General features: G+C 52.3%; 1 protein-coding gene and 2 long non-coding RNA genes across 3 annotated transcripts; 2 read left to right on the forward strand and 1 right to left on the reverse strand.

Annotated features, from left to right (window-relative positions):
- Positions 1 to 2,200: 2,200 nt before the first annotated feature.
- GALNT2 (polypeptide N-acetylgalactosaminyltransferase 2) lies at positions 2,201 to 117,466 on the reverse strand. The gene is made up of 16 exons (XM_084755961.1): positions 117,241 to 117,466; positions 56,692 to 56,785; positions 46,152 to 46,305; positions 28,798 to 28,896; positions 28,549 to 28,616; positions 28,278 to 28,343; positions 21,650 to 21,771; positions 19,896 to 19,983; positions 18,440 to 18,527; positions 17,716 to 17,819; positions 14,215 to 14,341; positions 11,660 to 11,752; positions 11,391 to 11,474; positions 10,036 to 10,162; positions 6,909 to 7,028; positions 2,201 to 4,595 (listed from the first exon to the last, which is right to left on the reverse strand). Exons 1-16 carry the CDS (start codon positions 117,361 to 117,363, stop codon positions 4,440 to 4,442), a joined length of 1,713 nt encoding a protein of 570 aa, XP_084612087.1. The 5' UTR covers positions 117,364 to 117,466; the 3' UTR covers positions 2,201 to 4,439.
- Positions 14,292 to 17,304, forward strand: LOC311582737. Its single transcript, XR_014774214.1, has 3 exons — positions 14,292 to 14,416; positions 14,453 to 16,022; positions 16,357 to 17,304. It is a non-coding gene; the product is annotated as an uncharacterized lncRNA (long non-coding RNA).
- Positions 70,003 to 83,113, forward strand: LOC311582736. Its single transcript, XR_014774213.1, has 3 exons — positions 70,003 to 71,307; positions 81,914 to 82,028; positions 82,371 to 83,113. It is a non-coding gene; the product is annotated as an uncharacterized lncRNA (long non-coding RNA).
- Positions 117,467 to 144,179: the final 26,713 nt, after the last annotated feature.

Genomic DNA, 144,179 nt, shown 5'->3' on the forward strand with positions numbered 1-144,179 from the left:
GGCCGGCAGCTCCGCGTCCTTACCCGGTCAGTGCCCACTCCTCACAGAGGGCCGGCAGCTCCGCGTCCTTACCTGGTCAGGGCCCGTCCCTCAGAGAGAGCTGGCAGCTCTGCAGAGTTGTCCAGGGGGCTGGTTCTTATGAAATGCTCTTCTTGGGTCTCTGTCACCCAGGGCTGTGAGGAAGCCTGGCCTGTCTTTGCCTCCAGGGCTGACTACTAGGCTGTGGGCCTCTGGTCCGGGCAGCGAACTGGATTTAGCCATGTTTCTGCGCTGTCCTCTGATGCCCCTGTCCCTGTATCCAGCTTCCTCCTTGGGTGAAGGCTGCAGGGCTGGTCCCTTTGCCTGTTCCCTTAAGACACTGCATGTTCAGTAGCGATTCAGTGTCTCCAATGGAAAGTTCATGGCGTCGCCATCCTGTCTTTGCCCCCTGGAGGGCCACTAGGTGTGTAACACAGGGTCACAATGCCCTCCCCACTCATCTCTGACCATGATGCCACTCTTGCAAGTGAGCACGGGGTCCCTATTCTAAAGGTGCAAGGGGTGGGTCTAGTGTACAAGCCCGAGCTGACTGAGGCTTCCTCCGTCCCCCACGCCTGGTCTTTTCTCACAAGGCCCCAAGGCTTCTCTACAACTCATCCCCAGCCCTCGAGAGCCGCCATGTACTACAAAGGGACTGCTTGCCCTGGTCCCTCCTGGAGGCCTGCGATCCTTCCCACCAGCTCTTGTCACACAGGGCACTGCGTGAGCCCTCCCCTGCCTCAGGACGGGCTCAGTCTCAAAGCTGGTGCCGAGGCAGCACTTGGCCTATGCAAATGAATCAGACACACGCTGGCTGGCCTGCTAGAGCGCTGGCTTGCCCAGTGCCCAAATTGGGAAAAGTTACTCCGGGGCTGGCTGACCCTAGCAAGTGTCACTGAGGTAACTCCGAGTCCTTTTTCTGTTCCCCCATCCCTGCCTCTCAAGCTTCCGCCTTGTTCCTGTGTGGCACGCTTGGTGGCATCCGGTAACTCGGTACAAGGATGGCCTTCCCTCCTTCATCCTCTGCCCGATGGAACCCAGGGAGGAAGCAGGTACCTGGCCCATCCAGAGCTGGAGCCAGGCCCAGGCTACCCGTTAGTCCCACCGTCTCACCCACCCCCTAACTCGGACCCCTCCACACGGCACGGGTCACTCTCACATGGCCTTTTCCTTTCCTTTATCCCGGGGCCATGTTCTCACTCTTGCCCACCTCACTTGTTACGCAGGTCCAAGGTGGAGGGAAGGTGGCTAGCTACAGCCCAGCCCCTGCCCCCTGTGCGCTGAGCTTTATCTGGGGGTGCTGTGAGGGTAGCAGAGGAACCTTCCTTACAATCTGTCCTTGGCTTAGCTGCCCACCTGACCACTGTTATGTCAGTAAGAACACAGTTGGCCACTCACTGGTGTCACTCAGGGTTTCCGAGGCAGACCAACAGGTGCATACATGTGAGGAGACACGGGCGAGGCAGCTTGCCTGATCACGGAGGCTGAGAAGGTCAAAGTCCTGCGAGGTGACTCAGTCCATGTTCACAGGCTTGGGAACCAGGGGTTTCTGGGAAAGTTCTGGAACCCAAGGGCCGGAGAGTCTAGAGCACCTGTGCCGATAGATGCACCTTTCTGTTCCACGAGAGCCACTGGATGACTAAATGACACCTCTTATGGGGAACCACTATCCCCACCTGATCTGTGTCCCCCTCCCCCCACCCTTGCCCCCCGGCCAGTTTCCACTGGACACATCTAGCATCCTTGCTCCCAGGCAAGAAGTGTATCAATTAAGTCCAGCTCTGAAAGGCGGAGCGGCTCCAACAGGGGGTGCTGAGATGCAAGTGTCCTGTCAGCCACACGGGGGAGCTCTGGAGCTTAGACCAGGAGACAAGATCTCACCCACCCACACCAAGATGCTTCTGAGAGCCTTGAAGCTTTCCTTTCCCTATCTGCTTTTTTTTTTTTTGTAATCAGCTATTTTCATTCCATTAATTATTGCAGATTTCCTCATACTGTGCACATTCATTGCTGCTTTGGAACTACAGCCGCAATGAAACAACTGTTACCATGAAAACAATCAGACAACCGGAGGCACGGTGGTGTGTTTCTGGGGAGTGGTGAGAAATTGGGGGGTGGGGGGGGGCAGGCTCCAGCGCTCTGCCTGGTCCCACACCTTATAGAGACCGAGCGAGACAGTAGCTTATCTATAAAGTATCTTCTCTTTATTTAAGTTAGACAATTTCAAAGATGGTCTCCATCTATAAAATGGACAAAGTACAAGCTCTGTACAGCAGTTCTCTTTTAAAAATCAACTGGAAAAAAAATTACCAAACTATATTTTGAATTTGCAAAACACACTCACGGATGCCATCATTTTCAGCTTCACGGAGACGCGAGGACCACCACAGGAGACAACCACCTTCGCCTGCGTGCGCCCAGGGCTCCTGGGAGTTTTCAGTTTTAAAAACAGGAGTGGGGAGGGTGGGGTAGCCCCTGATGACGACAAAACAATGCAAGCATGGCGAAGTCACTTTGGCACACTGTCATGTAAACATGGCTCACAGCAGGGCCTTTGCCCAGCCCCACTCTGGTCAGAGCTGGGTTGAGTAGCACCCTGGTGGCCAGACAATCAGATGGTACACAGGTGATGAGACCACAGGGTGGGGGGCAGGTACAAGTGTGTGGCTGGGGAACTCCACCTACACACCTAGTTAAAAACGGCCCATGTAGCTTTACATCTGTGGTTTTCACTCTGATTAACAGCAGTGCAGAGGTATCAGGGGTCGGCAGCATAGATCGCGTGTGGGCTGCTCCAGCCAACCCCTGCCTTGTCCTTGACAGCTTTGCACCTGTACCTGTGAGTGACAGTCCTCAGAGGCCACCTTGGAAGGTGGACATGTGTAGACTTAATTAGACACATGGGCATCCTGTCTGTTATAATGCATCTTTGTTGGTTACTTGGCAGGGGTAAAAAAGACAGGGTCAGCACCTGGCCAGGCCTTCAGAGGCTTCGTGGTCATGGTGTGTGCACATAGGGAGCTTCTCAAGTAGAAGAAAGCCAGCCACACTGCCCCCCTTTGGAGCAGGTGGGAAGCAGAGCCTCCCCTGAAGGCCCTCTGAACACCTGAAACTCTGGTTCCCGCCATCTCTGGGACACCTGAGATGTGCGTGTATGACGCTTGCAGCCCTACTAGGCATCACTTCCCCTGCCTACATCCAGGTCACCTCTGAGGCTGACACGTGCCTAGTCCTCCATGTGGATGCACAGGCCTTGTGGTCCGAACTCTACCCACAATTCCTGCAGCAGCTGGTGGATGTACCCGGGGGTGTTACCCACACCAGGGCTGCACGCCACAGGCTGAAGGGCTGTTCTGTGCTCTGATGGCAGCTTAGTTAGTACCAAAGACCCAACATACAGGGTCTCAAGCCACTGGGAGGCCAGGGCTAGCATGTGACAGCTGTCCATGGTCTGTCACAAGGCAGTGGGGTCCTGCCAGCTCACATTAGTTAGAAGCTGTGGGGTTGAGTTTTCCTAAAGAAAAGAAATCTAATTTTAAAAGAAAACCCAAAGCAATTCTTGTCAAAAGAGGTTTACAGATGACAATGGGCACAAAGTGGACTTTCGAACCCAGCTGCAACCCCCTCACAGAAGTTAAACACCGATGCTTGTGGGCTGGGGCCAGTGGTTTGGGGATGCCCCCAGCTGGAAGAGCAGCAGGGCCGGCTGGTGAGGCTCCCGAGACAGCGATCCACCTGTGCTGTGGGAGTACAGGCCCCTCTGCGTGGCTGCGCTGCGGGGGTCACAGGATGATGTGGGGAAGGCATAGGGAACGGACCATCATTCTCTCTCTATATGTAGCTCTATTTAGTGTCCCACCATAGGAAAGTTCATGTTCAAATACAGCAAGGACGTCAGCGGAAGAGGGGACACGCTGGGAGAGGCCAGCTGAGCCCAGAGGGACGAGGACGGGGAAGGACAGGGAAATGTGCAAGGGACGGTCAGCGTTGTGGGAAGCGCATTTTGTTCTTTAGACAGGGTCTTGCCTGCCTCAGCCTCCTGAGTGATGGGATTTCAGGCACTGGCCACCATGCCTGGTTCACACACATGATTTTGGAAAGGTAACAATACAAAATGGAGATTGTTGAGTTCTTGCTGGGAGGGAAGCTTGTCCCTGCTCCCTCTGTCCTCAATCAAACATGCTTGCCACTTGTCCACTTGTCCCGACTAGCACTGGGCTGCTCCTCTGCTGGGGCGTGAGCAGGAAGCAGCAGAGGGTCTGCTCAGCTGTCGCCCGGCTCGCGTCTCCATGAGGACTTGAGACTTTCAGACCATGGTGGAACACTGAGGTATATAGCTTTGCGGAAAGTTTCAGAAACACCATTAACGTGATCACCAAACTCGGCCGGTGTGCAGGTGGACGGTGGGCCCTTGGGGCCTCTTATTGCTGCAGGTTGAGTGAGAATTTCCACTGTTGTGACAGGGCTGGGCCACACACCTCCACACTCAGGCCTCCGCTCTTGGCCGTGCGGCTGTCCAGGCACAGGTTGCTGCCCACGTGCCGAAGCTTCGAGTTCCCCTCGATCTGCTCCCACTTCTGCAGCAGACGAGAGCAAAGCAGAGACAGAGGAGGTTAAGGCCAGTGGAGGTCTGCACTGCTGGGCGCACGCCTGCTGCTTCCACATGCTTTCGCTGCTCATGAGCCACCACTCCGTCATGCTGCGTTCTCCCTGTGCCACTCTGGGGGTGCACGCCAGCACTATGGTGCTCCTCTGAATGCTAGCTAGCACCCTGGAACCAGCCACAGCCAGCAAGTCCACCAGCCCACTCTGCTGTGCCAAAGCCCTACAGCCTCGAGAAGTCTGAGGTGCCCTTACTCTGTTGTTTAGCAAGGAATATAAACATCCTATCAAACATTTATGCTTTTGTTTTTTAAAATAGCACACACTTTTCTTTTTCTGCCCACAGCTCCTCTTTCATTAACAAGGTCTGTGGCTCTAATTAATTTTTTATACATGCACTCAGTTCCTTGAAGTATTTCTGAAAATCCTAATGACATAGAATTATGTTTGCTCACTCCTGCCTCCTCTCCCCTTTGACTGTGTAAATGCACACGGTCAGGTGCCTGGAAGCTCGCCGGTCTCACTGACCACACTGAGACACGCCATGGAGCTGCCTCAATGGCAGGCCAGGGGGCAGCAGAGCAGGACCCACAGCGTGAGGCTGACCCTCCTGGGTACTCCGCCTGCTCACTCAGATTCCTCGCCAACAGTGGAAGTCGGGCAATCGCAGCCTGCGAGAGGCCGTGTCACCTGCACCAACTCGCTCCATCCTGTTCCAGTGCTGTCAGTTCTCCCTTGTCCCTTTGACACTGGGAGCCTGCCAAGTCCTTTGAGCTGCCCGACAAAGAGTGTGGAGTTAACAGAATCTGATTCTGGCTGCTGGGCAGGGGTGGGGTGGGGGTAGGATGGAGGCGGTGGGGGTGGGCAGGGCTCTGTCTGCCAAGTGTTGAGGCCTCAGCTAGACAGAGGGCGCTAAGAGAATGAGGAAACCGCGGCTGTCCCTGGAAGGCGGTCCTCAGCACTGGGTCTATCTGACAGGACACAGTAAGGTGGTGGATTTCCTGAAGCAGGTCCCTCACAGCCCCACAGGTGGAGGCTCAGGGCTCTACTCACTACCCAGAAGGCCTTCCCCACTTAGAAGCTCAGTGAAGGACCCCAAGAATAACACTGGAGCAGTGGTTTCTATTAACTCTTAGAGCAATGACTTGTTTTTAAAGGTGTAGAGACCTAGATACAAGTCTCACTTTATCGCTGCCTTATGTCAAAGTCACCTCCAGGGCTGACCGCGTTCTCAGTGGGTCCTGGCCTTCCCTGGTTCAATGGTCACAATCTCTATATAGGGGCTGACTCAAAGTCATACAACTGCACCAACAGACACAACTGTTTGGAGTGAGCACAGGGTGGCTAGGTCTTTGCAGAGCAAGGGCAGGGCACCAGGTCTGAGGGCAGGGCTTTGGAGATGGACTGGGGAGAGGTGACCCTGGCAAGTGTTTCCCTGACACCTAGGATCTACACAGGAACTGGATGTTGAATGTGGCCCTAGTCGCCGATCGCCAGCCGCTGGGCGGTAGTGCGTGGGGAAACTGGGCACCTGCCCCTCTGTGAGATCAGGTGAGCGGAAGGCTGCTTAGCTCGGCGCTGTAGCCCTCAGGCCTGCTTCCCCACACGTGTCTGTTCCAGGGAGGCAGAGTGGGAAGCCTGGCTGCACCCCACCAGGTTAGGAGGGACTGTCAAAAGTGCCTGCGCTGCTGTTGATGATGCCAATTGTCGCCGTAGGGCTCAGAGAGTGGTTTGTCTCACATCCCCGGGGAATATGCAGACTGAATGTCACAGCTTCCACTGAGCACAGACCCAGGGGAAGAAGTAACATACAGAGAAGCTCCTCAACTCTCACCCGGGAGAAGAGCCTGCGGTCTCACTGTGAGCTCAGAGTGAGAGGGAAGTGCGCCTCCCAACGCAGGTAAGCAAGCAGCTGCTGTGGCCCTGCACCTCAGGACAACAGCATTCTACATAACTGTTAGCCATGGAGATCACATCCAAACTCTAAGTCCACTTCCTGTGGGGTCTGGTCTACTCTGCTGATAGGTCTGTGTGTTCAGCCAGGTTCATCTCTTTTAACCTTTTCGATTGGATTTTTTTGTAAAGTTAAGCAGGAAGAACTAGTAGTTTATCCATGTTTTTGCTTAAGAAATCACGTAAATCACATACTTTCACAAAAATTGCTTTGTGGCCTGAAGATGGAAATGAGACCTCCAGTGTATGAATGCCAGCAACTGGACCTGAGGTGTGAGGTGGGGCAGCACACAGGCCTCGTCACTCGCCCCCCGCCCTGGCCCCGGGTGACGCACCTGCCTGCTGTCGTTCTCACGGCAGCCTTGCAGCCTGACGAGCGAGCCGGGAGAGCGGTCCACCACAGTAAGGCACAGGTCCACGTGCTTCACCGACTTCTCCTTCGTCAAGGCCCATTCCTGGAAGAGACCCCGAGGCCGAGGCACGCCTCACGTCAAAGTGCCGTCACTGGGAACCGGATGCAGGCCCCTCGGCTGCCCCACAGCTTGCCAGCTGCCCCCAGCCGAGGGGCAAAGCTACCCCCGGCTGCTGAGCTGGCCTTGGTAACCGTTACGTTTCGGTGTGATCACGTGGGCCCCAGCTGGCCTTGGCTCTGTGAATCTGCCTCAGCGGCTGGCAAGCTCTCCCAGTCACGACGGAATGACTTCCAATCCAGGAGTCAAAATAAACCCACCCTCAAGTGACCTCTGCCAGAACAGCAAGAAAAGTAGCTCATCCAGTGACCAAAATGGACTGTGTCCACAGTGGCTAACACTTCCTATCAAGACTAACTGTAGTAGGTGTTTTAGCTCCAAGGGCAAGCCTGAGATCCAGGTCAACTGTCTGGCTCTAACCCACAATTCCTCCTGCACTGTTTTGGAATGACTCTGGTTTGAAACGGGTTTAGGAATGTGGGTTGAATCTGTGAAAACTCTACAAGTGATATAGTGTCACTTTCAGCAAATACATGCATAGCTGAAGTCTGCAGGAACCTGCTGCTGGCACGCACAGGTCCTCTTAACTAACTCTGCGGGAACAGCACACGGCCTGGCTCCCGCTAACCAGGAGCTCACTAAGTGCTGAGTGGTCTCAAGCCTTCTCACAAGAGCTGCCTGAGGGCTCTGGGTGTCTTCTTTGCAGACAAGAGAATTGGGTCAGAAGGCATTTAAATATTCTTGCCTATGCTTTTTAGCAATTCAAGCACATGCACATGCACGTGCACACAGAGGGCAGGGCTGCCTACCACCTCTCTGAACCCTGAACAAGATCATGTAGGAGCACAAAGACTGGAGACAGAGAGGGGGGTGGCAGTGAAGTGACCACACAGAAGGCCCGGGTAGGGCTGCCTGATCCATTTAAGGGTGCAGCCACCCACCCAGGCCTCTGGGATCCAGAAGTGGAGGCCTCGGCAAGCCTGGTAGCCCACAGGGATACAGGGCTGCCCTGGTGGCGAGGCTGGCACCCCACAGGGATACTAGGCTGCCCTGGCCCTAGCTTCTTGACTTTGCTCTGGCTTCAGTGAGCTGTGTCTGGCGGGGAATCTGAAGCCGCATGGAGTAGTTCATCTGTACGCGCTATAGGGATTGCCCTTTCTTTCTCAGGCCACAAGGGCAGCAGTGAGGGTGATAAACAGTCACCAGAGAAGCCGCTGCCAACTATGAGCAAGTAGTCTGCTGAGGCAAGACACTGAAGCCGAATGAGACAGGACTCCCACTTCAGGGCTGCCATGGGACATGCGGTCTCCTGATGCTCTGAGAAGTGTGTGTGTTGGGGGGGGGAAAGCAGAGGGGGCTGGGAAAGCGGAAGGACAGAGAACTGTGAAAGACAGAGGATCCTGACGCTCTGAGAAGTATAGAAGAGGGGTGTGTGTGTGTGTGTGTGTGTGTGTGTGTGTGTGTGTGTGTGTGTGTGTGTGTTGGGGGGGAAAGCAGAGGGGGCTGGGAAAGCGGAAGGACAGAGAACTGTGAAAGACAGAGGATCCAGTGAGCCCAGAGGCAGGAAGCTTTGGTTTTCTTTTCTTTTTTTTTTTTTTTTTGGTTTTTCGAGACAAGGTTTCTCTGTGTAGCCCTGGCTGTCCTGGACTAACTTTGTAGACCAGGCTGGCCTCCAACTCACAGCGATCTGTCTGCCTCTGCCTCCCGAGTGCTGGGATTAAAGGAGTGCGCCACCACCGCCCGGCTGCTTTGGTTTTCTTTGATCTGAGCTTTTCCTGATAAGTTTCTGCTTTGAGACAGGAACGCTGCTCTGTGCCGCTGTGCACCAGCAGGAAGAACTCACAGAAGAGACCTGGACTTTGGGTGCTTGCTTCCAGATGGGCCAGGGTGTGGCACTGCAGCTCTAGGACAGGAAGTCCAGGACCCCCTGGCTGCCACACCTGTTTGTGGTCAGGAGCGTCTTAGGGACCTCTGGGCACTGAGGGTCTGTCGTCATATGACACGTGTGGAAGATGCTGGGGGTGGAGGGATGGCAGGCCAGGAAGATCACATGAGGATGTTGTATGCGTCATTAAGACGAACAATACACTGAATTCCCAGAGTCTGATCTGGCTTTGCAAGCAGCAGAGGTGGCCACTTCTGTGCTGCTCCTTCAGCTACCGCAATTTATAAACTAAGACGTAAGAAGTGCCCTTATGAGCAGCCTCCTTAAATAGTGCAGCTATGAGTTCTCTCATTCTGTATGTGCTGCTGAGGAGTTAGCAGGACATCAGATGACACGTCCCATCTATGCCGCCTCCACTGTCAGGGAGTGGCACTTGACCCCAAAAGCTTCACTCTTGATTAACCCAGAGGGGGCTCAGTCGTGTACGGACACTGGCTGGTGTCATCTTTGCCTCTGGGTCCCCTCCAAGCACTGGAGTGCTACCCACCAGCCACACGTGGCAGCTCGCATTTAAATTCAGTCGAGTTGAACACTTAATTTGCACAGGCACCTGATGGCCGTAGGTCTAGGGCACTTCCAGCACATGGGTCATGGACCCCAGCAGGGCCTGGGGGTTGGTAAGTGGTAAATTGTGCTAATCACCAAGCCTGCCAAGGATCAGGACCCAACACCCTCTGGTCTTCACCAGCAGGCGCTGGTCCTCGACCTGAGAAGCCTGAAGCTGAGCAGGGGCAGCCATGGGTGCAGATGCAGGGCTGGTACTGGGGGAGCGGGCTCAGCAGGATGACAGAGCTGGCAAGGAAGTCATAGCCTGAACCACATCACCTTCTGCCAGTAAGCACAGCCCTCAGCACCGCAGCCCAGCCCTCAGCACGGAAGCCCAGCCCTCAGCACGGCAGCACAGCCCAAAGGAGACGAGCAGCGCAAGGTGTCAGTCAGTGCCTGTGACATCATCTCACTTGGGTCTGAGGTTGTTGGCAAGAAAGAGGCCCGGGGCTTCCAGCTGAGGGCTCTAGGCCTGCAGGGGCGAGCAGGCTGCCCACCTACCTGGTTCCCTCCAGCGTTGTGACACTCATAAATCCCAACCACTCCATCAGCAAAGTGTCCCAAGGTGTCCAAGCAGTTGGTCCCCTGTTGCAAGGCCCCGAAAGCTATGTCCTGGTGGTCTGGAACCCTGAAACGAATTCACTGTAAGAGCCAAGGCCGCCTCTGCAGCCCTGCACTTCCTGTTCACCAGGGAATCTGCACACGGTCTCAAGAATGAGGCGGCAGAGACAGAGGCTGGCTTCCTGTCACCCTGATAGGATGCGGCTACTGCCCCTAGACTGCTAACTCTGTAAGACTCTAAGTGGGCCAGGCATGATGGCGCCTGTAACCCCAGCACTCGGAAGCCGGAGCGAGGAGGACTTGTGTGAGCGTTTGAGGCCAGCCTGGGCTACAGAGTGAGGAGCCCCCCCCCCCAAAAAAAAACCCCAACAAAAACAACTGTTAATAGGAGAGGCTTACTCCTGTCCTGGTGAGGGAGAGCTACAAGTATGCTGGGTTTTTGGGTGTCTCTCAGAAAGCCACTCACAGGGCTGAGATCTGATTCTGTTTTTCACAGGTCGAGACCTTACCCCGTAGGGCACAGCCTGTGGGACCCAGCACACGCACACAAATGGTGAGTGTCATGAATTTAGGAAGGAGGCAAGAGCTTGGCCTCATCTTTGAGTGTGGTCTCCTGATTTTTTTTTTAAGAGAAGGTTTCTCTGTGTGGCCTTGGCTGTCCTGGAACTCAATCTGTAGACCAGGCTGGCCTCGAACTCAAGAGAGGCCTCGCCTTGCAAACCCTGGGATTAAAGGTGTGAGCTACCACGCCTGGCCTGTGGCCTCCTGATTAGGGGCCATAATCTAAACTTCAACTGGTTCTCCTGTGGAAACGATTAACTGGGCAGGGCCTTGAAGGTGAGAAGGACCTGGCAGCACCTGTCACCAGGGCCCACTGATCCTCTACAGGGGCCATGGGTGCCCTCAGGACACAGCTCATGGCCGCTTCTGTGAAGAGTGGTGTTGAGGCTCAGCAGGGCGCTGCTGTCATTCACCTCTAGTAGGAGCTGGGACACCATCACTGTCAACCCTATTCTACGGTCACTGGGAAGGGGCAACTGAAGGGAGCCGTGTGGAGAGGACAGAGGAGCAGAATTAGCTCCCAGAGAGACAACCTCTGCCTCACTAGCTCACCTCTTAGTAAGAGGGGACAAACTAAGCCAGGGGTGCTCTGGATTCTCCCAGAGCAAGGGCAACTCCGCAAAAGAGGGGGCACCCGTGGGGTGTGGCCACGCGCTCTCCCTGGTAGCCAGCCAGCTCCCTGTCATCTTTGCGCCTCAGCCTTCACAAAGTAGCCCGGGGTCTCCAGGCCTTACCTCAGCTCTGGGTAGACGTTGTCCAGGTACCACTTGAAGGGCTTGCAGCCCAGCTTTCTCCTGAGCTCCAGCCGGCTCTGGATACTGGAGAAGGGGAGACACACTCAGTCGGCTGCTACTGTGAGTAAGGCGGCCTGTGTGACGGCATCATGACTGCTCACCTCCAGCCAGGGCCTTGCTGGCACAGAGCAGAGGCCCCTGCTGACATCGCCAGCTACCCCACCTGCCCCCAAGGTCCCCACCAGAGGAACAGGGCAGGTGGCACTCACTTTCCATAGGGCACGTTTCGGGCAGAAGGCACCGCTGCGTAGTAGAAGTTTTTGTATTCGTCCATCCAGACCTCAGCTGCTCGCCGGGTGTTCCTGAAAACAAAGCAAGCCTGCCTGAGATGTGACTTCAACCCTTTCTCCAGAGGCACCTGTCCCAGCATGTCTGCTGGGGTGTCAACGAGGACAGTGGCCACAAGGTGGCACCGTGCAGCAGCAGCTACCTCAGGGTCTGTGGGATGTGCTCAGCCTACACTCGAGCCACCATCACTAACAGCACAAGCCGCAGGGACAAACAAACATGTGCTGGAAAGGCATCCCTGGTGTGCCATGGGGACCTTCCACAGCCTGAGTGGATGTGTCACTACTGGCATGCTGGGAAGTGAACTGGGTTGCCCTAACTTCACTGTCCTCTGTAGATTAGAAATGACAGCATGAAGAAGGCGGCGCATCATGACCACGGATGCTCGTTGTCCTTGGCTCTAGTGCGTAAGGGAGCTTGCTTCCATGACCCTTAGGGAGAGCAGGGAGAGCCACCACATGCACACAGAGCTGCAGACCCTCTGCTCAGAGCAGGGGAAACGGCCTACCGCGCTCTGCCAAGGTGAGTGCAGCAGGCAGTGGTCACCCTGTAGGTCAACCATTTTCTCTGCAGTAAGGTCTTTTAAATGCTGCACCTGTCACACTGTCTGAGCTGTAATCACTACATCCATTGCCACCTGGGGCCTCCATCTGCCCCGTAAGATGACAAATATTCCTGTTGTCCCCGAATGGGGGAGGGGACAGACTGTTGTAAATGCACTCATCCTGGTGTGCTAACTCCAGAACCTTACCTCAAGGTTCATAGCCAGGAGTGAAATACATGCGAAAGTGTTCTTATTTCAGTTTGTAACAGGAAACCCAGAAGCTCTGATGAGTGGCTGTGGAGTGCACACTCACGGGTGTGGGAGGCTGTGGAGTGCACACTCACGGGTGTGGGTGGCAGCTGTGGAGTGCACACTCACAGGGGTGGGTGGCTGTGGAGTGGGAGGCTGTGGAGTGCACACTCACAGGTGTGGGAGGCTGTGGAGTGCACACTCACAGGGGTGGGTGGCTGTGGAGTGGGAGGCTGTGGAGTGCACACTCACAGGTGTGGGTGTGCCCATGTGACTGAGACAGACTCTGGGTCTCCGTGTGTCTGTGAGGAGCAGAAGTGATGGGCTCAAGAAGGCCCTGGCCGACCAATGGCCGTATCCCTAGTACAGTCACATATGGTGGCTTTACTGGGAGGTGGTGACAGGTATGGGCTGGAGCCATGTCCAGGGGCTGCATCTGCCCTCCACGTCCCGTCTGCCACCCAGTAAGCAGTCTCAACACCACCCTCGCACCAGCTTCTGTTTCAACAGGTCCAGAACCGGTCAGGTGACCATGGACAGAGCATCCAACCACCTTGCGGTCTCTGACAGGCTGGACTCTGTGCCACCTCCAAAGGGAGCTCTGTGGTCAAACCTTGTCAAACCTGTCCCTCTGCCTGTCCCAGTCAACTTCATGTCCCTGTGGTCCGACCAGTTAGCATTAGCGTATCCGGTCTGGAGTATGGGTTTGCTGTCTGCTCCCTAAGGTCCAACTCCACACTGTCGGCCCCTGTGAGGTCTGACTTACAGGTTTTTGGTTTTTTTAGACAGGGCCTCACTCTGCAACCTTAACTAACCTCAAACTCACAGACACCCACCTGCTTCTGCCTTCTGAGTATGGGGATTAAAGGTGTGCGCCACCATGTGAGAACTGGAAGACTCCCAGGGAAAACCTGGTTGGACCAAGCAGCTTTTCGGGCTGTTTACTAACATCTACTGCCAGTCACTAACGGGCTATAAGCCATCGTGTTGTTGGGTGGAGTTCAGTGTGACCTGCTTTCTGACATGGTTCCAATGTCTGCTTCTCCAGAACTCATCCTGAAATTTGGCTGCATTTAAATGACACCAAGAGGTAGGCGCTTCAAGCAGTGGCCAGGCCACAGGGCTGTGTGGTCACCAGCCTGCAGCGGTTCCTTAGTCTCCTCTCTTACCCTTCACCATGTGGGGCACAGGGACGGCCACTGGCAGGGTTGACACCTTGGCCCAGATGTGTCAGCCAGCAGCACAGTTAGCCGGCAGTGTTGCTCTTTATGACTCAGCCAGCAGCACTTGCTTCTGCAGCACACAACGGGAAATGCTGTTCTTATCTGCACTGAGTGGCGATACAGCACAAATCAGGCTCTCCCTTTGAGGTACGCGGGTAGGTTTTTGTGACCATCGCATGTCAGTCTTTCCCTGATGTCCCAGGGCTAACTCCAGCAATTGCCCTCCCCTGCCAGCCCACCTTCAGTGGCCACATCTGTTCTCCTTGTCCACCATGATGGAGCACACTGAGACAGCATCTTTTCTCCCTGGAATACCGTCCTGCATGCCGGCCACTGCTCCGTTCCTCAGCCCGGGACTCATGTGTGTCAAAGGACACTGCCTCCCCTCCCCTCCCCCACACAGCTCCACGGTGTCCTCTGAGTAGACAGAAGGTATCTGGTCTGGCCCCTCAGCACTTACCGGGCAAAGACAGTGCCACTGCCACCTGGGAACGTGTAGGGGTGCTGCTTCCGGAACACATGCCCCACGCGGCTACACGGGATGATCTCGAGGCTGCCACCACACTGCCACACGCGGAATGAGATCTCTGATGAGGAGGAAATTCGGCAGCCGTCAGTCTGTAATAGCTGCTGTCCCCTGCCTTAGCGTCAGTCTGTCATAGGTACTGTCCCCCTGCCTTAGCGTCAGTCTGCCACAGCTGTTGTCCCCCCTGCCTAGTCACCTACTGCATCTCCCTTTTAACTGCCGAGGGAAACCAAGGAGGGGCTGCTTCTCCGGACCATGGTCTGGAACTTTTACGGAGGAAACACTGGATGCACCTGGACAGCCAGCTCCCCAGCACACCCAGGACTGACATGCACGGGAAACGCTACAGAACAGCAAGTCTCTCAAGGGTGAGTCCTCGTTGGAAAGCAGATGCCTCCTAGACTGAAAGTATCCCAGTGACACCACAGCTGCTGACTGCAGACATGTGCACAGACTGCATTCCTCCACACCATTTACTGTAAACTGAACGAGTGCCAGGATGCACTGGGCTTTCCTGCCTGTTGCCCCCCATGTATCAGCAGGTCCAGATGCCAACCAAGTTCCCAGGGTAGTAACCAGGGACAGTCACCTGCCCTAACTTTAGCAAGACATAGGGTTTAAACAGGAGGACCAACAAGGGCCATTCTGAAAGACACCATGACATCTGTAAAGTGTGAGCTCTCTAGGTTGCTGGACAGACCCTCAGCACATCCACCAATGAGAACAGAGAAAACAGAGGCAGGATCTCTGCAGACCATAAGCTATGGAGGGCTAAGTTTTCTAGACCAGCATGTTGTTACGGCAAGCATGGGTGCTGGGAGTCTGAATGCCACTAGGTGAGTACAGCCTGAAGCCCTGCCTGGGGAGGGGGGGAAGGGAGGAGGGAGGGGGAAAGCAAGCTAAAATCATACAAGCAGTTCCCTGGGGAAGAACAGTTACAATTCCAACCCCCTGCATGGTGTGGCCAGCACCACCTGCACAGATGCAGGAGGGTGTTCCCAACTTTTCCAGTATTCAACAACACTGAGTAAGGTGCTCATGGGAGCTTCCTGGGCAGGGTATCTGCTGAGCCAGCAGGGGGCCAGGCGAGTACTTTCAAGGCAGCTCCTTACATGAGCCCTGGGCATGGCGCATGCCTCCCATAGGAACTGGGAGCATAGAGCACCTGCCCTAACACCTCCAGGGCCTGCCTGGGAGGGAGCTCTGCCTCAAATCTCACCTTTGCCCTGTTGCACCTGCTTTTCTTTTTTTCTTTCTTTTCTTTTTCTTTTTTCTTTCTTTCTTTCTTTTTTAGATGGGGCTTCTCTGTGTTAGCCGTGGCTGTCCTGGACTCACTTTGTAGACCAGGGTGGCCTTGAACTCACAGTGATCCGCCTGCTTTGGCCTCCTGAGTGCTGGGATTAAAGGTGTGCGCCACCACACGCGGCTGCAACTGCTTTTCTACACACGATGCTGTTGTCACACATGAGCACACATGGAAGACACGGCTCGGGTGTTTCTCGGGCGTCTTTGCTCTCCTCCCCACATCACTGCCACCAAGCCTGAGTGGGCTGGTGACTGCTAGCTGCCTGCCTGGCTCCAGCAGAAGGAGCTGGGAGCAGACAGAGCTCTGCACAAGGTGGATTCACACCACAGGCCTGGCAGTCCTGCTCAGCCTCCAAGTGTCCCCAGGGGGCAGACGACATCAGGTCTCCTCAAGGAAAGGACATCTACTCTTCCTGCCTTCCTCAGACCCTCAATTAGTAAGTAGAAAATACGTCAAAGCCCGAGCCATGCGACCCAGTCTCTCCTCCCTGGGCTCCAGGCCAGGTCACCTTAGATGCAGAGCGACACACAGGAGGCTGGCGGACACACGGAACACATGCTGGCCCACTGGGTGGCCCCGGCTCCTGGAGCCGATATGTAGTACAAGGGGCTCAGGGACTGTTCAGGTTCACTAGCTCAAAGTCTTTTTTGCTCACCACCCAAGCCCACCGCTGCATTGGAATGCTGGGTGGGTGGTGGTGTGGGGGGGGGCAGGCACGGGAGGGTGAGACTGGCTCACGCCCCCCCCCCTTCTCCTCCCCATGGATCCAGAGCCTTCTATCATGCTGGGCAGAGGCGTCCTACCAGATGAAACATCTCCACCAACATCAACTTCAAAAGACACATCGGATGACAGGCTGGCTGAAGCTTGTCTTTAAAGCTAACAGGAACTATCAAAGTCTCTGTCACCAGAAAAACTACTCAAAGTGACAGTGGTGTCACTTTCCCTCCTCTCCTTGTCCCTTTCTCTCCCAGGGCACACCTGCGTAAGGACAAAAGAAACTAAACTCCTGATAGCGAGGGGTGGGGGGAGAGAAGGTCGGCTCTGAAAGAGGAGAACCTGAAATCAAAGGCTTCGAGTAAAACAAGAAACAAACCACAAACAAGCTGACTATTCTTTCCACCTGTCACTCACGACACTTGAGACAGCTGCCCACACAGCTCACCACCTGTAAAGTGTCCATGTCTCATTCCTGGGCAAACCGTCTCCATGGGTCATTAAAAACAATTCCCAAAAGCAGTGGAGAAGGATCTGAGGATCAGGGCCCCCCCATGTGACATGAACTGTGACACTGAGTACGTTCAGCCAACGCAGCAGCTGCCCAGCCCCACGACCATGCCGCACAGCTAACCAGAGCCTCAGACACCTTCTTTCTCAGTTTCGGAGGCATGGGTTTCAGACCCCTAGGTCAAAGGATGTGACAGCATCAGGGATGACCTGAGCCCTCGTCTCCTCTCCACCTTGACACTAGGAACACATCTTACTGTCATCCCTGCGGTCAAAATGTGTGCACGCACATATGCATGTGGAGAAGCTGGCTTGCATACCAAATGGCTACTCTGAAGCCTTGCTAGCATGTGGCCCTGCCTCCCGCACCTCACAGGGTGAGCAGCAAGCTGCCCTGCCTCCTGCAGCACCTCACAGGGTGAGCAGCAAGCTGCCCTGCCTCCCGCACCTCACAGGGTGAGCAGCATGCCGCCCTGCCTCCCGCAGCACCTCACAGGGTGAGCAGCAAGCTGCCCTGCCTCCTGCAGCACCTCACAGGGTGAGCAGCAAGCCGCCCTGCCTCCCGCACCTCACAGGGTGAGCAGCAAGCTGCCCTGCCTCCCGCACCTCACAGGGTGAGCAGCATGCCGCCCTGCCTCCCGCACCTCACAGGGTGAGCAGCATGCCGCCCTGCCTCCCGCAGCACCTCACAGGGTGAGCAGCATGCCGCCCTGCCTCCCGCAGCACCCCACAGGTGAGCAGCATGCCGCCCTGCCTCCCGCAGCACCTCACAGGTGAGCAGCATGCCGCCCTGCCTCCCGCAGCACCTCACAGGTGAGCAGCATGCCGCCCTGCCTCCCGCAGCACCCCACAGGGTGAGCAGCATGCCGCCCTGCCTCCCGCACCCCACAGTGTCCACATACCCAGGTTCTCTCCTCCCCAGACGTCCATCATCATGTCGTACTTGCCCAGCTCTTCAAAATAGAGCTTGTCCATCACAAACAGGCCACCAGCAATCATGGGGGTTCTGAGAGGGAAAGGAGAGTGAGGGTTAGACCACAGCACAGGCTGACCTCTGTCCTCCACTGTGCTCTGAGGGACTTTCACTCCCTGATGGCCTCTAGTCACTACCTGGAGACCCATGGAGGCTGGGACCCTCAAGTTACACAAACCGTGGAAGTACCACTCGAGGCCACAGCACACAGTTCCACTCTGCGACAGGAAAAACTACAGCATAAACAGGGGGCAACACAAAACCAGCAGAGACTCCTTGTAAGCAAGTGACTGAGGAAAAGGACCTCCAGTTCCCTCACTGTGTGACCTGGTGGCATACGCTGGCCTTAAAGGGAGGCCAGGGGGGCTGGAGAGATGGCTCAGAGGTTAAGAGCACTGGACTGTTCATCCAGAGGTCCTGAGTTCAATTCTCGGCAACCACATGGTGGCTCACAGCCATCTATAGTGAGATCTGATGCCCTATTCTAGCCTGCACGGGTATATGCAGGTAGAGCATGGTATATGTAATAATAAATAAGTAAATCTTAAAAAAAAAAAAAAGGAGGCCAGGGGGCCTGGAAGGCACAGAGCTCTCCCCCCTCTCCCCCGCTGGTGTCCTGGAGGCTCCCCACCAGGCAGGATCCCTGCACTTACTTTATAGGGGCAACTGGGTTTCCCTGGCGGGACCTCCTCTGCTCCGGCGTCATGTAATCCCACTTGAACACCAAGTTCCAGTCAAAACCTGCCGGCCCAGGAAAGAAATGGCAGTGAGAAGACAGTCTCTCAGACCTGGCTGTCCCGCCCTAGTAGCTTGACGCTGAGCACATGTTGACAGAGCTCACTGTCAACCAACCAAACAACCGAAATGAAGAGGTGGCGGAGGGGGAGGGGCCAGGGGAACGGCTGGCAGGCTGGGTACGGAGCACGAGCACGGGAAAACCTTCCCCAACCTCCAAAGCCAACGGAGGTCTGAGTTTCCTTCTGAAAACACATAACTACACAGCTGTCTGTGCGTGGTTAAGCACACATGGATTCAGGTGTCAGTGGCGCTCACAGAAGAGTGTTGGAGCAGGAGTCACGGTCACTCAAGCATCTTTCCTGCCGCTCTAACCTTTTTTAAAATTTTGATATAGGGTACTGCTTGGTAACCCAGGTCATTCTTTAACTTGTAGCCGTCCTCCTGCCTCGGCTCCCCCCTGCTCCCAGGACTGCAGACATGTGCCGCCACGCCTGCTGGGATTTTGTTAAGAAAAAATGTGAGATGTGATGCCATTGCACCCACAAGGGCTGTGCACACAAAACTGGGACGCCGGGACGAGTCAGAGCTAGAGGAATCACAGCAGGCTTCCAGAACTACAGTGCGGCAGGCTGTGCCTCCGTGGGACCCCCGGCTCTCCAGGCATGGACCAGGACCTCTGAGAGGCCCTAACGTGGAGGCCACAGGGCTGTGTGATGTAGTGCCCTGCTCCTCCTCCCCCCCACAAAGCACTGGAACCTCAACAACTCTTAAGTACAAAGGGGAAGCGTGGACAGGATTCTCTTGGTTCCTGGAGGGGACCAGAGGTGACACTAGCCCATTCACACAAAGGCCACCCCGTGGTGAAGCAGCCTGTGGTCCTGGGGCTGGGGAGGGCCAGAGGCCAAGCTTGAGCACAAAGGTGAGACTGGTGCCTGGTGAGTGGGCAGTGAGGAGGCCACTCCAGAGCGCAGGCTGGGCAGCACTCCAGGGCGTAGGCTGGCAGGGCAGCGAGCGGGCCAGGCATGTTGGCTACAAGAGGAAGGCTAGAGCATGCAGAGAACACAACAACAGGTTCCAGGCCCCATCTGCAAGTCCTCGGCTCCATGTCTCAAGCCCTGCCTCTTGCTGCCCACAGCGGGCAGAGGCTCCTCTGCTCCCATCTGCAGGGACGTCACACGTACACATTCCCCTAGCTTTACTAGGGGAGGGAGGATGGGCTAAAAGGGTGGACAGTGGGGGTGGTGTTGTCTGTCAGGAAAGCACAGCCAATCAGAAACCACACTACTACAGTGTGAACTCCGTTGTTACTGTCACTGCTGACTGTAGGACAGCAGTGGTCAGAGACCTACCATGTGGACAGTTGACACCTACCGCCCTTGAGGTCAGCAGAGGCACCCACGTACTGGAAGTTGTCCATGTTAATGACATCGATGATGGGGGACACTACCCGAGTCCTGTCCTGAGCAGAGACAAAGGAAGAACAGATACTTGTTAGGACCCCCCCCCCCCCCCCGGCAAAGCAAGAGCTGCCACCCCAGCAGGCCTTCCCTTCAGACACCAGGTCCCACGATGGGCACGGTGGTGGCATGAGAGGGGACAGCTAATGACTGGACACTTCTACTTCTTCTCCCAGCCACAGGCCCGGGCTGTACAGTGGCCTCGAGTCCTGATTAGGGACGTGGGTAGATGTCAGTGTCAGAGAACTAAGCTCGACCACTCCGTGTCTGTCACCCTCTCACGACCTGCACTGATGCTGCTCAGGAATGAACTCATGGCTCAAGTGCCTACACCACAAAGCCAGGAAGGACTTCTGGGTGCAGGTGGCATGAGATGCGGGGGCCACCATCACCTCCTACAGCTGACTGGAGTTGTCAGATCCTAACTCAACGCCCCTGTGATTCTGCCAACCACGCCTGCCTTCCATTGACCCTCCTGTTCATGCCACAGTGCCACTCTGCTGGGCACAAGCACACGGCCTTCAACCTCCTCGGACCTCCCAGCTCATGAGAGTGTGGTCCTCAAGTTACTTAGAGCATGCTTGTTAGCTGAAGAAAGGCCTAGAAGTTCAGCAACAGGACCAGCTCTGCTCACCACCACTCTTCAAGGGTGCTGGAGTCTACCCTGTCTGCCTGTCTGCATGCAGGGTAGTGGGGAAACAAGCTTTGGGCCACAGAGAAGAGAGCAGCACTCTCTGTGGCCACCCCTGCCTCCTGTCAGGCTGGCCCTGGAAGGCTGAGGCCGATCTGCTTTTATACTCCTTCTGCTGACAAGAACCACACACGAGCCCATCATTTTGGCCAGCTCCCTCCTCAGCTCGGGGGATGGGGGGTGGGGGTGGGGGTGGGGTGAGGCACAGATGCCCAGCTAAGGGCTCAGCGGAGCCTGCATGGCAATGCTGCCACCTGTGTGGTCCTGGATGTTACTGAAGACCCTGAAGCCCGGTTTCCTCACTTGTCAGGTGAGGGGAGGCACCTGGTGTGCTATCCAAGCCCAGCAAGAGGCAGACAGGCCTTCGGGCAGCTGCTGGTCCCTTAGCATGTGTGACTTGCTGGCTGCTGCTACTTGTGCTACGGTACACTGTGCTTTGTTTCCTTGCTGCCCCCAAGGACGCACTTCTCATAGCAGCAGGAAAGTCAGTAAGAAAGGCAGAAGGCAAGAAAAACAAGCCCAGGCTAAACACAGCGCTGGTGGTGATCCTTCTAGAAGGCAGAATGTGCCCAAGTGCAGTCAAGGATCATGTTGACAAGCCCACCAAGGGCACCGTGGTAGCCTGTTTGTTTCTCTTTGTGGGCCTGGAGCAGTTAGTCTGTCCTTACCAGGCCAAAGGACTATCACTGTGTCCTCCCAGACATCCCACCACATGCAGCGCCTACCAACATGCTACCCAGCTAGCTGCACACCTTCGTGTGTGTGTGTGTGTGTGTGTGTGTGTGTGTACGCCCCTGTGACTAGCCACCTCCTCTTCCCAGGCTCCTGCCAGCTCCACGGAACCTGTCTTCCACTGGTGAAGTGACTGTTCTGTACTGATGGGACACTGTGAAAATGTCTAGGAAAATGTCCTGCCCAGGGTTAAGAAAACCCACAGCTAGGGTGTGCAGCACACCCTCAGCACAACTGAGGCTCACCTCAGCAACCCGCTCCAACAGCGGCTCCAGCCATCGCTCGTTGCACTCGCAGTGACTGTCCAGGAAGGTCAGGACCTTGGCCTGAGCAGCGTCCGCACCCCGGACCCGAGAGCGCATCAGACCTGTGGAGATAAGTTCCAAGTGTGTAAGGGGAGAGTGCACCCTGGGAGTCCGCCCGCCACTGCCAGAGGCACCTGCGCCCTGTCACAGAAAAGCTGTGCATCAGCTGTGGGTGGGATGCACTGCCGTGCAGTCACTGGGGCAGATTCAAACAGTCCAACCGACGATGGGAGAGACAGCTCTCCTAAGGCTGCTGCCCCAAGAAAGGCCTTCATCTAATGGAAGTCATCACCCTCATCAGCCACCTAAAGAATGACTCAATCACCTCACTCTCACAGCCACAGCTCCCTACTTAGCTGCGACAGGGACTGTGTCACTCCACACACACAGAGCTAATGGTGCCAGGTCTGGCGGTCGTAACACCTGCAGCTACACTGCAAACAGCTCTGTCTTCATACAACAGAGACAAGTCGAAACCCAGCTGTGTGGCTGTGATGCGAAATCAGGGTCATTCTGGCCCCATTCTACCTGCATAGCTTGTGATCAGTTGTGACAGGCACTTGGTCATGAGTCTTATCATCAGCTGTGTCCTGAGCCCAGGAAAGACTCCACACCTGGACGGGAAGTGGTTCCTCACATGAGCAAGGACAAGTGTTTTAAGTTCCTTTTTATACGAGCAAACTCAATTATCAAGGACTTGTCAGCTGTATGCTACGCCAGGGCAAAGAGACGAACTGCCAAGCGCAAGCCATGCAGGCCCTTGCTCAGGTACCAGCTACAACGGCGGGGCTGGACACAAGGCAACTGAAGGGGCTCCCAGAAGTCGCTGAAAGCAGAGCTTGAGGGGATTCAATGCTTGAAATCAGGAATGGCAGAGCGAGACCCCGGTCTGCGTGGGCTTGCCCTCACTTCCCAGAGAGCCTCCTGTCTGCTGACTGCAGCCCTTTCAGCTTCAGGGGACCAAATGCAGGGCTTCTAGAGTGCCTGGAAAGGGAGTAAGAAAGGCCCCAGTCTGGGGATAAGGCCCCGAAGCCTTCGCCAACTCCTGGCTCAGGTAGCCACAGGAACGGAGCAGCCCACGACCAGCCATGGCCAGAGGAGCCGAGCCCTCAGCGGCTCTCTACACCAGTGGACACAGGGTTTGGAATTTGAGCCTTGCTGAGTAAACCGAGTTTGGAAAACACCTCTACCCTACAGAAATCACAGAAGGTGGCAATTAGAACACAACCGTTTTGTGAGTAAGAGATCTACCCAAAATGCACTTGCCTGAATGAAGTACGTTGAGGCACCTATGCCATATGTAAGACCGTGTCTTCTGTCGTTGTACGACTGGGATTTTAAACCCACCCCCTCCCCACAAAAGCTCACATGTTGAAGCCTTGGTCCCCAGCTGCTGGTGCCGAGAGGTGAGTGGACTGTAAGGCTGTCAGTCTTATCAGTGAGTCAGACTCATCACTTGGTGGCAGGAAGTAGGTGGAGCTTAGCTGGAGGAAACAGGTCACTAGAAGGGCACAACTCCGCAGACCCTGCCTCTTCCCTGCTCCACCACAGCTTCTACACTGTGGTGTTTGACCTGACCTCAGACTCAAATGACAGGACCAAGTGACACGGATTGAGAGTCTGAAGCTAGGAGCCAATAACCCTTTCCCTGTGGTGAGGATTTAGGTTTCTTTAAAAACACAGAAACGTTGTATGGATGTGTTTTGTTTTAATGTCGGTTGTGGGATATAGGGGTTGCTGCAGGTTGTCCACAGCAGCTGACTATGATTTGTCTAATGCTCTGGCAGGGGCGTGATTTTGCCAGCTGCAGATGGTTTACGCTTGGAATTCTGGGGACCCCTCAGAGGGGATGTAAATGCAGAGCCCCTAGAGCGGCAGCTGCTCCTGCTGCTGTACTGCTGCTTGCTGGTTGGAGAAAATCCTGGCCGTGAAGATCAGACTTGCCCCAAGAACTCGACAGCCCATCAGCAGGCAGTAGTCTAATGCTGGCTGCCCCTCTAACCGTCTTTCTCTCCTCCCTATGGGGGGGGGGGGATGGGATGGTGCAGGAGGCAGGAAAAAGAACCCAACAATGCAGTCGGAAGCCCAGCTACAGTTCCCTCCCTACGTTTCTTTTTCTAGGCATTTTTTTCTCAGAGGTGAAGAACACAGCTAGTAACTGCACTCCGCTGAGTATCAAAGGCGAATATTCTCTGTAGAAAAATGAAACGACTCAGAATATCTCTAATAGAACCTTCAGAACATCCATCATACAACGAAACACCAGCAGACAGGAGCACAGAGAACGCGGACCACACCCAAGGGAGAAAAACACCTCAACTGAAAGTCATCCTGAGATGACTCTGATTTGGAATTAGAACATTAAGATTTAAAAACGGCTATTACCACGTTACTCACAGGAAACGATGGATTCCGTGAGTGAACGTGGGGGCGGGGGGGGGGGGGAATCTCAGCGAGAGATGGGAACTGTAACAGTCAAATGGGCATTCCCACCTCCAATGAAGAACTCACTGAGTGACCCTCAGGGCAGAGTAGAGCTGGCAGGAGGACCAGGGCGCCTGAAGACAGTCAACAGAAACAGATGGAGGGAGACGAAGACACAACTATGGGAGCAAAGGCTTAAGTGTCTATGGGAGCTACGAAGTGGCCGTGTGCAGGCAGAACTGAGGAATGACACGGGAGCCGCGCCTGGACACACGTGGCCCATCATCCTCTAAATTGGTGGAAAACATCAACTCACATATTCAAGGGTATTTTGGCAAACCTGAAGCAGGATAAATATATAAAAAATGAGGGTGAGGTGATCAAATCTGACACCAACAAATATTCAGGAGGGCGGCTGGTGCCAGCGACTGTCACATGCAAGGGACAGCAATATACATTGTGACTATGCTCTGAAAGAAAAACAGCTGGAAAAACGGCTCAGTGGCCAAAAGCACTCTCTGCTCTTCCAGAAGACTGGGGTTCAGGTCCTAGCACCCACACCAGGTAGCTTCCAACCACATGTAACATTAGCTCTAGGGAATCTTGTATCATCTTCTGGACTTTGAGGGTACACACACACCCACACCCACACACATACACACTGTCTCACACATACACACATACCCACCCACACACACAGAGAAAGAAAGGAAAGAAAAAACAGACAGGTAGATACTGCAACACTTTAAAGAGCTGAAGGAAAAACTCACAGTCAAGTCTCTGGGCTGAGAAGATCCCTCTAATGATAAAGGAAATAGATTCTTCTGATGAAGAAGCTGAGGGAGGAGAGTCCTGAAAGGAACTGTCTGGGCTGAAGGGCAACCACCACCCACAGAAATGCGAACATATGGGGGGCAGGAGTAGCAGACTTAGGGGCAGAGTCCCGTAGCCCACCTCTTTTCTTTAAAAGATAAAAGATTTTTAACCTTGCACTGTGTGCAATGGTACATGAGCAGGGGAGGGGAGAGGAGGGGAGGGGAGGGGGAGGGAAGGGGAGGGAAGACAAGAGATACTCAGGGCTTAAGGACAGTAGCGTCAATGCCAGCTGTCATGACCTGAGTTTGTGTGTTTTCCTTAGAGAACCTATAGATGTGGCTCCTCGGGACCACATCCTCTGTTGCTAATTGAGTCATCTGTGCCATGGTTCACACATGGGGCGTGAGGTCAGCGTACACACACAGCTGTCACACATGGGTCTGGCTTCTGCATTCACCACCCGGCACAGCAGAGGTGCAGCTCTTCCTGAGGGAACACCTGAGCTTTTCTTAGCCTTTGCTGACCTTTTCCCATCAGTTGCTCGCTGGCTCGCGCGGCCTCAGCGGGCCTCAGGGGCTGACGGGAGCCCTGCAGCAGGCCTGCTCAGGGTGTGAGGCTTCACCGTCTGTGTGGTGTGGCTGACCGGGTCTGGGTAGCAGTGGGCTTGGCCACAGGGCTGGTTAGAGTCCAGTGAGGCTGCTGTTGCTTACAACGCCAAGCCCTTGCCTTTCTTGTGAGTTTTTTTGCTTCCAGTATTCTTCGGCCCCAGCTGAAGCCTGTTGTCTCCGCAGAGCCTCGCTTCCTTTGTGCTTCCTGGAGGAGCCCTCTCTGCCTGATGCCACTGCGCACTTACTAATGTGCTGCCCCGTAACTTCTAGCAGCAGCTTTAGAGCTGCACACTCGTATTTATTTCCAAAACTAAAATGCAAGCTCCCCAAGGGCAGGAATAATAACCTCACATAAGCCTCTAGTCTCTAGTGCAGTGCAAATCGCATGTTAAGTGTTTAATAAATGCATGCTTTTTTATGTGTTATTTTTATTTTTTAAGGGTTAGTGGTTAAGCGCATTCACTGCTCCCCCGGAAGCCCTGTGTTTGGTTCCTGGCACCCACCCCTCTGTGACTCCAGCTCCTGGGGATCCGATGCCTCTTTCCAGTCCTCATGGGCGTCTGCACACATATGACAACTCACACACAGACGTGCACACATACAAATATTTAAATATTAAAAAAAAAAAAGATTATGCCGGGTGTGGTGGTGCATGCAGGTGGATCTCTGTGAGTTCGAGGCCAGCCTGGTCTACAAAGCAAGTCCAGGACAGCCAGGGCTACACAGAGAAACCCTGTCTCAAAAAACCAACCAACCAACCAACCAAACAAACAAACAAACAAACAGATTGTTGCTGGGCTGGACAGCTGGCTCAGCAGTTAAGAGCACTGGCTGTTTTTCCAGAGATTCTGGGTTTGATTTGCAGCACCCACATGGTTGCTCACAACTGTCTTTAAGTCCAGCTCCAAGAGATCTGACACCCTTTTCTGGCCTCTGCAGGCACCAAGCTTGAATGTAGTGTAGAGACACACATGCAAGAAAAAACACCCACACACAGTAAGTTTAAAAAAAAAGGTTCCTGCAAGAATGCCTTCCTGCCATGACTGGAGCTGCACATGGGGACTTGGAAGAGCAGAGTCTGCACTGACTAAGGGGCACAAATGCCACTCCTGGGTCCATGTCAGCCTCACACGGTGGAGTGACAAGAATGTCATCACTCTAATTCTGGAGGGTGAGCCCCGACAGCAGCACACCTGAGACGCCCTGAGAAGCTTCCAGACCCTGCAGTCTTTTCCGTAACTGCCCACGTAGATGAGAATGACAGCTGGTGACGGGCTGGCATTTGCAAAGTCACATCAACATGACGTGACAGCTCTCTCCCCGCTAGGGATGGTTCTCCTTCAGCAGGCTGTCATACTTGTATCTATGATTATGCGGCACGCCTGGAGCATGGAGGCGCTGCGCTCCTTGTGGCTAAGTCTTAATGCTATCTCAAGCCCTCGCCGTCAAGCTGCGTGTGAGGGAGAGACAGAAGCCAACTTTCCACATGTGTGAATACAAATGTGGTTTGAAAACGCTCGTCCCAGTTAGTTAAGCTGTGTCTGTCCTTCCTGCATCCACTGGGACAGGGCTCCCGGGCGGCTCTGCTGGAGCGAAGGAGACAGCCAGCTGCCGCTCAGCTGAGGTACTGCTGGGCCAGGAAAAGTGGATGGAACGGGAATCCCCCAAGAAACCTGTCTGTGTAGAGGCCACACCAACTGGCTCACTGGCAAGTTTCAGTGTTGCAGATCACAAGCCATTGGCTTCTCCTGTTTTTACTAAATTTTAATTTTATATGCATGGGCATTACTGTATGTATGTATGTATGTATGTATGTATGTATGTATGTGTGTATGTATGTATATGCAACATGTGCATTCTACCTGAGGAGACCAGAATAGAATGTTGGATCCCCTGAAACTTGTGGTTGCAGAAAGCTTTGAGCTGTCATGTGGGTGCTGGGACTTGAACGTGGGTCTTCTGGAAGAGCAGCCAGTGCTCTTAACTGCTGAGCCAGCTCTCAGCCCTCTGGCCTGTCTAAGCTTAGTACCAAGCATCCCATGAGCGCCGGGTCTTCAGGGGACAGACCACTGCTATCCACCAAGACTGCATCTGCACCCACAGCAGAGGCTCCCTGGCTCTCCTGCAAATGTCTAATTAATGGCCCCACCACGATACCTGGTAAATGACACATGACAGTGCGCTGTGACTTCCACAGCAGCTGTCCCTCAGGACAATCCTGGTTCCGTGTTTCTAGGCCATGGCACTTGTGTTTGACTCAGAACAAACCATTTTTTCTTCCTTCTGAAGCAAGAGTGGCGTATCGCAAGCTTGTGACGGTCAATCTCGACTGTCAATCTGACAGGACTCAGAATCACCATGGAAACATACCTCTGGGTATGTCTAAGAAGAATTTTCTAAGATTAGGTCAAAAGTGGGTGGCAGCATCTCATGGGCCGGAGTCCTGGACTGCCTAAGAAGTGAGCTGAGCACCAGTGCTCGTCTCAGTCAGCTTGCTGCAGGCCCACTGTGTGTCTGCTTGCTGCGGGCCCACTGTGTGTCTGCTTGTTGAAGGCCCACTGTGATCAACTGCCTCACATTCCTGCCCCCATGGTAGACTGCATCCCTCGAACTATGACCCCAAATAAACACTTCCTTCTTTAAACTGCATTTGTTATACCAATGAGAAAAATAACTCACACACACCATCTCAAAAAGGCACAAGAAAGGGACCTCCTTACCTTCTCGCCGGTCGTTCCTGAGGACCCTTACCTTCTCGATTTTCCCCAAGAGGGCCCCGTCCTCAGCTAAGGAGAGAGGAGAGACAGAGACTGGTGAGTCTACACAGGCTCTAGGCCACAAGGCCACACACTTGGTCACCTATGGGAAGCTCTTCCCCTGGGGTCTCTGAGGACATCTCTCTCCTGCCCTAGGTGTCTGCTCCACCCAGACTGCATTAGGTCACTCCTCCCAGACACCCTGGAGCAGGAAGGCCGCTGAGGTGAAGCTCACGGTCATTGCTGTAGTCATCCACCAGGATGATCTCCTTGATGAGATGCGGTGGGCTCCTCTTCAGGACACTGAGGAAAGACAGAGGGACGGAGCCTTGTAGGGGAGAGCTCTGCTCGGGGCCTCCTCTCCCCTTAGGCTCCCAGCCTCAGCTAGAGGAGGCAACAGCTACCCAAGCCTCATGCTTGGCAGCTGGTGTCAGGTGCCCCAGACACTTCCTGTGAGACACTTCGAGATGTCTGTTGGCCTCACCTGACCACCGTCCGCAGCAGGGCCGACCTGGCTTCATTGTGAAACGTGATCACCACGCTGGTGGCTGGCAGGTCTACCCGCCACTGCTTGCGCTGACACCTGAGGAAAAAGGAAGACCGCCCTGTGAGCAATGGATGACCCCTGACTGACAAGCAGGGTGGGCTGCAAGGCCAAAAGGCTACAGTAGTCAGCCTGCCAGCTGGGGGTGGTCTGGCATCGGCGCAACACAACGGAAGCGGAAGACACAGCCAGGTTCTGCTTACAGACAAGGGAGCTCCGCCAGCTGCATAAACTGAGAACAGACGTGTAACACATATGACACACGTGAAGCCCTCCCACCTTCAGGCAGACACACCTCAGCCACACGCCTGCCTCAGCTCTCAGCTGTCATTTCTGGGAGAGCGACGTCACTGCATTCCCTGTAACGGGCACAAGCCGCTTGGGTGATTGGCTCCCACAGTCCCACTACACCTGTCCTTCACACTGCCTGCCCAGCCTCCTCCGAGGAACCTATGACAGAGGAGTGGGCTGTGTTCGTGGAGGCAGGACTGGCAGGTAGGCAGGCACGTTAGGACTATCTCAGGCACAGGGCTGTAAGGACCTAGGCCTGCAAAGATGGTGAGTGGCTCTGGACCTCTGTGTTTGCTGCTACAGATGCCTCTCACTTGAGTCACTGAAGGCCAGTTTTAAGGACACTCCGCCTCTTCTGGGCCTTGGCTGAAGACCATCAAGTGTCATGTGGTCAAAATACACAGCAAGGAGGATGCAACTCAGCAGAACTCCTTCCGGTCCAGTCTGGGGACGCTGGCACAGAGCTGTCCCAGAGTCTTCACACAATCCCGCTGGGAGGGCGAGGGACTTGTCAGAGCCTTGGGAATCTGTCAGAAGTGTCAGAGTGCAGCTGGAGTCCAGAGTTACCAGTAGTGACATCACTGACACTGTGCCACTAACACCAGAGCGAGAGGAAACGCAGTGGTGGGTGCAGCACAGTGGAGAGGTGTGCTGAACCGAGTGGGGAACCTGTATCTCCCAAGCTGACCATCCCCCATACCCATACTTGTCATCTCTTCGGTGACAGAGCCTTCTACGGCCCCACACACCGAAGACTCAGTTTACCCTGCAGCTCCATCATCAGCTCCCCCAGTCAGTGGGAAAAGGACATGGATTTGGAAAGAGCCCTGGAGCTCAGCCATGGCTCAGCACTCAACCGCTGGATTGGGCAGTGGATGCTGGCGCACGGCAGCTGGGCACCAGCAGAGATGCTGAGAGGTCAGGCTCTAAGCCTTGCGCTCGTGCTGTGTGCTTCCCCAGGCCCAACAAAACGAGCTCAGACCTGGCAGTCTGAGCGTAAGGAGAAGAGCAATGTGATTACACAGCAATTAGGCTGCGACTACACATGGGGCGTCGCTGGCTAATTTTAGTCATTGTAGTAAGTTCCTTTTAATTAATCACAAAAAATGGTGTAATAGTTGTTTGTGGGGAGTGGGGACGGATTTCTGCAGTTAGCACCTGATCTTGCTGTTGATGGGCCTTCATGGACAAGCAAACTAAAAAACTTAGCAGGGAGTTAGAGAGAAGAAGAACCTGCAAAGTTTCAGCTGTAGACAAATTACTAATGATGTTGCCACTGTCAAGAGGTAATGCCACAGGAGGCAGGGCTCCGAGCTTCGAGGCACCCCGCTGCAGCCAGGTCCCCACTTAGAGCAGCAGGAGTGACCAACTGAACCAGCAGATCTGGGTTAGGAGGCTCAGTGGGACCTACAGGGCAGAGTGGGAATGCAGGAAACACGGGGCAGCATATTAACTCTCAAAGCGGCGGGCTGTGGGCCCATCCAACCACGCCCTGTTCTCTCATGTTCCCTTCTCTGCAGGAAGCTCAGCTCCCTTTGGAAGTCTCCTAGGGCTCTGGAACAAGCAGGCTGCTGCTTCCCAGCGGCTTATTAAAATCCCTTTACATATTCATGAGGCATCGGATCCAAGGATCTCACACCCCATGGGTTGGAGTGACTTTGCACAAATCCAGATAAGCCTCACACTCAACCAAGATGGGGCCCCAGGAGAATCTCTTTAAAAAGAAAGCAATGGCTTTTGCATTTAAAGGGTCTTGCTTAGCCCTTGTGAGCCAGGGTGGCAGCTGTAGGGTGCGTTTCCTCCCTGCCACGCAGGACTGAGCAGCAGGCAGCACGAGAAGGCTGCATCCGGGTTCTCTTCTCACAGACACATCTGCAGACACCCACATCAGTCCTCCTCACTCGAGGCTCCAAAGACTTGGGACTGACAGAGTTATTCTGGAAGCTTCCTGTCCATTAAAATGGTGACTTGACAAACCAGACACCTAAGATAAAACAACACACACACACACACACACACACACACAGAGAGACAGGAGCAACATCATATAGACTCAGAAGGTGGTATATATACATTCCTGTGTGTGTGTGTGCGTGCGTGCGTGTAAAACAATAATAATTAAAGAGAAAGAGGCCATGGATTTGAAGGGGGCAGTGGAGGGGGCTAGGGAAACTACATAAATACAATGTTCATGTATGGAACCTAAAAAAGTAAAACTGAAAGATTAAAAAGAAAGAAAGAAAGAAAGAAAGAAAGAAAGAAAGAAAGAAAGAAAGAAAAGAAAGTCCTCAGTTTAGCTATAAAGAATTCCAGAAGAATCCTGCTTCTCCAGGCCACAGCTCTGGCTTTCTATGGCTTTTCGCCCTCTCTATGTTACTTTCTGCAACAGCAAATCGAAGCTACAGCTGACTCTCAGGGACAGACTCTATGCTCGGGAGAGCGGCTTACTTTCTCTCCTCTGCCTGTCTCCTCCAGGCCACACGCCAGGGCCTCACAGCAGGAGCAGTTACCTCCCTACATGGAGCTCATGGGCACGACCAAGCCGTCTGCCCAGCAGGTGGGCTGGGAACTGCCTGACCGCAGGGGCCCTCGATGTTCTGTGTGTGGCTTGTTTGGCAAATAGATCAGCTGGCAACTGCAGGCTGTGTTGGTCCCTCTGTTTTCAAAGAGGAAGGACAGACAGGCACTTAACTGCTGGGTGTGTGGAGGTATCTGTGAAGCAGAAGGCTGTCCACCCATACTGTGAACAGGACACCCTCACTACCCCATTTCTTCAGGCCCCGCCCATGAGTGCCGAGCATTTGAGGCTTGGGGAAGACCACCCTCCCTTTGGTGATAAAGTGGCAAGTCACAGTAACACCTAGCTGGGCCCGGGCTCCTAAACACCAACAGTTGTACTTCTGTGCAGTCCTCACCTCTGCCGCACTGGGGCCTCTGGGTATCTACACTCCACGCCTATGGACTCTGATCTGGGGGGGTGAGCCTGAGAAAAGCTCACTTGCTCCTGGGTCAGCAGCAGCGGCGGCTGAGGTCTAGCCCAGGGACTATAGCAGCGAGCCCTGGAAGCTTTCAGGACAGACCAGCTTCTGGATCGGAGAAGAGAGCCAATGAGGAAGCCCATTTCTAACCCCTGGTGGCTGGTCTGGAAATGACCATGGTGCGTGGAGCTGTGACAACCTTCTCGTAACCACACTGTTAAAGATGAGGCAGAAACCCACACGCTTGGGGCAGGGCTGAGGGAAGCTGGAGTGTTCCCAGGCCAAGGCGCAGGTTCCGGTGGCCACTTCAAGACTTCCTGCTCAACAAGGCGGTAAAGTGTCTCCTTCCCACCAAGCATCCCCATACCACAACTGCCTCTCTGTGGTATTCATAGGCAGCGACACACACCGCGCATGCAAGGAGAACACAGCTTCAGTGACTCTACCCTGTGTTCTGCGAACGGTGTTTCCACGTGGCGACCGTCATCTCAGGAAAGCAAAGGGTTCCTAAGCACGCCAGTGCTGAGGCGCGCATCCCGCTCCAGCCTAGAGAACCTGGGAGCAACCAGGGCCGCGTCTCAGGTGAAGGCGCTCACCACCAAGCCTGGGACATGGCTCAGGTGATGGCGCTCACCACCAAGCCTGGGACATGGCTCAGGTGATGGCGCTCACCACCAAGCCTGCAGTACAGGAAGAGCGCCACCTCCTGCAGGCTGTCTCTGATTTCCACACACGCATTATCATTGTGTGTACGCGTACATACAAATAAATCGAAAGGATGTAGTAACATCTTAAACCCGTAAAGAAGTAATAAAATAGGCTGGGGTACGAAACAGGAGGAAGCATAGAACCATGTGACAGCCGTGTAGCTTAAGCTGAGCGCACTAACACTGTGCAAATGAACATTTTAATGACATGAGTGCAAGTGTATGTGTGGGGCCCTCAGAGGCTACAAAAGCGTATCAGATTCCCTGGAGCTCTGCTGAGCCACATGATGTGGATGCTGGGAATGAAACTTGGTCCTCTGCAAGAGACATATAAAATAAATTTCCCCAAATAAAAACCTCTTCGGAGATGACTGCAGGAAGCCGGAGAGACGACTCCCTGATTAGGAGCCCTGGCTGCTCTCCCCACGACTGTGGTTCAATTCCCAGGACCCACATGACGGCTGACAACCCACAGCCACATGAACCTCCAGTCTCAGGGCATCTGATGTCAGGCCTCCAGCAGCACACAGACACATGTGCAGGCCAAAAGCCATACACATACAATTTAATAAAATCGCAAAAATTAAGATAATTATAACCATCCATCTAATCCAACATATCGAACAAAACAAAAAGTGGGTGGGGCAGAGAAAAGCGTATGTGCTCCCCATTAAAAACAGGCACAGTTTAGTCATACCATTAAACCAGTACTTGCCTAATTACTACTTCTGCTAAAAATGGCAACTAACTGAGTTACGAGTAGAAAACAAACTTTGTTAACCAACTGCAGGGGACAATAAAGCAAAGAGTGTTAAAGAGGGTGACAGAGAGAGCGGCAAGAAAGCCGGAGGCGGGCTCAGATCCATGAAGTCTAGAGGGAGGAGGAGGCGGGAGCACGGGAGCCCGGCCCACTTCTCCCGCATGGCTGCCTTCTGTCCTGAGATAAACTGGCTCCAGGCTGGATGTAGCCCCCCACCCCTCAGCCCCCCCACCCCGGAACCACAAGCCTCGGGAACTCTGTTACAGGGACAGAAAGAGACTCAAGGTAAAATGGCGCTGAGATGAAAAGTAGCAGAAGACCCAAACAGGCACACAGCAGAATAAATGGCAGGGCCTAAGCTACAGAACTGAGAGCTACTGGGCTCCGCTTACAGTGAAAAGTGAAAACAGGGCTGGGGATGTGGCTCAGTGGCAGAGTGCTTGCAAGCCCTGGCTCAACCACCAATACAGTGCAAAAACAAAACAAAAGCAGCCTACTAGTGCCATGCAGGCTAAATCAGGTGGCAGAAGGAAGCTGATACACACGGATAAGTTTATGTTGCTAATGGTATAACCATGAACACATTCTTCCCAAATGCCAGATCACAACACCAAAGTCGGTTAGATGCTCTTAGAAATATGCAGAACCCTGTGATGACATCACATCCTGTCACGTGGGGATGCCAGGAGGACCAAGGTTTCCAGCGCAACCAGCCAGGCTGCTGTACGAGGAGTACTGTGCACCACGGTTCTGGGTACTCTAAAACATGTTAAACACAGCTAGAACACGTGTGAGGAAGACGACACGGAGGCTGGGAGTATGGCTCAGTCGGTAAAGGGCTTCCACACAAGGACCGGAGCCTGAGGTCAGTCCCCAGAGTCTATGTCCCCACACAGGAGGGCAGAGCATGGACACAGGCAGATCCTCCAGGCTCCAGAGCTGGCTAGCCTACACAAATCAGTGAGCTGCAGGCTAAGTGACAGACCGTGCCTCAAAAAATCAAGTGAAGAATAGGGCTGGAGAGACAGCTCAGGGGTTAAGAGCACTCACTGCTCTTCCAGAGGTCATGAGTTCAATTCCCAGCAATCACATGGTGGCTCACAACCATCTATAATGTGATCTGATGCCCTCCTTAGGCCTGCAGGTGTACATGCAGGCAGAACTCTGTATACATAATAATAAATAAATAAATCTTAAAAAAAAATAAAGTGGAGAATAATTAAGGAAGCTGCATTACCTCTGGCCAATCCAAGTTGAACAAAAACGCACACGCACAGAGTGGGGACACGAAGGCACGGCCCTGAAGGCAGGCTCTGATTCGGTTCCTCATTGGCACAACACAGGAACAATAATGAACGCACCTACCCTCTAAGGCCGCCGTGGGAACCAAGTGAGAAGTGTGTCATGTGATTAGTGAACCGGCCGAAGCAAAAGCCCCAGCTACAGACAGCCAGAGACATCACACTAAGGCCACCAGTACCAGGCAAAGAAATAATACCATGAGGCCGGGCAGCGGTGGTGCACGCCTAAAATCCCAGTACTTGGGAGGCAGAGGCAGGTGGATCGCTATGAGTTCGAGGCCAGCTTGGTCTACAAAGCAAGTCCAGGACAGCCAAGGCTACACAGAGAAACCCTGTCGAGAAAAACCAAAAACAAAAAGAAAAAAGAAAAAAAGGAAATAACACCATGAGCTGTAACATCTGACTTCCGAATGACGGGGGTTGGGGATGCGGTGAATAGCAACAATTTAAGTTTAAACTGACAGTAAGAAAAAAAAATCACACAATTGTAAAACTATTGCCTAAACACAAACTGGATTTAAAAAAAGAAACTCAAAGCAGAACTCCAGACAAGTGGGAAATAACAGTATTTTGGTTATTTTAAAGCAGGCTTAAAAATAACTGAAATGATAACACTACATTTCATAATACAAGAGACTTAGGCGTGCTGTGGCTGAACACAAAGCCGGCAGCGGCGCTAAGAGATTGGCAGGCTGCGCTGCTGTCATGGAACCTCCCCACAAAGAAGGGAACACCATGGACCCGCCCCAGGCGTGGCACTGATGAGCAGACCAACTGTAGGTGGAGGCCCAGTGAGTGCGGGGCAAGCTATGGGAGCGTGGGCAGCTTCGGGGAAGCTAGACCCCCTCAGCTGTTAACTGCTCATGTATCTTGGCAAGCCTGATTCTGTGAGATAGTCACAGCTGCTGTGATCTCAGGATGACTGGCCATGTGAGGCCCAGCAGGCGGCTCTGCAGAGGGACACACACAAGGTAGAGTCTGTACAGAACCCAGTGGGTGAGCAGGGCTTCCCCTTCCCTGTGGGCACCTCTGCTACCAATAGGAGCTTGGTTCCCATGGGTGAGAGAAAGGAGAGAAGAAGAAGAAGAAGAGGGATTCACAACAGCTACAGACCTTAGTGCAGGCATGAACAGCACTGACTGTCTGATACCTTAGTGCAGGCATAAACAGCACTGTCTGTCTGGTACCTTAGTGCAGGCATGAACAGCACTGTCTGTCTGGTACCTTAGTGCAGGCATAAACAGCACTGTCTGTCTGGTACCTTAGTGCAGGCATAAACAGCACTGTCTGTCTGGGACCTTAGTGCAGGCATGAACAGCACTGTCTGTCTGGTACCTTAGTGCAGGCATGAACAGCACTGTCTGTCTGGTACCTTAGTGCAGGCATGTACAGCACTGTCTGTCTGATACGTTAGTGCAGGCATGAACAGCACTGACTGTCTGGGACTTTAATGCAGGCATGAACAGCACTGTCTGTCTGGTACCTTAGTGCAGGCATGAACAGCACTGTCTGTCTGATACGTTAGTGCAGGCATGAACAGCACTGTCTGTCTGGTACCTTAGTGCAGGCATGTACAGCACTGTCTGTCTGATACGTTAGTGCAGGCATGAACAGCACTGACTGTCTGGGACTTTAATGCAGGCATGAACAGCACTGTCTGTCTGGTACCTTAGTGCAGGCATGAACAGCACTGTCTGTCTGATACGTTAGTGCAGGCATGAACAGCACTGTCTGTCTGGTACCTTAGTGCAGGCATGTACAGCACTGTCTGTCTGGGATCTTAGTGCAGGCATGAACAGCACTGTCTGTCTGAGACCTTAGTGCAGGCATGAACAGCACTGTCTGTCTGAGACCTTAGTGCAGGCATAAACAGCACTGTCTGTCTGATACCTTAGTGCAGGCATGAACAGCACTGTCTGTCTGATACCTTAGTGCAGGCATGAACAGCACTGTCTGTCTGGTACCTTAGTACAGGCATAAACAGCACTGTCTGTCTGATACCTTAGTGCAGGCATGAACAGCACTGTCTGTCTGGTACCTTAGTACAGGCATGAACAGCACTGTCTGTCTGATACCTCAGTGCAGGCATGAACAGCCCTGTCTGTCTGGGATCTTAGTGCAGGCATGTACAGCACTGTCTGTCTGGGATCTTAGTGCAGGCATGTACAGCACTGTCTGTCTGGTACCTTAGTGCAGGCATAAACAGCACTGTCTGTCTGATACCTTAGTGCAGGCATGAACAGCACTGTCTGTCTGATACCTTAGTACAGGCATGAACAGCACTGTCTGTCTGATACCTTAGTGCAGGCATGAACAGCCCTGTCTGTCTGGGATCTTAGTGCAGGCATGTACAGCACTGTCTGTCTGGGATCTTAGTGCAGGCATAAACAGCACTGTCTGTCTGATACCTTAGTGCAGGCATAAACAGCACTGTCTGTCTGGGATCTTAGTGCAGGCATGTACAGCACTGTCTGTCTGGTACCTTAGTGCAGGCATGTACAGCACTGTCTGTCTGAGACCTTAGTGCAGGCATAAACAGCACTGTCTGTCTGGTACCTTAGTGCAGGCATGTACAGCACTGTCTGTCTGAGACCTTAGTGCAGGCATAAACAGCACTGTCTGTCTGGGACCTTAGTGCAGGCATGAACAGCACTGTCTATCTGGGACCTTAGTGCAGGCACGTACAGCACTGTCTGTCTGGGACCTTAGTGCAGGCATGAACAGCACTGTCTGTCTGGGACCTTAGTGCAGGCATGAACAGCACTGTCTATCTGGGACCTTAGTGCAGGCATGTACAGCACTGTCTGTCTGGGACCTTAGTGCAGGCACGTACAGCACTGCCTGGGATTTACAATCTTCTTGGAAGACGGAATCTCTGGAGCTAGCCAGGTAAAACAAAAGCCAACAAATGTCAACATCCACGGGCAATTGCCTAGAAGTCATCAAAGGATTCGAGTGACAAAAGCAGCAACAGGTGTGGCTGATGTTCAGACAACTTTAAGAAACAAGTCCTTTGCAAAGAGGTGTCTCCAGCACCGTTAGACACGCATGCGGCTGTCCCGGATCCATTTCACGGAGCTTATCACAACCGTGAGACGGAAGGGAGGGAGAAAGCAAGAGCGTCGGCCCCAGAAAGCCTGAATTAGGAACCTAACTTAAAACCCAAAGCCACCTCCGAGAGGCTAGGCCCTACATAGAACAGACGCTGGGGCCTTTTCAGGGCCAAGCAACACGCGGCCCTTTCAAATCGGTGAGTAAAGGACTAAATAAACTAAATACTCAGCCAACATGGTCAGCACTGGAAGAAGAAAGCTGCGACCTTCTCCACCCAGTAGCTACTTACACGGGCATAAGCTGGGCAGCTCAGAGGATGGAAGCCACAGAGACCCCAGGAGCCACTCCCCGCTCCCCAAGTAGGGTGCAGAGGCAGCTGGGCCCTGTCAGGAGGGACATCCTGTCAGGAGTGAGCGAGCATGCGAGTGTTTCTCAGCTCTCTGACGTGGTTTTCTTTTTGCTTTTTAAAAAATACAACAGATGCACCTACTTAAAAAAAAAAATACACTCTTGGGGCTGGAGAGATGGCTCAGTGGTTAAGAGCACTGGTTGCTCTTCCAAAAGTCCTGAGTTCAATTCCCAGCAACCACTTGGTGGCTCACAACCATCTGTAATAGGATTTGATACTCTCTTCTGTCATGAAGACATACATGTGAACAGAGTATAAATAAACAAATAAATTAAAAAAATACACTCTCAAAATGATAAGTTAAACAGTGGTGTAAGAAAGCCGGAGTATTTAAACAAAGGAGGACAGGGAAAGGCTGCACCGCGAGGCTGTTCACAAAGATGGAGGCGACCTAGCTGGGATCTGCCCGAAAGAAGGTCCAGCAGCGCACCTGTCCCCGACGCTGTCGCTGCCATCATCTCACCCTGATTTCCATGGATCGGCAGCTAAAGCCAAGCACGAGACGAGACGGGGAGTAAACCCTCAGGCGAGGATGCGGAGCCTCTGAGGACACCATTGTGCACTGCCAGAACAGAGCAGCTGGAGTCCTGGGCGGCTGAGGCACTTTGCTGGTGGCCGGAGCAGCTCCGCGGCCACAGAAACAGCTGTTAGCAGGTGGCTGGCAAGGTGACCAAGGTGCCCTCCGAGCCACAGGCTTCCCCAGCGCTGCCAGCCCCTCAGAGCTGGTGTTGGGGGGTCTGTGTGAACCAGGGAGGGCTTAGCTTGCTGCTCCCCCTCTTCTCGTTACCTAACAAGGACACAGTTTGCCCTCTACAGCGACATCATAACCAAAGGAAAAAGCAGTGGCGGGCGACTCCTTATCATATTTGATAGCAAATTTTGATCCAGTCTGAATGCATGAGAAGGACTGGGGTGCTGGGAAACACCCCACGTGCAGACCCGTGTGCAGAAGCAGGGGGCGCCCATGTGCCACAGGGAGAGGACCGCACAGGAGCACGCGAGGGCAAGCCCAGGCACCGTGCACTGACTATGCGTTATTTCACAGGGACTCTGCTTCTCCCCTGGAGCTCACAGCTCCCAAGGTGCCACCCTGGGAGCAGAAAGCAGCTCCTCTCCAGACAACAACCACAGGCCCCCTCTGTGGACCTCTGGAACCGGAAGACACACTTCTAACTTCCGGCAGGCACAAGCATTCTGTGACGGCTGCACAAATGTGCCTAGATGGACAGGGCAAGCCAGTGTCATCCCAATGTGCATCTGGAACTCACTTTCCTATACAAGTACACAGGCACACACACATCCATGCATACATGTACAAGTGCACGGCTCATATGCACATTCATGCACCCAGCATACATGTAAAAGTACACAGGCACATGCACATTCACGCACACAGCATACATGTACAAGTACACAGGCACATACACATCCACGCACACAGCATACATGTACAAGTGTGCAGGCACACACATCCATGCACACAGCATACATGTACAAGTGTGCAGGCACACACATTTGTGCACACAGCATACATGTACAAGTGTGCAGGCACACACATTTGTGCACACAGCATACATGTACAAGTGTGCAGGCACATACATTTGTGCACACAGCATACATGTACAAGTGTGCAGGCACACACATTTGTGCACACAGCATACATGTACAAATGCACAGGCACACACACATCCAGGCATTTGACATATCAAGCTATCCTGTGGAGTCTGGCTTCCCTGCTCTGACTCCCTCGGTAGTAGCCAGGGTCACGGTTTCAAAGGCATTTCCCCAAACTGCTTTTCTGCTGATCTGCTGCCGAACGGCCCACATACTAACAAAGTGACACCGCGTGCTTGGGGTCAGCCCTCCAGGTTGGCGTGGCACATCACACGAGTCAAGAACAAAGCTGCCCAGAGCACAGCTCAGTCTACTCCAGCTGATGCACGCAAGCCGCTGGTCACAGCACAGCAGCCGGGGGCTCACAGGCCTTTCGTGTTTCCACAGACATCCGAGCCAAGAGACACAGAAACACTGTGACTGCTTTGCAGATAAAAACCCAGGGTCAGAGATCACGTCCACCTTGATCTGACAGTAACGAGAGACGGAGCTGCTAACAGAAGTCACATTGCCCACCCCATGTCCACGCTCCTGTTTACTCACTTAGCCTCCCCAGGGACAGGCACGGCCCTGAAATGTAGGAACTGTTCGTTTCAGCCTCCACTGGGACTCCAGATGAAACACTCTGCTTTCAGGACAGTGAAGGTCTCTGCTCTGGACGAAACCACTCACGGGAGGACAGGTAGGGAAGAGATGCGCACACTGCCTTGGAAACGCTGGGGAGGCTGCAGGCTGCCAGACGCACCAAGGCGGTGGGGCCCGCGCTCCTGCTGCCCTCTCCTCCCTGCTAGGGCACGATCCGTCCAACACCGATGGCCTTGTGCACAGAAGGCCGACCTAGGTTTTGGAGTTACCTGGACTGGGGAGGCCAGAACCCAAGTCAGGACTTGCTGAAAACCATGGGATGAGATTAGGGTGGGAGTCCCAGGGGGCGCTTCCTAGAAGAAGAAAGACTCGGAACCTTCCAGACCCCTCCCACCTAATGGAAACCCAGCCAGCATCTGCCCATCTTATGTGCAAAGCCTATTTCCCTTGGCAAACGGAAACACCAGGCACAGCCTTCAAATGTCTCCCTACCCATCAACTACAGAATACAGCAGTTCTGCGTGTTCTCCGTCTACACATGATTTCAGGCCGACTCAATACTGACATGCAGGAGCCACCGAGGAGGAAGCGGGTTACATGGAGACTGAGGAACAAAAAAATAAAAAAATAAAAAAAGAAGAATACAAGACAGCAAGACAGCAGAGGGTCCTCGCGAGGAGGGGAGAGGAGGCCCCGCAAGGATGGCGGGAGGGGGTTACAGGGACTCAGACCCTCAGACCCCAAACAAGTTCACGTCCCAGAAAGCAATGTCCACGAGTTCTTACAAATTAATCAAAAGTGAACACAGACGGGAATCTTAAAGCGCTACTGTAAACACAGACAAAATGCCCTGTAAAGAACAAGGCAGTTTGTCCTCACCAGAAACAGCGTGCGACAGAGTGACTGAGGGGAAAGGAAGATGCAAAAGCCACCGTCCCACTGTCCGAGAATGCTGTGCTCTCAGTGTGTGTGTGTGTGTGTGTGTGTGGTGTGTGTCTATGTGTGTGTGGTGTGTGTATCTGTGTGTGTATGTATCTGTGTGCGTATGTGTATCTGTGTGTGTCTCTCTGTGTGTGGTGTGTCTGTGTGTGTGTGGTGTTATGTGTGTATGGTGTGTGTGTCTGTGTGTGTGTCTGTGTGTGGTGTGTGTGTCTGTGTGTATCTGTGTATGTATCTGGGTGTGCGTGTATCTGTGTGTCTATGTATGTGGCATGTGTCTGTGTGTGTGGTGTGTGTATATCTGTGTGTGTATATCTGGGTGTGTATCTGTGTGTGTACCTGTCTGTGTGTGTATCTGTGTGTGTGGGGTGTGTGTGTGTATCTGTGTATGTATGTGTCTGTATCTGTGTGTGTATGTGTCTGTGTATGTATATGTGTGTGTCTGTATCTGTCTCTGTGTGTGTCTGTGTGTGTGTGTGTGTGTGTACAGGACTCAGTCAGTTCTCCAGAGCTCACAGCAGCTCACAGAAGTAAGCTGGAGCTCAAACGGAAGGTTCCAGTGTGTTCAGGAAGCAAGAACAATGGTGGAGAGATGTCATACGTCGAGGGTGTCAGGCCACCAGGAAGAACAAAAGCTTACCAGCGAATCTCAGGCAAAAAGCCTGGGATCCAGGTAAGCGTCCCAGAGCTGGTGGGCCTTACAAAGTGACGGCTGCTCCAGTAGGCTGCACGCTGGGGTGGGGCCAGAGGTGCACTCACGCACTCAATCATGAAGGCCCAGGACCACGGAGGAAGGAAGAGCCAGAGAACAAGAAACGAAATCAGCACCGCTGAGTAAGCATCACCTATTTCTGCCCAGCGCAGCGCATGCATGTTCGGGGAAGCTGTGTGACCTTGTTGACAACCTTGAGGGCAGCGACTCCCTCCAGGGCTCCAGGAGGCTGGCACAGCCTAAACAAGAGCTGCTGTCTGTCCGAGCCACACGGTGCCCTGGCCAGGTGCTTTTCCCAGGTGCCTGTTACACCTCAGAGGGTCCAAACGGAAGAACACACTGATGGACGGCAGGCCCTGTCCCCGCTGGCCCCCCAAACCATAACTGGACAACGGAAACTGGCTCTCCTGCTTCTTAGGACCCCTCCACCTGAGCCAGAGGAGCCAGCTTCCCGTGGGAATGAGGTCAGCTGCAAACTCACAATATTCACTGCTTCCTGATTTTAGGAACATGCAGGTCACATGACTGAAACTAGGACCACAAAGGATTCTGGGCCACGGCAGTAAGGCGGCTGCACCCGACGGCAGAGCACTGAGCAGGCAGCCGGAAGCTGGGGAGCTTGGATTCTTATAGCCATTGGCTTTGACCCTGATGCAATACAGTCCGCAGGGCCTCATTTTTGTCAACTGAGCCCCACTTAGTTTCTATTACCTCCCAACAGGACAACAAACTGTGAACCTGGCCACACTTAACACCTGGACAAAGAGGCCTCGTCACCCAGGTGCACTGGGACCAGCCAAGCCTTTAACACACAAGCCTAATCCAGATTATTCCACAGAGAGAGACGGCAAAGCCACCTGGGCTCGCCCACCAAGGCCCATTTCCAGCTTGCTGGCCCCGAGGGTGAGCTCTGTGTCCAGGGTTTTGGGAAACTTAGATCTGAAGTCCCAGACAGACCTACCCACCTCATACCATGTACACTGAGTGAGAAAACTAACACACACCAACTCCCAGCTCACAGGCCATGGGGCCTAAAAGCCCATGGATGTAGGCCAGAGCACACAGGTGGTTCCCCGCCAGAGAGATGACACCTCTCCAACTAAAAGATGTTAGGCCAGCAGTACACATTTATAAAATGTAGCAAGAACAGTGTCCTGTTTCCTCAGCCACTCTAGGCACTGGACTGCCCTACCCATGCCTTAAGCCTCACAATGGAAAACCATAGGTCCCATAATGACCACCTTGCCAGGGCCTCACGCTGTGCTGGCGGCGCCTGTGACAGCCCTCCCTTGGCATTAGCAGTGTTTACTCTCCAGGGTAACAGCAGTTAGGGCTACGCCTAGCCCACTGCTCCATTTGTGCCCTGCTGGACAGTCAGGTTTGTGACAGGCAGACCCTTCTCAGGTGCTCCTCTGGGAAGCAGCAGGGCACCCTCAGCTCGGGACCCTCTTTTACTCTGAGAGGCAAGCACGTTTCAGATCCCAACATCTGAAATTCAAGATAAAATGAAACAGGAGCAGCTTTGAAACTGACTTAGCGCTGGAAGGCTGAAGGAATTGTCACCAAATAAAATTCACCCTCATGGGATTTAGCAGAACAAACACAAGGACAGTGCCTGGCCAGCAGGGAAAAGAAATCCCCAACACTGTGTTTCCACGTGGGCTTGTCGGCTTCCCAACAGAAAAGATCGTCAAGTAAATTACCTTGAGCTCCTGGCAGAGGGGAGACACCCTCAAACTCCCAGTTCTGCTTACAAGCTGCATACTGTCCTCACAGAAGCTCTTCTAAGTGTTCCACAAGCTAAGAGGCCAGCCTGGCTCCTGTCCCACTGCTGAAGGACGTCATGAAGGCTCATGGGTCCATGGGCACAGTAACCTCTGAGTCATTCAGGACCTGCTGGGCCATGTCCACCCATGGCTGCCCCGTGGGTGGCCGCCTTTCCTGTGTGCCTCCGCTTATCTCACATGGACCTTCCTGTGGTCAAGGCTGGCTCTCAGTATGGCCTCTCTCTGGGCTGACCGATGACCACCTTCCCACCATGCCCTCATGTGGCCAAGGGGAAAACCTCACTCTTAAGCTCTTTCAATCTTCCCGACCTGCTTCCTCCTTCCTGTCCTCTCAGTGAGAGGGCCCCATTCTCACAACTTTATTTAACTTAACCGTATCTAATAAAGAATCGGTCTCCAAATACAGACAGGTTGGAGGCCTGGGACGTCAACACGTCAGTGCATCCATAAAGACGCTTCCTGCCACTTGCTGCTGCCCAGAGGGAAGAGACTTCTAATGTCCTGTCACTTTGCGGGGGACAGAAGCCACAGATGGCAGCACGGAAAGGGTCTGGGCTGTCAATCCAGGCAGATAGGATTCTGGGCACTTCACCCTGAATCCGCTTTCACCACCTGTTCCACTTCCGGCTCTGTGAACACTGAGGACTGACTTCTGCCGTATGAGGTCTCACGGTTAGGAGTGACAGCACTGGTCTCCTAGAAACCTTAAGGGGCAAAGAGAATGCCAACTGGATGTTTTCCACTGACGCCAGGAGATGGATTCCTGGGGCCAACGCATACTCACTCAATGCTCCCTTCCTGGAGCCTGTCAGGGTTTATACAGGATTTAATTTACCCCAATTCAACCAATGGGGAAAGCCCTCAGCTGCTGCTTAAACACAAGGGAGGCCGACACAGACCAGGTGGAAATCAACCCATCGGTTTGGAAAACAATTGTTGCAAAAATATTGGAAGACGGTGTGTCTGTAGAGTTCGAGGGATTCTGAGGCTCACGATGGAGACAGAAAGCCAGTCCCATGCTTACAAGCGCCAAACCCCACCTTCTCCACACCATGGCAGCATGCCAATGGTCAAATCCTGGTGGGAAACCCAGCTCAGCAGCGCTGGTGACACAAAGCGCAACGGTCACACGGAGATCAAGCCTCACGTGGCCAGGTGGCATCTTGGCTCAGGTGGCCAGGTGGCATTTCCACTCCGACTCTGCTCTGTCCCCTGAGGTGGAGGCCCTGTATTAGTTACTTTTCTCACTCCTGCGACAAGAAATCTGACAACACAAGGAAAGAAGGGTGTGTCCGGCTCCCTGCGCAGTCTATCCTGGCAGGGAAGACGTTAGGCAGAAACACAAGGCAGCTGGTCACGTTACAGGAGACAAAGACACACCCTGGTGCTCGCTTGCTTTCACTTTTACTCAGCCTGGGACCACAGCTCACGGTATGATTCTGCTGAGGCGAGACCCACCTCAGTTAGCCTAATCTAGAAAGTCCTTTACAAATGGAGCCGGAGCCTTGTCTCCTAGGTGACTATAACCCTGTCCTGTTGACACTTACAGGCCTTTCCAACCTCGTGCCAGTAGCTCCTAGCCCAGTGCCTCAGTTTCCTCTCTGGGGCATGAAGACAGTTTGGGGGAGACGACCAAGGCTATGTGTAGCACTCTCCTTGTAAATGGTGTCAGGATAATCTCCAGGGTCTCAGGAAGCCCCAGGCTGAGTTTGGGGGTGTCAGGGCACCTCCCACCCAAGTCCTGAAAAGGAGAAGAGCCTGCGGAAGGCCTGTCTCCATTAGTGCCAGGAGGGAAGTGTGATCTCCTGCCCTCCGCCCTCTGCACCCCCAGCTCTGCTAAAAAGTTAATTTCTCCTCTGGTTTTCCGGAATGTTCCGAACTACAGCTGGCCCAGTAAGCGGGAGTTTAGATTTTCTTCCTTCCAAGGCTGTGAATAGCATTTTATGAGGGCAGCTTCATAATACAGCAGACCGGCAAATACAAGGCCCACACGGCTTTTTCCCGCTCTCTCTGCTGGCCACCCCTGTGAACGGCCAAGAGGCATTGAGTGTCACGTCACTTCAGGATCTTTCCTGCTGCGACAACACTAAGGTGTGAGGAACTCCAGTGCCGCTGGGAAGACACCCCCAGCTTTGCCCACATGCTCGGAGGACTTACTGGTCATGCCGGGTGTCGGGGATGCCTCTATCCATACGCAGCTTGTCGCTCTCCACCTGGTTGAACTTGTTGCGTGCATAGGGGTCCTGCCCGGAGCGAACCATTGTGCCACCGACATACGCCTCCTGGTTAAAGTCTGGCCAGCGCACTTTCCCTGGAAAAGCAGAGCAGAGGGTGTGGGTCAAGTAGATTCAAGACCAGAGTGTTGCTAGAGACGGCAGTAAGCATTGAGTCACAAGACAGAGGCCTCGCTTGTTCACAGGGTGACAATTTTAATCAAAGAAGCAGCTGAGAACAGCCTCAAGTACTGTCACACAGGAGATTGAGAATCTGCAGTCTGCAAGGCATGAGTGCAAGACCAGAGCCCAGACTTCATTCAAAGCTTCCAGAGACAGAGCCGGCAGCTCCGGCACCGTTCCTCCTCCTGTGGAGGAGTCGGTCTCTGTCCACCTTCCCAAGGATTTCAGTCGTGTCCCAAAGCATCTCAGGCATGCAAAAAAGACAATGTAGGAATAAGTTAATAAAGTGCTCCACTGTGCAACCAGGTGCCACAAGCCAGGCTGTGTCGGTCCAAACCAGTGCGCAGAGGGAGCAGGGTGACCCTGAGGTGGTACTGAAGGTGCTCAGCTGCAGCAGAGGCCCCAGGAAAAGGTGAGGATGGCAGGAGGGAAGGTGAGTGTTGGCGTCACAGCACGCGGGGTGCTGTCTGTTCTTTGGGTTGGTTGGTTTTAAAGACAGTTTCTCAAACTTACTAGGCAGTAAAGAGGAGCGGCCCCCCGCCCCCGGAATCCTCCTGCCACCATGTCCAGCTCTGTCATCTGTTCTTTGCGCTTGCCTCTTCCTCCCTGTGAAGAGCGTTCTAAGCTGCTACCTACCACTGGGCCATGGGTGGTCACTGTCCATGCCTGCAACACCCTGTGCATAGGATACACCCTCTGAATCCTGCTACTGTCAGCACAATCAGTGAACACAGGAGAGGGGCACAGTCCTACAGTATAGAAAGTACCACACCCTAAGGAAGGGTGTTCCCACCCTCCTGTGAGGCCTCCTTGGGGGTTCTTCGTGGAGCTGTTAGGGTGCCTGGCCCTATGGGGAAGTGAAGAGTGTGGCTGTCAGAGACACCTCTAGCAGGACAGACAGGACCCAGGCCTTTTCCTGGGGAGAAGGTTCTAGAACAGCCTGTCCACATGCAGACATTTACAGCCTTGCTTCAACTTCTTCCTGTTGCTACTTTCCCTGTAGTTGAGACTCCCGTGCCCTGTCTGGGTCATGAAGAGGGTTTTATGTGGTGTAACAGGCCATGAAATTGCAGGGACAGTGTCTCTGAGGCACTGGTCACACACTGGCATCATGCTAAATCCATAAGCACAGGCAAGCTAAGGCAGGCTCATGCCTGGCCCCACTGAAGTGCTCATGTTCTGAGGATGAGAGAGACAGACGAGGGAACCGTATCTAACCCTGGGGACCAGAAAGCCCCACAGAAGGCCTGTCTGAGCTGAGGAGCCCCTGTGGTACCCCCCAATAAATGCCCTTCATGTTCAGCAGCTCCTCCTCCTGGCCACCTGGACACACGGGATGGACCAGCTGGACACACGGGCCCCACCTTGCTATGATGCTGCTCCTCCCTAGGACACGAAGCCATGGGACCTAAGTATCATTTCCTTTCAGAAACCATAGTAAGATGTGAGAATGCCACGGGGGCTGCACATCGGTTCAACTGTGACATGCGTCATTTCGCGGCTTAGAAGGCGTGATGCACTCACACGAGTGGCTAGAGCCTCACAGCGTAACTCACCCTCAGGAGAGGGGAGATGCAGGTGCAGCCTATGGTTTCATGTGGGTGTGACATAAAAGTGCCTTCGTCATTTAATAATGGTTCGAAACCCATAATCTGAAGAACACTGGGCTCAAGAACCTTGCGGAAATTGGTCTGTACTGTGCAGAACGGTCAGGCTGCAGACTCCTGGGACAGTGACAGCGGAAAGCAGAAGAGGAAAGTTCGGGGGACGTGCTCCAACTCATACCCCAGTCGGCCTGCACTGCAGCCTGCCCACGCCCTCTAAGCAAGGCCATGCCTGAGCCCGGTCTCTTGACTCCAAGCCAGCCCACAGAGACAGGCAGGCAGCCAGGTTCAGAGAGCTGAGAACCAGGCAGCAACGTCACAGGACGGAAAGGCAAACCGAATCCTGATACTCACAGGCCGCTTGCACTCCTAACATCTTAAATTGTTCTGTTTTGGGAAATTACAAGTTTCAGGGGGTGGCGGGTAAGTCAATCTTATGATAGGTTAAGAAAGAGATGAAGGAAAGGCTACAGTCCCTAGTCAGAGCCCCCCCCACCCCCACCCAGCATACCTTAGGGTGATGGAAAAGTCAGAGATAAGATTTCACAGGAGGCAGCAGGAAAATAAAGTGTGCACGCAGAGAGCATGAGAGCCACAGGGCACACCACCCGAGCCTGCTGTGGGGCAGGTGCTCACCGGCCGGGAGTGTGAAAACATTCAAGCAGGTTTGCCCGAGGCAGGCTGAGCTGTGTGCATAGTGACCACACTTGCCCAGGCTGCAGCAGGAAGGCCACCATTCCTTGCCTAAGCCTCAGGCAGCCATCCGGGGCTCCCTACATCTCCGGAAGTTGTACACAACCAGTCTAAGGCCACCTTCAAGACCATCCCTCTGAGGAGCACTGGCCCGTGACAGTGCCAACTCCCCCTGGGGTTACTCCCATCCTCATCCCCCATAAGAAGGGATCCTGAAGTCCTTGGTGACAGCTCCCCACCTGCTGGCTCTTAACTCTCAGCATTGTAAGTACCCAGCATGCCACAAACCCCTGCCAACCATTGCTTTACTGCTGAGGTCTCAGCCTGGACCAAGCTGCCTGAAGCTGAGTGTCAAACTGGCCAGATCCTAGGCCTGGACTGGAAGGGCACAGCGTTACACCGGCACTCACCCCACTGCAGCAGCAGGCCAGGGAAGACCGCCAACTGGTTGGCAGGAAACAGGAAGCTGCAGCCAAAGCCGAGGCTCTTCCTACACAGTCCTTGCAGCTCCCTCTAATGTCACCCTCAGGGACCTGAGATGGAGAGGGGTGGCTTCCTCACCTGCCCACCAATGTTGTCCCACCTCTGATGGCCACTGGAGGCAAGCTAGGGGAAGGGCTGGGCGGACAGCAAGAGGGCGCAGGAACCTCCTTCCCCTTCACCCGCATCCCGTAGCCATGGATACCAAGGCTCAGAGTCAGGAGAGGGTGAGCCTGGATCATTAGTGCCCTTGGGAGAGAAGGAATGAGTCCCATGGGCCCTGAAGACGTGACCTGAGGGATGGTACTGTCAAGGTGACATCCCCACCTCTGTCTTCTGGGCCATTCCATACTGCTATCCTCCCCTACAGGCAATGCCTCCCTCGGGCCACCCTTATCTTCCTCCACTCTTTCCCACAGATGGCTCCCTGGTAAGTCTCCTGATGCAGACTGCAGTGGTTCTGCCCTGCGACTCAACGTTTATGATTGACATGGCGGCTGCAGAGAGGCTATCTATGCCAGATCCCCCGGGGGAGGCTCTTGAGTCAGCTCCGGCTGCAATCCTTTGATTCCCAGTTCTAGTCAGAGACTTCCCATATCACCTGCCCTTGGACAGGGTAGCTAGCTGGTGGCTGCACCTATAGGCAGAGGCCCTGGGAGGCAATCTACCTAGCCCAGGGATTGCTTGTGTGACCAGGACAGAGGACCCCTCAGGACCAGAGGAACGTTAATGTCAAGTTTCTAACAGCTCATCTATAAATGAACTTGGAAAGGGACCACAAGTCTTTCAAACAGGATGTGCCAGCCTTTACAAGACTCGTATCAACACATTTTAACTTAAGAAAAACGTAGATTTTGTTCTTAAAAATTGTGTTTTTATGAAACCCCATCATTGAAAGAACAGTTGCATCAATCTACACTGAGTTTTCACAGAACATATGCACATCATCTTTCGAGGCTTTGGTGTGCAAGGGCTCCTGAGGGTGGGCACACTCTCTGTCACCACAGGTGTGTGTATGGGGAGGGGGCTATTAGCGCTGGGTAACTGGCACGGTGGGAAAGCTCCTCTGTGAGAAACTTCTCTTGAAATAGGCATCCTAAAACAGCTCACTACCAGGGGTGAAAAAGCAGGAAATTCAAAGCAACGAAAAGTAATTTATCAATGAACATCAGGAACCACCAGTGTCCCAGGACACACAGCTGGTTTAGAGCTGCCGATGCTATTGCGCGTGCAGCTTCTCAGCAGTGAGCAGCGGCTGCTCTGCAGCCATGAGGTCTGTGCCCAGCTCCAAATCCGCATGAACGAATCTTCAAAGAGCCCTTCTCTGAGTTGTGCAGGGTTCTTTGATTTGCATGTTTGTTTTGGGGGATAGGGTCGCTCTATGTAGCCCAGGCTAGCCCGCAGTCCACTTTCCCAAAGCCCTCCGCAGAAGCAGTCACAGTTCCTGTACGATCCTCACCCAATGCCGCCTCCACCTACTTCAGCATCGCCACCCAGAGTGATGCTAACCCACCGGGATCTCTGAAAGAACCCCTTGGGAGGAGGAAAAGCACAGGGGACCCCTTGCTATGGACCTCCTACTTCTGCATGGAGTGTGGGCTTTGGCCATTCCCAGTGAGCAAGTAAGTTCTGGGCGCTCAATGGCGCCTCGGTTCTGTGATGGACACCTAGCAGCTCTGGGCAGCAAGTGAAAGGAACTAATTTCCTTTGGCCTAACTAATACCAAAGCCGGGGGACAACCGAAGAAACAAAACTACACAATGAAAATTTTTCATAAACATATAGGAAAATCCTCAACAAAAATATTAGCAAATCAAATCCAGGAACGTACAGCAAGCATTCCATTCCACAGGTGGGACTCGTCCTAAGTTAGGCAAGGCTGTCTCGACAAACACCATCAAGGAAGCACATGCGTGACAGAAGAAAAGGCCCTGACAAAACGTGGCATAAACTCTCAGCAAACTAAGTTGACAAAGGAAGTGTGGGGCAAATCTACAGCTCAAATATGAGAATTCAACAGTGTCACTGATGACAAACAAGGAAGGAAGGAGGGCCGTCCCCTTCCTCACTGTCCCGAGTCCTAGTTAAAGCAATGAGAGAACAAGCGTTACAAAAATAGAAAGGAAGAAATAAAACCATCTTTGTTCACAAACGCCATGATTATCTATGTATAAAGTACGAAAGAAACAGCAACAAGGTGCCTAGAAGCAATTTCAGCAAGACCGAAAGACATGAGACCAACTAATAAAGGTTGTGGCAGCATCATAAGCAGCGAACACGTGGGGGCTGAAGTCAGAAACACAGTATCATCTGCACTGGCGCTCCCCAGAACGGACCTCACATTTAAAGCTAGATGCCGCCTAAGAGCTATGATAAAGCCGCAAAGCTGTGATGAGAGAGGCCCGAGAAGGGGGGTAGGGGAGTGGCCATCTTCTCCATGTCTCTAGACAGAGGGCACTGCTGTCGATGCCAGTTCTCCCAGCTCCACCCACAGATCAGTGCAGCACAATCGACATCTCAGAGAGCCGTTTCGTGGAGAGCAACAGACTTGGGATTTCAAGTGAGGCAGCAGAAGATGCCGAAAATGGAGCCAGAGGCCTGACATCCACCTGACATCTGCCTGACATCCACCTGACATCTGCCTGACATCTACCTGACATCCGCCCGACATCTGCCTGACATCCACCCGACATCCGCCCAACATCTGCCTGACATCAGCCCAGGACTCTGTGAAGTTGCAATAACTGCAATTTTGGTAAAATACATCAACTGATCTGAATAAAGAGTGAGACACACACACAGTCAGCTGACTTTTGACAAAGGAAAGATTAACAGGAAAGAAGTAAGCTCTCCTCCCCCATCCCACTTTTTTTTTCCAGATGCTGGAGACAAACACCTTTTATTAAAGATATTGCTAAAATGTTGGCAAATATTTCAAAACACAACGCTTCCCTTTCAAGCAACAAACGCTGAAAAGGACGAACCACACAACCCAAGTCAACATTAGTTCAAATTATTTTCTTAAATTTTTATTTATTTATTCATTTTTTAATGTACATAGGTGTTTTGCTTACATGAATGTCTGTGTGAGGGTGTCAAATCATGAAGTTACAGACAGGTGTGAGCTGCCATGTGGTTGCTGGGAATTGAACCCGGGTCCTTGGAAGAGCGTCAGTGCTCTTTTCCACTGAGCCATCTCTCCAGCCCCTAGTTCAAATTCTTATACCCTCATAAGTTATGTTCCCACGGGATGAGACAAGTGATTTTAAATCAATGTTAACAGAGAAACTCCAGAAAATGGAGTTTTGTGCTGTTTAATGAGTCACAGTAAGTTACGTTTAAATTATCTGCTCATTTTTATATTCCTAGTATGTAGAATGAAAAAAAAATCTGATGTAGGTAATAGCTTCTTTGCATATCTTTCCTCAAAAAACACTTTACAGCAGTATATAAATAGGTTACCTACACATTTAATTTTATCATTTTGTCCCAAAACTATAGAGCTGTGTCATTTTTTATAACACCTTTTTTTTTTGCCCAACTTAAATAAAGGTGACAGACTGCTGAAAGGAAATGCTTTTGTCTTCCACAACAGAAGCAGCTACTTGACAGAAACAAACAAATAAGCAGAGTACTCTAACACTCATCCGTTTAACCCGAGCCCTGACAGACTTGGAGCAGCAGCCTCTGAGCTCCGCACAGTTCAGATCCGCAGCAGCTCTGCAGACACACAGGCTGAACACGGGCTCTGACGCTGGCAGGCCACAGTGTGCTTCCTGTGAGTTTATCACTGGGAAGCAGGGAAGCTATGGACTAACCACACGATGTACTCAACTAACAAACACCTTAAGGCGGGGGTGGGGGTGGGGAGCCGTGCTAAATTCTGCCATGTCATAGGGTAACTTACAGGGCAGATTTAAGGCTGCAGAGACAGTCAGCCTCTATGTACATATGTATGTATGTGCATATGTATGTATGTACTATGTACGTATGTAGAAAACTACATACATAGTTCCACAACTTTCTGGGGGGGTTGTTTTTGTTTTTTCTTTTTAAAAGTTTTATTTATTTATCATGTATACAGTGTTCTGCCTGCAGGCCAGAAGAGGGCAGCAGATCTCATTACAGACAGTTGTGAGCCACCATGTAGTTGTTGGGAATTAAACTCAGGACCTTTGGAAGAACAGCCAGTGCTCGTAACCTCTGAGCCATCTCTCCAGCCCCAACTTTGTTTTTTGTTTGTTTGTGGCTTTGTTTTGTTTTTTTTGAGACAGGGTTTCTCTGTGTAGCTTTGGCTGTCCTAGACTCGCTTTGTAGACCAGGCTAGCCTCAAACTCACAGTGACCCGCCTGCCTCTGCCTCCCGAGTGCTGGGATTAAAGGAGTATACCACCATGCCTGGCATCAACTTTCTGTTTTTTAACCCTGCAAAACAATGTTTTGATTTTTTTTTTTTTACTTTGTGAAAATGTCTAAATATTCTACCATTTAGACAAAGAGTTCAAATTTTAAAAGGTCAGAGACAGACTTACACTTATCCAAAAGCATTTCACCCTGCACATTACCGTATAGCTTTGTTCTAAACACACACAAGGCCTGAGTGTTAACATGGAATCCCCAATACATCTCTAAAGCCAAACGCACGTTTTCAAGGAAAAGCTGATTTGAAGTACAGGATCTCGATATCTAAAATACTGTTTCTAGTAAACAAGTCTTGAGGGAGAGAAAAGACAGCTTCAAAATGCAGGAAGCAACGTAAAATGGAGAGAGGAAGCGCAGCTCAAGTTTACGAACACTCAAACTCCCAAGAAGCAAAATTTCCTCTTTTAGAATCTAGAGCAGAGGTTCCCAACCCTTGGCAGGTCACACCCATCCTGCATATCAGGCATTTACATTTTACATTCATTCCAGGAGCAAAAGTGCACTATGAGGTACAACGGAGCATTCTATGGTTGGGGGCACCACAGCTGTGGTGTACTAAGAGGTCACAGCACGAGGCCGGTTGAGAACCACTGCTCCAAAGCAACTCATGGGAATTGTAAATAAGCAGCCTCGGTTTACTCACACCTGCTGGACTGAGCAGAGTTCCAGAGCCAGGACTCCGCCTGCTGCAGGCCAAACTGCCTGTTAGTCTTCTAGCGTGAGTGGGCTGGCTAAGAATACGCTCGCATCTCTATTTTCCTTCATGGTCACTGGGACGGGACTGCTTGTGAGACGTCCTCATGAACTCCTGGTACCCTCTCTAAGCTGGAGAAAGGCTTTTCCACTGTGCATCCAATTCAGTAAGTCTCGTGGCCTCAGTGTCCATCCAGGCATGCAAGCCCTGCATTTGCCACACTCAGCCACACTCAGCACTGGAGTCACCCCTGTAACCCTGGCGTTGTTCACGGGTGACAACAGCAGACGTTTATCAGACGATGGGGGGAGCTCAGGGGCTGAGGAGGCTGCTACACGGGGGCACTGCTGCACGGGGGCACGGCTGCACGTGGGCACAGCTGCCCGGGGCCACTGCTACATGGGGGCACTGCTACACGGGGACACTGCTGCACAGGGGCACTGCAGCCTTCCCTAGCCCCTCGCCGGGACCTGGACTCCTGTGACTCAGCTTGGCAGTTTCTTCTCTCTGGTCTTCCTCCTTCTCTTCCATGGTCTCAATGTCATGCCTTTCCCCCTCTTTCAAGACAGGGTTTCTCTGTGTAGCCCTGGCTGTCCTAGAACTTAAGTAAGTAGACCAGGCTGGCCTTGAAATCACAGATCCTTCTACCTGCCTCCCAAATGCTGGGATTAACAGCGTGTGCCACCAGCAACCAGTGAAAAGGTAAACTTTCAACAATCAGATACCCATAAGCGAAATCAATCTAGGCAGACTCCTTCTATCTTTCATAAAAACTAACTCAAAAGGGATCCTAGGCATAAATAAAATTCTAGGAAATAACATTTTTAAAAGGTGCTGATCTACAGCCAAATCGTCTCTTGCTGCCTTTGGTCTCCTCACAGCCACTTCCCAATCCCTGTGTTTGAAAAACTGTACCTGAAACCCCTGAGGATCCCCGCCCGTCGCCGCTGCCTCCCAGCTGGCCTCATTGGTGGGCTAGGGAACACATTGTCTCTTTCCTGCAACTATAAAATCTCACAGAATCTCTTCCATGATAGAACATGCCACTCAGGGCAACCACATCCATGCTCCCAGGCCACAGTCATTACTCAGAATCAACCACTGCTTATTTCTTCCCTTTGGAACAAAGTGTGTTTTGCATTATTATTATATCTGCATTATTATTTATATAGTAGCTTTATTCACAGCTGCCAGAACTTGAAGCAACCAAGACACCATTCAGCAACTGAATGCAAAAATAAACTGTGGTATATCCAGGCAACAGGCTATTACTTAATGCTAAAAATTAGCCAGAAGGGCTGAAGAGTGCGTGCTGCTCCTGCAGGACTGCAGTTCCCAGAACAGCATCCAGTGCTTACAAAACCAAGGGACCTGACACTTCTTCTGCCCTTTACAGGCAGCCACATACGTGTGTTCTCTCTCCCTCTCTCCTCTCTCTCTCTCTCTCTCTCTCTCTCTCTCTCTCTCTCTCTCTCTCGCACGCACACACACACACACACACACACACACACACACACACGTGTTCGTTTAGCCGGGGCTGGCTTACAGTTCAGAGGCTTAGCCCATTGTCGTCATGGCAGGAAGCATGGCCGCGTGCAGGCCACACGGTGCTGGAGAACAGCTGAGAGCTCTACATCTTGATGCCCCGGCAGTAGCATGTATAGCCTCAAAGCCCTGCCTCCACAGTGACACACTTCCTCCACAGTGACACACTTCCTCCAGCAAGGCCACACCTCCTACTACTGCCAATTCATAGAGCCTAACAGTGGCCAAGAGTTCAAACACATGGGTTCTTGGCTCAGTGGTTAAGAGCACTGCCTGCTCTTCCAAAGGACCAGAGTTCAAATCCCAGTACCCACATGGCAGCTCACAACTATCTGTAATTCTAAGATCTAACATCCTCACACCAATGTACATAAATTAAAATTAAATAAATATATTTAAAAAAAAAGAAAGAAAGAAAGAAAAAAAAGAATGACCCTCACTCTGGACTCTGGAGGTGACCCTGAGTTAATGTAGTTCATAGCTTATTCCCAGTGTCCCATTCTGGTAAAGTTATAGACGGGTGGTGAGAGGTACATGTGTGGCATAGGAACGTTCTAGATCTTTTGCCATTTTGCTATGAACCTACAACAACAAAAAAACCCCACCAAATCAAGTCAGTTTGAAATTTTTTCATGAACTAAAACTTTAGTTCCCGTTGTTTGTATTTTACTGTTTTCTCTTTCAATAAGTTCTGCTGACCACCCACTAGCGTCCTGGCAGGAAATGCAAAGGCAAATGCTCCTGGGCAGCGTTCAGTCGCTTAAGTAACTCACTATCTGCCCCAAGCCACTGCTCCTAGCGCCACATTCAGCCCATTAACAATTAAGAGGCCACAGAAGCCCGGCCCCAGCCCAGCCCCAGTACCTGGAGGGAGGGTCTCCACACCCTGAGCTTTCTCATCCCCATTGCTGTGGTGAAGGTCTTTCTTCTTAATGGAGTCGATGTCACTCCAGTCGTCCTGGAAAAAGAGAGACACTGGGTGAGCGGCGGCTCGGCTGCACATACTTCCCCACTTCCCCACTTCATGACTCAACAGTCAGCAGGAAATGCTCCCTGGACTGGTCACTCTTCATAACCACTAGAAGCCAAGGCTCTACTCTAGGGAGAACGTGGGGGACAGGACTCTACTGAGGACCACCGCAGCTGTGTGCTGAGCGCAGCACTGTCATGGTGGCTGAGTCACAGAACCAAGGGAGGCAAAGGTTTGGGCCCTCTGAGCTCCCAGGATGTCAGAGGGCCCATTGATCCTCCTGACGTGCACCAGAGCTCACAGGGGTGCCGGGGAGCCAGCCTGCAGAGTGAGATGAACGCTATAGTGGAACCTGTCCCATCCATCTGGGCAAGCAATTGGCTACGATTTATCAACATTAACTCAAACTAAATAACAGCCCCACAGCCACCCAGCTTAATGCATGTTCTGTCCACTTCAATCTGAGCTGATTGCTGTTTTAAAAAAAAAAGCGTGTCTGTGCACACCCAACAGGAGCCTCCCACAGGCCCAGCCTTGTGGAAGGAGGTGCTGGCAGTGGGGACGTGTCCAGTAGCCCATCCTGCTCCCCACCCAGCCGCACTCCCTGGCTGGTCTGCTGTATGCGCCTTGCTGTACGCTGGACCTAAGAGAGATTTCCTCCAAACAGCACCTGCTCGGCCCATAACCTGCACTTAAGGGAGAATGAAAACACACACACACACACACACACACACACACACACGCTGCAGCCTTGCATTCCTCCCTGGCTTCTACAGTGGAGTGATGTGGCTGGCTTTACCACGGCAAGGGCATACAGAGGGTAGGGAGAGAGAGGTGACAACGGACACCGACCCCCTCACTCCAAACCACGTCGTGGACAGACTGGCTGGCGAGCTGAAGCTTCCCAGCCCCACCGACTCCCAGCAGTCTCTGCTCCACACAGTGACAAATGTTTGAACATGCATCTGGACCCTATTTACATTTTTTTCTTGCACTCAGAAGGTTCTAAAATGATACTTGTAATCAGCTCTTCTGATTATTGGGTTATAAATAAACTTTCAACCCGCCACCAGTGGTGATTGTGCAGTGACCCTAGACACGCAGCAGCAGACTGTGCTGACTGGGGCTCTGCAACAAAGGGACCACGTCAGGCACTAAACCACCGGGCTCCAGCACGGCAGGCTGCACGGGGCCATCTTTTAATTAAGAGCCACTTCTACTTCATAGCTGGTTTGTCAGACTTTCTGACTATTAATACTTCCTTCCCACTGGGGCGTCCGACCTCTCAAACTCTGGCTCCTGGATCAAGCTATTTCACCTTGAATAAAATCAAATGCTGATGCTGTAGCCAGAGCTGGTGGCTTCAGTCCTACTCTGTGGTAGTCACAAAATAAACACATCCAGGCCAACTCCCAGGGTTTTTCTCAGAACGCACTTTCTCCCCACCCAGGTCCCTCCCTTCCTCCCCATCCACTGTGCCCACCACGCCCCTAATTCTGGAGGTGGTGAATTAACACAGTGCAAGACGGCAGGTATGAAGGATGAGACAGCTCACGGAACTTGGTGGGGATGGGGGCCTGAGGAGAGGGCATGATTACTCAGGCTGCGCACCAGCCACTGCTCGTCCAGAAGCAAACTGGCAGGCGTCCTTGCCTTACTCATATGACTGGAGATTTTAAGCAATTACAGAGATCACCAGCTGCTAAGAAGCTGCCCCCACACCCTAACCCTAATCAAGCAAGGGGCCTCATTATGAACATGCCACTAAAATTCAAAAACATGGTTCTAGGGGTCAAATAGGATGCCTCTGCAGTGGACGTCCACTCAAAGTCCCTAACAGTGAGAAGGAGAAAGAGGAAGGCAGGAGGGAGCAGGAAGAGCCGAAACCTGGGCTGCTGCCCCTTAGAGGGACCATCTGGACAGGCACTGTGAACACCACATCCACGGCAGCCATCGCCAACCCTACTGTCCAGGACTGAGCTGGGGCACACTCTGACCCCAGGCGAGGGAGGGCATCTGCTGTGCCACCTTCTAAAGGGGGTAATTCCCCTCTACACCAACTCACCCACCAGAGTGAAGGGATGTGGTCTGGGAACCACTTCCCACGACACATATGGCCACAATGGCAGGAAACGGGTTCAGACTCCCAGGGTGTCACTCAGCCTCCAACATAGTTTTGGCCCTCTCTCTTCCGCGCCTATCAGGTGTGGGTTCAGCAGGCACAAGTGGCACCCCCACACTGTGTGAACTTGGGTGAGGGCAGAGACCCAGCAGGCACCCTGGGGAAAGTTGTGCCCTGTGTACAGAGGCAGGTGTCAGGCGACCCTGGGGGCGGGATAAGGAGTCAGGCATGGTGGTGGCCTCAGACAAATAGAAGACACGGTAGGCAAAGGTACCTTGAGGTTGTTCTAAAAATGCCTCTTTGAAGAGGCCAGGCCTCTCCGAGTAGCCAAGAGGAAAATGCAGTATAAAGAAAGGGCACACTGGACCAGTAAGTCCAGGACAGAGAGTTGGAGAGAAGAGGTCAGAGGCGGCAGCAGGGTTCCATGGACGCCCTGGACCCATGGGTGAGGCACTTTAGTCGGGAAGTGAGGGGCCTGTGAAACTGAGGAGGAATCAGCAGTGCAGGACCCACATCGCCCGTGCTACCCTCAGGCCGAGACCACAGCGGGCGAACGTGGAGCTGGAAGGGTCAGTGCTAAAAGATAAGCAGAGGACAAAACCACATGGTGAGGTAAGAGCCTAGCTTAAAGCCTAGGGTTCTAGGCAGGGCCCAGCGTCACTGGTCACTGAAGGAGGCTAGGCAAGCTGCCGTGAGCCCCTGTGCCCCAGGCCTGCCGCCATTGGTGGTCTTTCACAATAGTCACTTACTCATAAGTGTAGCATACAAGACCCCAACGTCTTCTGTGGTCACATCCCTTTTGTGTACCCTCGGCACCAGCTCTGCCCTTCCTCAGTGACCACTTTAAGGCTCCCCCATCTACAGATGTTAACAACACATGTAGGCCAGCGGCACTGTTCAAATATGAAAATGTCCTAATGCCAGCACGTGGTGAAGGCCCGTGCTCAGGGCTCCTGTCCAGGCTGGGGACCAGGCACTGGGAGGAAGGAAGAAGAGTCTATTTAGTGACGGGTGGGTATGTGCCCATGAGGTGGGACCAGCAACCGCACGCGTGTGCCATGTTTGTAACAGACATAAAAATAGGCCTCTGGAAGAAAAGAGAAAATAAACAGGCTGTTTTAATCTCCCCTCCTCAAACACATTCTGCCGGTGTTAAATCATTTCAGCTACTAGACCATATGGTCAGGCACAGAACAAGTCCCCAAAATACTCCTGAGTGTCGGGTTCCTCGGTGTCACCTGTCAGCATCACTTAGAGTCTGTTCACTAATTATCACCAGGGCTGAGTGGAACAGCAACACTTTGCTTATAAAAAGCCAGGTTGCCAGATTTGGAAAGGAGCTTATGCAGACTGGAGCGCAGCTCCCAGAGTTCAGACGCTCCAAACCCCTGGAGGTACTGTTCGCCCAGAAGCCAGGCTCACAGACCACACCTTTCACCAAGGGACCCAGGGACTGTGGCTGTTTCTGATCCCTTGGGGTGGGAGCTCTCGAAGACACACCCACCGTGTCAGGCCTCACTCTCACTGCCACGTGCCTTGTTGCTGTGACCAATACAACAGAAGGCTGGTGCTCATATCTCCCCAGGGAGCAGACACAGGACAGAAAGAAAGGTCTGTACTGTGGAGATGCACTTCACTGTCCCCTAAAGTTTCTATAACCTCCAAAACAGTGCACCAAACCAACCAACCAGCTGGACGATGTGCCTCTAATCCACTGTATGTTATAGGGTTCCGTGCAGTCTAGGCAACCCTGACCCCTCGGCCTTGGAAAGCAGACTGAGCTGTACGTGTAAGTAAAGGGCCTGTCTCGAACACGGGTTGAAGGTGAAAGCCAGTCCTCCTCCTCATCCCTGGCTGGTGGCGAGCAGCTTAGCACCACAGGCGTGCTCCACGGATGCCTCACACTTCTTGGAAGTGGCTTTGCACCACACACAATGGGGAGTAGTGAATCTTTCTGTCCCATGGTGCATGAATGGCACCTGGACACGCCTGAGGACCAGTGAGAGCTCACAACAAATTCCTAGCCCACACTGACAGCTCTAGAACTGTCACTGGGCTAAGAGCCAAAAGACATGAAAGCGTAAGAGTCAAGAGGGGACAGGAGAAGATTAAACACACACACACACACACACACACACACACACACACACACACACACACACACACACAAGTTCTTAGACTTAAAGAGTGTCCTGAGGGCTGTTCCTACTCAACCAAATGCCTGTCTGAAACTCAAACTCACCCTGAAGGGCAGGAACGGCTGGGGTTTGAGGTCCCGGCAGCCATGAGATGCCACTTTACCTTATGCTCACTGCACAGCCGCTGGGAGAGCTCCGTCCTGCTTGCATGAGCAGAGGGCAAAGGTCAGTGAAGTTGGAGCGTGCTCTGTACACTCTCGCTGGCCACAAGCCATAAACACAGCATGGCAAAGGTCACCGTGCACTTATTTCACTGCGCATGCCCATGGGAAAGTGCTCCCAGGAGCACCTGTCCTCTAAAGGATGGAACCCTGCTCCACCACGGGCCCCTTCTCACAGACACTGGAACCCTGCTCCACCACGGGCCCCGTCTCACAGACACTGGAACCCTGCTCCACCACGGGCCCTGTCTCACAGACACAAAACCTGGCATGACACCCAGCATGCTCACCACACACATGCTATCAAAGCTCTTCCACTGAAGCGTTCTCAGCCACGTGCACGTGCAATGGCTGCTAGCCACCCAGTCAGTCAGCCACAAGCAGTAAGCCAGGCACACCTGAGACACACTGGGGAAGATCGGACGTGTGCTTGTCTGTCTGTCACCCCAGGCAACTCTGGCTGTATCCTTGAGCCTCAGTTTCCCAATATAGCTCAACAGGACTCCATCCTGTCTCCACACTTACGCGAGGCTTGGCGACGAGACCACCTTGAGGACCCTGGCCCGCCTGTCTTGCTGAGGAAGCCTCGCTCCTTGTGCAGGACCTACGAAGGCCACTGCAGCTGTTGCTTCCTCCTTTCCTACCCTGGCTTGTTCTTAAAACTATGCACAGTTTACTTCTACAGTCTCCTCTCCCAAGTACATGACCCCATGAGGGGAAAAAACCAAAACCAAACAAACAAACAAACAAAAACCCACCAGGCAACCTGAGGGATGCTCTACAAAATCCTTGATCAAGACTCATAAATGAATTAAAAAAAAAAAAAATCCTAAGACAGTAGTGTGAAAGGAGTGCCCGAGCCACGAGCCAAGGAAAACATGACCTTACATCCCCTGAGCCCACACACAACCCTTCACGTCCCTGGGACGTGTATGTGGACACAGGGACAACTGAATAAAGGAAGGACTTAAAGTAGTAAAATACCCATATTGGCACTGAATGGTGAATGCCACACAATATTCACAACATCCTCCAAATCTAAAGTTTTAAAGACTACAAGTGAAATGCTCACACAAACCTTAGTTACACAAAGAGAAAGTAACTCCTAGACCAATATCTGCTTACGGAGGGGAGGGTGTGTGTCCCTGGACATTCTGAACGGCAGTTTTAAGCAATCTTGCCCCCAACTCCCCTTTGAGAGGGTTAAGAGAGAAATCTCTTTGGAAAATTCATCAATGTGCCGTAAGACAGATCAGCCAGCCTTAGCAGACACAGGGAGAGGCCTATGAGTGATCTGTTTCACATTGAAATCCTCTTTTCTAAGAGCAACTGGCACGTTCTAGCTGTGGCCAGCATCATGCACAGGAGGCCAGTGTGAGGACAGCACAGGTAAGTGGGAGTCAGAGTCTGGGACCACGTCAGCTCGTGGTCCTGCTCCTGCAGACAAGGGCAGTGGCCACAGGATAAGGCAGTGGAGTCCATGGGTGAGCTGGGCACCCCCATCCATTCTCTTCCTGTAAATGGAGATCCTGCACACGGCCTCCGTTCTGTGCGTTCAGTGCTTCCATCTCCAGCCAAAACAGATCCTTCACAGACCAGAAGCAATGTGTGACAAAGGCTTATGTGAAAATGTCTTCCACACAAAAAGGAGGGATTTTTAGCAAATGCTTTCTCCTATGACTCATTAGTCAATCACGGTTTAAAATAAAGTTAAGACTTCGAAACAGATGACAGGAGAGTGATGGAAAGGCTCCGCACAGTGTACAGCCAAGGGTGAGGGCAGCAGAGTGCAACAGAGCAGCTGTGTGGCCCTGCTTGGTGTGTGCACGGCCTCAGGCTGTGTGGCCCAGCTTGGTGTGTGCACAGTCTCCTGCATCAATATCCTGCACATTTCACACCACACTGCCTCCTGCCCTGCTCACCACCAGGAGTCAGTCTGTCCATGTCAGCCTCAGACACCCACAAGGCAGGTCCCAGCAAGCACTACTATCTGTGCCACCCCTCGTGATGGGCCTGGCTTCTACACCACAGTCTTTGCCTGACTAGTTCTGTGACACAAATCAGAACCAGCTACAGACTGTGACTGTCCCTTACAGACTATCTCTGAGGGAAAAAGTGAGACGGGGGCGAGGAGCGAGGAGCCCTGGGACCAGGGGTTAGAAACATGAACATTGTCCCTCTAGTCCTTACAAGTCACGCCGGGACCATACACCCTGGACAGTGAAGTCTCGGGAGGCCACCCCAACTGTGCGTGGGAAGGATGGTATTTGTAAATGCCCACTAGTGCCAAGCGACCCTGCTGGTCCTCCTCAGAAGACTCAGTGCTTTCCCCATGGAAACACCAGTCTTCCAGTATGCTGAGGACAGGGTGAGCAGTCATCCCAACACGGCCACAGAGACAGAGCAGAGCCAGAGCGGCATATCCCAGAAGAGGTCACAGCTAACGGGGACGCGTGTGTGTCTGGCTGCTGGGAGCGCCATGACGTTCTCAGCCAGGTGGAAGCCGGGGAAGAGACACAAAGCAGAATGAGGGCAACTTTGGGAATCTTCCAGAAGGATAGGGATTGCAACAGAAGAGCAGAAGCAGGTGTGAGGTAGGCCACACACTGCAAGGAGTGCCTGCACTGGGAAAAGGACCATGGCTCCGCAGGGAGGCTGTGGGAGGAGCTTCTCAGGGAGTGGTGTGAGCACACTTCATTTCTCACTTTTAGTCCTCACATCTTACCAACCTCAGCCAGCACAGCTGAGTCCACGTCCTCACCCCATCTGGTCTTCCGTTTACTTAACACAAAGTCTTCATTCACAATGGGTCTGTGGTTCACTGCCCTCATTTTCCTGATAAGGATGCACATGGGGAAAGGTGGCTGATAGAATGTTCTATCAGTGGGGGCAGGGTCCAGCACACCTGATCCTAGGGCTGGCCTCTCCAGAGTGCAACTCTCCTGAGGTGGCTACTCTGCTCAGGGTTCACATATGTCCCCTGAGGGGAAGGAGAGACCAGTGACCCCTCACTCCCCCTCCCAGGTCCAGCCGAGTTGTCACAATGAACTAATCCCAAGTAAGGACCACACTGTGCACAACACTACAGCATCCCTTGCAGAAGTCGAGAAGAAACTTAAAATATTCTCCACTAAGCAGTTAATATATGTTACAGACCCTTGCGAGGATATTACGCATTCGTTAGAAATTATAATGGTAAAGACCGCATCAAATATGCAAAGTGCTTATGTTAAGCAGACCAAATTTTATGTACACAATAAAACAACTATCTAAAAATACACGTCCATATGGACTAGCCTGGAGTGAGATGCAGGGAAGTAGAAACGCTCTCGCTGGCTGAGAATGCTGGGTGCTGTTTCCACTTCTCCAACTTTCTTTCATGTTCTTAAATTACTCTCATGAATAAGTTTTAAGCCCAGCACAAATATGTTATGGTGGAATTATGAATCTACATAGTGCTCAGCATCACCAAAGCAGGAGAGGAACTGGCCAGACCTGGCCTAGAATTGCCAACAGTGCCTGGCTGGAGAGCTGTTTCCAGCATCCTCTGCTCCTCAGGTGTAGTCCACACAGTAGCGCAGAATCCAATAGACCCTAAGAATTCAGGTAAGTACCCTGACACACCCCTGCAGGCTGGACTTCAGCAATGCTGGCCCTGTCTCTGTATCTTTTTGGTAAACACCACTTTCAATACTAAATCTATTTTCTTAAAATAAATAAATAAATTTTTAAAAAGTATCCCTTGTGAGCACACAGCCATTACAATAGGCTCATGGCCACTGCCAAACTAAACCTCAGCAGTGTTGGCACTGATGCCCTGTGAGCACACAGCCATTGCTGGACTACCTGTTAGGAGCTGGCCACATGCACAGAGAGCCACATGCTCCTGCCTGACAACACGTCACTGTCAGTGAGAGCCATGACGCAGCTTCCCGGAAGCTGAGGCTTCCTGTGAACATCCCACATGCTGGACCCACCACAGGCTCAGTGCGCCCTTCAGTGTGCAATCTTTACCACACCTGCAGCGCAGTGCCAGTACCCCATTCAAAAGGGGAGGAAGCAGAGAGAGATCCACGTGATAGAACTCAGGGCAAACAAGGATACAGTAGTCATGGCTGCGCAGGGCAGGTGCCAGCTCAGGCCACCTCACAGGGATAGTTCCAGGACACACTGACTGGCCAGATAGTCACTCCCCGGTACTTGCTGGCCAGCGCCTAGCCCACAGCTGTGCCGACAGCCCACGGTCCTGCCTATCGCCTCTCGTTATTTTCAGCAGCTCTGGAACTCTGTGACCTACTCAGGCCTGTCTTGTGACCACACATTATCATGTTTTTCATCTATGGTGACACTGAAGGAACAAAGATGGCACATAAGATGGCAGCAGGGGAACACTAGCAAAACCCACAGAGCCGAAGCCACAGACCCACATTCTATTGCTCAGATGACACCAGGAGCCTCCTATCCACGATCTGATGTCTAGCAGTTAATCCTGAAATGTGTCACGAAGAACACTGGCTTGAAGCAATGGGCTGCAGCGGGTACAAATGGCCATGGGTTAGGTTCTGGGTTTTTTTTTTTTTGCCCTCCCTCCAAGGACAGTTGGGTGAAAAGCTGCATTGGCCTCGTGGGCACTCTGGCAGCTACCTCAGACTAAGCTGCCACGTGATGAGCTGTGAGACCCAGACCACAGCTGGAGGGCGCTCATGTGCGTGGTGGTTCTCTTGGATGAGGAGGAGGAGGATGACACCACCAACCACACGGCTAGGGAAGGAGACTCAACGTCCCCGTGGCTGCATGGCGCAGATAACTGAGACATGGGTGTGACCTGAAACTCTGCAGGAAGTCACCAACCACAGCTCACCACAAGTAAAGCCAGGTCCTAGGCTGCCAAACAGCCTGCCTGGAGCGAAGGCCAGTGCCATCCACACAGCTTGACTTGACGCCCCGATCTGGGTGCTGCACTCTTCTATAAATAGGGGGACCCAGGAGAGTGGGTGCACATGGAGGCTGACAACAGCCCTCATGTGTACATGCCGCCGCCCATGTGGTCAGCTGGAAAGAAGAGGCCACAGATGCGCATCGTTCTGCCCTAGAGCTGTCAGAGCCTAAGCTGTGTCCCGTGGTCTGGGCTGCTTTGACACCTTCCCTGTTTGCTTTCTTGGGCTAACAGTCATCATGTAACCCACACAACCTCCTGTACCGCGTCTAGAATTTACCTCACGGTAGTGACACCAGACAGAAGCCCACAGTCGAAATTCAACACCAAGAGAAACATGGGTACTGCTGGGAGGGCTAGTGGTGGCCCAGGGACACACACAGGGCGCCTGGTGGGCGACCACCGGACTCCAAGGACATCCACAGACAGCTGGGAGGGCTAGTGGTGGCCCGGGAACACATACAGGGCTCCTGGTGGGCGACCACCGGACTCCAAGGACATCCACAGACAGCATCTCCCGCTGTCTCTTGACAGTCATTTTGGGAGGTCAGCCACCTCTGACAATAAAGCCCATCAAGAGCCAGCTGAGCTGGCCATGCCCCAGCCCAGTGCACTACCTGCTTAGGAGTAACTAGGAGGGCAGGCAGCCAGCCTGCCTACAGGACTGTTTCTCCTCAGACTGACTGGGTCACACTCCACATGTGACTGTGAGTTCATCACCTCAAAGAACAGTCTGCCTAGTGGGGACAAGAAGGACCCTGGGTGGGGTGGCATTCCGGGATCACAGTACGCCGTATCCTGGATGTGGCTCTCAGGGACCAGTCAGGAAGCAGAGTAGCCTCTCTCTCCCCCATGAGGAAGGTCTGGTGAATCTCAACCTAACCGCATTACATTCTGACTGGCTTCTTCAGACTGCAGGAAGGTGGAACAGGAACTAAAGAGACACAAAGCAAGCAGGGAAATTCCCATCAGCCTTGGGCTCACTGAACATTCCGTTTCAAAGACGGAAGTCGAGCGGCTTTAGGTGCAGAGGGAAGAGAACTGGTGGCAGAATGCAGGCAACTCCCGAGTAAAGAGCTCTCCGGTGACAGCTCAGGGCATGAGTGCCCCGGCCAGGCCAGGTGAGGTCAGAAGGACAGTAGCAGATGCTGCTCGGGGTGCTCTTTGCCACCCCATCAGCACCCACACAGGTGCAGCTCCCCGGCCATCCCACAGGCCTGCAGGAGAGGCCCCCTTACCCTTCTGGTCACAGCTGTGTAACAATCTGCCTTGCTCACAGGCTGATGGCAGGCCACCTTTGGCGGTAGGCAGTGGTAGGCTGTGGTAGGCAGCAGCAAACAAGGGCTTCTTGGCAGAGACCAGATGGGGCCCGCAGGTGTTGGTTTACAACCTGATTTGGGAACGTCTGCAAGGAAAATGGCCTGGACACCTTGGCAGGGCACACTGTAACCACTGGGAGCTGCCCAGCATGGCCAAGAAAGCAGATACTGCCAAGGGATGCTGTGCATGCACTGCCCTTCTCTCTACTACTTCAGACCCAGGTCACTGCTGGTCACACATATGCCACCCAAAAGGTGGACTAGGTCTCCCTGCATTTCAAGTCAACAGCCAATCCTCTACAGGAAACAAAATCACATGACCTCCACGATCCCCTCTGTGTACCTGCAGGCTGCCCCCACTCCTTCCAATGGCTGCACTTTGACATAGATTTCCCAATGTGTGTACATGTGTGTGTGTAGGCTGGAGGCCAACCTCGTGGTCTTTCTACCTTGTTCTTTCAGACAGCATCTCTTGGTGACATGACACTTGTCCAGATGGCCAGCGGCCCTTGGCAATGAGATTACGAGCATGTGGCACCTTGCTCAGCCTTTTCACAGAGGTTCTGGGAACCAACCTCAGCTTTTCATGCCTGTACAGCAAGATCTTTACCAACCAAGCTATCTCCACAAGTCTCGCGACAGACCAGAATGCTCTTCTGTACGTAACCACCTTCGGGTGCTATTTCTTGGGAACCTAGTTGTAAATCTGGGGCTCTAAGTCCTCTTTCCCTCAGAAATGGAGTTTCATAGAAAACTTCGGGCCTCACAAAGCTGTGCTCTGGCCATGGCTGGGAGAGGCCTGCCTTGCCACAGAGGAGACTGGCTATTCAGCCTCTAACACTCTGAGGAAGGGAGACTGACCCACTTGCCACGCTCCCTACCCACCCACCCTGGGTCCTGGGTGCCAATCTTTTAAAGAACAGGAACAAGTGAGACTGTGTTTAATCTTAACCTCTGAACTAAGTTTACCCACTTGGATTATATCCTAACTTTCAATTTGGAGACAGGTCACCTGCAGTGAGCCCTGGGAATGAGGGGCCATGACATCAGAGCTCTGTCTCCTACAGGCCGCAGCAGAAACCCAGGACCCAATCCAGAGGAGGTGTCTGGATGCGTGCCAGAGAAGGGCAGAAATATAGCACACAACTTCCCTGCAGAACCTCAGCAGAGGCCCAGTGGTTTCCACACTACAGAGAGGAAGCATGCTCCCTCCCAAGACCTGCACTCAGGCGCCAAACAGAACTCTAGCCTGCCCAGAAGGATGCTCGTACCAGAAACAAAACCCCAGACAAAGGGCCAACAAGCAAAGGCTGCAGGTCCTCACACTAGAAGAGCCAGCAGTCAGGCCAAGTGGTGTGACCACACAGTTCATGTCTTGAAGTTCATTTATAACCTAAAGGTATTATTGAATCTGGAGATGCCCTAAAAGGACCCCAGTCTGGGAGGCTCAAACAGCACATGTTTCTCTTTCATAGCTCTGGGCATCCAAGGCCTCGGGGTCACAGGCCTGCAGGTGGCTCATTCCCGGCTCTTCTCATCACCTCCCTGAGTGTCCAAGTTCCCCCTTTTATAAGACACCAGTCACACTGGCTTAGAGCCACCTTAGTGACCTCATTGTAACTAGAGTTCCTCTGCAAAGACCCTGTCACCAAGGACAGCCCCATTCCGAGGCCCTTGGGGATTAGGCTCTGGCCTACATTTTTACTTATGAGAACCCTTACTACCCCAGAGAGTTTCCTGAGGGGACAGAGTATATGAAGAGACGGCCCAGGGGCCTTCCTTGGCTTTGGCTTCCTTCCCATCCTCAGTGGCTTGATCTTAAAGAGCCCGGCGATTTTGGCTGCGGACCAGCCCTGGGAGGGCAGGTGCAGAGGCCAGTGAGCTCAAGGGAGCGCTCCTCCTCTGTGTAAGTGCGCCCCACACAGAGAGGAACACAGCCCCCATGGGACTAGGGGCCTCTAGCCACTTGCTTTCTGCCAGGTCTGAACAGTAAAGTATTCTGAATGTCCAGAACGTACTTCTCGGCTTCAGGAGGAGGTGAGCTCTTGGCCGAGGAGCCCCACAGACAGCTATTATTCAGCTTGGAGTCCCAAGAAGCTAATCTGACTGAGACTTATTATTCTCCTCAAATAATGGATGAGAAAGAACCCATTTTGTTGTCTTTAATAAGTTAGACACTCAGGCAGACAGACCACACAATAAATCTGCATACGTGCGTAAGAGGGGCTGGGCACTGGGGCCTTTTATTAATGTATCAATTCCAGACACAAGGCAGAGGCCAAGTGAATGCAAACCGGTGCCTCAGCGGAGCCTGGGCCTCCGCCTAACCCTGCCCTGCTGGCAGCCACGCCGGCAGGCCCCAAGAACAATGGCTGTAATCCATCTCCCGGGGTGGGGAGCAGCCCACGCCGCCTGAGCTTGGGGGTTTGACAAAAAGAACCTCAGACACAGGCAGGAAGGGGAGGGCTGGAACGGGGCTGGGGATTGGTGGGTCCAGGGGCGTCCTCAGACAAAATGGGACACTGTTCTCCAAAAGGCTAGGACAGCAAGGTCACTGCAAGGCCTGCTTCTATATGGAAAGTGCTGTGGGTGTTGTTTTTGTTTGGTTTGGTTTCCTCTGATATGTAGAAATGTGCTTACAAAAGAAAGGAAAAAGAGAAGGCAGGTCCTCAGTGGGTCCCAGCATGAGCTTCCAGCTGGACGTCTCCAGTGTGACGTACATGCGCACACATATCAAGTACAGAAGCATCCTGTGGTGGGGGAGGGGGCAGCAAGGCCGTCTGCCGCGCCGTCCCAGGCTCTTGATTATATCACTTAATTTTAGCTCATTTAAAGAGATTGAAAGACAGTCAATACCGTGATGGTTTGCACTTGAAAGGAGATAACTGTTCCTCACCCTGGGGCATGTGGTAGCAGCAGGCGCAGGGCAGGGAGGTGCCAAGCCTGACCATGGGAAGGAGCGTCCAGGAAGAAGAACAGAGCCCACCTGGGCGTGTACCTGGAGTGGAGCGTGCATATGCCTTCTAGCCCAGGAAGGCAGGGGACAGGAGAGCCAGACGGCCTGCCTCTGACAACCCATCTCCCTGTCCCCTGGAGATGCAGAGAACCTTCCAGACTTTTCATCAAAGTCACAGTAACACAGACTCCATGCAGAAATAGCCGACATGTGGAGGGAGCCTCACACTGCCCGCTTTTACACACAGACTGTCCTCTAGGTCTACTGTTTGTTTGCTACAGCAGTTTCATGTGCTACTTACAGGGCCACAACTCTCAGCTGAAAAACTCTGCCCACGTGTATGGACGGCAGGTGAGGTTCCTGACATCAGGCTGAGTTAAAGCTAGCAGGCTGTGCCTGATTCAAGGGAGCAAGGGCCCCGGGTGAGCCATCCCAGGCTGCGTTTACAGCGACGCCATCACTAACTATGGACTCCGCGCTGGTTCCTGCGGTCCGTGTGGTGGGCACAGGCCAAGCCAGGAGCTCTGTAACACGTTCTTCCAGAGCCACTTACAGAGCTCCTGCCAGTTATGGAGACTGTTGCTGTACCACAAGCTGTCTCCATGGCAACCTGGGCTAACATTCCTGAATAGGTATCATCTGGAGCCTCCTGGAACACCATGCTGGCCCAGGTCTGCAGGGCTGTATTCAACAGGTGGCACCAGGGCCTATGATGCAAGGGAAAGTTCTGTGAGGACACAGCACCATTGGTCCTCTACCAGAAAAAGAATCCAGAGATCCTGCATGTTTCACGGGACAGAGGAATGGAGAGGCTGGAGGTAGACAGACAGCCCTGCACAGGCTCCACATGGGGAGGTGTTGAGGGGGAGAGGGTTGGGGTGGGGGGGGAACAGAGCCACCACCTGGTCCCTGGTAGCTGCAGAGCTCTGTGGCCACTGTCAGGCAGAGCACACAGCACATCACAGCACAGTGAGGACAGATACTTAGATAGGATGGTCTACACAATAGGCCAGACTAGCCTCAAGCTCCCGAGGGTGCTAGGATTACGGGAGCAAGCCATAGCACCTGATTTCAGGGTGGGTTTCCAAGGTCTGAACTGACAGGGAAGCCGCCAGGAGCCCCTGTATCAGGTGGACTGGTCACACACCCCCAACAGTGCCCTACCGGAACCCCCAGGACCTACCAGTCAGCCCTGCTGGTCTCTTGAAAAAATCAGGGGAGACTGGGCCGAGTGTTCATGTTTGAACATGTCCTCACTTTGGACAAGAAGCGGCTTGGTGTGCTCGCCGCTCACCTTGCTGAGCAGAGCCGGAGCCAGGGGCTACTTATTTTTAGCCCAGCCAAGTCACGTAAGCTTCTGTGGGTCGCTAAGGAGCAGAGAAGGAGGAACTGTCAGGAGAGACAGACCACAGCCAAAGCCAAGAAGAGCACCAGCCCGGCCACCACATCAGCCCCGGCCTCGGTATATGAAATGGCAGTGGGTGTGCACTTTCGAATATATTCCCAGGGCACCAGATGGTGGCGCAGAAGTAGGAGGGCCTATCTCCTCTAGCATTCGCTCATTACAGAGGCCTTGATTCAACTGCAGAATAAGGGCTGAGGCTGCAGCAGCCTGGGATCAGTCTCCAGCGTAACAGAAACTGGGAGTGGTGGTGTGCACCTGTCATCCCAGCACTTGGGTGGCAGGGGCAGGAGGATCAGAAGTTCAAAGTCACCCTTGGCCACTAGTGAGTATGAGGCCAGCCTGAACTACATGAGAGCCTGTGTCAAAACACACAACAAAAACACACACACTCACTCACACACACTCACACCAGAGGAGGGTGGGGAGAGAGACAGAATGGACAAGTCCACAGGGAGCCAATGCCTGAGAAACAACTGCTGCTGCATCTGCGGTGTCTGTCATACCTCGGCCTGTGCAGCCCCTATCGAGGTGACTTCACAACCAAAGGTAAGAAGCTCAGAAACCCAGGCACAGCCGAACACGGCAGCTTGGCAAAGGTGTGGCAGGTTTGAGCATCCCAAAAAGTTTTGACTCTCAGAAGTTGGAAAGACACAACAGAGGGAACCCAGGCTGTTTCAGGCACTACACACCCAGAGCCCCGGAGAACCTGCCAGGACAAGTGACCCCGGAGGCCTGGCTAGCCTTTCCATGAGCACTCAGGCTGCTGCGGCTGTGTTCTGAGTTGACCCCACCTCACAAAGGATTCTGAACCTGTTGGTTGGAACAGAAACCTGCTGAACAGTCACCCACCCAGTGTGCTCTGAGAAGTATGGCCCAGGGCAAGCCCACAGTGCTCGAGGAACTCAGCGCATGTAACTGCAAGAGACTGCAAGTCTGCAGCCAGCAGCACCCCACGTGAGGCTGGAAGGAGGCCTGGGTGCTCTATGGGATGGAAGCCCCCAGCCCAGACATAAGGTCACCGTGTTCGCAAGCGGTCTGACTTTGGCGGCCTCACTGAAGGCCTGGAGCAGGTCACCTTCAGACGGCCACTCTTCCACGTCGCTGTGGAAGCTACTCTGCAGGTGCAGGGGACTTCTGAAAGCCTTCTGTCCCTGCTGCCCTCAGAGTTTTCCTTAGGTCCCATTTCTAATCAATTTTGATCTATTTCCTACATCTCCTGGGGACATCCACATGGTTAATGACGCTCGCCTACTGGGAGACAGCATTGGAAAAAAAAAAAACCCTGGATTTGCTTCAAAGTAACTTCCCTTCATCAGAAAGCACGCAGGGAAGAGGACACAGCCCAGAGCACCCCGCCAACTGTCGGGACGCCGGCAGCTGCTCTCAACCCGCTCCAAGACTTGAGCCCCTGTCTGGCTGTGGCTCTGAGGAGGGATCCAAGCATGAAACCCTAGGACTGTGACGAGGCCAGAACCTGCCCGCATGCAATGTTTAGTTTTGAAACAAGTGCAAAAAGGGTAACTTATAAATATTCAGAAAACTCAAGCCTTCTCTGGGGGGCCCCCTGGAGGCCAAGCGTCGAGCCAGCAAGTGTGCACAAGTGATGAGGAACAGAAGGGCAGGCTCCCACCCATGGGGGCCAAATCATACGCCTCTGTCCCGTGAGATGTACTCACTCACTCTGTACACCTTACCCAGGATAGAGTGGCTCACTCAAGGTTAACCTACCTGCCTCAGGTCCAGCAGCCAAGACAAAGTGGCCTGGAGGTCCCTAATCATTGAACAACACACCCTGTGCCCAGGAAGCATTGGCTCACCTGGAAGACTGTTGGGTGAGCACCACAGTAAGACCAGCGCTGAGTGTGGCTACATAAACCCAATCTGGCTACATTGCAGTTATAAAGAGAAAGGTTTTTCCTGAGCTCCCAAATCCTACTGACGGAGTACCCCACTAACAGGGCACTCCACAGATGGAGTACCCACTGATGGGGCACCCCACTGATAAGAGTACCCCACTGATGAGTAACCCCACAGATGGGAATATCCACTGATGGGGTACCCCACTAAGTACCTCACTGATAGGTAACCCCACAGTTGGAGTATCCACTGATGGGGTACCCCACTACTAAGTACCTCATTGATGGATAACCCCTCAGAGTATCCAATGATGAGGTACCCCATTGACTGAGTACCCCACTGATGGTGTACCCACTGATGGAGAATACCCCACACATATCTACCTTGACAGAAGCCAGAGTTTCCAGGGAACAGTCTTCCATATCTAATGGCTCCTTTAAAAAAAGCAGGCTGGCTTGTTTATCTCTTCACCAGACAAAATGACAAGGACCTTCCTGCCTGACTGACAGGGTACCAAGTATGGCTCTATAGTCACCACGCCTCCTCCAGGAAAACACGGGAAGAATGCAGAGTCTGGTCTGGAGAGGATCCCACACTCCTTACAGCGGGATAAACCAGCAGCCCAGCGTCCATCAACACATGCAGATAGTGTGCTCTTCCACAGCACAGCACTATCCATCCCTAAAGAAGGTGGCACTATCCATCCCTGGCACATGCCTGGAGGGGAACCCTGCCAGAAGATGCTAGTCAGCAAAACACTCCACAGTAAAGGACGGTGTGTCCACATGCATGACGGTTGCTCGGCCAGACAGCAGAGTCTGTGGAGGGACCACGGTGAAGGCAGCATGGCAGTGTGAATATGTTCACACAAATGCCAGGGAAAAACTATGTGCTTAAGGACAGGTGACATGGTCTGTGTGTGCTTTAGCAGGACTTTAAAAGATCATGCACATGTGCACACATGTGCACGCACACCTACCCGCACACCAGGGCTGATATAACAGAGCCATTACAGCTGACACCCACGTGCCTTACATGCTGAGGCCTCTTCCTCCAGATGCAATATTAGGTACCAACATTTCCAAGGCCAATCGGCTCCTTCCTGGGACAGCGTAGTTCCTGTTCACTCACAGCCTCTGGAAACCACAGGTCCCCAGAAGCGACACAGAAGCCTCTCCATCTGTACCCTGAGATAGTCCTGTCCAGCCTGTGGCCTGCCCGGGCATACACATGGTGACATGGGATCAGAGACCACGGAGTCCCACATGGATCTTGCTTTTCTCCCTGCAGCACTACCCTCTCTGGTAAAGTAGAGGAAGGCCCAGAAATGCAGGCAGAAATGCACTGAGGCAGGCGGTGTGAGGGCACACGCTGCTCTCCATCGCCTCATGGGCTATTCTGAATGAGGTACCACTGAGTGAACGTGGGCTGCTCCTTAATTACTAAAGACAGGGCAAGAAGGAAGCAAGAAAAGAAGACACAGAACCTCAACAGACAATGCGGAGGAGAAAGACAAAACTGACACCTTTGCAGAAAAGCCCTAACCTGGGAACGGCCACTGTAGGACTCCCGGGCGCACTGCCTCTCACTTCTAAATCTGATTCCAAATTCCTACAGAACAGGAAGTAGCTTCGAGTGGGAAACCACAGTCACCATGTTCTCATTATCTCTGGAAGGGCAGAATCCAGTCAAGCTACCCAGGCGCTCTGTCCAGAGCGTACGGCTGTGGGCCGCATGGCAGAGCCAGGCATTGCCAGGGCAGAAATAAACACAAGGTCCTTGGCCGAACCTTCTGGCCACACGCTGTTGACTGACATAATCCTGCCTAAATGCACTGCTGTCTCAGAGCTGCCTACAAATGTGAGCAAAGGGTCCGCCACATGCCTATCTTGCCCGCCACACAGCCCACCATCCTCGAGGGGTACACCGCTGGGAGGCTAACACCCGGGAAGGACAGGAGGTCTGGAGGAACGGCCTTCTGGGATGGATTAGTCATGTGGTCCCTAAGGGATGCTGGGCTACTTTGTGTTCTGGTGCCTTCCAGCACTCTGCAAGCCTCCGAGCCTAGGAACCCACCCCAGTCACAGGCCTCTGAGCCGAGAGATATTTCCACCATGACTCAGAACAACCCAGTTCTCCAGAAAGCCCAGGCTCGGCATTCCACTTGAGCCCTGTGGTTTCCTCTGCTGCGCTGTGACGCTGAGAGAGGCAGGGCTCTTTCATGCTGCTTCCCCATCATGGTCACGGAGGTGAGTGGGCGCATCTCCTCCAGGCCCGGGGCAGTATGCCGAGTGCCGAAGGCTGGGAAGCCTGTGTCATGCTGCACTGACTCAACCCTGGCCTCATCCTGGCCGCTGTGGCACAGAGGCTGGACGGGGACCCACAGTGTGGCATCTGGGAGACAAGTGGAGGGAAAAGAAGCTGGCTTCCACGCTGGCACCAGCACACCTCAGACGCAGCAATTGAACTGGGTGCTCTTACCCAGATTTCCTCATCTCAGTGCACACCTGGGGACAGGGGACGGCAGACAGGACAGTGCCTCTGCCAGGGAAAACGACCGCTGGGCATCTCCTAGGACAGTAACCCCAGCAGCACAGCAAACACTGGGCACGGCTCCCACACACAGCACTGCAAGCAGGGACAAGAAGGAGGAAGGCAAATGGCAAGTGACAAGTGGGTACACGTTCCCATTACATCATCACTAAAGAAAAACCGAGGAGGAAAAGGTAAAAAGGATTCGTATGGGCAGGATCAGAATGGGGTGTGATCCTGAAACTAAGAAGGCAATCTCCATTCTCCTCCTGAACTCAGGAGAGCACACAGCTCCATTTCAGACAACAGAAACTGAGCCACCCGCAGCCTTGCTCCTGACCCGAATGCGGCCTGCTCTCCTCTTTCCCACTCAGTGTAGACTGCTGCCTGGGTTATAATGTAGGAAGTACTAGCCGATCCCGAAGGCTTGTGGGGAGATGCTGAGCTTAAAGCATGGCACCCCAGCAGCTCGGATGCAGGTAATACATGAACATAATACCCGATAAGTGCTGATCCCAGTAAGCAGCAGCAACCCCAGGATCTAAGTGGCACTAACGACAATGTATACTGCAGGGCATATTAAGGCATGTGCAAGGCATTAAGATGCTACTGTTGTCAGCATGTGAACCCCTGAGCTAGAGGAACTAGTGTTTATTACGGTGCTGAGGGCAGCAGGCAGTTGGGAGGTTTCTAAGTACAGACTGCTGTGGTCTGCTCGAGACTGGCTCCAAAGGCTCAAGAATCCTTGTTCCCAACAGGTGGAACTATTGGCGAAGGATTGGGAGATGTGGCCTTGCTAGAGGAGTTAATGTCACTTAGGGATAGGCTTTGAGGTTCCAAAATGCTAATGTTCTCCCAGTTAGCCTAGCTGGCCCCGCCCTCCCCCACTCCACTTTGCCTCCTGGCTGTTTTTTCTACATCACAGTCATGAACTCTACAACCTTCTGAAACTATGCGCCCCAAATAGATGCATGCTTGCTTGCTTTGCTCGCTTGCTTTGCTTGCTTGCTTTGCTTGTTTGCTTGCATAAGTTGTCTTGGTCGTGGTTCTAGGCCTCTTCACAGGAACAGAAAAGAAACGGAGACAACTGTGGTTACAAGTAGGAACACAAAGGTCACAAAGATTTGTTTGCTAGGCTCTGACCACACTGCAAACCCTGCTGTTCTGTGGAATCCCAACAAGCAGGCGGCCTCTGTCTTTAGGCAACCACAGAGGAGACACACATGTGCTGAGCTTGGGCCAGGGACCCAAGGCTCAGACACCACGTGATACACACAGGATGGAAACTTTCTGCTGTGTGGCCACTGCAGGAGACTTGGGCTTGCCGCTTCCTTCTGAGAGATCCATGCCTGCATTCGCCCCTCAGTAGTAAGCATCGACAGGACGGGAGACAGGCGTTAAGAAACAGCAACAGCCGCGGCATAGCCACATTCGGATTCTGGCTTTGATTCCTGGCAACATAATCTATTCTGAGCATGAGATGAATCTGCTAATTCCAAGTGAGCCAGCTTAAAAGCAAACTACAAACGAACAGCGAGCACACTGTGAAGCTGTGACAGCGCCCCAAATATCCCCATTTCATGAGGACTTGAGCAGGGGCACAGGACCAGAGTGAACAGAACTGCTTCCTATGGGCTGCAGTTGGAGACCCCTCCTGACTCAGACACGTGCCAAGGCAGGTAGCGGTGACCGTGCAGGGCCACTAGCATCCCTGAGTGCTTCCCACAAGCTTATAAGATGGCTCAGCTGGCAAGAGTTTGAGCCCCAGCACCCAGGAAAGGCAGGCTAGTGGCACACTTGCAATCTCAGTGCTGGGCAGGGGAGACAGGCAGATTCCTGGGCCTTGCTGCCCAACCAGCCTAGCCCAATAGACAAGGCCCAGGTTCCAGTGAGAAACCCTGTCTCAAACAGCGAAGTGGATGTCATCCAGTCCCTCTAGTGTAGAGGAACCCACACTCCTGCTTCCATGTGCACACACAAAGCCACTTGCGCTCAGCAGCAGGAGCTGGGCTGGGGGTGGGGAAGCTGTGGGAAGCAGGGCGCTATGGTGGAGGACTACCATCCTGGGTGCTAAGTCAGTCCAAGACGCTAGGAAGAACTCAGTCTTTGTGCCCAAGCTACCACGAGCAGCTCCAGAGAAGGCAAGAAGAACTGCAAGTGTGTGAACCATCCACCCCACCATGCCCGTGTGCTGGGGCTGCAGGATCCTCATAGGGTGCTCGCTGCAGCCCTGTTCTGCCTGCAGCTTTGTCTGAACTCGTCAACACGGCTCGCGTTTCATGCCACGTAAGCAATACTGCAGTAACAGGAATGAGTTACAGCTGCAGTAATTCACACCTCAAGAAGGTTCCCACACCCAGCAGGGCACACAGGGAGGGTGACAGAGCCTTCTCATAGATTCTAAACAAAGCGCCATCACCCAGGAACGTTACCGTCTGCCGCAGGGTGCTCAGATACATACTATTCTTCAAAAATAAAAGGACTCTTCATCATGAATTTTAAATCAAACTATTAAGACAGCCTCCCAAAGCAAGCAAATGAGGGCAGTCTGGCACATGTAGAGACGTGTCGACACACCAGAGCATCAGCTGGGCAGAGCTCACTCACAGTAGGACATAGGGAAGCCTCTAGCCATGCAGAAGAGAGCCTCTTCCCAAGGAAAGTGGGAGGGGCCTGTACCCCTGCCTCAGCCACCAAGAGGAGACATCTGCTTCACAAATTTTCCCAGGCTCTATCCAGTACAGCACAGAATCCTGCGCATCTATCTTTCCTGAAGATGTGCCACCAGACCATCCCTGCATCCCCACTGCCAGGATCTGAACCTGCCAGGCTATGCCACCAAGCTGTGACTGCGGTGACAGCGATGTGTGGGAACAAGGGCAGCCCTAAATACTATTCTCCCCATGCCAAGTTCTGATCCACAGAATACAGGACCATGACCTGTGCGGATGCCTAGAGAGAACAGCTACCCGCCACCCTCACCTCCCCCCCCCTCCCCGTGGCCTGCAAGGTGAGAGCCAGAACTACACCTGTGCAGAGGCCACGCCTAGCACGGCAGGAGAGTCCTTCTTCAAGTCTGCACACCTTTCCCAGCCCTGACAGAGACACTTTACACCAACTCGTCTCCACAGCTCAATGCTTCCCAGCTGTTCTCAGCTGGCTTCAGCTACCCAAGCAGCAAACACAGTCCCAGCCCTTTCCCATCTGCGGTGGCTCTGGGGTCCAGGCTCCTGTCACCTCACATGCCAACCCTGCACCTGGCACCAGAGAGGCCGTCATACTGCCCAGCACTTGTCAGTTTGGTCCCTGAGACATGGAATTAGGGAAACAGCAAAGAGAGATGAAAACCCTTCTAGAAGGTAAGCCATGAGGCCTCACCTTGCACCTCAGCAGGGCGTGCTGTCTGGGTGTGAAGGGCAGCAGGACTTTGGGTTGGATGAGCCTCAGAGCTCGGAGCGGGGTGCCCAGCTCCTGTCTAAATGGATAAACTGCTCCTGGCACTTATATCCGCTCTCCCGTGCTGTGTCTCCAAGGCTGGGGCTGCAGATCTGCCAAGCCCTCTAACCCACAAGCAGCGAGGACCAAGCCCTGGACAGACTTAGGCTCTGCCAAACTTCTGACACTCCCGATTGGTGTAACACACACTGCACAACACAAGACTGAGCACAGGCTCTTGGCTGAAGGGCTCCTGATCCCAGCTCGGCAAGTCCCTCCTCTCCGTATTCCATCTGCCTTTTGGTTTAAAGCTTGTTACGCTCTCAAACTCAAGCCAAGCCAGCTGGCACTCTTGGGAGGGTGACTCGCAAAGTGTGGACTCACGCAGTACCTTCTGCAGCTGCTCCTGTGTGCCACGCCAGTTACATGTGGCCCCGAGACTCACACTCGGCAGCTCCATTGGAGCCCTGACCTTTCTACACTGCAGCGCCAGGCGGAAGCACACATGACCATTTGGGTCAAATCTCATCAGCTAAGGACAAAGGATGTTGGCTCGGGACATAACATGGCACAGGTTATAGGTGGCTCGTCCCCTCAACCAACATCTAGGAGTCTGGCTGAGAACAGGTCACACACACAGAAGAGTGATTTCCTGGTGTGGGCAGCACGCTGTGTCTAGCCACCTCTTTCAACAAGCCTTAACTAACAGCCCCCCTCAAAATATCTGGGTACTCAGGAATAAAGACCAGACCCTCAGACCCAACACACTGTACTCCATTCTGTGACAGAGTGAACTCTAGTGAGATCCAAGTGTACCCCACCAAATGCAGACACCACTGTGACCGCTGACACCACAAGAAGAGCTCAGGCCAGAGGAAGCGGGGAGCTCTCAATTGCATGCCCCCATCTTGAGGGATCTGAAGGAACTGAATGTGTTCTGAACCCCTGGGAAAATACAGCCTCTCTTCAGATCTCTGAAGTAGGCTGTGCCTGCCTCTTCTACACAGGCTTAGCTGGGACAGCACCTGTCACATGTCACCATGGCTGCTTCTGAGCGTGACTCACATCAAGGGCAGACTTTGGAAGAAGCCCTCCTTACATTTTTTCCCCCTCCTTCTTCATAGTATCAGGCTTACCACTAGTGGCAAGGGGGCAGGCTGGCTTGTTAACAGCCTAGAGTAGCCAAAGCTGGGGTCACAGCTCCTTCAGCAACACCCAAAACATGTGCTCAGGTGTTGGTGCCTCCTCGTGTGCAGTGAAGTGAGAAACAGAAATGATACAAAACAAACAAACAAACAAAAACAAGAATTACCCAGCAGGCTTTGGGCTTCATTCACCTCCATCTGAACCAGGATTGACATCATGTGCTTCTGGGGACAGCGTGTGTGTGTGTGTGTGTGTGTGTGTGTGTGTGTGTGTGTGTGTTAGAGTGTTGCTGTATAACTCTGGCTGATCTGGAACTCACTATATAAACCAGGCTGGCCTCAAACTCAAGAGTTCAACCTGCCCTTGCCTGTCAGATGCTGAGACTGAAGGTGTGTGCTGTCACACGCAGCAGTCTCTGCTTCTTAAAGCTGAGGCAGCTTGTGAGGAGTCCCGAGGACAGTGAGCAGAAATTCTCTCAGGCCAAGCTACATGTTATCATTGGTGAATCTGTGGGGCCCGGAGTTCATTGTAGAGCCAGAAAAAAAAAACAGAGAAACTACTATAATCACATGATTTATTTCCCAGAATGCCCGACGGTGTGGTTTTGTGACTTGGTTTCCTATCTTGCCTGTCAAGTACACAGGCCATTGGTGGAACCACGGATGCTGAGAGTCTGATAAAACTGTGGCCACAGGCTAAAATTGAGCAAATCCAAAAATAGCAGTTCAAACACTTCTATGGGGCTGGAATATGGCTCAGTCAGTAGACCACTTGCTTAGCGTGCGTGAAGCCCTGGGTCCCATGCCCAGCACCGTATAAACAGGGCGTGGTGACACAAGCCTGTAATTCCAGCGTTTCATAAATGGGAGGCGGTGGGACCAGCTGTCATTCTCAGCCACATAAGAAATTCGAGGTCAGCTTAGGACTCAAGACTGTTGGGGGAAAGGGCGGGGGGTGGGCAAAACATCCCTATGACCTGCAATATAGGAAAAGGACGCAGCCCTCCCCTGCTGCTTTATAAGCAACGCATTTCCACCTCCTATGAACAGAAGAACCCCAGGAAAAGAGGTCTACTGAGCAGAGTAAAGGCTCGTCTCCACAGATGGTCGGTCCAGCGTGACAACACTGTAGGACAAGAAGAAAAGACAGGACCAGAAATCAGAGGTGAGATCTGCAAGGCTCAGATGTCTGAACCTCACTGTGTGAGTCACATGGGCAGACGGGATGGTATGAGTCCGTACCCTCAAACCCTGGAACTCCCACAAAGACCTGAGCATCAGCTGTGCCTACTGTGGTGCGTCATGTGCCATGATGGCGCCCTTAGTCACTATGGTGGAAGCTCCTGAGATGGATGCCTGAAGCCAAAATCACGGCTGCTGCTCTCAAAAGCATGTTCACTTTTGCAAATTTCTGGCATTTACTCATAGCTAAGAGCCATAGATATACCCACAGGCTTTAGACATAGACACAGGGGGTAACCATGCTTGGTAACTTCATTTTTATCAGTGGTTCACTGAGGAAGAAGGCAAGGCAAATATCCAGAACTGCAACCTGCTCTACCAACAGACAGCATCGGTCAGGAGAGGCAGAGCCGTGCTCACAGCAGTGTCTTTGAAAATCAACATTTCCCCCAAGGCACACACTGGTTAAGAGGACTACCTTCCTAAAAATACCTATAATACATAAGTCAATCAGTCTCTGTCTCTCTTCTGTGTGTGTGTGTGTGTGTGTGTGTGTGTGTGTGTGTGTGTGTGTGTGTCTGTCTGTCTGTCTGTCTCTCTCTCTCTCTCTCTCTCTCTCTCTCTCTCTCTCTCTCTGTGTGTGTGTGTGTGTGTGTAATAGTTTAAATGAGGTTTTCCTATCTCAGCTGACAACGCTCTCTCCAAGAGCCAAAGGCCACCTAACAAAAACCCCAGCCCCAGCATGACAAAGCCTCTTGAATTATTGGTACTGACTTCCTAGAGCTGTCGTGAGGTGGGACCAAGTGGCCTAAAAAGTTTCATACATAGGACCTTAGATATAAGCAGAAACTGTTACAAATGTTGGCTCTCAACCTCTCCCTGTAACTCTCCAGAGGAAGGACAGACAGACAGAAGAGACAGCCACTCACCTTTAGGAACATCTCAAACACTTGTCAGTATCCAGCAGTAAAGCAAAGCCCTTCACAGTACACCCCTGCCAGGGCTCCTCCTAAAGCCTGGCTGAGTACCTGTCACTAGCTAGCACCTCCTTACCAAGAAGAAAACTGATGAGAGGAGGCCCCAGAACTGAAGGCCAAAAAGTGGGCAGGTAGGACAGACAGCACGGGGCTATCTATACAGATCTGGCCCTGTCACCAGAAGCTGGCCTACAGGTGCTATGCTGGTTCAGTTCTGAGTGGGATCCAAGGATCTTTTTTGATCTCTTGTGCACTCATGGACTCTAGGAAGCACACAGCCGGCATATGGAGGAACACAGCTCTGGGAGAAAGAGCTGGCCTGGTGCCCAGGAGGGTAAACGGCTGCATCCGTGTCGCTACCGCTCTTTCTTGGGGATCTGGAGATTATCACAAGGGCACCACACAGGGCAGCTACGCCAGGTGCTTAGGGATATTCCCAGCAGCTGCAGAGAGCAGGCGGAGGCTTAAGTAGCCTAAGGCTAAATGGTTCACCTTTAGCTTGGCTGCACAGGATGCTGTTGTGTAACAGAGTCCTTCTAGATTAAAGCATTCTATCCTGCAGTAAAGCTCTTTAAACAGAAGCGTCAACACTCAAAATAGTTTAGAAGTCCCTGAAACTGACCAGATTCACTAAGCCCCTCCCTGACAGAGCAAGCAGTAAATGCTGGGAGGGCCCCTCAGACTGAAGGAAGCCGAGCTGCAAAGAAGACCCTGGGGCCAAGAACAGGCAGCTGCCTGGAGGAAGCAGAACCCAGCTGACCTGCCTGGAAGAGGCTTAGGCCATCTGAGGCACCTGGAAAAGACCCTCTCCACCCTGCTGAGCTGCCTGCAGGCTGTGCAGTGCGATCCAGGTCCCCAGATTTGTGAGCTATCACCCACACTGGGGTGATATGGCTCTCTTTGACTCGCTTCTGCTCCTTTAAGTAACCCCTCGTCCATATTCCTGTAAGGAACCCCTATAACACTCACTGGTTCACCGAGGTGGATTTTGGTATACTTTGGTCTGTTGTAGACATGTGTGCTGCGTCTCCCCAGGAAAAGTTCTGTCATGCACAGACACTCACTTTAAGCCCCTTTAGCTTAGATGGCTCAGCCAGTAAGGGCACTTGCTGTGCAAGTCTGATAACCTGAGTTCAATCCCCAGAACCAACCAAAAGGTAGAAGACGCTAACTAACTCCACAACACTGTCTTCTGACCTCTACACACATGTTGTGCCCCCTGACCACAATATGTTCACATATACAGCACTAAGAAGGGGCTGAAGAGATGGCTTCTCAGGCCAGAGCACTCCCGCTCTTCCCCAGCATCCACACAGCAGCTCACAACCATCTCTAACTCCAGGCCTAGGGGTTCCCAACACCTTCTTATTACCACGGGCACCAGGCACATACACAGACATACCAGCGGCAACATACCCACACACATTAAAAAAAGATAAAAAGAAAAATTTAAACAGCCGAGAAAGCCACTGGAAATCCTACTGTAACTGAAGGGTGGAAGTCATGGCAGCATCAGCTGGGCTGGTGTGGGTGATGACCAAGGGAACCTAACCAAGCCTGGAAAGAAGTTTTGAAAGGGGGTTATGTGAGTGGAAGAGCAAGGGAAGGATGCCCTAAGGCACAGGACTCCAGTCCCTGGGACAGCACGGAAGAAGAAGGGCTACAAGCCTGTCTCGTGACTGTGAGCCTCAGGGCTTAGTGTCCAGCTGGCACAGAGATGGAGTGACACAGGGAAGGAGGCATGTGGATCCCACTTAGAGTAGACCCAGCTTTGGTACGGGTCACGTGCTGCTGGGCAGCAGGACCACTTGAGGCCTAGAACCCAATGGGCTACCTGGGCCTGACTCTGGACACTGCCCCTCACCCTCCCCAGAAGGCAGGGCAGCAGCAAATGCCAGCCACACCTGGTGGCAGCACGCAGTGCTGTACAGCTGGGCCAGGTGCACAGGAGGAGAATGGGGAAGTGGGCTGCCTGGCCTGAGGACCCTGGGTTTCTGTGATGCAAGAGGCACTAGGCAGGGGCAGGAAGGACAGTGGAATCCTGCCATTAAGGCCACACAGAAGAGAAAGACAGAGCTCCAGAGCTACAGGGTCACAGACAATGCCAGGGCCACCTCGTGTCATGTTCACAGACAAGAGCAGGAACACTTCAAACACTGGTAACAGCAATGATAAGAATGAGCATAAATGACTCAAAATCGAGCAAAAACTCTACTGGGTCAGCATTAGCTGAACACGGATCACAAAAACACAGTAACCAGCTGGGTGCTTACACCTTCACAAACACGTAACACACCGTGGATAGAGGCATGCTTATACCTTCACAAACACGTAACACACCATGGATGGAGGCGTGCTTACACCTTCACAAACACGTAACACACCGTGGATAGAGGCGTGCTTATACCTTCACAGACACGTAACACACCATGGATGGAGGCGTGCTTATACCTTCACAGACACGTAACACAACGTGGATAGAGGCGTGCTTATACCTTCACAGATACATAATACACCATTGACAGAGGCGTGCTTATACCTTCACAGACACGTAACACACCGTGGATAGAGGTGTGCTTACACCTTCACAGACACGTAACACACCGTGGATGGAGGCATGCTTATACCTTCACAGACACGTAACACACCGTGGATGGAGGCGTGCTTACACTTTCACAGACACATAACACACCGTGGATAGAGGCGTGCTTACACCTTCACAGACACGTAACACACCGTGAATGGAGGCGTGCTTACACTTTCACAGACACGTAACACACCGTGGACGGAGGCGTGCTTACACCTTCACAGATACATAATACACCATTGACAGAGGCGTGCTTACACCTTCACAGACAGGACTACGTAGCACACCGTGGATAGTGATGTGCTTCACAGATGCTCTGCAGCAAAAAACTAAACAACTGCAGACAGTGTCCCCATGAGATCCTGAAAGCCTTGAGTCCCAGCTATGGTCCACAGGGCTGCCCATGTCACAGAAAGCCAATCAGTGCCAAGGGGCTCCCCACCCAAGAGGAGACGCATCTCATGCAGGAAGTTATCCTGCCCATCACTGAGAAAGGAAAAGGGAAAATAAAACAATAAAATAATTTCTATTCTCAACCAACCTCAAGTCCAACTTCCGTAAGTAAAGAAAAGGGAAAATGAGAGGGAGGGAGGAATGAGAGGATACAAGGGATGGGATAACAATTTAGATGTAATATGAATAAATTAATAAAATATATTTTAAAAAAAGAAAGGGTTAGAAGGACCACAAGAAACTCCACCGTGAGGACACCACCCACAAAGTTTAAAAGGCAGGTGGCCCCTAAGCAAAACCCACCACAGCTCCCCAGCAAGCGAAGCAGCAAGGAGTGAGGGGAGGGGCAGCCTCCACTGTGCGATACAAATGCTGAGTTAAGAAAAGCACAGGATAAAGTTACGACGTGTATGACCCGATAGCTAATGATGCAAAGGTGTCCACTCACTGTGTGGCAGGTGGGCTGTGAACTGAGTGTGTCCACTCACTGTGTGGCAGGTGGGCTGTGAACTGAGTGTGTCCACTCACTGTGTGGCAGGTGGGCTGTGAACTGAGTGTGTCCACTCACTGTGTGGCAGGTGGGCTGTGAACTGAGTGTGTCTACTCACTGTGTTGGCAGGTGGGCTGTGAACTGAGTGTTCTGAAGTGTCACAGACACAATCACAGTCTGGGAGGACACTTCAGAGGAACGGGGACAGGGTAAAAGTGACACCAGCTGCTGAGAGGTTGAGGCGGGGTGAATGAGGGTCACGATTCAGTCGGCTTACATTTATTTAAACTCTGTGAGGAAGCCTTCACGAGAGTGTATGAGGGCCTTGTTCACAGAGCCAGGGCTTGCATGCTGGGGATATGGGCTGAGACGCTACCCTCAGAGAGAGCGTGTGCAAATGTGGAAAGGGAACACCAGTCGGTCCTTGCACGGCAAAGGCGGAGAAGATGTGAGGCTCGGCTGCGGGTAGAGGATTTGTACACTGTCTTCTTGATTTTCCTAGACCTAAAACTGCTCTAAAAGAAATAAAGCCAATTAAAGACAGGCTTGCACTTTCCACAGGGTACATGCCATGTCTGTTTACCACCCTCACAGAGGCCGCACTGCATAACTCTGTAAGACCAGAGCTCATCCGGCCTGTGAGCCAGGAAGCAGCAGCAGGCAGTGACATAATGACAACACTTCAGGGCAGCTACGTGGCCCAGCCAGCACTCCAGGTCACTTAGCAGTCCAGCCTGCTCTTCATGCCCATGGCACTGTGTTGCCTGCTCCACAGGAAACTCACTTCCCTGCCTCACAGCACTCAGAGGCAACAGGAGCAAGGCCAGGGAGGGAAAACCTGGGATGACCAAGTTTACATCTGGGAAAATTCTTCCACGAGGAGGCTGCCAGGCAACAGCAGGAGACAGACAGGCTAGCCTGTCCTGGTCAGACATGGGCAAGGCAGGCAACTGAGTGGAAATGTGATCAAGACAGAGGCCTAACAGGGCTATGGCCTGAGAACCTGATGGCCAGGGACGTAGGGAAGCAGGTAAGACCCTACAACTGTAGCTGCAGTTAGCTTTGCACTAAAAGGAAACCTGAGTCAACCCCAGCCTGACTTAAATGAGATAGAGACCCAGGCTTAGGACAGGGTTAGTGGCCCCTCGTGTCAGACACGCAAAGGGACACAACCCCTTGTCTGCTGCCTCTGCGAGTCAGGACACCTGGCACACGCTGACATTACTCTGCCAGGACAGCTCGCCTCTGTGCACGTGCTGGGCATGGGCACCTTCCACTCTCTGGGTTGAGCATTCATATACTAAGCCCTCCCCATGGGCCCCACGAGGAGATAGTGACTTCCCCCATCCTGCCAAGCGTAACGTCCCTGGGCCTCTGAAGACAAGATCTCAGCCCGGCACATCTGACATGGGAAAGGCCTATGGGCACCACTGGAGCCTTGAGACCTTCCTGGCCCCCAGCCTTCTTGGTAAGGACTGTCCCATCATTTGCTCAACACATCACACAGATGCCATGACAAACTCATATACAGGCTGTGACCGTAGCGCTCTGCAGCTTCACTGTGCTGGCGCTCTGGCCCCAAAGAAGGCCAGCCACAGCTCTCCCCACACCCCTAGGCATGAGCAGTCCTGTCCTGTAGCCACAGATACATCCTAGACCTAGTAATGCAAGTGCAGTGCAAACCAGATCGTTGAGTTTGAAAGAAGAAAGGCATGGGCGGAGAACGGCTGAAAGAACAAAGCTCACCTTGCTGCCTGGGCATCACAGGAATTGTCCCAGCAAGGTCTGTGCCGTGGCTTGGGGCTCTGCCTCTCTGGCCAACCATGTGAGGCAGACCCCTTCTCATGCCAGAAGCACCTTAGGAAGCATGCTAAGTGTGATCAGCAGGAGTGAGGCACTCAGGCCAGATGCCATGGCTCCGGCTCCCTGGGTGTGGGGAGTCAACACGAGTGGGCAGCAGAATTCAGAACAAACCCAAAATGCAGCCAGGACTTCCCCGCGCACTTGTAAGTCCAGGACAGAGGGCTTTCTGGAAAAGATGCCTGTTCGATGTGATTTCTCACCCTGGCCCACAGCCTGAGAGCAAGCAGGGCCAGCCTGGGCTTCACGAGCTTCCTGCCCCGTGTACCCCGGGCAGGCTTTGATGAAATCTCAATGGCTCAACGTGCCTCCACACACAGACGACCCCCTCACTCTCCTTATTTGAACTGTCTGCAACCCCACAAAGCAGCTCGAAGGTCTCTGTTTAACTCATCTAAGAAAAAGCAAACCCTGGCCCAGAAAGGGGCCTCTCTGGGCAACTTCCTGCACCCTAACACCTGCACGGCCAGCTCCCCTTCCCTCCCTCCACAACATCCTAGCAACTCAGGCTATGAGGAAACACCCCACGCGGGAACAAAACGCTGTCCTATCTCCCCATGCACTGCGGTGTGTTGCGGACACTCTGTGGACATAGACCCTACATGCTTGACACCTGCTCTGCACAGGCCACTTGATGACTGAGGTCCTGTCCTTCCGCAGCATGCACATCTGAACAAACACATATTAAGTTGGGCTCATGGGGTCCCTCAAGGAGGCTCAGTCCAGGCCGAGAAGCTGGACTGGGGACAAACAGATACAAGATCCCTGAGCAGAAAAAGCAGCAGAGCCACCTTCTCTGGGGCACAGAACTATGGCTGTGGTGGACTAGGCTGAGGCCAGGTCCCAGCTCCTGTGCCTCCTTGGTCTGGCAGCCCTCTGTCCTCTCCGGGAAGCGAGGCAGCCTTCCACCTTGTGTGCTGCCTCCTTCGATCACACCTGGCCTGGGTTGTTTTCACATAACCAAGAGGCTCTGAAAACAAGACACAGCCTTTTAAAAAAGAACAAAAGACGCCTGAAGGCCTGCGCGTCCTGGCTTAGGCGCAGGAACCAGCTCCAGGTCCAGAGCGCGCGCGCGCACACACACACACACACACACACACCACATGCACCCCACACACACACCACATGCACACCATACACACACACACCACATGCACACTACACACACACACACACCACATGCACACCACACACACACCATACACACATGCACACCACACACACACACACACCATATGCACACCCCACACACACACCCCACACACACACCATACGCACACCACGCACACCCCCCCCACACACACACCATACGCACAGCCCCCCCCACACACACCATACGCACACTCCTCCCCCCACACACACCATATGCACACACCCCCACACACACACCATACGTACCACACACACACACACCACACACACACCATACACACACCACATGCACACCACACACACACACACACACACACACACACACACACACACACACGATTCTGCATTCAGGTGACGCCACCCTGTCTCCACAGGAAGAGCTTCCAGTCTTCATGTTGCATAAATTTCCTGAGTGAAACAGTTTTCATTTTAAGAGGCTTTAGTTCCAGGCAACCTGACAATTAATTTAATCCAACAAGCTAATCAAAGCGAGAAGCGTAACAGCAAACATTTCCATTCACGCCGGCGCTGGGACTTAACGGAGTGGAAACGGGGAGTTAAGACTAACAGGAATCCTGGTGATCTCTGCAGGAGGAGACTTCTGTGCAAACAGTGTGGCCAGGCTGTCTCCTGAGCGTCCACCTGAAGTGTTAGTAACACACATGCAAACATATGTCACATGCAATATGGGTCTGAGCATACACAAACAGGCATGTGTGTGTTCCATGTGCACACATACATGTACACAACACGCACTATGGTATGTTGTGGACACACATGAAATACATGAACATGTGTGCAAGCACAAATGGGAGTACAGATGTGTGCCACATGTGATTATCCACAAACACACATGTCCATGCACAAACACAAACATTCACATCACATTTCCACAGAGAAATAAAGGCAAATGTGTGTTTAGTGTGTACACATGTTTGGTGAATGTGTACAGTACATACATGTGCACACATACGTATACATAAGCCAAGCATGACCACTCCTCCTGCTTCATTATATTTTTGCAGATCACTGTGAGTTCAAGGCCAGCCTGGTCTACAAAGTAAGTCCAGGACAGCAAAGCTAGACAGAGAAACCTTGTCTTTAAAACAACAAATTACAGAAGGAAGCTGAGTCCTCAAAGGTCAGAGAGCCTGGCAGGAAGCCTGCAGCCCGTCCTAGCTGCCCAAGGCAATGGTGACGCCCCCATCACTTTCAATTTGTGGTCAGTACAACCACATCTCTAGTGCTACTTTGCCACAAAGGTCCCCAGAAAAGTACGTTGAGGACAAAAAATACCAGAAAATTATAGCTGAGTGGGAATGTCAGGCCTGAACATGCAAACAGTCAAAAGCCCAATAAATAAAATAAGAGCAACAGTGAACACCTGTATACACAGCCTCAGCGTGTGGAGTGTGGCGTGTGGCATGTGGTGTGTGGCGTGTGGCTGGCACCTGTGTTCCCATGCCACACTGGGCCCTCACTCAAGGCCCGTTGGCCCCACTTAGTGTTAAACATGGAAAAAGACAGTGGAGGTCAGGCATGAACAAGACAGGATTAGGATCTGGCTCCACGTCCTGCCCTGGGGGACGACACGGGGTTTCCCAGTCCTTGGTGCTGGTGACAGCCACTGTGACTTAGACAGAAGCAGCCTTGAATGCTATCTCACCTTCAGGGAAGAGAGGAGAGGGACAAGGCTGCGTTCCCTCCAACACACGGGAAAAACACAGTCAGGAAGGGAGGCAGGAGTCACAAAACCACCACCATTTTGTAAGACGACTGAGGTAAAGGTGGTGGTGGGGGGGCGAGGCTTCAGGAAGGGAGGGGCCCTCGCCTTCCTTGACCCTGCAACTGCAGAACATGATTGTCCCTCCTGCCTGGCCTGGGGCACAGAACACAGAGTTGGCCCCTCTCCCATCACTTGCACACAGAAAGCCACAGGCCCTGCCCCCATAGCAGCAGCACCAATGAGCTTGAGGGTCATCATCTGCCCAGCCCTTCCTCCTAACGTGGACTCCAGCCCCACCAGTGCACATCTCTGCGGCCCTGGCACCACCTTCCCCTCCAGTCACCCTGGTCATAGCAGCATCAGTCAGGCGTCATGACAGTCGCCTGTGCCCAAGCCTTCCTCTGTGGCCTCTGTCCTCTACACAGACATCACTATCCGAACCATGCCCCTTTCCTCCCAGCACTCTTCAACCACACCTCCTGACGTCACTGTCCTCCTCTGGGAACCCAATCCCAACCCATGGGTTCACACAGAGCCTGGTGTTGTCTGGGAAGCCTCCTGCTTGCTCTTCCTGTGTCAAAGGCCATTTCCATCAATGACAGCAAAATGTAACTTTTTCCAGTTCCTGAAAACAGTGTCCTCAAGCTGGGTGAGAGGTGTGGTGGCACTCAGAGGGCAGTGGCAGGACGGTCAAGGAGCTTGGGTTGCACAGTGAGCCCAGGCCAGCCTGGAGTACGTGGTCCCTATCTCAGAACATCAGAGTCTGGCTGAAGAGAGGGCTCCATGAAACAAAGTTCTCGCTATAAGAGCAGAGGACCCGAATCCAAACACCCGGAACGCAGACTAGGCAAGACTGCGCATGCTCTGAAAGGCACAAAAATGTGGATCCTAGAGTTGACTGGTCAGACAGCCGTTTAACCAAAACAGCAAGTTTCAGGTTCAGTGTGAGAGTCTATTTCAAAAAATAAAGATAAGATGGAAAGCAACAGGGGAAGGCACGTGACATCCTCTCCTGGCCCTACCTGCTCATACATGCATGCATACCACCACATGTACACACATGTGCATGCACACACACATATGCATATACCATACATACGTGTGCACACAAGTGCTCACACATACACACACAACATCAAAATCAAAACAAAATCAACCAAACACAATGTTCTCTACAGACAATGCAGAGGCACAGAGGTATAGGGTCAACATCTCAGAACACCTGGACCAGCAAACACAGCAAATGCAGGGGGGATGGGGGGGGAGGAAGCTGGCTGTTGCTGAGCAGTCTAGGATCTGCAGAAACCTCGCTGGCTCTGTGCAACGACCCCTAGTCTCACATACCCTTCCATCCCCAGCATGAGGCTTGTGTCTGCAGAGTCGCCTTTGCAGATGAAAGGAGATGACCAGGACACTGAAGTCCTCCCCCCCTCCACATGCTCTGCTACCTGATAAATACTGGCAGGCAGCCACTAGGAGCCACTGGATGCCAGTAGGCCTGTGCTGGGGTAGACTAAATAGTGAGGTCAAAACCCCCATCAGTCTTGGCCTCGGGACCAGCCTCTCCCATGCACCAAGCGTGGGAAGCACCTGCTGTTCCCTGGGAACCCAGGTATGGCAGCATCCAAGAACGCCAGTGACAAGACAGACCATCAGACTCCTGCTGGTGCATACGGGCACTGCTAACCCTCTTCAGTGTGGGGAAGACTCGGAGCCCAGGCAGGTCAGACTCCCTGAGCAGCACGGCCACTACGAGATGAAGGTAGGCCCCTAGCTTCAGGACAGGAAGTGACCACGTCCAATTAGACACTGGACTCTCCAGTTGCAGGACCATCTGTCCAAATATCCAGTTGGGACCCTGCGCTGCAGGGATGTGAACAAAGAAATATGTGTAGGGCTTTGCCTTGGTGAGAAAGCATAAGAGCAGTGAGAGCCACAGAAGGTGTGGACCCCAAGCACTAGTCAGGCCTCCTACCCAGTGGTCCAGCCCCAGGGATGGTTTGCTGCTCCACACACTAACCTCCAAATCCAGCCAGGCTCACTGAGAACAGAGACAGGGATGGGGAGAGCAGGGTGGGGGACTGAGTAAGTGAGTGACCAAGTGTGCTAGCGACAGAAGCCAAGTATGTGAGAAAGCTCTTCAGCAGCAGCAGGGCAACTGACAGAAACGAGCCCCAGGCAACCGCACACCGCTCAACAAACGCCCCAGCCGCACTTCCTCCCCCCCTGCATCCCCTCCTGCCCTGTGTGCACACTCCCTCAATTGCATCCTTACTTACCTAGCTCATTATATACAGAACTAGACACATACATGCCAGGCACATAGAGATGTCACTTTCAAAGATGAGGGAGAGGAAAGAGCTTAGTAAAGAGCCTCCTGCCAAAGAGCAAGTTCAGTCTCCACTGAAAGAGCTGGGTTGGGGGACGGGGCGGTGCCAAGAGGACGGGGCGGTGGGAAACACTTGCTGCCCTTGCAGGTCCCAGCATCCATGTTGGGTGGCTCAAAACCATCTGTAACTTCAGCTCAAGGGGATTCAATACCCTCTGATGATATCTTTGGGTCCCATACATGCATGCACATACACACAGTAAGCAATGAACCCTTGGCGTGTGCTAGGTAGGTCTGAGAGTTTTCCGGCCAGCCAGGCTAGCCTGCTTGTTGAGTGCCACGCCAGTAAGAGACCATACATCACCCCGTTCTACCCAGAAAAAATAAAAATAAAAAAAGAAAGAGTAAGGGGGAAAGAGGACTGGCATCATAGAAATGACACTGAGCCTGTCCTCTGGCTTCTACACACATGTGCACATACACGCATGCACAAGTGAACACACACACAAAGGACATCCATCCTAGGCTGTCTTCTGGAGTTCTCTCAAATGTCTGAAGGGAACTGATGTTTCAGGATCCACAGAATTCCTGTGGCAAAGCCTGGCACGGCTTTCCATATGGCTCTCTGTCTACCACCCCATCTCAGACAAGCCAGGAGCTCTGCCCCGGTGTCTGTCCGAACAATGCCTTATCCTATCACATCACACAGAGTAACAGTCACCTTTGTACCCAAACAAATGTGGGGACCCAGGAGTCCCAGCATACCCAGAGAGAACTCAGAAACCCAAGCTGAGCCTAGGACCAGCAGCTCCTGGCATAACCCTTGCCCCAGCACCCCGAAGAGACTGCCATGCCCTGCCTCTCCCTTCTCCAGCCTGTACTTCTTCAAGTCTAATGAACACCAGCTATGCAGGCTGCTAGCTTAATTACTTAGGGAGAAACCTCCTCCAAAAGCTCTGTGCAGCAAGCAGGCTGGAAACTACTTGTAAACGTGGCCATGTGGGAGTTCAGAGCTGTGATTCTCCTTTCTTTAATGAGTAGCACACACATGCACATGTGTACACACACACACACACACACACACACACACACACACGACCTGTCAATGCTGTCTTTGCCCTCCAGACACTAATCTGTTTGCACAGCTGGTTTTCCTGTAGGAGTGTCTCCTCTGGCTGCCAACTAGGCCAGGAGCCTCCCTGTGGACCTACGGCTTTGAGTTTCCGACACCGCCATTCTGAAGGGACCTAACCTCCTGCAGAGAAGGTCCAAAGAAGCAGGCCTGGCCGTGCTCCAGGCGCCGCTTTCTCCTTCCGTCTCAGGTCCTTAGCTGAACCCTCAGTGCTACCTGACCACAGCAACTATGGGTAGCCGCTCTGCCCAGTTAGTGCTGCTAGCGGAATTAAGCGAGGTGCTACACAGGATGGACTTACTGGTACCATCCAGGCTGGACACCCATTCCGGCCCCAGCCAGGGAAGCAGGACAGGCTCATTCCTCGTTGAGGCAGCAGCCACACTGCCCTGCAGCCTCCTGAGGCTCAGCAGAGCCAGGTAAGAGCAGCTTTACAATCCCACAGGCCCCAAGCAATGAGAAAAACATCACAGTGGCGCTTCTGTTCCTGTCCACCCCACAGAAGATGCCCACCGTTATTCGTTGCTGGCGTGTGGTCCTGTGCCTTGCACACAGGGAATGAACTCTGCCTGCTGCTTCACAGAGGACAGAAGCTAAACAAAACGAAAAGCTCCCACATCACCACCTCAGGCTGCTGGGTTTCCAGCGCCAAGCTACCGTGAGTTCCTGCACACTAGACGCAGGGCTCCAAAGCAGGCACTCTACCCCGAGTCTCCACCCATCCCTTTTTCTTGCTGAAACCCTCCCCCAGTGACAGGCTCCTCCACAGGCCTGGCCACCTCATAAGGGACTTGACATGCTATCTAGAGACACGTGGCCTGCCTGAGAAGGAACTGTGAGCCAACAACCAGGAAATCCTGGCCAAAACCTCAAAATGACGCCTCACAGAGTGAGCAACCAGTAAGCATGGAACAGCTTTTGGGAAGGCAGGCTGAAGAAGTGAATAATCCTTACCGCACTCACGATGATCATTATGGAGGTCTGGTGGGCCAAACACAGGGTGCTGACAGGGTAGGACAGACGCCTGGACATTAGGCAGCATAGGGGCGCAGACATCTGTTGACTCCTCTCTAGAATCAACACTGAGTGTGCACCGACACGTGGCCGAGTTTAGCAGTCTGCCAGATGCTGGCCCCTGGGGAGCTGAGAGGCAGGCATCTGAATTGTGAGGACCCTTGAGGCACTGGCAGGGCCCTTATCACTACACACTGCCACCTCTGCCACGGCCCGTCTCAGGCTGCTGACACGCATGTAGGAGAGAGTGGAAAGCGGAGAAAACACCTGGTTTCACTGAGCCCCTGATGCAATGGTTGTAGTCACGTACCTTCCTGAGTCCTGTGTGACAGCGGCAAACCTCCTAACACCAGCCGCTAAAAGAGTCATCACAATTTTGGAGGTGCCAAGGTGGGGAGTACCCCTGAGAATCTGTGAAAGACCCAGCAGGAGCCCCAGGGAGACCAGAGCTCAGGCTCTGCTATTGCCTGGGGAGTGTCAGAGCCACCCTGAGCTCAGTGACAGGTAGAGAGGGGATCCTCTTATTTATCTCTGGGACATGGCTGACTTCAGAGCCTGACCCATAGACACTTGCTGGGCTGCTAGGGACAGGCCTCCTGGAGACCTTCGCCGCAGCCCTCTGCACTTCTCCAGGCAAAGAGACAGGAAAGAAGGTAAGAGTGGCCTTTAAATCTCTCGGAGGACAATTCCCACCACACAGGAATTCACCGCCCAGCTCAGCTGCACCAGGGAAAACAGAAGAACATTTTCAAGAAAAATGTGAATAGCGACATGCGCCAAAGTCACACACGAAACTGTCACACACACTGCAGAGCCTGCTGCTCCAGGCTGCCCTCAGTACTGCCTTCTGGGCAGAGCTCAGCTGGGTAGGGCCTGACACTGCTGTCCACACACCATAGGGAGGGAGCCTTTCCAGGCACAGCACTGCAGGTTCAGAGCCTCACCCACACCAACATGCCCTGGACCATGTGTACTCAGGGTGAGAAGCCCTCTCTGGAGACAGGCAAGAACTACAGGGAACATTCCTAGGATAGCAAACACTTAAGTGTACAACACACACACGCGCGCGCGCGCGCTCGCGCGCGCTCGCGCGCGCCTGTGCACATGTGTATGCCCGCCATCTGCACTTCCTAAGGGTGTCTATGCTCAAGTTGTAGGACCAGGCTTACAGCTTCTGCAAACTTGCAATAGGCTCCACCCACGTCCTTTGGATCCATTCAAGAAACACTTAAACACACTCAAAAATCTAGACAACACGGTGTTTGGGCAAGCTGCCTAGAATTATAGCAAATTAAAACTGCTGCCAGGGCCAGACTCTTCACTTTTTAATCATTTACTGAACAACCCAGTTTTGTAACTCTGACTCCAAGGATCCGGGAAGTCATCCATGGGGAAGCAGGGGTCGTCGCCCAGAGGAGCCTAGGCCTCCGAGGGAGGGCAAACACATGCACTAGTCACCTGTGGTGCCCAAGACACTAGGCCCAGGGAAGGCAGCTCCTGAGTGACTGCTCAAGAGCACTGCAGGGAGCCGCGGTGCCCTTCCTGCAGGCACCCAGCCCAGAGGAAGGACGGTTTCTGAGATTAGAGAGGCAGAGTGTCCGCCCATCTCTGCCCAGGCCCAATTCCCAAACATACCTGGCCACGATGCAGAAGGCAAGGGGCAGCCAAAGGCCAAGACTGTAAAAGTAAAATAAAATGTAATAAAAACAGAAGCCGTGGCTAAGTGAGCCTGCTGGAAGCGCCAACCTCTATCTATGCATCTAGACAGGCCTGCTGCTCCAGGGTAACTCCGCACACAATCCCTGTCATCTGGGGACCCACCCACCTCACGGGTTGTCTTGGAGTGAAGGTCCCTGTGGCTCACCTCACACCATGGAGTAGGTGCTCCGTACACACGTCCTGGGACTCCTGTGGGGAGGAGGCCCCCCTGTGGGTAGAGTGCTCCCTTCCTTATTATGGATTCCGCACTTGAGGACAGCATTACTAAGAGACAAGAAAGCCAGTCCCTGGAGGGACCAGTGGTCCTTCTACCCTCCTCCTAGGGAACCCACAGAACTCAGACATGGCTTCAGTGATCACTCCACAAACAGTTCCAGAGAATTTAAGCCTGGGCTAAGCAGAGTATAAAGTGCCTCAAGTTTCTAGAATTAAATTATGCCTAAGTTATTTACTATACATGTCTACAGAACACAAAAACATCAGGATATATTATCTGGGGTTAATATTCATCATTAATCAATTGGTCACCAAGGGTCAGGAGCTCCCATCAGTCCCCTATGAACACGTATTCACCCCTTCGACACAGCAACTCATATATACTCACTCGTCTGGATCCCTGAAACCCAGATACATAATCAGCTACATGAATTATTTTACAGAAAGCAAGCTGAAGATTTAGAATATACTTTGGCCTACATCACTGACCAGTTTTATGTCACTAATACAATGTATATTTGGTACATGCTACCTTAATTCTCCAAAATAAAGATACTTTAAATTTTCCTAATACAGAAAGGACACAGACTGTCTCATCTTAGAAACTATAAGAAACAGAGTTACTTATACCAGACAAAAAGAAACAGTCCCAGTTAGTGTCCTCCCCAGCTGGATAAACAAAGGAAATGTGTCCCATCTACAAGACACTGTACTCGCCCTAAAAGAGCCTAACAAAAGGCCTATCATCCGTGAATGGTTTTAAGTTACATTTTAGTTTATCTGCTTTGTGTGTATTTACTTTAGCTTATTTATTTTGTGTGGCTCAGAGGCATAGCACTTGCTTCATATGCACAATGGCTGTTCAGTTTCCCGCACAGCAAATAATAATAACCATTTGACACGTGCTGTTACTGACGCCATCTATGACCCAGGGCTGGAATTACTCAATGGCCACTGGGCCCTTTCCCTTTCTGCTACTATCTGCCTCCTCTATGAACTCGAGGCAGCACTCAGTGAGGTTTTGAAATCTCACAGCAAATGTTATAGTGGGAGGAGCCATTTGTCTGTGTCTCAACAACCAGCAGGTCCAAGAAAGAAGCACTCTCCACTGTCTAAGGCAGGAGGATCCCTGTGGATCGAACCCGGAGAGACACGTGACTTCTAGGCTCAGCCACCAGGATCACTCGGAGTGACTCACTGCACAGCTCCCTCTGGGCAGAGATCAGTCATCAGTGAAAGGAAGCGGGGCCTGGTGAAGAGACAGAAGGCGAAGACGGAGAAGAGAGGAGTGGAAGAGAGAAGTCCAGAATAGAACAAAGAAGTAGGAGGAAAGAAAGGCAGGGTGGGTGGGTGGGGGAGGGTCGAAGGAGGAGGAGGGAGAAGGAAGAAGAAAGGAGGGGGGGGAGGGAAAAGAACAGAAGAAAACAGAAGGAAAGAGGGGTGGAGAGAAGAAAGTAGGGCAGAAAGAGAGATGGGAATGAAAGAAAAGGAAAGGAGGAGGAGGGAGGGGAGGAGGGAGGGGAGGCTGCCAGCACTCCTCCAGCTGCCCTACCCTGGGGTCCCCTGATTGTACATTAGCACAGTCCTGGTCACTTACACAGGTGACTAAGCTACATGATCGGGCTTTTAGTCCCAATCACCACAGATAAGCACATGTTAAGAGTTCAGCTCAGTAGTTAGAACCTTCTTAAAAGAGCAAATTCTCTCTCAGCTAATATGACAGGTGCTAGAGTGAGAAATGGGTCCCTTCTTAAACCAAAAACATCCAGGCAGCCCCAAGCTGGCGAGAAGCCCCTGAGGCACGCCATGTCAGCTGAACAAAGGTTCCATTCTGCAGCTGGGCCTCACCATGTCCCACATGACCACTGAATTCACCCCAGCAGGCAGGAGTCCAAGCTGCCATTCTCACACACAAACTCCACAAACAGACTGGCTAGAACAAAGGTCTGTATCTCGGGTCCTTGACACCTGGGTGGCCTGGAATTCTACTGGGGAGCCTGGCGGTGCTTGATACTCAGCCTCTCGTCTGCCTAAGCCTCAACCTACCTGGCTCTCCACAAGGCTTCCTTCCCCCACTACAATGGTAGAATGAATGCCTAGGCATGGCAACGGAGCTCCCAGGTAGCAACCCAGGGCAGCCAGGCCCAAGGTCACACCCATTCAGACACTAGGCTGTTGTCCCAAGTCCACGGGGCCAGAGTGAGAAGGAGCGCTGGGACAGAGGAAGAGGGAAGTGCCATCCCCAAGGCTGCAGACCATCCACCCACAAGGGACCCTAGGGTCACCATCCTCTGAGGACAGCCGATCTCCAAGAAAAGCACTGTACTCCACAACTCCTCACACTCGCCTGGGATGCAGACCCTGGTGTCTCAGAATTCAGTGAAAAGAGTGAGATGCAGGGCAGGCAGGGTCTGCATCCCACCCTGATGCCATCTGTGCCCTAGACAATACCAGAGACCCCCTTCCTCCCTGTTGGCAGCCTTTTACATTAGATGATTAGGTCAGCAAGAGGGTCTCCCGGGGTTGGGTTGGTGAGATTTTCCCGTGGAGTTTTTTGCAGGGGGCAGGGTTGAGACAGGGTCCTGCTGGGCTGGTACCCAAGAGATTCATCCGCCTCTGCCTTCTGAATGCTTAGATTAAAGGTATTTGCTGTCCATCTGACCCTTCATACTCATGAGCACGTGATATTGGCCAGCATTTAGTCATGTTCAGGGTCGCATTTTTATTATACCCAAGTAGAGAAAGGCCGGTCGAGCCCCTGTGGCTTGCTGGCCACTGCCCACATTGAGGACAGCTCCCCGCTCCAGCGGCTAAGTCACTGCCTGCCAACACCACAGAACTACACAAGCAGAGACACTGAGAACAAAGTATTGACAGCACACAGAGTGGAAGAGTCAGTCTGGAGCAGCAGAGGTAGCCAGGTCACTGTGAGTTCTAGGCGTCTCTCACCTGTGCCCAGTTTAACCACCTTGTGAGGAGCTGTGAGCACACAAAGCACAGATGGATCATGATCCAGAGAGACACTGGCCCCTGGCAGTCCAGGCACCTGGGGAAAGCAGGGAACTTAAATACAAACCAAGACACTGCTGCCCCTAGTGAGTAATTAATGAGCCTAAGGTTCAGAGTTAGGAGGCTGGATGGTAGAGTGGTGGGTGATCTGTGCTGCTCACCAAAGCTTCCTCGCCTACTAGAGCCGTGTGGCAGTAAGCATCACCCTGAGGCAGAGCTATGGCAGCAGATCCAGGCACCTCCTTAAATAACAGACTGCATAAGCACACACACCATCTTTGCAATATGCCATTGACCAGCGCTGTGCATGACCTTGAACTCAGCACCCACGGGATTCTTTTTTTTTTTTTGGTCTTTTGAGACAGGGTTTCTCTGTGTAGCCTTGGCTGTCCTGGACTCACTCTGTAGACCAGGCTGGCCTCGAACTCACAGTGATCCGCCTGCCTCTGCCTCCCGAGTGCTGGGATTAAAGGTGTGCGCCACCACGCCCGGCTACCCACGGGATTCTTATCAAGTTGAAAGGCTACCAAAAATCAAGCCGGGCAGTGGTGATGCACACCAAAAATCTCTTCAAGCCAGGCAGTGGTGATGCACACCTTTAGATGCCAGCACTCAGGAGGCAGAGGCAGGTGGACCTCTGTGAGTTCAAGACCAGCCTGGTCTACAGAGAGAGTTCCAGGACAGCCAGGCCTACACAGAGAAACCCTGTCTTGAAAAACAGTCTCCGTATGTCTTCAGATGTCTCATTTTCTGAGAAAATGTGAATTGTGTAGCTCAACAAGTTGACTTCCTTGTTTTGGCTACCCATGTACACCTATGGCTGACGTGCCAAAGCCAGGTGGGTCCTGGAGCCCCTCAGATTGCTGACTGATCCGGGGGCGGGGTCTGCATCCTACTCTCACGCCACCCTCGCATCACATGGTCCTACAGCTCCTGTTTTGTTTTTAACCTGTATAAACCGTTTTAACTGCATTACTACTGTGCACATGTGTGATATGTGTGTGAGTGTGAGTGCACACCTGAACATGAGAGAACAACTTCCAGACTTGGTTTTCTCCTCCACTGTGACTTCTGGGAACTGAACTCAGATCACGCATGAACACAGCCATGTGCGCTGTGACGGCTAGATTTTGTCAACTTGATACAAACTAAAGTCACCTAGGCTGAGGTACCGACTCCATCAGACTGGCCCATGGGCAAGCCTATAGGGCATTTTCTTGACTAGTGGTTGACTCGGCAGGGCCCACGAGTAAGAAAGCAGGCTGAGTAAGCTGTGGGAAGCAAGGCAGTCAGCAGTGCCCCTCCGCAGTGCAGCGTCAGTTCCTGTCTCAGTTTCCCTCCATGCCGGGTTATACCCGGTAATAAGCCCTGACCACACCTTCCAGTGCTTTTGTCCAATGGGTCATCACGGAAAGACACACAGCCAGTGCTCCTACACACTGAGCAATCTACAGTTTAACGCTTTCCTAACAGCTGCCTGGAGTCTCTTTAGAAATATCTATAGTGTACCAAGTGGACACGGACTCTGGAGGACACAGGAAATCATCACTCTGAAAGTAAAGCCAAAAGAGAACGGACAGTGGCAGCCACCTGTAGTCAGCCCTTCCCAGGACCTCCTCCAGTCAGCCTTCCCAGGGGACCCCCAGTCAGCCTTCCCAGGGCCCCCCCAGTCAGCCTTCCCAGGGCCCCCCCAGTCAGCCTTCCCAGGGCTCCCCCAGTCAGCCTTCCCAGGGCTCCCCCAGTCAGCCTTCCCAGGGCTCCTCCAGTCAGCCTTCCCAGGGCCCCCCCAGTCAGCCTTCCCAGGGGCTCCCCCAGTCCGCCTTCCCAGGGGCCCCCCAGTCAGCCTTCCCAGGGGCCCCCCAGTCAGCCTTCCCAGGGCCCCCCCAGTCCGCCTTCCCAGGGCCCCCCCAGTCAGCCTTCCCAGGGGCCCCCCCAGTCTCACCAAGGCAAAGAACAGTGGAGAGAAGAGAACGGAGAGAATGTCTCTGTAAGACACGCAGCAGCAGTCCCCTCAGGAGAGCGAGCACAACTCACACAAGCACCAACCGCAGTCTAAAGAAGCACAACCCACCTGCTGTCCACCCACCTGCCGTCCACCACAGTCAGAAAGCAGGCTGCTCGGACCAGCCAGAACCTAATCAGAGCTCCCGGTATTCCCGCACCAGAGTGGTTTCCATATACATGGCCACCTGGGTGACACCGGCAGCCAGGTGACACGTCCATGTGCCAAGAAAGCCACAACTGCGGGTGCAGCTTCCACCTGGGTCGAAGAAAACCCAGGGAGGTCACACTGAGCCTCTGTACCCCCCAGGGAGCATGGCTACAGCAGGGGCAACAGGACAGGCAAAGAGGAACCAAGCTCCCTCCCTCCCTCCCTCCCTCCCTCCCTCTCCCTCTCCCTCTCCCTCTCTCTCATCACAGCAGGAGCAGATAGTCTGGGGCTGAGAACAGCAAAGGATAAAAGGCAGGCTGGGACTCTGAGGAGGAGGGATCAGTGCTTCAGGGAAGAAGGCCAGTCATCAAGACTCCAGCAATAAGAAGCAACACTCACTGGGAGCCAGCAACTGAGTCTTCCTCACCGGAAGACCACACTCCATCGGTCAAACAGGGCTCTGACTGGAGAGCCATCACCCCACAAAGAGGAAGCCTGAGAAATGACTCCAAGCTGCTCCACACGTGACAGCTCCTGGAATCTACACCAGGGGAGTGCGCACCCAGATTGAGAACCACAAGACCACTATGGGTGCTACAGTAAAAGAGCCAAGGGAAGGGCAAGCTGTGCAGGGAAACTGAGGCATGGGGTAGGGTTGAAAGAGGACAGAAAAGGGCAGCAGGGAGTCGTCAGAGGCTCCTGCTGGTATGGGATTCAAGTACAGCCAAAAGGCTGATCTTTCACCACAACCTTCCAATTGGGAAATTCAGTAGTTAGTACTGGGCATCCCTTGAGGCAACTCTTAAGAAACGCAGTCAAGGCATGCCTCAGCAGGCAGGCCCCGGCCCTCTGAAGAGAGCTGCACTAGCTGACAGAGGTTGTACCAACACTGGCAGGCTTAGAGTTTGCATACAGGAGGAGGGTAGATGTCAACAAGTGCCAGAATCTTCACAGGAGAGAGTCACCCGTGCTGCGAGAGTGCACCGGCTTTACAGAGGGCTGTCATCTGTATCCAGGTGCCCTGTAACCGCTTCCTGGGACACTGAAACATTCCATCCTGCAGGAAGTTCTTTAAACAGGAAAGCAAACAACTCGGAATAGTTTCAGGAAGTCCCTCAAACTGAGCAGATTCACTAGGCCCCTCCCTGACTCAGGGAGCAATAAAAGCTGAGCGTCCCTTCAGAGGGAAGGAAGCCAAGCAGCAAAGACCAGCTATCTGCCTGAAAGAAGCAGAAATTGCCAGGCATGGTGGCACACGCCTTTTATCCCAGCACTTGGTGATAGCCACTGAGTGTTTCAGCAGCTCTGAGCCCCGTCTTACACCTCAAGGACGTAGCTCAGACCAAGGAATGTAAGCACAGGTGATCCAACTTCAGGCTAGCTGCTGGCGCTGCCCTCAGCAGCTAGAGTCCCTGTCCTCAGGGGGTCTGAGGGGTGAACCTGTACGTGAGCTCCAAGAGTCCTCTCATGACACCCCCAACGTTACACACACACACACACATCCACGCTGTCCTGTTTGAATACTTTACAATACTGTTCTATGAAGTGTTTCATAAGCTCAGCTGGGAAACTGAGACTTCAGACTCAGGGGAGGGCTGTCCTGAGAGTCAGGAACAACTGTCTGACCCTGCATTGAGCAGCACTCCTCAGGTGCAGACTGCAACTCCACCCACGAACCCACCAGGACCTAATGGCTTACTGAGCGCAAACACAGCTGGGCAGGTCAGTGACACCGCAGTGACGGGCTTCAAGAGAACTTTGGAGAGAAACAGGTACAGCAGGTACCATAAGTACAAGAGAAACTTCACCTCAGAAACAACGCTGACTCCCGACCTTGGCAGCACTGAGGACTACCTCACACAGCAGGTTCCAGTACAGAAGGGTAAAATGAAGGCCGGCAGTGATGGCACACACCTTTAATTGCAGCACTTGGGAGGCAGAGGCAGGTGGATCGCTGTGAGTTCAAGGCCAGCCTGGGCTACAAAGTGAGGCCAGGACAGCCAAGGATATACAGAACAACTCTATCTTGAAAAACCAAAACCCAAAATAAATAAATAAATAAATAAGAGGGGTAAAATGACCTAGACCCCACAGGCTAGGTCCCGGAAGGGAGGCGCAGGCCAGCCAGCAGCTAGCACCAAGCATCTGGGAGCTGGCAGAGCCCTTCTCCTGTAGGTTGGAGCATGTGGAGAATAGGGCTGGGCTATCAACCACCCAAGAAAGCTAACAGGCCCCAGGATAGCTATCACTCTGGGCCACGTACTTACAGCTGGTCCCAATTAACCCAGATGCAGCGATGTTGCGGCCACATGGCCATTCATTCACCTGAGAAAGCTCAGCCCTGAACACCTGCCCCCACCACAGCATAAGGCAGCTTTCTGAAAGATGTACCAGTGCCCTGGCGTTGGGTTCTAAATTTTGAAAGCCTGAGCCACACTGCAAGCACCAAAGGCCACAGGCCACCCACTCCCCTGCTCCACTGGCCCAGCGCCTAACTGGCCTTCTGTGTGTGCCTTCCTGCCTGTGGCCTGGCCGTCAGCCAGGGTGGCCAACTTTCCAGACGCTGTCAGCTACTCTTGTGCAAGCCTCCCCCTCTTGACAGACAGCTGCCACGCTCCCTTCCCGGAGTGGCTGAGTCAGGCTCTCTTGCAGCTCAACACTGAGAAGGAACAAAAAAGAGCCACTTGGACGAAGGGACACACAGGTGTTGCATGAACTTCCTTGGGGAGATGTAAACAAACACCTATACGCCTAGACAGGGCACCAACAACAGACAGGAACCAGACCACAAAGTCAACTGGTGAACCAATGAGTTTATCCGGCTAACTTACAAAGCACAGGTGACGCCAAATCAGCACCACCACCAAAACCTCACCTTATTGGGGATGCCGACCTACCTATAGCTACACAGATGGACTGAGTCCTGATGACTCCTGGACCTCTCCCATGACTCAATTCCCCTACTTCCTCCTCTAACTCCTCCTCCCCTGGCTGGCAGGAAGTCCAGCCCTATTCTCTCCCCTGCTCAGCGATTGGCTGTAAGCTACTTTATTGGCATAGCAGGGAACAACTAGGGAGCAGTGTTTACACAACATTGAGCCAGGTTCTCAGAACAAGGATTGCAACCAGGTAAGGGGGAGGGGTGTAGAAATCAGCATTTGAATTAAACAACATTATGCCTATAAGACCCTGTTCAGTAGCCACCCAGTCCTTGCACTAGGGCCACCTGTTACTCTCGGAGGCCTTCGAGCATCACTGCCCCAGGACTACTGCTATACTCTGACCTTGAAATAGGGACCACCCATGATTGGGAGGTGTCTGGAGAGGTGATGCTAAGGTGAGACTTTCTGGTGGTGCTGCTGATTGTGGGGAGGGGAATCACCTGTGCTTTGTAAGCAGGCCTCACAGAACCATAGCTCCTCAGTAACAAGAGGGACCTTCCTAGATCCAAGACAACCCCAGGTGGCCCAAAGGAGGGAAGACAGTCCGTGAAGACAGAGAAAGCCTCTGCTCCTCGTGTCTGCCCCCAAAAAGCACCTCTCCAGCAGAGGGGCCTGGCTGCTGCACAGAAGGGAAAACGAGCACAGGTGCATGGAGAGGCAGCAAAGAGGCGCCACTGACCCCAGCACACTCCTCCTCACCATGGTCCATGCACACAGGACCCCAGAGTCACTCCAGGGTAACATAGGGCTGAGACAGCCTTCCTCATGCCCAGCATCCTCACCAACATCCAGACTTTAGTTTATTCTCTGCTGGGATCATTACAAGGTGACGTTTGTTCATCTGCAATCGGGGAGTGCATGTGTAAACTTCGAGCCCACGGACAGAGGCAGCCCTCCACCCCAGCAGCAGCGGCGCTGTCCTGCCACACTTACGCATTGGTCTTGCCTGTGTCAGTCACTGCTCCAGAGGCGAGCAGAAGCTGAACTAATGAAATGAAAAGCATGTGTACCAACTGGATCCATGTGGGAAAGTTTGAGGTAGCAAGTAACACTGAGATAGTTACAATTCAAGATGTTGAAACAACCAGTTAACAATTAGTTTCAAAAAAATAATTATACAGCCACACAGTTAAAACACAAATCCTGATACAAATTTTCAAAAACAAGTTACAGGGGATCAAAGGAAGGAATTCGGAAAGAACTCTGAGAAACCCAGCACTAGGTATGAAGGCTGAGGTCTGTGCACTGCCTCTCACAATGGAGGCCGCATAGCCTGCCATCTTCTCTGGACTCACTCCTCAGGGGAAGAAAGAGCACGGGTGCAGAGTTCTGTCATATTAGCTCTTCTCAAGCAGCCCACTGTGTGGGACAACATCCCCACTGTCCCCTCACGGGGGACATTCCCTGGCACCCACCTTTAACATACCACTTAACACTATGAGCAGCTATCACAATGCTGAACCTTTGCTGTTTATATGCACTGACATGCTGCACACTGCAAACTGCTGAGACAGACAAATGAGGGAGCCACACAGAATGCCTAAGTGACTTGCTTGAGGTCACAGGGCCACCCAGGAAGCCAGATCTCATACCCAGCAGACTGGCCCAGGCCCAGGCCCAGCACTTTGCTATGTCCTCTTTACCATATCGCACCAGTTCTACAGAAGAACCCAGAGCCAGGGTGCAGTAACAGGCTGTTCCCAACCCCCGCAACGTAGCCTTCAGAGAATCCACGTAACCCTCCACAATCCCACTCTCCATGCCTCGGTGACTAGGTGGCAGAGAGGCCACTGGACTGTTCTCGGGCCTCACACTGGACCTGCTCATGGATCTGGGCAAGCTAGAGGCCAGAACAGGCAAACAACATTATGTGCTGCCCATGTGTGGTTAGGGAGAAAAACTCTAAAACAAAACACTATAGGAATGCTAACAGCACCAAGCCAGGAAGGGAAGATAGTTCACTCCTTCCTATAATAAGCCACCTGAACTAGTTCACACCATCCTAGAAGATGGCAGGTGGCCCACACTGTTCCATGATGCCTGCTGCTGTGTGCTCTTGGATTCTGTCATGGCACGCGCCACCCCAGCCCTCACCTGCCTCTATGGGCTCAAAGGTGAGGCTGGGCCGCGACAGCCACACCCCTTTCACAACGCCAGGCTTGGGCCTGGTCCTCAGACCACCCAGAAACCCAGACATTCCCGCTCTGTGCCTTTCTGCTCCCCCACGTCAGCAGTTTTGATGGAGGGTAAAGAGACAACAGTCCTGTAAGGAGCAGCCTCTGCTTGAAGATGGGCTGAGTCCGAGAGAGCAGACCTGCTATTTGGGCCTGTGTACCAGACAGGTTGTCAACAGGCCAGCCAGCACTGGATTTCCCTGAAGCCTTATTTTAGGCTTATTTTAGGCTTTAGGGACCTTAAAACAGCCTGACGTTGCTACTGCATGACCTGGAGGACAGTCTGGTAACCTTGGGGCTTTCTAGAAACTAAATGTGCGCTCAGAGGAGAAACTTCCCAGCCCAGTGCTGCCCTAGGCCTTTAAAGAAACGGCAAGGGCCCGGAGCCTTTCAGGAACTGCAGAGACAAGGCTGATATAAACTGAAGTCACCAGGAATTATACCTTACAAAAAATATCCAGAATCACACCCTTGCCAAAATCACCAGTTACAGACACAATATCATATGTGGGACTTTTGCAATAGCATCCTATTGGAAGAACAAAAAGGAATAATATAGACTTATTAATCGCCTCCCACTCCATCTTCCTGCCATGATAAGGCAAGGTGTTGACACATACACAGAGCAATCAAGCAACCCCCGCTTGCTGGGTAAGGGGCAGTGAGCTGCTGATGGTAGCTTAGGGGACAGTGACACACTCTGCCACTAAGACGGGTATCAAAGGCAGCCAGTAGGGTGATTCTTACAGGAAAAAATTGGTGACAAATGGTGAATGCTTTCCTGTCAGGATCTTCCGGACTTCAAAGCAACGCTGATAAGACCTCACTAAGTGTTTCTGAACCACAGAAGGGACACCGCTAGCTGGTTGGTAACTGAGATCTCAGTGTAAGACAGGACCGCCCTTCTACAACCTGGCACCCAGAGTGACCTCTTACATGGTTAACACTCCAGAGTGCTCTCTGAATGGGAGCACACTCACAGCTGCTCTCTGAAGTAAGAAGTACCTCTCTAACAGGATTCTGGGAATGGAGTAGTCAGAGGCCAGCCTCCTTTGTCAGAGAGACCTGGAGAGCAACTGGGTTCTCCTGGGTGACAAGGAGCAGGGCCCTGGCCCATTCTGAGACGACCCCTGCCCTCAGCTGAACACGAGAAACTGGAGTATGTCTTCCAAAACCCACCCAGGTCTCTGCAAGCTGGGCTAGGTCCCGAAGCATCACAGCAGGTTCAGCAGCTCAATCCACCGGACATATGTCAAAAGCTTAAAAGAAAATCCAAAAACAATAATCCTAGAAATCTTGTCAAGATGAGACGGGAACAGACGGTGAAATGGAGACCTCGGCAGGATTCAGGGGAGAAGTGTGGAGTTAGGGGTGGCTAATTATACAACTGCCAACTTGCCTTGAGGGTCCAGAGCCAACAGCCCTTAGCACTTTTATGGTTCCTCCCTCCCTTGGGAAATGCTGTCACCAGCAATCTTGATGACACAGTGGATGACTGAGAAAAACAGACAGAAAGTGGCTGGACTCAGAAAAGGCTTCGGGAACACCTTACCCAAAATATTCCACTTATGTTTTCCTTTGTGTCTATGTGCAGGAGGGATATACAGAAAATTCTATGTCTAATTAAGTCTGAAAGGGCTTTTTCAATGAGTAGGAAATAAAAATGTTAACTGATAAGAAAGCATGCTATTCAAATGGACATAAGCAACAGAGTATTTTACAAATAAGGGAGCCTTGAGTCGATGAAGGGGGTTACAGATGAGAGAAACAGCCGGGTGTGGTAGGGCACGCCTTTAATCTCAACAGAAAAGGTGGATCACTGTGAGTTCAAGGACAGCCTGGTCTACAAAGAGAGTCCAGGACAGCCAAGGCTACACAGAGAAACCCTGTCTCAAAACAAAACACAGATGGAGAGAAACTAATGGTGACTGAAAGTGAGCTGGGAAGGCAAAATGCCAAGGCTGGGAGGGGACAGAGAGGAGGTGGCCTCTAGAAGCAAAGGTTCAGCAAGTGGGTCAACAGGAAAGCCCAAAGCAGCCAGAACATGGCATCCAGGCCTTAAGGCATACTATGCCGGGCCAATCGGCTCTGCTCTGCACTACAACAGCCACATGCATTCCCGAGTGAGCATCTGACTCGCCCTGGACCTAGAGTGCCCTTAATTTATAGGCAGCGCTCAGTCCAAGCCTTTAATTGGCCCCGGGCACCTCAAGTTCCCAGCTCAAGTGATTTAGCTGGGAAAGACCTTTCATCTGAAGGCAAGGATTCTCCAAAGCAAGGACTCAAAGGTCACACCTGGGCTGGCCTTCCAGGAAGATGTCAGAAGCCACTACAGCAGCCCTGAACCTGAAGGCCTCCCTACAACCTGTCCCGAGCTGACGCGTAGCGACTCCAGCAACTTCCTCCACAAGTACCCAGAAGGCCCCACGTAACAACCCCCGCCCCCAAAGATGCCTGCCCGCCCGCCCTGGGAACACAGGTGACACACAGCTCTCACCTGGGGACCTGCAGGAGTTGTTTTCACCAGTTATGTCCCTCAGCAACTCTAGGCAGTTAAGTCACAGCGTCATCTGTGGTGTTCTACAAACATCACAGATCCCAGCGCCCTGACATGGCATACACTACAAAGTGCCACCTCCCCAAAGCAGGGCACCAGCAGGCTCTGGTTTCTGCCCTCTTGCAATTGTGACCCACCCGCCCCAACTGGGTACCTCCAGCTGCTCCAGGGGATGGAGCAGGAGTTGGGGAGGAAAGGATGCCTCGCTGAGCCCTGACTTGTGGACACACCTAAACCACGACCTGCTACCCTGTCTGCCCTGCTGCGCCTCGCAGAAAAGCTCAGGAATCCAGAGACTAAGTAAATGGAAACAAAAAGACCAGGCCTCCCTTGTCAGAAGAGCCACTCTTCAGTGAGCACAAGGCAGGCAGGTGGAGAGGCAGGCTGGGCACGCAGGAACACGGGGCCTCAGGAGCCAAGGGCTTCACCACTGGGCGGGAGCCACTGTCTTCATAGCCTGCATGTCCTCTGCCCCTACACACTGCTGTTTGCCAGCACTACCCTTTATGTGACACTGCCTAGGGCTTCTGTCCCCCAACACGGTGAAGTGCATATCACAGTCCACTGGGCTCCCAGGAGGGTTCCGGACACAGCTATCTAGGCACACAGGGAGACACCTGACAGGAGAATGAAAGAGACAGATCCCGGTGTCACTCCCCCAGCCAGTGGAGCATCAAGGACAGCTGCTTCCGGTCAGGTCAAAGCCTGACGGTCAGAGGGTAAATCAATGATACACTAAGATAGGGCGAGCAGCCTGCAGCTGCCATCAGGGCACTCCTGAGCATCCTGGCTTCAGGGTGCCTCCCCCAAGTCACCACCACAGTAAGGGAAAGGGACCAGGAAGCCTGGGAGTCATACCCGCAGCTCTGTGACCCTGTGACAAGCCTCTTGCCTTCCCTACAACTTCTTCAGGGTGTGATACATGCTGTAAGGGACGTATGTGCCATGTGTGCACGTATGTGCCATGTGTGCACGTATGTGGTATGCAGTAGGTGCTAAGCAGGTGTCTATTAGATTTTAAAACTTAGTCCTCACATGAGTACCCCCTAAAAGGGGCCCCCATAGGCCTCACAGAGTGGCTGTTTCCTTCTGGGAAGTCCCAGCCACAAAAGACAAGCAAGAAAAAGCAAACCAGTAACTAGTGCCCTCAACATACAGGCCAACTCTGCCCCATGGCGCGGCAGCATCTGGTATAACTATGAGGGGTGCCGGCACCCAGGGTGCAGAGGCTGGCAACGCTGGGAACCCCCTACAGTCGAGAGAGTGGACCCCATGAAGATGAAGCCTCCAACCACCGCCGCTGCTAAGACTGTATTCCAATGACCCTGTCCCACCCATTTCCAGGCACTCCTCCCCCTTAGGAGAGACAGGAACTGCCCACCTTGAAGGATCAGGGGACAGCTTACTCCTCCATCATGTCTAGGAGGAAGGAGCCGTTCACTAGGATGACAGCCTGCTACGATTGGCTGGGCCATGGATGACAGGTACTAGCTTGGCCCCAGACGGCCACCCTCCCCTGCAGTTTTGTCAGAGCCAGCCTCAGGATGACAGATGGCTCCTAGGAAAAGTCAAAATCCAGCCCCACAAGTGAGAGTTCAAGGAACAGGGCCTGTTTCTCCACATATCCAGCGCGGATGAATCACGGCTGTCAACAGGTCAGCAGGCAAGGAAATCCGATCTGTCCTGTACATGGCACACACCTCCTAGGCCCACACGACTGGACAGGACTAAGTACAGACAAGCCAGCTTTATAGTGCAGACCAAGGCAGGAGAGGGCTAGGCACATCCAGACCACCCCAGGCAGTGGGGGGCCTGAAACAGCAAAGGTCCCAGCAGGTGGGAAGATTGGTTTGGAAGCCTGCTTCCCGCCCCAGAAATAAGTCCATGGTCTCCGGGAGTGAGGCAGGGGGCCTTCTGGATATGGAACGCAGTCCAGGACAGCCTCTGAGCCTGGGCTTAATTCTGACTATAATGTTCAAGGTCAGGGAGTCTTCCCACTCACAGAGAACAAGGTCAGGAGAGGCTGTGGTGAGCTTCTCTGGTTCATCAGAGCGACAGTGACCATCCAGCTAGGAAAGCTGCCCGCCTGGTCCAGCCTGCCCCGAAGCTCCTTGGGCAGTCTCTGTGGGAAGCACTACTGGGCTCTTGCATCAAAAGAGACCTCAGCAGGAAGGAGCTGAAACCATGTGGGCAGATCAAGCACTTCTGCTCAAGTGAAGGCCAGGCCTCAAGTCACAGAGAAGAGGTGAGCACTCCAAATCCCAGGACTGTAAGACGTGCTTTGGCAGGGCAGGGAAGTGAGCACAGGAACCCTACTGAGTGACAGGGCTCACCTTTAGATGCTGCTTGTGGAAACAGGGGCCAAGAGGGAGACTAAGTCTCTCAAAAACCATAGGGGGTGGTGGGCAGGGAGAGACAAGCAATTAGCACCTAGGTGATTAAAACAATGGCCAGCAAACTATCTGGCCTGGCTTCACAGTACTTACATACATACATACAATGGCCTGGCTACCTACCTACCTACCTACCTACCTACATACATACATACAATGGCCTGGCTACATACATACATACATACATACATACATACATACATACAACGGCCCAGCTACATGCATGCATGCATACATACATACATACATACATACGTACAATGGCCCGGCTACATGCATACATACACACAATGGCCTAGCCAGCACATCTCAGTGACCCCATCAAGCCGAGCTCTCACACCGCTGGACAGGAAGACATCAGGGGAGTGGGCTTAGCCAAGGCCCGGGTCTCTCTCCCTGTGCACTCAGCTGGGCCTGCAGGAGACTATGTGAGGCCTCCCCAGAAACAGCCTCTGCCTGAGCCTCCACTCAGTGCCCAGGCAGCCACCTCTAACACAGCTTTGGGCAGGGACATCAGAGCAGCCTTGGGCTGACATCACGTTCCTCAGAAACCTGAGAAGACAGCAGCAACAGAGAAGCAACAAGCACCTCTGTTTTCCCAACCCTTCTTCCTACCACCTCTCACATGCTTAGATAGGAAGGGCAGTAAACAACCACCATCCCTTACCTCACCCCACCCCACCCCACCCCCACCACTCCCTCAGGTTTCTATTGTATTTGTAACCCACCCCCTAACCCTACTAGGCTGCCACGACAGAGCTCTGGAGCAGAGGACTTTATTTTCCTTAGGGAGGTTTAGCTGGGCTTCCCTGGCTATCCTCCCACCTCCACGGCAGTCCTCACTGTGGTTTTGAAGCAGGGTCTCATGTAGCCCAGGCTAGCCTAGACTTGAAGATGATAGGTAAGAAAGGGTGGCCTTGAACTCCTGCTCCTCCTGCTCCCACCTGCCGAGTACTGGGATGGCAGGCCTGTGTCTTACTCGGTGCAATGGCCTTCCGTAAGTTGTCCTTATCCCTGGTAACAGGAAACAGCACTGTGTGGCAGCCTCTTGTCAGCCTCCAATAAGCCCGGCTACTCTTCCTGACCAGGGATCAGGGAAGAGCGAGAAGCAGCCCTAGCCCTCCCACCACGTAGACAGCTAGACCTGTTGCACAGAGAAACCCTGGCTCAAAAAACCAAAAAGGCACGGTATAAGGATGCTAATCTCCCAACCTTCAAGACAGGTTTCTCTGTGTAGCCTTGGCTGTCCTGGACTCACTTTTTGTAGCCCAGGCTGGCCTTGGTGGGTGCTACTGTGCCTAAGATCTCCCAACTGTCTGATGAGACCACTGGAAGGTAGAGATCATCAGTGAGGAAGGGAGGGGCCACTAAGCAAAAGGAAGACAACAAGATGTTACTGAGCACCAGCGGGAGCACCGGGCCTTCACCTTCCACTTACACGTCCAAGCAGTGCCTACGCAAGAGGGTAGTGACTTCCTCCAAATCAGCCAGGTGGACTAGTGAGGCCGCATGCCATGAAACGCCCCTCCCCAATGCCAAACACCTGCACCTGAGGCCCAGAGCAAGGGTGCAGCCCCGGTGCCAGCTCCCAGGAAGAGGGCCCCGAGCTGAGCTCACTGCTCTCCTCCTGGGATCCCCTTCCTGTCGCTACACTTCAGCCAGAGGCTGCTTCCTTTCACCAGCATTCCCTCCTCCTTCCTCTGCAGCTCCATCCACTGCCAGCACATCAGGGCCCCAGGGAAACTTAACATGATTAAAATTTTAAAGCATTTAAGATGCTCAAAGGAAAGGCATTCTTGAAGTGCAAATCATCAGTTTAGGGAGGAAAGAGTAAATATGGCAGGGGGAGATACCTATACAAATGAAATGCAATTTTAAACATTATGCATAAATTGCTTTACTGTGGAGCCCCAGCATTTCAGAATCGCAGCATTGAGTCCCACGGTTTCCAGCAAATGCTGACAGCTGGTTTTCTACTTGTCAGTGCATTCAATCTGTAGTCTGAGGTGAGCTGACTTACTGGGCTTTGCTAAGTAAGTGAGGAAGAGCAGCTCTGGTTGGCGTTGTTTAGCAGGCAGGGCACACAGTGCACAGCCTGGCCTGGCTGCTGAAGCAGCTGAAATCCTAACAGGATGCCTCAGACAATCCGCAAAGCACAATCCTGAAGCTTGGGCCCATGGGAAAAAAAACACTGGACCATGAAGGGCCTAACTGAGGATGGAACAAGGGCCCCGCTGTGAGCAGCACCAGACACAAGAAGAAATGCTGTCTACTTAGCTCTAAAAACAAAACAAAACAAAACAAAACAAAAACAACCCTACAGGCTTTCAATAACCCCGCTCTTCTTATTTTCACAGTCATGTTAAATTGCAGGGTCTTCTAGTGTTTAAACCCACTAGGGGACTCAAGACGACACTCCATGGTTTTGGGGCACCCTCTGCTTTTCTCAGGGTCCACCTTGCTACATTGATCAGCACTATTGAAATTTCTACCCTTGTGTTTACACACCTCTTCGCGCCCTGCAAATCACTAAGCCATGATACTCCGAGCCAGGACTGCATTTTATGGCTCACTATCAGCAGAATCTCAGGCCCTCAATCCAGGGATAAACGTTCATCTCCCCTACTTTTCCTGCAGGGTCTCCATCAGATCACAAAGAGGTCTTGGGCTTTCTTCAAACCTAAGGTTTATACCTCAGAGGCATCCAAAGGACTTTAATGGAGAGATCAGCCAACTGCCTGCCAAGAGACGCCACTGACAGGGCTAACGCTACAGGTGCTTTTTTCCAACCCGAGCCAATCCAAGGCTTTGTCAGTTTGCCTTTCTTTGTGCGGAGGGCAAAAGGCATTGTCAGCAACCAGGCTATTCCTGGGGAAGACAAGTGGGTACAAACCACACCTACTCAGAGGCACTATGGTTCTCAAAAAACCTGCTGCTGCCACCAGCCAGCCACACGTAATAGACTTAAAAACTAGCAGGAGCTCCCAACGCACCCAACCATTCAGAAAACAGAGCTGAGAGTCAGTGTCAACTAACTCCACACAAGCCAAGCACAGGGAAACATTGTTTCTACTTTCGCTACAGCAAATAAAAAGAAAATTATGAAATCCTCCAAGCACTAAAAAGGCACTTCCACCTCCCCCCCCCCCTCCATAGCTGCAGCTAGGAATAACTTGAAGATGCCAGAAGAAAAAAGGAGTCAGCCTTTGACATTCTGCGTCTGACTAGGGGTAAAGTCGGCTCGCTTCCTACTCAAGAGCCCATCCCCTAGCTCCCGCAGCCCAGCCCTGGTCTACTTCCATTCTTTTCTGGTCGCGACCCTCGACATCAAGCAAGGAAGGTTACAGATCTTTGGAAAAGATGATAACTATGTTTTGAAACTCATTTAGCTAGCAAAACATCACAAACCCCTCCGGAAAGGATACAGCAGCCCAGAGCAGACAGCACCAACTACCGCCAAGGACCTCACGCTCCGCGTCTACGCGGTACCCAAGCCGAACCGGCAGCCGAATCAGAACCTGTAAGCTCTTAAGCAACCCGTGGTTCCCGCCGCCTCACCACTCGGTCCTCAGCGCCAGACTCACACAGAAGCACACACCGAGGAGGAGGGACTTGGGGCTAAGAAATGCAAGCGCAAAAGGCTTAGCAGTTCCCGCCGCCGTGCGGGGCCAAGAGCCCAGGCGGGCAGCGTAGCAAAAAGGAGGGTCTGGCAGGACCATGGTCGGTCCTCACTGCGTAGGTGCAGCGTGAGGGGCATCGGGCGGAATCACGCTTCTGATCGCTGGAGCACCGGGGTTCTAGCCTAAGATCCCCAAGATCCCGGCGCAAGACACGAAGGCTGGGGGTTCCAGTTGGGCGGAGTGTGGCTCAGGGAGCATCGGATCTCGGGTGACAACGACCCCAAGATGCCGGAGCAGGGAATGGGTGGGGGTCCCAGGCGAGCTGGGCGGAGTGCGGGGCAGGAGGAAGGGAGTCTGGCGCGATGGCGGTCCCCACGATCCGGGAACAGGGAGTGGAGCGCAGTGTCTCCAGCGAAACAACAGTCCCCGAGATCCTTGCGCAAGGCAAGGCAGTACGTGGCTCCGGGTGTCCGCGCCCCGCGTGCGGGAGGCAAGTCGTCGGACCCAAGCGCCCCTGGTAAACCGGGCAGGACCCGGGCTCGCACCGCTGATCTGAGGGCCCGGAGGAAACTTGACTCGCGTATCCCAGCCAAGGTCCCCGCGGCTGCTGCCCGGAGCCGGGGAGCACTCCCCGTGCACGGCGCCTCCCCGCCGCAGGCCCCGGTCCACGCACACAGGCCTCGCGGCACTCACCTTCCTGCCGGCGCCGCCCCCGCCCGCGGCCAGCGCGGAGCCGCCCCCCGAGTACATGTAGTAGGCGATGCCCAGCACCCAGAGCAGCGCGAAGCACAGCAGCATCCGCGAGCGCCGCCGCATCCTCACTCTGGGCGGCCGCCGGGCAGCCTGGCGGCGCGGCGGGCGGAGCGCGCGGCGGGCGGAGCTCGGGGCGGCGGCGCGGGAAGACGCGGCGGCGGGCGGCGCTCGGCGCTCGGCGCCCGGCAGGAAGCGGCGGCCCGGCGGCGGGGTCAGGGAGCAAAGGGCGACCAATCGACGCTGAGGGGCGGGCGCGGGGGGGCGGGGCCGCGTCTCCATGGCATCGGCGCCCCGCCCACTGCGCGTCTCCGGGAGTGGCAGGTGGAGGCTGCGGGGTGCGTGCTCGCGGTTCCCCTAAGACCTGGAGTGGTCCGAGTCTAATCTGCAGAGGTCGCCCGGGTTCGGCGACGGTGTCATTTACTATTTTTATTTTTTATTTTTTTTAATACAAGGTCTTATTCTATAACCCAGAGTAGCCTCGAACTCACCATCTAGCCCAAGCTGCCCTCAAACTCACACCACTCCTGCTACATCAGCCTCCTGCGACTTGGGGACACAGCATGCGGTCTGAACAACAGGGGAGGTAGATTCCAAGGAGCCTGCCTGCAAGGATGACCTTACCTGCTTTTAAGAGCAAAACGGTGACAGTTTTATATAAACATGAAAGGGGAGGGTGGGGGGGGGGAGGATGGTAATTTATATTTTAAAATCTTTTCTTTCTCCTTGGTTGCTTTCTTGAAGGAATGAAGTGAGCAGGTAACCCACTTAAAAGAGCGGGCAGCCTGCTCTCTCACAGCAGCTCTCTGGTGACTGTAACCTTGTCTGTGCCCTTGTGACTCTCTAAGTCCCTGTGTCTGAAAAAGATTTTTCAGTACTTGAGAGACTGCAAACATTTCTGAGGTCTGCACACTGCAGGAGGAAGGGACTGCCTGAGTGGGTAGTCTACCCAGTCCTGGACAAAACAAAGGCACAGACACAAGCCTGTGCCTACTAGGGCTCTGAGCCTCATCTGAACCTCAGACTTCTCAGAAATGAAGAGGAAGAGAAACTCAGTTCCAGCAGACGCCCCATCCCCGTAGACACCCCATTCCTGCAGACACCCCATCCCCTCAGATGTCCCATTCCTGCAGACACCCCATTCCTGCAGACACCCCATCCCCTCAGATGTCCCATTCCTGCAGACACCCCATTCCTGCAGACACCCCATTCCTGCAGACACCCCATTTAGATACCCCATTCCTGCAGACACCCCAGTCCAGCAGACAACACCCCATTCTTGCAGACACCCTTCACCTATGCAGAGATCTTAAGGAAGGCACGCTTGTCGCTCTAGAAGAAGTTCCTTACCAAGAGCCAGAACTGGAGCACCGTGCTCACCAGGGAAGAAATTTGTAAAACAATGAACAAGAGGTAACAGGCTTGAAAAGGCCCAGGGTCTTGGGAAAAGTCAGATACGTGGGAACAACTGCTGCTCTTCAGAGGCCGGACAGTGAAGGGAATGAAGTGGGGGAAGCATGGCTGACTAACCCTGAGGAATGAGGGAGAAGAGCCCCTCCGCCAGCTGGCGTCATGTACTTAAAACTGCACCTCAGCAAAGGACAGAGGAGAAAGTGCTCCGCCCGGAGCCCAGCACCCAAATGCTTCCTAACTGCTGCTGCAGGAAGAAAACAGGAAAATGATCACATTGCTGCTAAAGAGAACCCTAACACATGGTCTGATAACTCTCTCCCTATGACTGGTGGTCGTTTGCAGTACTCAGGACGCTGAACCAGGAGGACTGCTATAAATCAGAAGCAGAGAGAGACATACAGAGAGAGACAGAGACAAACACAAAGAGAGACACACAGAGAAACAGACAGACAGACAGACAGAGAAAACCAGGAGTTTGGACCCCAGGAACCCACATAAAAACTGGGTAGGGCCAGATGTGGTGGTGCATGCCTTTAATTCCAGCACTCGGGAGGCAGAGGCATATGAACCAGTTGTGAGTTGGAGGCCAGCCTGGTCTACAAAGCAAGTCCAGGACATCCAGGGCTACACAGAGAAACTCTGTCTTGAAAAAAAATCTGGGTAGGCTTGGTGGCCTGCCTGTAATATAGTACACAGGAGGTAGAGGCAGGTAGCCTCTGGGGCAAGCTAGCTAGACAAGCTGAGAGTCAGCAAGCTCTGGATGTCTCAGTGTGTAAGGTGGAGAGCTATCAAAGGGCACACCGAAGGTCAGCCCTGGCCGCCACACACATGAATACATGTACATCACGTGCCCACCCAACAGTAACATGTCAGCCCTGGCCTCCACAGACATGAATATATGGACAGCTCATGCCCACCCAACAGGAACATATCAGCCCTGGCCGCCACACACATGTATACATGTACAGCCTGTACCCCCCCAACAGGAACATGTAAGCTCTGGCTTCTACACACATGTTTACATATATGCACACATACAAACATGCAGATACACATTGCTCACTATACACACATTCACATGCAAAAAAAGGGAAGGCTGGAGAAGAGAAAGGAAGGAAGGGAGGGAGGGAGGGAGGGAGGGAGGGAGGGAGGGACGGAGGAGATTGGGAATGAAATAAAAAAATAAAAGTTCAGATAGAAGTTTTGGGGAGAGGTAAGGGCCATAACCTGGAACCCCTGATGGGGGAAAACTCCAAAAGTAAAACAAAGTTGATATTAAACTTCAATCTCTGAGCCAGGCAGTGGTGGCGCATGTCTTTAATGTCAGCAAGCAGGAAGCAGAGGCAGGTGAATCTCAAAATTCAAGGCCAGCCTGGCCTATAGAGAGAGTTCCAAGGCAGCCATGACTACACAGAGAAACCCTGTCTCACCACCCCCAAAGGTTAATCTCTGCTGGGATGTAACTGTGTTCTTTCATACCTTGAGCAAGTCTCTGATTCTGAGCCCCGCAGCAGCAATGCCCAAAGGTACTGTCCAGTTTAGTGGGTATTTTTCAACAACTATCATCTGGGAAAGAGCAGTGGACCTGCAACACTGTGCATCGAAAGTGGCGTCCACTGCAACACTGCGCATCAATGGTGACATCCACTGCAACGCTGTGCATCGAAAGTGGCGTCCACGGCAACGCTGTGCATCGAAGGTGGCGTCCACTGCAACGCTGTGCATCGAAGGTGGCGTCCACTGCAACGCTGTACATCGAAGGTGGCGTCCAGTGCAACACTATACATCGAAGGTGGCATCCACTGCAACACTGTACATCGAAGGTGGAGTCCACTGCAACACTGTACATCGAAGGTGGCATCCACACACCTTGGGAAGATGATGCAGAATAACTCAGACATTCCCTAGCACTTCTACTAGATACCTCTTACTTAAACTAGCAGAGGGGCTGCGTGTCTCCGGAGGTAACTCGTTTGCTGCACAAGCATAAGGAGCTGAGTTCGGGTTCCCAGAACCCACAGGAAGTCAGGCATGGTAGTGCAAGACTGTTCTCACAACTGCTCCTATGATGAGGTGGGAGATGGAGGCAGGAACATTCCCAGAAGCTTGCAGCCCAGCTAGCAGCAAAGAAACCCTATCACCAACAAGGCAGGAGGTGCGAGCCCACACAGGAAGCTGTCCTCTGACCATCACATGCATGCCATCACACACACACACACACACACACACAACCTATTATAATCTGAAGGTAAGGACGATGTAAATATGTAGATGCATCCAAGTATGACACTTCCTAAGAGAAATGCAAAATACTGCTGTGCAGATGGCCAAGGATGTTACATCAAGGCAGACACAAAAGAAGAGTTGCTGGGCGTGGTAGCGCACACTTTTAATCCCAGCACTCAGGAGGCAGAGGCAGGCAGATCACTGTGAGTTCAAGGCCAGCCTGGTCTACAAAGCTAGTCCAGGACAGCCAAGGCTACACAGAGAAACCCTGTCTCGAAAAACCAAAAAAAAAAAAAAAAGGAGAAGAGCTATGACTTCATTGACGTAGAGCTGATAGGACTGTCAGAATTATCAGGATGGAGACTGTTAGGGGTGAGGGAAAGACATTAGGGGTGAGGGGAAGACGTTAGGGGTGAGGGGAAGAGGGGGGATTTCCTGTTTAATAGGAAGAGAACTTCAGTTTGAGAAGAGGGAGTTCCAGCCATGGGTGGCAGGGGCAGCTGCAGAGAACGTGGATGCTCACAGCACTACAGCGCTGTCGCTCAGCAATGACTTGGGGCTGGCAGATGACTCCGTGTGTAGGAGTACCTGTCTCACCACTGCCTAATGTGGGTGAGTCTCATCACTACATAAGACAGGTGGGGTGGCACGTATCTGTGACCCCTAGCACTGCAGGCACAGGAGGGTCACTGGGGCTTGCTGGCTGCCAGTTGAGCTTCAGGATTGGTGAGAGACCCTGTCTCAGGGGAGTTGGGCAGAGAAGAATTGAGCTGGATACCAGATGTCCCCCTTTGCTGCACACACATGCTTGCACATGCATGCTGGCACTTGCATGTATGCATATGCCACACCCACACACTCTTTGTTTTGTTTTGTTTTGTTTTGTTTTGTTTTTTCGAGACAGGGTTTCTCTGAGTAATAGTCTTGGCTGTCCTAGACTTGCTTTTGTAGACCAGGCTGGCCCCGAACTCACAGCAATCTGCCTGCCTCTGCCTCCCGAGTGCTGGGATTAAAGGCGTGCACCACCGTGCCCAGCACACACATACACACTTTTTAAAAGAGTGATTGAAATAGGTTTGGCTTGTGTGTCTTACAAAAATGAAGGCACGCACGAATAGAAAATTGTGTCCATATTTGTAAGTAAAGGAAAGATATTCCTGGTATGTCAGAAAGTAAAACACTAAGTGGGGGGGGGGGGCGGGTTCCCTGAGAAATGGGTGAAACTATAAACAATTCCCAATAAAGCTCTAAAAAGAGCCCGTGTGTTCAAAGATGTTAAGTTTCACTCCTTTTCAAATTAAAACTACAGACATACCATATATCCCCCTACAAACTGGCAAAAACTCAAAAACTTGACAAAACGCTGTCGGCAAGACTTTAAAAAAGAATAAGACAGACTTCTGTGAACAGACACAGTCATTTCCAGGACACGCTATGATACAAAAAAAGCAAGTGTCAGAGACATTATCATATGCTGCTTTTTTTATATAAAAATGAAAAAAACAAGAAAACAAATATATCTGCTTGTTTGGGCAAAATACACACACTAATGATAAATCAGAAAACATCAAGACTGGTGAGCCAAAAGCTGGATATATAAAGTGCCTCGCCGGGAGTAGTGGCGCACGCCTTTAATCCTAGCACTTGGGAGGCAGAGGCAGGCGGATCACTATGAGTTCAAGGCCAGCCTGGTCTACAAAGTGAGTCTAGGACAGCCAGGGCTATGAAGAGAAACCCTGTCTCAACAAAACAAAACAAAAAACAAAAAAATAAAACAAAACAATAAATAAATAAAGTGTCTCATGCCTTTAAATTGCAGCACTTGAAAGCTAAGGCAGGAGGAGTGGTGCTAGCCTGGGCTACATAATGAATGCCAGGCCAGCATAGACTATAGTGAGACCCTTCTGTCGTTAAGAAAGAAAGAAAAAGATGGGTGAACACAAGGGCCCCTAGAGAGAGACACATGTGACGAAAAGGGAAACGTCTCTAAATCTTTTCTAAGTTTGATAATGATCTAATATTCAAAATAATAAAGGGCTGAGGTTGTAGCTCAGCTGGGGGGGTGCTTGCCTTGAATGCATGGCCCGAGCTCCATGCTAGCGCCACATTATGCCTGTAATCCCAACACTCAGGAAGTGGGGGCAAGAGAAGCACAGGTTCAAGGTCACCCTCCGATACACAGCAAGTCTGAGGCCAGCCTGGGCTACACGGAAAATCTTGCCTCAAAAAGAGGTGTAAAGAAAAAGCAAAAATAAAGTAACAGAGATGGAGAGGAAAATAAAAACGAAATCCCAAACCACATTTCTGAACCCAACTATGTCACCAGTGAAGAAATAAAGAGACCAAAGAGCGGAAGCTTGCGATTGTTTCTTTTTGCTGTGTAGCCAAGGATGATGATCTTTCTGACTCAGGCTTCTTAAATTCTAGGGTTGTTGGTATGCACCATGGTGCACAGCATTTTGTTGTTGTTTTGTTTTTGTTTGAGTAGTTTGGTTTTGGTTTTTTGAGACAAGGTAGCCTTGGCTGTCCTGGAGTCACTCTGTAGACCAGGCTGGCCTCAAACCCACAGAGATCCGCCTGCCTCTGCCTCCCGAGTGCTGGGATTAGAGATGTGCACCACCACGCCTGGCTCATACACACACTTTTGGGGAAGTTTCAACAAAGCACTTGGACTTCGCATCTCAGCCTAGAGAATAAAAGAACTGCAAAGAATTTTGACCCTTCTTTACAGTGCCTTTTTCCTCTAGTGTAATGAGTGCAGAAATTAAACTGTTTTATTTATCATGTCATCCAGCAAATCATAAAGCTGTTGGGTGGGGCACTGGAAATTTGATTATTTAAGAAGAGAGGCACAACACAGGATAGAGAAAGGAAAATAATGTTCCTGCCGACTGGATTCAAAGCTAAGGATGACTGTACGGACTCACTTCACTCACATCCACCCCTGTGCTTAATATGTAAGCAATGCAAATACGTGTGCAAGCACGTGCCCATGTGCATGTGGGTGTGCGCGTGTGCATGGGCTTTGGCTAGCTGCAGCCAGCAGCAGTGGGCACTTCTCCCACCCACAAATGGTTGGCGTTTTCACCAACAGAGTCTGGATCACCTTAGAGATCTGCCTCGGGGTACATGGTGAGGTATTATCATCTTGATCAGGTTAATTGATGCACTAGGCCTATCTTAATTGTCGGCCTAATGTTCCCTCGGCAGGGGATTTTGGACTGCGTATAAAAGGGGGAAAGTGGGGTGCGTACTGGAGTGGATTTGCCCCTCTGTTTCTCCCCTCCCTCATGTTCCTGTTGCTGGAGCTGTCCCACCTGGATGGGGTATCACCTGAGCTGTGAGGCAAACAAGCCCTCCCTCCCTTCAGTTGCCTTCATCACTGTACCTTACCACAACAAGAAGCCAAGTCATGCCCAGAGCACCACCCCCCCAATACCACACCCCGCTCCGCTCTGAGCAGTGTGTCTCTGGAGAAATGTGTAACTCTGCACAGGATGGTAGTGGATGAGCCTGGGCCATCTTGCTATAACAGAAAGTCAAGAAAGGCAGAAAAAAGGAAAATAAATAAGGAAAAGAGCTAAGGTGGCAGTATCAGGACAACAGCATGGAGGACCGTTTGCAGTGCCAACCACGCCCACTAAACGTCAAAACAAATACTGAAGAAATCTAACCCTAGGAGCCCATACTAGCCACAACTGGTAAACATGTGGAGGAAAGGAAAACTTTTTTTTTTTTTTTTGAGACAAGGTCTCTCTGTGTAGCCCTGGCTGTCCTGGACTCACTTTGTAGACCAGGCTGGCCTCGAACTCACAGCAATCCAGGCCTCTCTCCCCACCTTAGCTTTTGAGCCAGGGTTTCTCAGTGAACCTGGAGACCAGCTAGCAGCAAGTCCCTGGATTTTCCTTTTTCTGCTTTCCCAGGGCTGGGATGATAAGTGTTTGTGTCGTGTCAGGCCCTTTGTGTGAGTGCTATGGATCCACAGTGAGGTCCTCATGCTAGCACGGTCAGCACTCTATTGACCAAGTCACCGCCACAGCCCCTTCAGTGTGTGTTGCTGCAGCGACATTCCTTCCTAAGTGTCAGGATGCAGGCATCCAAAGTGTTCCCCACACTGGGTGGCGGTGGTGGCAGCAGTGGCGGCAGCGGTGACAGCGCATGCCTTTAATCCCAGCACTTGGAAGGCAGAGGCAGGAGGATCTCTAGGTCTGAGGCCAACCTGATCTACAGAGTGAGTTCCAGGATAGCCACGGCTACACAGAGAAGCCCTCAAAAACAAACAAACAAACAAAACAAAACAAACAAGCCCCTCCCCCAAAAAAACCCAGAATGAATGAATGTAGGAAGTTTTCAAAATGCACAATGACCAAAAATTCAGAACCCAATGTGTAATGCATCTGACGTGTTTCTGGCAGTCTCAGCCATGTTCTGGAAACGCGTCACATTTACTTTCACTGTGCATGACGTCATAGCATGCAACAGCAGCCCAAACACTGGGACGTGTAGGCACAGAGCCAAGACTTTTGTGTGCTGAGATCTGAAGTACATTTTCTGTACATAAATTTTTCCTGACTTGGTAGAAACATGGTTAATTACAGGGAACAATGACTTTTAATATTTTTCCACCGTCTTTCCCATCACGTGTCAAATTGGTGGGGTCTCCGGGCTGCTGCTGCATTCAGTAGAATATTGGTTTTCTTTCTTTCTTTCTTTTGTTTTTGTTTGTTTGTTTGTTTGTTTTTTGTTTTTTGAGGCAGTGTTTCTTTGTGTAGCCTGGACTTGCTTTGTAGACCAGCCTGGCCTTGAACTCACAGCGATCTGCCTGCCTCCGCCTCCCAAGTGCTGGGATTGAAGGTGTGTGCCACCACACCCAGCACAATCCTGATTTTCAAAATGGTCTTTGAGACATTGACTTGAGTTTCATTTAAAAATTTGTTAAATGAATTTTGGCTTGGGGTTAGGATCGACTAGCCAACCCTCCCTGAAAAGCCTCTAAAATACACTCCTGGCATTTTGTGCTGGGATTAAAGGTATATGCCACTATGCCCAGCTCAAGTAAATTTTTTTCTTCTTTTTTTTTCTTTTTGAAACAGGGTTTCTCTGTGTAGCCTTGGCTTGCACTCATGTTGTAAACCAGGCTGGCCTCGAACTCACAGAGATCTGCCTGCCTCTGCCTCCTGAGTGCTGGTATGAAAGGTCTGCGCCACCACCACTGCCCAGCTCAAGGAAATTTCTTTATGATTTATTACTAACAAATGTTTGGGTTGTATACTATTTTACATATGTAGGTTTCCATAGAAACCTGGCAGACAGAAAGGGGCTGGTCACAAGTAGAAAAAGTTGAAGTAGCCCTGATCCGAACCGTGAGGTGCCCTGAATAAATAAAAACTTTATCAAAGCCTTTTCATAATGGTTGTCCGCTTCCCACCCCCCTAAAATATTGCCATGAAGAAAGTAGATGAAATCATGATTGTGTTAATAGAAATAAAATACTTTGTGGGTGTAGGAGTGTGCAGATACATACATCCATGTGGAGGCCAGAGGTCATCCTCAGACTCCATCTACATGTATTTATTTATTTATTTATTTATTTATTTATTTATTGAGACACGGTTTCTTACTGGACCTGGAACTCACCAAGTGGGGCAGGCAGGCTGGATAATAAATTACAAAGGTTTCACCCGCCTTCACTGTCCCAGTGCTGGGATTTCAGATACACGCACTCCCAGCTGGCTTCCTGGCTTCTTACCTGGAGCTGAGGTTAGACTGGAGCCCTCACACTTCACCGACTGAGCCGTCTCCCTAGGCTCCTGCACCAGATCCTGAAGCCCTGATGCTGCATAGTCAGAACTCTTCCCCCTCAGGATCTAAACAGAGGCTTTTGTCAGGGTATTAAAACATCCTTACAACACTCCCAAAAGCTGCTGTGGCTGGGCTTCATAACGAGGCTACATAAATGTCTAGCTGTTAGAAGCTCTTTGTGACACCAGGCATGGTGGTGACCACCCTCTGCGCCTGCCCAGACACATCCTGACTTGTGCTGAGTGAGAAATACTTTATCACCAAGGTTTAGGCTAAAGATTTCCATCAGCCCCAGAATGTGTGGACATGAGTGACGGGCCCACAGTATGTCAGCACTATCCACAGCACAGTGTGGCCACCGTTGTAGTTTGGTGGTGGTGGTGCAGTGCGGGGTGCTAAGCTACCTCTAGAAATCAGCTCTAAGGGTGAGAGGGCCAGACAGTGGAGGTTGTAAGTGAGCGCTTGACCACACCGCACTGCTCATCCGTCCTGCTGGGCTTTCTGACCGGAGAGACCTGGAGGTGGCACAGCCCAGGAAGGCCAGTGGGCGGTCCAATGAGGCTATATGCACTTTCCATGGGCAAGTTACTCCTCAGCAAAAATAAGGGATGCCAACCCCTACTCCTTTCACCCCAACACTCTGTGAGGAGCTTTGAGAAGCGCGACTCCACGTGCAAGTCTGAGGGCCCCATTCCTGGAGGCCCGTGACTGGAACTGTCTGACGGTGACAATCCTCACAAACAGGGTCTGCAACCTCCTCGGGTCACAGAAGCCACACTGCTCCCGACTTGAGGACTGTCAGGCCATAGAGGGTGTCAGGTGGGCCCCAACAGAGGGCTGCTCACACACTGGAGAGCAGCTTTGTCGCCTTCCTGGAGCCTCCCTAGGTCCAGGGCTGTGGGGGAGGATGGGGCTGAAAGCTGGATGGTTAGCGCCATGGTCTTCCGTGACCCTGAATTCCTCTTTTGTCACTGAGCCATGCAGGCCACAGGCTAGATGGGCCTAAGATGAGGACACATTCACAACAGCCCAGCGTACTAGTAACAGAGGGCAGATCAGCAAGATCAGGGCAGAGCAGGTTCATTTCATGAGAACTTTCTAGGTCCTGGGAGGCTTCAAAATAGAGACTCTCACGCCTGACTTCTTTGTTTTCGTTGTTCTGGTTTGAGATAGGCTCACAGGTTGGTTTTAAACTCCCTTTTTTGCAGAGAACGACCCTTGGACCTCTGACCTTCCTGCCTCTGTGTCCGGGGTGCTAGGGTCACACCGCCACATCCAGCTTGGGTAGTACTGGGAGTGGAACCAAGTGTTTCCATGTGTGTCGGCCGAGCAAACTACCCATTGAGCTGTGTGCCCTGCCTAAAAATGTCCTATTTATCATAGATTCAACCAAAATGCACAGTTCATAGGAATGTACCATATGGGTCGGAGGCTTACATGCCCGGCTGAAGGCCCGGTGAGGTTTCGTCTTGTCCTCTCTGGGCGGTTCCTTCTTCCTGAACGTGTGGCTCTTCTGCCTTACAACCAGACAAGGCAGGTGCTCAGAGGGGTCACTGGTCCCTACATGCTAAGGTAGGGAGGTCGCAGGCTTTCGGGAGATGGGTTCTGGCCTAAAGAGCTGGAATTCTGCTTTCTCTGGCCGCTTGGAAGGAGCTGGGTAGGGGTGGGGGCTGGGGAGCACAGGGGGATAAGGACTTAGCTTCTGAGACCCCTTCCTTTAGAGCAACACACCACACTTTGAGGTGCGTAGTCTGACCCCCAACCTGGATGTTGAAGTGACCTACAGCCTCCTCCATGTCCTTACTAGTCTTTCTTGCTCCCTTAGGGCTACATTTGCTGTGCACTGAGGGGTGGTCCTCTTGTCACCGAGGGTGATCCTCCTGTCACCAAGGGTGGTCCTCCTGTCACCGAGGGCTGATCCTCCTGTCACCGAGGGTGGTCTTCCTGTCCACTGAGGGGTGGTCCTCCTGTCTACACCACTTCCTGTCCACCAAAGGGTGGTCCTGCTGTCCACCGAGGGATGGTCCTCGTGTACACACTTCCTGTCCACAGAGGGGTGGTCCTCCCATCCACCGAGGGGTGATCCTCTTGTCACCGAGGGGTGATCGTCCTGTCACCGAGGGATGATCCTGCTGTCCACCAAGGGGTGGTCTTCCTGTCACTGAGGGGTGGTCCTTCTGTTCACCGAGGGGTGGTCCTCCTGTCACTGGGGGGTGGTTCTCCTGTCCACACCACTTCCTGTCTACCAAGGGGTGGTTCTGCTGTCTACTGAAGGGTGATCCTCCTGTCACTGAGGCTTGGTCCTCCTGTTACCGAGGGGTGGTCCTCTTGTCCACTCTCTTTCCCAGACTCCTCCCAGCTGTGAGCATCTTTGCCTCTATGGTTCCCTGAGGCCCGGGCTACTGTGAACTGGGCTAGGAGTCAGGTGACAAAGGTGCAACACCCTGCGTGTGTCCACATTCAAGGAGGCTTTGCCTGTTCGCTGTCTTCCTTTTCTGTACCCTGAAGCAGAGGCAAGGCCCTCCTGGTCATCGGCTGACACTCATTCCACATCAGGACACGGTCTATTCCCCTCCTACAGCAGTGCCACCCCCTTGCAGGATGTCCTTGCAGCTTAAGCAGCGGCTTCTGGAGAGTCAGCCTCTGTCTCCAAGTGGCTCTGGGTTCCAGAAGACTCAGAGAGGCTCCATGGAGGCTCAGACCCCTGCTTTGTGCTTTCCGTGGTACTTTTCCAAAGTGCAGAGCCCTCCTGGAGGGTGAGGGGATGGGGCTTCAAAGAGGCTTTGGGCTACCATTGTGGAAACTAACTACCTGAGTCTGAGCAAGCCTTGGCCAGCCCAGAATCAGAGAACCTGAGCGGCCTGTGTCAATGGTGAGTCAGGGATGTGCCCGGCACACTAAAGGATTTGTAGAAACAAGAACTGAACTCCACATAAGGTCGTCATTGTCTGACCCACAAGCAAACTTTTCCAACTGGAGACTTCGCGGAGGGCTATTGGGTTGTGTCTGGAGATGGTTATTAATTCCTTGGCTGGGCCAAGGTTACTGTGGTTATGCAGAAAATGTCCTCATTCTCAGGAACTGTGTGTTGCCATATTCATGAGTGAGATGTCTTAATGTCTGCATCTTACTTTCAAATGACCCAGCAGAAAAGGATTTATTTATAGAGAACATTGTGAACACTACGTAGAGACAGAGATTGAAAGAGAGGGGAAAAAATGCATGTGAGAAACATTTACTGTTGAGTCAGGTGTGGAGAATAATGGGGCATCTCTGTTCTGCTCTTTCCGCCTCTTATCCACTCCTTAAACATCTCAAGATGAAAAGTTAGGAGAAGAAAGTCAGGGACAAATGCGAGGACTCTGGTGAATAGTTGCAATGAAAATGATTACAATTCTTACTGAAAATGAAAAATCTCAGACATCATGGCCAGACAGAAACATCCGGCAGGCCCAGCTGGCTGTCAATCAATCCGTTATTCTAACAGGTGTTTATGACTGGCCTGTTCTGGGGCTGGAATGTCTGCAAATAATGAAAGGAAGTAAAACTGCACACTCTGGGGTTCTTGTCGTAGAGATACTGATGATCCAGTTCAGCTCCTGAGAATGCTTTGCTCTGTCCGACGCGCCCTTGGGGGTAGGGGAGGCCATAGGCATTGTACCTCTGTTAGCAAAGGAGAGCTTACCCCAGAAGTTACTTAGCCAGAGAAAGAATCGATCTAGGTTGCTTCAGGATGCCAGACGAGATGGGTTTTATGAAGAGGCCCTCAGTCAGATCCTAAAGAGGGCCAGAGTGAACAGTATGTCCTGACGGCTGAAGGTGAGGGAGAGCAGCTATGGTCATGGATACATGCAAATGAAGAAAGCGTTTAGCCTCTGCCGAGTGGTGATGACAGAGAGCCCTGGAGAGAGGGGCTGGAGAGGAGACCCATGAAATCCAGCAGCCACAGCCGGCTCCAAGCAAGGGCCAGGCAGCAAGCCCAGGGCCCTGAGAAGCCTTGGTAAGTGGGTTCATCCAGGGCCATGGCAAACCAATTACACGATCAGTTCAATGGCGGTAATTAAGGGGCGCGTTTGTTTAAAGCGGTACGGAGAGGGGTAGTCCCATGCCAGGCACTCAGAGGGGCATCTGCTAAGAGGCTCTGACTTCTCACTTGGGCCCATGTGGTAAATAAAACAGGACACTGTGTGGGTATCTCCTGTACGTTGGGTTACCTGCTTAGCTCTATATGTTAAACCTACTTCATCTCATTTTAAGGCTGACATAGCTGTTGTCCCAAACCTGCAGTCAACCATTCTAGGAACAGCAGAGCCTTACTGAACAGAGGGTAATTAATTATCTCTGAGGGTGAGGCTCGCCAGGAGCAGAAGTGATCACTTCCTGAGAACAATTGTCCCTTCGAGCCATAAGGACTCCATCAGATTGCCTCGGTGAGCACAGCTGAGATGACGCGGTAGGAGCCGCACCTCCTCACCGGGCCTGCCTAAGGAAGGAGACCTCTTGCCCTGCCTCCGCTCTTTCTCAGCTTAAACCTCAAGCTCATGTCAGTGTCTCTGAAGACAAGCTCCAACAAGCTCGGAGATCAGCAGACCTTTATTTGTTTGTTCTTCCCCCACGCATGGGTTCAAGCTCTGCTCTCTGCTTCCCACCGTTCAGCTTATCTCTTTCAGCGGTGCAAAGGACAGGTGGCTGAGTCTTGCGTGGTGGGGCTGCTGGAGTCTGGACTGTTGCCCGGACTCTTGATTATTCATTGTTCCTGAACATCTCACTGGGCAGCTGAGGGTAGAAGATTCAAAGTGTCATCTCCACTGAGCTAACACCAGACAACTGCAGGAGCAGTTACTAAGTATCTGTCAAGTTCTATTCTGTTTTGTTTGGTTTTGAATTTTTTTTTTTTAAGATAAGTTTTTCACTCTGGCTGGACTGCAACCAGCTAAATAAACTAGGCTGGGCTCTGATTTTGGGTAAACCACCTCCTGCCTGGACCTCCCAAATACAGATTACAGGTGTGGGCTACTTTGGCAGTCCCAAATTTCACTCTGTGTGATAACAATGTATCAGTGAAGAATGCAGAAGACAGAAATGGCTTTCCAGCTGTGTACACAGCAGTCAGGGTGGGATCAGCTGTCACAGCAGTCAGGGTAGGATCCAGCTGTGTACACAGCAGGAAGGGTGGGATCCAGCTGTGTACACAGCAGTCAGGGTAGGATCCAGCTGGGTACACAGCAGGCAGGGTGGGATCCAGCTGTGTACACAGCAGGCAGGGTGGGATCCAGCTGTGTACACAGCAGGCAGGGTGGGATCCAGCTGTGTACACAGCAGTCAGGGTGGGATCCAGCTGTGTACACAGCAGTCAGGGTGGGATCCAGCTGGGTACACAGCAGTCAGGGTGGGATCCAGCTGTGTACACAGCAGGCAGGGTGGGATCCAGCTGGGTACACAGCAGGCAGGGTGGGATCCAGCTGTGTACACAGCAGGCAGGGTGGGATCCAGCTGTGTACACAGCAGGCAGGGTGGGATCCAGCTGGGTACACAGCAGGCAGGGTGGGATGGTGGCCTGGAAGAGGGTTTGCTCTAATTATTTAATAAAGACGAAGGACAACCTCCCAGATTCTTTCACCCTAGAGGATCCAGGTGCCTGGGAACCAGAGATATGCATCTTTGAGGCCAAAGATGGAGAATTTGGAGACCAAAGTCGCAAAGTCTAACTCCCAGACTGCAGAATACACTTCCAACAGTCCCGTGGACAGACTCACCAAAGACAGACAGACACCATGCACTGAAATATTGACACATTGGGCATGTGGCTCTGTTGGTCAAGCACTTGCCTAGTGCATTCTAAGCATCAGGTTCTATCACCCAGCACTGCGTGAGCCTGTGATCTCAGCTCCCTAAAGACAGAGGCAGGAGGATTCACAGTTCATGGTCATCCATGGCTACAAAACTAACTGGCAGCCAGTCTAAACTATGTGAGACTCTGTCTCAAAAACAAAAGCAAGGGTTGGTGAGGCGACTCAGTGGGTAAACCAACCTGAATCAGCTTGTTTTCCAGGACCCACATAGTGGAAAGAGAGAGTTGGCACTTGCAAGCTGACCTCTGACCTTCACATACATGCTGGGGCATGTGTGGCTCCCCAACTACTACCACATATATAAATTAATGCCATGGAGATGATGGGGCACAAATCAGGTTGCCTCCTGCCTCTCTGTGGGATTTCCCATTAAAGAAGGTTCCCCTGCCCTTTGCACCTGCTGCGTTGGCCTGGCCTGGCCTGTTGGGTGTTGTCCAGATGGAGCTGAGAAGGACCTTGGCCTGTGATCCGGAGGCCCGTGCCACGGGCAGGCAGTCCGCCTTCTGCACTGCTGTTGTGGCATTGCCCACTCTCATCAAATTTGAAAAGGTAAACCTTTCATTTTGATAACAAAGTGGGTTTTGCTTCCCTTTCCTTGTATTCGATTACAGTCACGCATCATTTAAAAACAGGTGCTGTAGGGAACACACCGCGAAGCCATTTCAGTTTCATGCTGTGTAAGCACCATCCAGCAAGGCTTGCACGCACATGAAGCCAGCTCTGCCATCATCAAGCCATGTAACATCACAGGGACCACCGTGCTGGGTGCGTCCCGCTGTTGGACCATGCTATGATCAGTGGCATTGGGGGATCAGCTCAGGCAGACCTGTAGCCCTGGGGAGACGCGCCCTGGGTATATGCTGTGACCAACACCATGTACACACGCCAGCTCAGAACTGGGATTTTGTATGGACGTTCTGTTGCTGGAAGGGGAAGGCTGCCTTCCCGCCAGGCAAGTGCAATGAGAAGGCGCTTCAAACCCTTTTCTTTAGTCTTTTAAAAAGTATGTGTTTATTGATTTACTTTGTGGGAGTTTATGCATGAGTGTACATATGCCATCGTGTGCGTTTGGAGGTCAGATTCCAGTCTCTCTTCCACCATTGTGGGTCCTGGGGCTTCACAACAGGTCATCAGTCTTGGTGTCAAGGTTCCTCAGCTGCTGAGCCATCTTGCCTTTTTGTTTTGTTTTGTTTTGTTTTGTTGTTTTTGTTTTTGTTTTTCGAGACAGGGTCTCTCTGTGGTTTTCCTGTTTGTTTTGTTTTTAAAGACCAGGTTTTGTTATGTGTTCCTGGCTGGCCTGAAACTCACTATATAGATCAGGCTGGCCTTGAACTTTTAACAGTACTCCTACCTCAGGCTCTTGAGTGCTGAGATTAAATGTAAGCATCTTACACCTGTGTAGGCTCAACTTTCTTAACAAATATATTCTATTACGAACTTATTAACCGAGATTACCTCACTTATAACCCTATTAACCTAAACGATAGGAAAAGGAGATTAAAGAACACAATAACAAAACCTTAAGGATATCAGCTCTGAGGAACGATTCTCCTGGCGTAGTCAGCAGGATTTCTTCTTCTGGAACCTCAGCCGGAGCCTGGAGCCCTGAAGCCTTCCCTCGGGCGGTTCGCTCTTGGAGTGTCTCGAAGTAGAGCGATGAACAGCCAAAACTATCCCAAGTCTCCAAAGGCCCCGCCTCTTGTTTCTGGCTCATTTCTATATCTCCTCCCAGATTCTGTTCACGGGATCTTTTCAGCTGGCAACAATCGAGCTCCCGCATGAGGTGGTTTGTCTTCTAGTGAATTAACATCACCTGTTCTCTCACAAGACCGTTCCCCACCCAACACTTGGGATCATAACAAAAACAGGTTTATCTCTCCTTCACACCTGTCTTCTTTACTTGTGAATGTGAGCATGTTTGTGTTCCCCTGTGTGCAGGAGTCTGCACACGTGTGTGCAGGTACATAGGCACCTCGGGAGGCTACAGGTCAACCTCGGGGGTGGTTTCTCAGTCATCGTCCGCCTTGTTTTTTTGAGACAGAGTCTCTCACTAGCCTAGAGCCGTAGTGAGGTTAGGGTAGCTGGCCATAGAAGCCAGGGATCATCTGCCCATTTCTGCCTCCCCAGTGCTGGGATTATAAACTCAGCCCATCAGCCCACCAGTGGCTTAAAAAAAAAAAAAAAGATTTCAGCAGTCGTACTCACGTTGTGCTTACATGGCTGTCACCTCAGATTTTTGTCCTTTACTTATAGATAGCAACAGAGTGAGAGATCCAAGGATGGCTTCACAGTGGTTGGAGACACAGGGCCACTCCCGGCCAATACCCTCTGGACATCAGCCTCACTCTGGTGTCAGCTCAGAAATACGATGTTGAGGTCAACAGTGCATAGTACCGAGTCACGGTCTTATGGTCAAGAGCATCGTTTCAGACCACACTGCTTTCTTTCAAGTCCTGGTTTTGGTTGGGGTCTTCACAAGTCTGCCCGGCAGTGTGGTCCTCTGGTCCCCTTCCTGTCTCTGTGAGGTCATTTCAAACTCCTGCCTCCTCCAGTGGCCATCTTTCATCTTCCGCCAGCCTCCCACGTGGCACAGCCTCCCACACGGCACAGTCTCCCACATGGCAGAGAGAGTAAATGTCACCAGGAAGTGCCTTCAAAGCTTTCTGTCAGACCCCAGGCAGATGCTGGCACATCCTCTCTTGTTCACAGATGCCTGAGCGATTTTTTTGTTTAGTTTGTCTGATTTAGAGAAAGAGTTTCATGCAGGTCAGGTTGGTTCCAAGCTCCTATGTAGCCAAGGATGACCTTGAACATCTGATGCTCTGCCTCTCTCTCCCATGTGCTGGGATTACAGACGAGGCTGGCTGCGGAGCTCAGGGTTTGTGCATGCTGGGCACGCACACACACACACACACACACACACACATACATTTATATTATTACACATATATACAATACACTACCTACGGCAAGAAGAACCATGAAACAATCAGGAATTGTATGTGTGTGTGTTTTTAATATGGGTTCTCCCTGTGTAGCTCCAGGCTGCCCTCCATTCCTGCCTCTCCAGTACTGGGATTGCAGTATGTACCAACCACGCCCAGCTTTATGTCCGCAAGACAAGAGCATTTTCCACTGTGAACAACGGAGTCCCGAATTCTGTCTGACCTTCAAGGTGCTCATCTCTCTGCCAAGACACTTTCTAAGTGTATTGTCGACTCACCTCTACCCATGAGGAGCTACATGGGGTCGGCCTCCCCACTACCTAATGGACAAAAGCATAATAGACAAAGCTTTTGGAGACAGTGGAAAGCAAGTCGTAGACAGGCTGCTCAGGCTGCTCAGGCTGCTGCTGCTGCGCACTTGGCACCTGGCGCAGCTTGCGGTTACAGTATAGGGCACTCCAGCCTGAGGTCCTGGGGACCAGAAGAGAGGTCGGACCTGGACAGCCAAAGCAGCTGGAACCTGAAGCAGGACCTTCTCTTCCTCCTCCTGCTCCCTCTTCTTCCTCCTCCTCCTCTTCTTTTGGCTTTTCGAGACACAGTTTCTCTGTGCAGCCCCGGCTGTCCTGGAACGCACTCTGTAGACCAGGCTGGCCTCAAACTCAGAGATCCACCTGCCTCTGCCTCCTGAGTGCTGGGATTAAAGGCCTGTGCTGCCATGCCTGGCTTGGGCCAGAACCTTGAAAAAAACAGTAGCAGTAACTACAACAAAGAACATTCAGAGAACATTCTGGAAGCAGACAGAAGGAAGCACTCAGGCTGTTGGACAAACACTAATCTTCATGCATGTGTAAGGCTGTGGAGACTGGGAATGGGTCTGCACAGCAGCCGTGTAAGCGCTCCTAGGCTCACGGGTATGTGGGGGGAACCTATGCCTCACTGACCAAAAGAGGCATTCCTTGTCACGCAGAGTAACCTGATTCCCTGCGAGCAGGAAGTCTGACACTTTAAAATGGTCATCCAAAAAAAAAAAATCCAATACCTCAAAAATACAAAGTCCACAATGTCTGCCATTCAACCAAAAAATCACCAGGCAAACAAAAAGCAAAACCACACAAACCTGTTACGTAGAGATAAAAATCAACAAAATAGAGCAGGAACAAGAGGGATGGATACGACACTGCCACACACAGGACACCATCCACACACTATGTAAACACGCTCGGCTGTCAGGGAAGCAGAGCAAAGGGCAAACATGCGTGGGCATGAAATTAAAGAGAGGAGTCCTGAACGGAACGCAGAAAGATGAGAACACAATGTCTGGAATAAAAGCGCACTAGAGCCAGGCGGCGGTGGCGCAGGCCTTTAGTCCCAGTGCTCAGGAGGCAGGCGCAGGCGCACCTGTGGGTTCAAGGCCAGCATGTTCTACAGAGCAACCTTCCAGGATGGCCAGGGCTACCCAGAGAAACTCTGTCTTGGAAAAAAAAAAGTGCAAAACAATCAACAACAACAAAAACCACTAGAACACTAAATGAGCCAAAAGGATTGTTTTGTCATAAAAAGAAGAGGCCAAGGGGTCGAGAGGGAGCCATGACTCAGCTTTAGGATAGTTTCGTTTTCGTTTTTTGTTAAGTGAAAGTGGTAAACCTAGAAGGGGAAACTGACAAGTCCACTTCCATGCTCGAAGTTTCCTCATCTCAATCACTAACATAGCTAACAGAACAGGTGAATTATGGGTGACTTCAGCCACGCCCTCTGCCTCTTCTTTTCTATAGCACTCCAAGCAAGAACAGCACAGCTTAGCCGATCTTCTGTGGACTGCAGACTGAGCAATACAGATTTAAGCAAAGAAATTAGGATTGGGTCTGGTGCTGCAGCCATGCCAGCCCAGTAAGAGGGGAGGCTGAGGCAGAAGGATCCCAAGCTTCAGGGATACAGAGTGAGTTCAAGGCCAGCCTGGGTAACTTAGAGAGACCCTGTCTCAAAAATAAAAAGTGAAAAGAGAGCTGGGGGCGCAGTTAATTGGTAGAACACTTGCCTAGCATGTGTGAGGCCCCAAACTTGATCCCCTGAGCCTGGAAAGGAGAAAAGAGATTTCCTGTGATTAAGAGTTTTAGTTCAAGGTTGAGAGGATCCATACCAGACAAGTCCCTTTGTGGGCCATGGAATCACCATGAAATTAGGATTTTGGAAGCCTCATTTAGAGAATTTAAAGTATATTGGGAAAGTAGGGTGAAAGAGTAAACGTCAAGAAGACATTAGACAACTAAGGGCCAGCAAGTTGGCTCAGCTGGTCAAAGTGCTTGCAGCCCAAGCTCGCTGGTTGGAGTTCAAAGCCCCTCACCCCGTGATGGAAGAAGAAAACTGATTTGCAAAAGTTGTTCTTTGGCTGTTAAACCATGCTGTGATATGCATGTGCCCACACAGTCATAGTTACACACATTCACAATCATGAAGAGGGGTCCCACGTAGCCCAGGCTGGCCTCACATAGCCCAGGCTGGCCTCACATAGCCCAGGCTGGCCTCAACTTGCTATGACCCTGAACTTCCGATCTTGTCTTTCCTTCTGTGTGGGGACTGCACGTGTGTGCTGTCACCTCCACCTGGTCTGTGTGGTGCTGGGCTTTCTGCATGCTAAGCAAGCCCTCCACCGCCCGAGCTGAAGCCTCGCTCTCCCACTTTAGCCTCTGTAAATGCAGTCTGAAGATGGCATACCCTCTCAGCTGCTTCTGGGCCACCCGGCCCCCTCTCTCCTCCGTTGCTTCTCCTGTAGACTCCAGGTATTTACAAACCCAGAGCAACGACAGCATAGAGCAAAGTGGCTGTTCTTTGCATGATTCCGGGCCTCATGTCACCATGAATTTAAGAAAATAAAGTCATAGCCCAGAGCAAAGTGGATTTAATAGTCACAGAGGTGTCCATAAGCCCTTCTTTTCACTTCGCAGGTTCACACTTTAATAATTTACTGCTGTTTCTGCGTGACAGCAGGGTTTTGTGAACCAGGGAGGAAGCTACAACAAGACACAGTCTCTCCCTCACCATTTTCACAAACGCAGATGCAATATCTTATGCCCTGGCTGGAGAAGCTGCCTTTCCCAGTCACTGTGCTGGAGGCCTTCAATCTCCACCTGCAGAGATGGAAGCCCTTTGCTCAAAAAGTTATCAAAAAACAGGTGTCAGCTCTACTTCATGTTGTATGTTTAATTCTACCCACCCACCCTTCCACTCACTCATCCACCCACCCACCCATCCATCCATGCATCCACCCACCCATCCATCCATCCATCCATCCACCCATCCATCCACCCATCCATCCATCCATCCATCCATCCATCCATGCATCCACCCACCCATCCATCCATCCACCCACCCACCCATCCATCCATCCATCCACCCACCCACCCATCCATCCATGCATCCACCCATCCATCCATCCACCCATCCATCCATCCATCCATCCATGCATCCACCCACCCATCCATCCATCCACCCACCCACCCATCCATCCATCCATCCATCCACCCACCCATCCATCCATCCATGCATGCATCCACCCACCCATCCATCCATCCATCCATCCATCCATCCACCCACCCATCCATCCATCCACCCACCCATCCATCCATCCATGCATTCACCCACCCATCCATCCATCCACCCACCCATCCATCCATCCATCACCCATCCATCCACCCACCCACCCATCCATCCATCCATCCACCCATCCACCCATCCATCCATCCATCCATCCATCCACCCACCCATCCATCCATCCATCCACCCATCCACCCATCCATCCATCCATCCATCCATCCACCCACCCATCCATCCATCCATCACCCATCCATCCATCCACCCACCCATCCATCCATCCATGCATCCACCCACCCACCCATCCATCCATCACCCACCCATCCATCCATCCATCCATCCACCCATCCATCCATCCATCCATGCATCCACCCACCCATCCATCCATCCATCACCCACCCATCCATCACCCACCCACCCACCCACTCATCCATCCATCCATCCACCCATCCATCCACCCATCCATCCACCCATCCATCCATCCATCCATCCATCCATCCATCCACCCACCCATCCATCCACCCACCCACCCATCCATCCATCCATCCATCCATGCATCCACCCACCCATCCATCCATCCATCACCCACCCATCCATCACCCACCCACCCACCCACTCATCCATCCACCCATCCATCCATTTCATGATGCTGGGGATTGAGCCCTGGGCTTTGCACATGCCAGGCAAACACTATACATCTACATCCCTAGCCCTCTTTTCAGGTTTTATTTGAAACGTGTTATTTTATTTAAGTTGCCCAGGCTGGTTTGGAATCACCCTGTAGCCTTGACAAGCTTTGAGTTTACAGTCCTCCTGCTTTAGCTGCTGAGTGGCTGCAGTTACCGTGTATCAACTGTCCTGGCCTGATCTAGCTCACTTTTTTGCTTTGTTTTGTTTTTAAGACAGAGTTTCTCTGTGTAGCCTTGGTTATCCTAGACTCATAGACCAGGCTGGCCTTGAACTCACAGAGGTCTGCCTGCCTCTGCCTCCCCCAACTGCTTAGATTACAAGCATGTGCTACCACGCCTAGCTCAATCTAGCTCATTTTAAGTTCTGAAGTCCATACCCTATAAACAAAATAAGTAATATATGAATATATGATAATATCAAAACAAAACAAAATGCCTGAAATCCTGGCATGCTGACCCTATGGACCATAGTCACCACAGAGGCCATAGAGACCACACCCACTCCCTGGGTGGCTTTCTTGCTTTCTTTCTTTCTTTCTTTTTTAAAGATATATTTATTTATTATGTATACAGCATTTTGCCTGGATGTAAAGCCTGCAGGCCAAAAGAGGGCACCAGATCTCATTGTAGATGGTTGTGAGCCACCATGTGCTGGCTGGGAATTGAACTCAGGACCTCTGGAAGAGCAGCCAGTGCTCTTAACCTCTGAGCCATCTCTCCAGCCTCCCAGGTGGCTTTCTTAATGCTGCTAAATGTACCAATTAAAGCCACCAATCTGGGATTTAAAAATAAATTTATAATTTTACACTTGATTTTATTTATTTATTTATTATTGTGTGTGAGAGAGAGGGGGAGGCAGAGCGAGAGGTGAAGGTCAGGGTCCTCATCAGTGCATGTGTGGCCATCAGGGAATAAACCTGTAGAACTGGTTTTCTCTTCCCACCTTTATATGGGATCTGGGGATTCAAGTTAGTTCGGGCTTGTGTGGCCAGCACATCCACTTGCCAGCTCCCTAGTTTTCTTATATAAAAAGCAGTATGAGGCTGGAAACATGACTCAGCAGTTAGGAGCACCACATGTTCTCCCAGAGGACTCAGGTTCAATTCCCAGCACTGACACTGCCATTCATAGCCATCTTTAATTCGAGTTCTAGTGAATTCTTTTGGCCTCTGCAGGCCCTGCAAGCACGTGATGCATACACACATGCATGAAATAAAAATAAATAAATCTTTTTAAAAAGCAGTATATGAGTACTCTGAAAACTTGGAAATGAGGTATACTCAAAGGGAAACTAAACTTACCTATGCCTTTGCTGGCCAAGACTTGCTTTGATAACTTTTTAATTTTAAATTTTATTTTGTTTTATTTATTTTTGGTGTTCTGAGACAGGGTTTCTCTGTGTAGCCTTGGCTGTCCTGGACTTGCTTTGTAGACCAGGCTGGCCTCAGAGATCTGCCTTCCTCTGCCTCCCAAGTGCTGGGATTAAAGGTGTGTGTCACCATGCTTGGCGCTTTGACAATCGATTTTTTAAAAAATACTTATTTATTATGTATACAGTGTTCTGCCTGCAGGCCAGAGGAGAACATCAGACCTCACCATAGATGTTTATGAGCCACCATGTGGTTGCTGGGAATTAAACTCAGGACCTTTGGGAGAGCAACCAGTGCTCTTAACCTGTGAGCCATCTGTCCAGCCAGACGGTTGATTTTTAAATGTAGATGTTTGGGCCTTTGAGGATCTGCTCCCAGGCTTGTAGGGATTCAGGCTCATTCTACATATAACTTAGGGTTTGCTTCTTTTTTGACATTTTGTTTGTTGGATGGTTTGAGGTTTGTTTGGTTTGGTTTGGTCTTTCTCTTTTGAGACAGGGTTTCTCTATACAGCCTGGGCTAGCCTCAAACTCCTGACAATCTTTTCTCGGCCTCCTGAGTGCTGAGATTTATAACTGTGCATACCATGCCTGGTGGCTACACTGTCTGTCTGCCTGTCTGTCTGTCTGTCTGTCTGTCTGAGACTGCATCTTCATGTAACCTAGCCTTTGCCTCCCAAGCGCTGGGCTAAGGCATGCACTGCCATACCCAGATCGTAAGATGTCTTTTACAGCATTCTCTCATAAATCTTGCATTGTTTATATAACCTGGTTTGTTTTTAATTCGGTGGCTCCTATTTGTTTGCTTATAAACAATGCAACCTTGTCTATACATTTTTTTAGTTCATCTTTGCTTTCATAGGGTAAACTCCTAACACCTGCAGTTCTGACAGCTGACCCTAGGACTTTGATATCCCTTTGGTTAATTGCTTTGGATTAAATCTGCACTTTTAGTGGATCCTGTTGTTTGTGTACACACACACACACACACACACACACACACACACACACACACACTTTCTAGTCTTCCCAGTTGCGCCAATCTATAACCGTGGAAGTAGATATTGGCAGGTTCAGTGACTAGCCCAGGTCATGTCACTAAGAAATGGATATTTGCTCCTAGTTTTCCGGAGCCTTTTCTCTCCCTTTGACTTTCACCCATGTTCTATCCTGAAACAGTGGAAGGCAGACTAAGTCTGGTGTGCCCAAACTAGCTAGCCTGGAGGGAACTGCAGCACCATCCCTGGCCTGTAACCTCCTGTGAGCTGTTGTCCTTTTTGTCTATGTTCTCATCAATGGAATGTAGTGACAATGGAGAGTCTCCTACAGTTATGGTAGGGGTCAGCCAGTGCTCATATCCTGCTCAGGTTTGCTGCACTGCAAGTCTTGATTACTTACTTCATCATTACCACCACTAACATTACCACCACCATCACCATCATCATCACCATCATCATCACCACCATCATCACCATCATCATCACCATCACCACTATCATCATCATCACCATCATCATCACCACCATCACCATCATCATCACCATCACCACTATCACCACCATCACCACCATCACCACCACCATCACCATCACCATCACCACCACCACCACCACCACCACCATCATCACCACCACCACCACCACCACCACCATCATCACCACCACCACCATCATCATCATCATCATCATCATCATCATCACTACCACTACCCCATCATCATCATCATCACAACTATTGTCACCAATGCTCCAAAACTCTAGGACAGTGACCTATGGGCCATTTCCCAAATGTGACTGCACTCCAGGCCCTCTGCTTAGCTCATGCTGTTTTCTACACTTGGAGTGTTTGTCTAAAGATGCTGCAGAGGCGACCCCACTCTGCAGAGCCACCCTCCTCTCCCTCACACGGCCTCTCCTTCCTCTCACTCCCACGGAGTGCTCATGTGTTTTCAGTCTCTCTTGTTACAGCGCCATGTGCTCCGACAGGCGTCCTCCTAACCCAGAAGCGCCCTAAGAACAGTGTTGTTCTAGGGACCATTGAGAGCCAAAGGCCAGTACAGAGCGGGGAGAACCGTGTTTAACCTCCCAGCCTGACCTGGTGTGGCCCCTTTCCTACCTCAGCTATCTGAGTGCTGCCACTTTTCATCTGTGAAAGATCCAACTCTGTGGGGTTCTTGGAAAGCCCAGAGGCCCAAGTCCATGCACAGATTTGCCCTGGAGCATAGTGTCTGCTCATAAATGGCAGTTGCTACAGTTTTACCCAGTGAGAGACTCTGGAGAGCCGGGAGGGTAGGATAGGGCAGACTAACCAAAACTATAATTTTATGCAGAGAGCTCTAGGAAAGGAGGGAGTCGGATTGTTCTCCCTCAGATCTGCACTTGAAGCCAGGCGTACACTCTGGTCACTTGGTGATGTCAGGGACTATTTCATGCCTGAGGTGGTGACAGGAGTCAGAGTGGTGCAACCGCTGCCTCTGTGTTAGTGACCTTCCCGGCACAGTGAAAAAATGCCTGACGTAAACAACTTGAAGAAGGAAGATTCATTGTGGTTCATGACTTCAGAGCAACCAGTGTACGCTTGGCCTCAACTACTTGGGCAGATTACGGCGGTGGGAAATTGTGTGACAGGGGCAGTCTTTCCCCTCATAGCCAACAGGAAACAGAGCCACACATTGAGTTTGAGGCCAGCCTAGACCACAAAAGCCCCTATTTCTAAATAAATAAATCAGAACAAAAACAAAGAAAACAGGTAAAAACAACAGAGAACCTTCTGCAGTTAGGAGTGAGTGCTGAACAGCAGCAAGGGTGGAGCGCCATCCTTAGCTCCCTTTGTCTCACAGTCAATACCTAAGACACTCCTGCAGCAGCCGGTTTACCCTGCCTTCCACCTGACTAACGGTAGAAATTTAATTTAATTTAAAACACAATCCAGACAAATAATCGATAAATACGAAAAGCCAGGATCCCCACCCCATGCATAAGGTACACACAAGAATAAA

This window comes from Acomys minous (genome assembly GCF_964271855.1).
Source record: "Acomys minous genome assembly, chromosome: 14".
NCBI lineage: Eukaryota > Metazoa > Chordata > Mammalia > Rodentia > Muridae > Acomys > Acomys minous.

Bases quoted from the DNA above. Each gene is read 5' to 3' on its own strand.
- GALNT2 (XM_084755961.1), bottom strand. From the start codon at position 117,363: ATGCGGCGGCGCTCGCGGATGCTGCTGTGCTTCGCGCTGCTCTGGGTG. The intron at 28,344-28,548 runs GTGAGCTTCACC...CTCTCTCCTTAG, and splicing joins GGATGACTACAGCAATGACC to CTGAGGACGGGGCCCTCTTG. The intron at 18,528-19,895 runs GTAGGTGTCAAC...CTGGGCCGGCAG, and splicing joins CTCTGCTGACCTCAAGGGCG to GTTTTGACTGGAACTTGGTG.